This window comes from Gossypium raimondii, chromosome 6 (genome assembly GCF_025698545.1).
Source record: "Gossypium raimondii isolate GPD5lz chromosome 6, ASM2569854v1, whole genome shotgun sequence".
Classification (NCBI taxonomy): Eukaryota; Viridiplantae; Streptophyta; class Magnoliopsida; order Malvales; family Malvaceae; genus Gossypium; species Gossypium raimondii.
Genome location: NC_068570.1, coordinates 742,567 through 844,584, shown reverse-complemented (window position 1 = coordinate 844,584; position 102,018 = coordinate 742,567). Strand labels below are relative to the sequence as shown.

Sequence of the window (102,018 nt, the reverse complement as noted above, 5' to 3'; positions counted from 1 at the left end):
CAGTAACCGTATTATAAAATACATAGTTTAACCCATCTGAAGATGACAAACTCTAAAACACTCAGCAAAATCCAATATTTAAATCTAGATAATCCAATCTCTCCTCCTCTAACTAAATAGAAAATAGACCTATTAATAACAGTATAAGAATAAAGGGATTGAATTATGCAAAATTAAATAATAGGATTAAATATCAAATCCTAGCATAGTAGTCGGACTAAAATAAGAATTAGACCAACGCTAAACTCAGCTATGCTTCAACGTGGGGGGTTTCCCAAATCTGACCGCCACGTGTCAACTTTTCCTGCTTTCTAAATTTATCTGGAGAAATCGCGACTTGACGGTGGTTGTCGTTTAGTTAAATTCCCCCTGCATAATAGTTTGTGATCCTTCTTTGGGTTTCGTCCCAAAAGTCAATTAGACCCCTTTAAAAATCAAATTTTCAACGTACTTGATGGCTGACATTTTGGACTTTTCTGACACAATCCCACATGTGTTTTGATCAACTATGCAATCAAATATTATTATAGTAAAACCGATGGTTCATTACTTAAAAAAAATATTTTTGATTCTAAAAGTAGTTTTAAAAGAAGAGTTATTTAGAACAAGTTATTTTTGGCTGAAATTTTTAATTTTTTCTCTCTCAAAAGTATTTTTAATGTTTAATTACTTTTTACCCTCTAATAACATAATACTTTTTTTTCTTGGTGCTTAATTATAAATGTATTGAAATCATTAATTAAAAATAAAAATATTTTTAAAATACTAATTACAAATATTTAATGATTATATTTAAATATTTAAAATATAGTTTATATATTCTAATTAAATTTTATAAATAATTAATATTTATTGCTTAAAATTATTTAAAATTTATATTTCATATATTAAAATATTAACAAGTTATAATAATTTTTTATATTCTTACTAAAATATAATAATATTAACTAATTTAAATATTATTTAAATGCATATTTGTTACTTGATAATAATATGTCTAAAATAGATATTTTATTTCTCAAAAGTACTTTTTGACAGCAATGCTAAACACTCAAATTTTAAACTAAACTTTTCAAAAGTACTTTTTCACAGTACTTTTTAAAAGCAATGAAGAACTGACCCTAAGTTTGTAGACTTTTATTATTATAATTTAATTTCTCGTTTTGCAGAAAATAAAAAATATATATAAATAAAAACTTGATATCACATATTGAGTCTTAACTCAGTTAGCATCACCATTGTTACCAATATAAAAAGACGTGAGTTCAAATATGATAAAACATATTATTTTCCTATTTAAAAAAATAAATATAATAAGAACGTATAAATATACTTTTTACCATTCTATTGATACCTAGACGAGTTAGCAACAGACATGATCATGTCACCTGATTTAAAATAAGGTGGAGGGTCAATGAGAAACGTGGCCAAATTTGTAGAGAAGTTTTGATCTTATCAAGGAGAAGTCAGACTTTCTCTTAAGAAAAAGCTTTAAAGTGTAGCCTGTTAAAAATCGATGAATTTCTTCTACATGTCAATACGCAATTTTATCCCCATATTTTATCTTCCACTAATATCATATAAACTCACAAAACCAAAATCCTCGATACAACGAATAAATAAAAGTAAACCTATTTTATAGTGTGATATAAAAGGCAAAAAGGGCACCCGGTTTTTGCAAAATGACGAGGGATTTATGTAATAGCCCGATTTTAGGCTTAGTCGGAACAGTGGTTTCGGGACCACAAATCCGACGAAAAAAAAAAATGTAATGGCTTGAATTTTCAGAGGTGTCGGAACGGTGATTTGAGATCACTAAATTCGAAAAATGGGTAGAAAATATTATTAATTTAGTAAGTATAAGTTAAATATGAAGTTAGGAAAATTTTTGAAATAGTGAATAGTGCACTAGAAATAAATATTAAAATAATTAGAATCGAAATGAGGTATCAAGACCTCGGGGATTTTAAACTGAGCCATAAATATTTTTATAAATATTTATGGAGTGTTAAAAAGTTAGTATTAAAGTTTCGTTAAGAAATTTTAAAGTTCTGATAATTAATTGAACAAAAAGGACTAAATTGTAACAAATGCAAAATTTTGGGAAATGATTAAATAGCTTAAATGATAAAAGGAAGAGGGCTTAAAAGACAAATAGACCCAAGGTCTATTTGGGCTGGACGGCAGAGGCATGAAATCAGCAAGAAAGTAAGGAGAATTAAGGGCAAAATTGGAAAATTGCAAAATTTGCTTAATAAAGTTAGGACCCAAGTGGAATTATCTAGATTTCTCTTCATTTTTCTGAATTCTCATCAGCTAAAACACCATGGAAGGGCTTCTTCAAGCTGGTTCTTTATATTTTTATTACAAGTAAGTTCAATTCTTGACTATTTCTTGAAATTTTGTATTTTTATGACTTTTACAACTAGGCCCACTTGTTAAATTAATTAGTTTTTGATTTTATGAAAGAAGTTGAAAGTTGATATGAATATGTGCTGGAAGTATATGATGATTTAGCATGAAATTAGAGCTTTAAATTGTTCATATGCTGATTTTATTGAAAGAATTGAATAGAAAGTGAATGTTTGGGACCTAATAGTAAAAGAGTTTGAAGATAGAGTTATATGTGGAAATTCTGAATTTCAATAGTTGTGTAACAACTTATAATGTCTAGTAAAGTACTAATTGAGAAAATTAGATTAATTGAGGGTTAATTGAGAAAGGACCGAATTGTATAAACTGTGAAATTTGGGGCAAAATGGAAATCAACATTTTGCACTAAAGCAGTTTTGGACAGCAGCAGTAGTGTAACTTTGAAAAATCACCAAAATTGTAGAGATTGAATTAGAGGATGAATAAAATATGAAACTAAAGCTTATTGAGTCTAGTTTCTTATAAAAGAAATGATGTAAGCAATGGAATTGTAAATCATGAGATATAATAGATTTTGTGAGACAAGGTCAGAATGAATTCAGGTTCCCTGTTCTGACTTTGGAAAATCATTAAAAATTGTAAAAAAATGATTATGAGTTATAGTTTATATGGTTAGAATCCTTAACGAGTCTATTTTTAGAAGAAACAAGCTAAAACATCATCCGAATTCTGTACAATGAGATAATTAATTTTTAGTGAAGAGTGGTCGGAACTGTCAGACAGCGAAACAGGGGAAACTTTAAAGAATAAACTGTACTATTTGGCTGAACCAAAAATTATGAAAATTTTATGGTATGAAGATATGTGAGTCTAGTTTCAGGGAAAATTATCGGATCTTAATTTGGAGCTCTGTAGCTCCGGATAAAAATAATTTAGTGACTCTGACTCGGATAAACAGCTTTGAATATACATGTTAGTGAATATTGAAATTATGGTTAATGTTGTTTAAGTGTGTTATACACATTAAGGATGTGGAATGGAGAGGAGGAGGAGGAAAATTGGGAAATATATGAATGATTCGTGTATAAATGGTCATATGTTTGATTATAACTCATAAACGATGAAATATGAATGATGCTTATTTTTGTGCATTATTGGTCATGGTTTAAGCTCATGTGTGAAAATAAAGTTTCATAGTATGTGTGTATGGTATATTCAGTATATGATTTGGCATGAAATAATACCATGAATGGTTTATGAATTAACACATGTTGGTAAGCCTGATATATGAATAAATGATCAAATTGAGCGGAACGCCGGATTTGAGTACTTCTGATCAAGTGACAAAGTGATAAGTGGTAGCTTTAGCTACACTTATCTGATCAAGTGACAAGTGGAAAGTGATAAGTAATAGCTTCGGCTATACTTATCTGATCAAGAGACAAAGTGATAAGTGATAGCTTCGGCTATACTTATCTGATCAAGTGACAAAGTGATAAGTGGTAGCTTTAGCTACACTTATCTGATCAAGAGACAAAGTGATAAGTGGCTACACTTATCTGATCAAGAAACAAAGTGATAAGTGGCTACACTTATCTGATCAAGAAACAAAGTGATAGGTGGCTACACTTATCTGATCAGGGACAAGTGATAAGTGATCATACGTAAGACCATAGTTATACTATGGCAAAGTGAAAGTGAAGTACTCAATTTTCCGTGACCGTTCCCTAATTTGATTAAGGATGGTAAGTGACAAATGGGCCCGAAAGAATTAAAGTAAATGGATAAGTGGCGATGTATTTATATCGAGACGATGTTGTTATTCAAACTAAAGTGATATTTTCATTGCTAAATTGAGAATTTCATAAATGTGTTATTGAATGGTATAATCAATAAACATTGAGTTAAATGGTAAATACGTATTAGTTTTGAATTTGATGTCATTGAATTGTACGTGAATTAAATGGAAATTTCTAGTGATATGATTTAAATTATGAGCATGAGAAATTGCGAATTGAATGAAATGGAAATGAAGCATTAAATTGCATGAGTATGTATCGGGTCTCGCAGGCCCTAATTATTATGATTATAATATTTTGAGCATATATTGTGAAAAGTTATAGAAACATGTTAATTATTTTGAAAGTTTTAATTTTGATGAAATTTTATAACTCGGTTAAATACGTTTACAAGTGTATGTGTTTTGGTAATGCCTCGTACCCTATTCCGGTGTTGGATACGGTTAAGGGGTGTTACAATTTAAATTTCAACATGCATTATGTGTTTAAGGCAAACACGTGTGTAAATTTAATTTTAGTCCCTAATGTTTATTCATTTTATCATTGTAACCTTTATTTTTTCTTTTTTTTCATTTTAGCCTTCAACTTTTAAAATTTAATCAAATTATTTCTTTTTTTGACAGAAAAATTGATTGAACTATTAAAATTTTAATGACATTGACATAGTAACTCACGTGATAATTTATACTATTAACATGATTACATTTTCGAAAAGGTTTTATAAACTTTTTTAAAATTTGTTTATTTTTAAATATTTTTATTTTTGAATTATCGTAGATTGTTATATTAATAACCTCATTAAAATTTTAATATTTTAATATTAATATTTTTATTTTTGAATTATACAAAATTTAAATTAAATTTATTATTAGTATTATTATTGGTTTGATATGTCGACTTTTTACTGAAAGCCGCATTGTCTATAATTTACTAGTTAATTTATTTTTAATTAATTATTTTTATAGTTTTAATCGAAATCAATTATTATCAAATTTAAACTAAATATTAATATTAAATGCATTAGTAAAGCACATTGTATTCTTATAATGAGGATGTAAATTTGAATTTTAAAGAGTAATGACAGATCTTAGGACTAAGTTTTAAAGGCCTAATTAAAATTTCCAAAAATTTTACGAGTTTAACGTGAATTTTAAAAAAAACTGGGGATTAATATTAATTTTTTTAAAAAATTGTGAGATTAATGACAATTTCAAAAACAAAATTAATTAAAATTTTCAAAATTAATGGGTTAATTAAATTTTTTAAAAAATTCAAGAGAGAAATGCAAGAATCCAAAATTGAGGGCAAACCAAGAGAACATTCTTAAAAGAAATAACTACAGATCTCAAATATCCACCATAAAATACAAAAAATACCAAAAATATGGAACTAAATAATGACTCACTTTCTTAAAAATTTTAGAAAGACCTCACATTTTATAATTTTCAACTTTACCATAAAATAAAGAGTTGATTGACATTATTTAATTTGTTAAAAGTAATACAGATATATTATCTTTAAAGAGGTAAAAATACTATAAATACTCCTGTACTAGAAGTTAAATTGCATTTTACCTCATTTACTCATAAAATGACAAATTGATCTCTGTACGTTAAATCAAAGAGCAAATTGATATTTTCTGTTAAAAAATTCATCCATTTTGACTGTTAAAAACTGATGGAATAATCAAACAATTACACATAACATATATACTTTATTCTGATGCACAGGGGCTAGCTTTTAACTACAGAAATGAATAAATTTCTAACAGAATGATCAGTTTACTCTTTGATCTAACTTATAGAGACTAATTTACCTGGTTTTCTAATAGAGTGAGCAAAATAAAATTTGACTCCTACTATAAAGACCTCTATAATATTTGACCTTTTAAATATAAATATTCATAAAAAAGTTTTCTTTTTGTTATTATTATTATGGTAAAGAAGTGGGGGCAATGTAATTTTAGTCATAATCCACAAATTATCGAGGATAATGATGTATTAGGACTTTTAAAGTGGCATGCATGTGCAATCCAAAGCAAAGTATGATTACAATATGATACATTTCAAAAGAGGTTTCTAGTTGGGATTATTGCAAAACTCCAAGATAAATTCTATTTTTAGTCCCTGTATTATGCATAAATTGTAGACTTAGTTTTTATAATTTAATTATTTATAGTACCTTTACTTTTCGAATTTTAAAATTTCGGTCATAACCAGACCAAACGGTAATTGTTAAATTCATTAAGGCATACTATTTTCAAAATTTGATTACCAAACATATTATCACAAGTGTAATGTTATGTCGACTCACTATTACTCATGAGCGCGCTAATAATTGAGTGGCTAATTGCTAATAATTGAGTGACTAATTGTATATTCCCAAAACCATCCAATCACCACAATTCGAGTCAATTTTTAGTTACTCGATTTTATTTTCTTAGCCCTATTGGCTACAACTACAAAATTAACCATATGCATGTTCGGGTACATGTCGGACACATCCGACACTCAGAAGCCAAAACTGAGTAAAAAATGTAACAATGAAAGTCCTTGTTACGAACAGTTTTGTAACCCTATTATTTCTTTCTTTTCATTGATAATTTTTCGATGAGAAAGGAAAATCGACAAGAACACGGGTTCATGGAAAGATTACCTTTGGCACTGAATCGACAATGGATTCGAATTAATGGCTGTAAACCTATACAGTGCACTTGGCCGGATCCTTCTTGGATTGTAAAAGCATGTCAACAAACTCTGCAATAGAACAACGAGCTCGTGTTTATAAGCAACCACAGCTTCCAACATATATATGAATTATGAGACCACAACATATGACATCAAGAAAAAGAAACGGGAAAATCCCAAGATTGATTTAAGAGTCAATCAGATTCACAAGCAGAAGGCACAGGCCTTGAGTTTGCGAATTACCTTGATTCCGGTATTTGAGTCCAAGTCACGAGTGTCGGTATAAAATGAGTGTCAATATAAAGGTAGCCCTACAAGCAGTTAAAACGTAGAATGGATGGTTCCAGCCATTCTCCTATGTCTCTCTCAAAAAGCGAATGGAGTGGTCTTTGGAGTTGTATACTGGGACCTATACAGCCATAAAAGGCAAGAAATTTCCGTATCAATACTCGTAGAAGTATTTGAGCGTGTACAGTATAATCAAAGGGAAACGGTTATCGACTATGAAGCACTAAACAGAGCAATAAAAAGCCATCTTCAAATACAACACATAATAGGCAATGCAAAGACTATCCGGGTTAACCGAGTTAAAGAAAGCATGTGCTCGTACCCATAAGAACGCTCTGCTTTACGAAAACAGCCACTGAAATTACAGTAACACAAATGCCCTTTCGAGTTTCAATAGTGAAGTACAACCTCATTTGATCCATTTGCTCCTAACTGCTGATCAGGGTCATGTATAAGAAGCCTGCAAGAAAAAATGCATTGGTAATGAATAAGTTGGTACGAATAAACTTTTCCCTTAATAAAATACAAGCTAAAAACATATCTTAAGATTCAAATCCGAAAACTGACCTGTTAAACACTTATGAATAGCCGCATGAACTGATCCGAGCTTCCAAAAATCAAATTAAAAGAATTATAAAACCTACTAAAACAAAATCAAAGAATCATCAAGGACAAAATGGTTTTCAAAAGTCTCCTTCAAAAAGGATCGAGCTTAAAATTCTTTCATTTATTATTGTTTTAAGTTATAAAAAAAACTAAAATTACAACATGGCAGGTTCAAATGGCTTCATAATATCTTTATGAACAGCCAAAAGAATCTAAAAGAACCCTTCCTTTTGTAAGAGTTTTAACTTTTGTCATCCGTGGCTTGGGGGTTCACGAATAAACTCTCTCTTCGTTTAGAAAAGCCGGTTGGTTCAAGGGTTGAACCCCTATAATTTAGTTCCGGAGCAGCTCGATAATTTGGATCAACGGGAGCAGGTCTAGAGATTGGATCAGCAGAATTCGGCCTGAAAGAAGTGGTAGTAGCTCCACTTGGATACCGAGAAGGAGATGCATAGCGTCGACCTCGAAGACCGCTGCTTCTTAAGTCAACCATATCGGAACTTCGTGAAGAAGAATCTATAAATGGCCTCTCACCAGTGTTAGATCCTAATGGGGCACTATTTGTAGCTGATGAGGAGCTAAAAGGATCATCGGTTCCCCATGAAGTGAATGCCTCTTTCTTCTTTGCAAAGAATTGCCATGCCCCGAATAAGAAAAGTATGAAAAACAACACCGGGCTGGTCCATAGCATTGTATTAGATTCCCCTTTAAGAACCGGAAGGTTAGACCGATACATCCCCACATACTCGCCTCCAAGTCCAAGAACAATTAGTGATTCACGATCACTGGCTATTACGGGCATCACTTGTACTCTCTCTTTATTTGTATCCATCACTTGGTAAGTTAAAAACGATGACTTGATCTCATCCAAAGAGGCAGAAAAAAGAAGCCGTGGCACACCGGCTCGAACGTAATGCGGGGTAGAAACGTTAAACACAAAAACCTTTTCAGTATTGACAATAATCAAGTATCCTTTAATAGCTTGAAATGCAAGAGGCTCGTTTATTTCCAATTTTTTCTTGGACCTAACCCGGCACTTAAAGTTCATAATATCACCCAACAACAGAACATGAATCAAATCACCATCGGATGTAAAACCGTAAGCTTTAGACCGTTCTGTTGCATCAAAAACATAATTCCGAGCAAGAGAATGATTCAACCCTTCACATTCTGATTCCTTAATTCTCATATTCCGTAAATCCAATGACCCAGCACCTGTCTCTGTTAAAAACAAAAGCCTTTGCTTTAAGAACACAAGTGGCCTACTTCTTGGCATGGCGGAACCATAAAGCGTTCCTTCTTCTCTAAAAACTTGGATTTTCCCACTAAGATCGGTACACAAAATATACCTCATTCTCCCAACATGATGAACTTCCAATGTAGTTATCGGTAACCGGTTTCCTTCCACAAATTTACCAACCGTTTCCATTACAAGTGAACTCAACTCTTCTCCATTCAATCTCTCATAAACCTTATGCATCAAAATCGCACCATTTCGATGCCCCGTAACAACAAAACTCTCATTCTTATAAACAGACATATATGAAACCATCGCTACAACCGGCGATTCACATTCGGTATAAAACTCGACAACAACATCCCCATTCCTTAAAAACACATAAACCCTTCCTCTTTCATCTCCAACACCAACATACTTACTAAATCCCTCATAATCACGAAACGGCAAGATGTTAATACACGTCACGGCGGACCCTAATTTCAAAGCCGACATAAACCGAAACCTCTCAGACCAAAACGGACTGTATTTCGTAACCGAAACACCCTTCTTTTTTTCCTCATCTCCTTGATTTTTCATCCTACCATCATATTTTATTAAACTAATTTCATCTTTAATTCCAACCCCATCATCAATTTTTGAAGATTCCTTTAAAACCTTCGTTTCTAATCTAGAAACTACTTCACTAAGATTCTTCACCAATTCTTCAAGTTTGTGCAATAAAACTTCATGGGGATCATTAAATTCGTGCTTAGAGTTTGCTAAAACAGTGGGAAAAGGTGTAGAAATGAAAATGAAATGACAAATGAGGAAGAAGAAAAGAAAGAACCTGGATTTGTGGGGATTTGCCATTGGAAAGGAACAAAATATTGATTGAAGGTAGTGTTGATTCAATGATTCTAGATAAACCCAGATCTTAAGTGTGTGTGTTTTTGGATATAATGATAATTTTATTGTTAAATTTGATGTGGGGAAACTGTTAGTAAGCAACTTTTTGACTTGGGTTTTTTAATGGTTTTAGACATTATGAGACAGTTTGTAGGGCTGTGTAAAATTCGGGTAAAATCGAAAATATTCGGTTAATTCATCGAATTTGGTTAATTGGTTGGTTAATCGATTAATTTTTTTTAATTTTTCAGTTAACCGAATTTTTTTGGTTTAACCGAAAAAATTAATAAATAAAATTATAATATATAAATAGGTCTACTATTCACTTAAGCCCAATCTAAATCCAAGTATCCAACCCAACCTAATTACCCAACTCAACCTAATCATAAAAATCATAAATAATTTAATAAATAAAATAAAATTCTAAAACTAAAACTAAAGTCTAAAAGTCTAAACAAATAATTTAATAAATAAAAATAAAATTCAAAGACTTATGTAATATTTTTAATTATGTAGTGATTCAATTCAGTTAATTTGGGTAATTCGGTTTATTTTAACCAAAAATAAAAAACATATAATTTTGATTAATTCATTTAATCGACAAAATTAACCAAAAATTTCAGTTCGGTTAATTTTTTAAAAATTTTCAATTTAATTAACAGTTAAAAATTTTAAAAAGCTAATTAATTCGATTAATATTATTTCGGTCTGAACACCCTCTAGAAGTTAAGGCAAGGAATTTGGAGATAAAAGATCACGGTTTTTTGGTAATAAAAAATCTTTTGAGGATTTTGAAAAAAAAAACAATCTTTTGATGATAATGATTCAGTCAGATCAACTTAGTTGTTATTTTCCTGTGATCCAATCGGATCATGCCATGCAGATTAAAGAAACTGTAGTACTATTTTTTGACCTTGACTTTATCCGTTTATTTATGATTTTAGTGATGTAATAAATCAATTGAATTGAGTAAACATAAAATAAAATAGTGTTTGAACTGAATTTAAGGTCTTATTATTGTTTATTGTTATTTTTATTTTTTCTTATTTTATTTATTTATTTTATTCCATTCTTTAATGGCTTAGTTAGCTATTTAAGAGTGATTTTGGATTCACTATACTCATGAGCAGTAAAATCATTTACTTCACAGTTATAGTAACTAATTTTATCATTACCGTTATTTTTAATCTAACCGAAAATAAACGTATCGTTATCTAAAAATACCCTAAGTATGTTGGATACAAAGGATTGATCCACTAAGACAGGACAAAAAATTGAGGGCAAGACGAAATTGTCAATATTGCATTGATAGATACCTCGTTTTCTATTTCGTTTTACCATTTTAAATTTATTAATATTTTTTAAAATATATATATAATATATAAATTTACAAATATCAAATGAATGATATTAAATAAATTTTAAATATAAAATATGCATACACAAACTATTTTACATGAACCAGTCAATACATAATGCCTTAGCCAATGCAAACGAACTGGACAGAACAAGCCGATGCAATCGATACAGACCAAAAACTTAACTGAGACAGAAAAGAGAGTTAATTACACCAGTATATTATTGAAACTGTGTGCACTTTCGGTTAGAATTGGTGCAAAACCAATTACATTGGGGCAAGTGTTACAACTCGGGGCCATTAAAGTGATGACATGGATTTATTATTATTCAATCATGTCCAACCAATAATTAATTTACATGTTAATGCTATTACGAAAAAACAATGTTGTAATTTTATTAACAACTATCAATTCTATCAATTTGAAGTTTGAACCTATTAATAATATTATAATATATAAAAATAGACCAAATTATATCAAACAACATAGTAGAGGGACTAAAACCATAATTCTGATATTCATAATTTAACGAATGGATAGTGCAGCTGGTATGGTACAACCAACAACAGAGCTATCATTAGCCCATTACAGATGGTAATTTTTAGGAGCAAAACTATGTAATGGACCTATGTGGGAGAAGCAGCTAACAAGACCCTGTTTTTATCCAAATGTAAAGTAACCGAAATAACAAATCAAATTTCCAAATCCCAACTACTCTCAGCAATAATTTTAGGGTTCTTAGACTCTTCAGCCAGGTTCATGTATGCTGAAATCTGGAAAAAAATGAAAAATGATTCATGGTTAGAAATCATCTCTGGCAAGGGATAAATACCTTAGGTCATGCTGTTACATGACTAACTATTAAGTAAACACTGCAGAAGATTTTGGAATTAAGTTTTGGTCTGTGGGGGAGGGGGTAATTAAAATTTTCAAAAATTCTAGAGGCTTAATGAAAATTTCCAAAAACATTTGGGGCTTAATTAAAATTTTTGGAGCTTAATAAAAATTTTCAAATAGCAACAACAATTGCAATTAGACTTGTCCATGCAGCCACTCTTAAAATGTGATATCTAATATGTTTAAGGTTAAAATATCAGCAACACCAGCAAGTAGACTACTTGATTCTAACTTGAACTCGAAAATCCGACCCGATCAATCCAAACACAAATCAAACCAACCAGATTTGACCATATAAAGTCAACAATCTGAACCAAACTGACCAGTTCCAAAACAAACTTAAACTTGAAATGACTCGAACAAATAACTCTTATGCACCGACTCCATAATGTTCTGGACCGAAAAATATGAATTTACTCGATCCAAAACTAATCCGACAAACCAATTGACAGTTCTACCTGTAAGCTTGAGATCCCTATATGGATGTAGCCTCCCTTTAACCAAAAAACCTCAGCAGTCATCATGTCAACAAATTGTATTGAGTCACCCAAAGTCAAAACTTAATTTCTAACCTACATACGATAATTAAATGTAATAGAAATGCAAAAAGGGGGAGAGAGAGAGAGATGCATGGTATCCCAGCATTTTTCATGAGATTCAGTGCCTTAAAAGCAACATGACCTAAATTCATTTTTGGTATTGTTATTTACTTGGTTGAAACTAATAAGCAACACTGGCATTTTTTTTCATTCCCCAAATTCTGGACCACTAGTTACAAACCTTGCCATAAACAAATTCAAAAAACAAGCAAATACCCATAGACACCATAAGCAAAATGATCAAAGCAATCCACAGCCTTGTTTGCTTCACATGCTTTTCTCAACATTTCAAGCAAACAATCCAGTAGTGAGTTAAATGAGTAGTTGACCACATTCTACCTCTCTTCAAACAACAGAAGACAGAATCAAGAAAACAATGGAGTCTCTAGGGATTTCGGAATATAAAGAAACAGCATTTATCTACTAATGTTTTTCCTTGGCACCACACTAAGCAGCCATGTTTAGAAAAACACCATTTTTGCTGAAAAATGTCTTCTCAAACCCCAAATTCACATTTCTTATGATTAATATTACTTCAGTTTTCACTCTTGCACTCAATTTCTTCAACAACCCATCCTCATTAGACTCCTCAATCTGGTTTGAATTCAGGCCTTTTCGGGTTTGGGACATTCAGGTTTTATGGTCAGGTCATTTCGGATCATTATCACTTCAAGTCAGATTATTTTGGGTTACTAGTTCAGTCATTTCAAGTTTGTGTCATTCCCAATTCTGGTTGAACCTGATCGGTTTGTTGAACTTTTAGGATTAAACCAGATTGAATTGGATTTAAACTCATATTGATCGGATCAGATGTCCGGGATAGGGCATAATTAGCAGGTCTAATCCTCAAAACTCATTTCCTCAAACCACATCAGTCACTGTGAAACTCTTCTAAGTTCTCTAATCTACACTAACACTATACCATGCAATGGAAAGTAAACAAAAAACCAATACCAAAAAAAAAAAAAAAACCTTGAAAGTCCCATTGAACTTGGAATTTCTCGACCATTCCAAAGCCAAATCGCTGTTCGAAGTCTGATACGTTGCCTTAAAAACGTCGTCGTATACCCTCCTCGAAATCGCGAAATCCCACGCCATTTTCCCCCAATCATAGCATTGCTCGAAGGTGGTATCCCCACCGTGCACGTAACTGTACTTCAACTTACAGTTCCTAGTACCAAGCACGTAATTAGCCGACACCGTGTTAGCCGAATCGAACATAAACGCCCCCTCCACTGCCGTCCGGTTATCCCCTCTGCTGTGACTGTAAGTGAGCTTCAACGGCATCTCCGCAACCCTAACTGTGTTCATAAACTGAAACCGAAAATCCTAACCCAAGAAAAAAACGTAATTAGCAAGTCAAGTGATTCTTTGAAGGTGTAGTCAAAGGGAAAACTGCTGTTTAAGATTAAGCAAGCTTGCCTTTTTGGGGACGTCATAGTCGACGATGAAAAAACCGGGTTTTTCAACGGCTAAAGTCAAGCCGTTGAGGCTAGGACCGTCGACGAAAGTGGCGTCACTCATGGAAGCGCGTAGCTTAACATCGCCGGCGTTGACGACCAATGTAGCGCCGGCGGTGTTCTTTTCATTGGCGTACCTTCCTTTCAAAGACGCTTTCATTTTTTTGTTCTTTAAGGTAACAAGGAACTGTGAGGCACTGAAGGAGAAGGTGAAAATGTCGAGGGCTTCTCGTTTTGTAATTGTTACAGCTTTAAGGCTCTGGTTTTCAATGTAATTTTAAATTTATTTAGGGCTAATTCCATTCAAAATTTTAAATTATTTAAAGCGAATTATCTAATGCAAGCTAGTTGGCTAGTTTAAAATTTGAGATGGATCGAATAAATGGAAATTAGGCTCCGAAATAGACTAAAATAAATATATATAGGAAACTTATCAAAATAGTCATTTTATTTTTCTCAGGTTACATTTTAGTCATTTATGTTTGAAATGTTACATTTTGATTACTTACGTTAACTTGTTGTAACATTTTAATCATTGAGCCGTTAATTACCGTTAATGGTGTAATATTAAACAGACATGACATTTTAAATCATCATTTCAAATAAAAATTTAAGTTAAATTATACAATTGGTGCCCTTTTTTTCAAATTGAATTTTAGTAGTCTACGAGCACAAAAATGTCTTGCTTATACTTATACATATACAAAGGTTAGGTTTCTCACCCAAACTCAGAAACCTATATAATATTTTAAAATTTTGGATAAAAATATTAAACTTAAAAATGAATTAAAAAATTAGTTTTATTTAGAATATAGATCGATATCAATATTCAAGACCTAGTTCATTTTCGGATATGTCAAAATTTCCTCCTTTCTTTCTTTATTTATGTAATTAGTATCACATAATAATTACAATATATAAGGATAATATAATTTTTGGTCCCTGAACTTGATAATTATGTTTACATTGGTACCTGTACTTTGTATTATCCACTTTGGTCCTTAAACTTGCAACTAGATCCATTTTGGTTTATGTACTTAGATTTTGTTAAAAATTGATGGTGTGAAATTGATTGGTATAATGGTCTGAGCAAAGGGGTTGAACCGATTAACTCAAAAACTGTTTGAAATTGGTAAAAATTGAAAACCAGGACAAAAATATTCAGTTGAATTAGTTTAATATATATATTATATTTTTAATTAATTAATTAATTAATTATTATTAGTCTGGCTATCGAACTAGTTAAACTAGTCGAATAGTTAAACTAGTCGAATCGAGAACCGGTATTCTGACTTATTCAATCACCTATCCAGTTATTAAAAGACTAAATGTGACACATCTTAAAAATTATATAATTTTTTAAAAATTTCAAGTGATGATGTGACATAATCTCAGATTGCCACATTATCAAACTTTTAGATTTTTCATGTTGAAGTACCAAATTGGACCCAATTGTCAAGTTAAAGTGCTAAAGTGCACAAAAAAATGTATAGGTAACCAAAGTGAACCTAATTAACAAGTTCAGGGGCAAAAATTATATTATCCCAAGTATATAATATTACACGCGCCTCGTAACCACGCGCACTCTTTTTTCCGCTAATTTTTTTTCACTAAAAGAGACCCAATTCAAGGCTTTTACCGCTCATACATTTTCCCGCCACAAACAATTTGGCGGGAGATCATAACTCCCCCCCTCCCCCCAAATTCTTTAACCAGCCAGCCCCTAAATCCCTAACATTTGTTACTCACTCCATCTATAACGAAGCTGCAATTCAACGAGCTCCTCTCCCCCTTCTCGTTTTCTCCCCTTAGGAAAAAGAAGTCTTCAATCTCAGGTGAGTGTATGCACGTTTTTTTTTCTACAACAAGTTTCAGTTGTTTTTGAGTGTCTAGATTTGAAAAATATTAGGTAGATCTGGAGCTTTCGGATATTATATTTTGTTAATTTTTTTATTTGTTTTCTTTACACATTTGTTTTGAAACGTTCTAGATCTGATTCAGCATTGGAATATCAATATCAGTGGTCCAGGACTGTAAGCTGTAACTTAATTAGGTTACCGGTTGTAGTTCTTCCTATAGTGTTTCCGTTTTGCAGACATTGCATTTGAAAAAGGTAAAGCGTTGTTGTTGTTGTTTTGATACTATTAGCTCACGCATCGCTTAGTTCCATGAATTTTGCGTTCTTGCCAATGGAATCGCAGTTTTTCTCTTTGGAATGTCGATTTTTTTTCGAAATTAACGACAGCATAGATCTGGAACTTTCAGATCTTACCCCTTTTTTTTGTAATTTTTTAATTTTGTTCTTGACGTATCTGTTTTCAGACATTCTAAATCGGTTCCAGCATTGGTAAATTTTATATCAGTGAGCCAAGAGAGTAATCATTTAGTGTTCTCTTTTTAACAAATAATTTGCATTTGAAAAGGGTAACGCGGTTGTTTTTGTATTATTAGCTCACTCATCGTTTAATCCCATGAATTTGCGGTCTTACAGATGGAATTAACAGTTCTCCATTGCAACTGCACGTTTTTGTTTTTCTTTGGATCTTCGATGTTTTCAAAATTAAAGCTAGCATCGTGCTTATATACATGTTATGTTTTGTTTTGTCTGTGGTGACATTGTTCTGCTTGAACATTGTATTCTAAGGTTACCTTAGCTTTCGAAAGTTGTTTGAGAGGGTTCATTGAAAGTAAACCATTTCATACACAAATTTGACTTTTTAGTGCCAATTTTCAGTTTATTGCCATTAATTTGCCTTTTATTTTTCTAGTCGGGGTAAGATTGGAGAAAGGGGATTTCAATTTCATCTAGAAAAAGTTAGACTTGCAATTTTAATCCTTGCTGATGCTTGGCTAGTTATTTTGAAATTAGTGCTTTGGTTAATCACAAGTAAGTTTATTAAAAAATGAAAATTCTGTGTTGCAGGCAAGCATTCAAGCCTAAATTTGAATGATAGAGGCTAGAGTCAGAAACAGCAACAATACTATCTGATGGAGTTAAGGAGCTTGACCCATTTTCACTTTATCAATGCCATTAAAGGTGGTTCTGTGGCAAAGTTCATGAATGTGGATTTTCGTGGACGACCAGCACTCAAATTTAAGGAAATCAAGGAAGTATACAATTTAAGAGACACCGAAAATCATGATCAAGTTCCAACAGTTCATCTACGTGATGATTTAGAGAGCTCGCCAACCGAATGTAATGGGGTTGAGGTAGAGACCACAGCCTTCTCTTTGGTGAGAGGAGTAAAAATCAAAAGCGAACCTGAAGATTGTGATTTGAATTGGAGTAACAATGGTGATGAAAGAATTGGCGACTTGCATGATCTTAGCTTTGTCAATATGACGTTGAGACAGCTTAAGAAGAGCTGTAAATCAAAGAAAAGAAAATGCTCGAACTTTGTTGGTTTAAATAAAGAAACCATGAAAACTTGCTCTAGTGTGGAACATGAGTTGCCGAACTTTTTGCCCGAGGATGATGGATATGATCTTGAAGAGCCTCTTATTAGTTTGAAATCCAAACTATCCAAGAATATGAAGAAGAGGAAGAGAAAGTCTTCAGGGAAGAGCGTCTCTGTTTCATCTCCAAATGGGGTTTCGCTTGCACCTGTCAAAGTTGAGGTTCCTGAGCCATGTTACTCAAAATGTGGAACCATGTTCGGTGTTACATCTGTTCCAAGGTTTAGTCACAGTAAGCAAGTGGATTCTACTGTTACTGTATCTAATGATGTTCCTGAAACTGCTAATGTATATAGTTCAGAGACTAAGGTGCCTTATCCTACAAAAGAACCTCAATACGATTCGCTTAATGAAGTGTCCTATGAATACAGGGGAAATTTAGAGTCAGAATATGATGTGGGGATTTCTAATTGGGATATTGTAAAGGTAGACAGTCCAGAAACAGTAAGTTATGAGTACTCTGACCTGTCAGAATTTAGAAAGGATGATTATATTTCCCGTCCTCTTTCTTATGATGTCCCCGTAGAATTAATGTCTCCAACAAAGGATTATAATGGTTATAGTTTGATTCGAGTTCCAGAGATAGCCATTCCTTGTGGTCTAGGAGGAGGTAGTACATTGTTTCCCGTAGAAGAACCTGTACGCAGTGTTTCGAATGGGGTGTCTTGTGAATATATTGATGTTATTCCTCAATCTGGTGCCAGTTCTTCCGGTTGGGAGATTGTTAAGGTAGACAGTCCAGAAATTATCAGTTACCAATGTTCAGGCTCGCAAGTATTTGGACAAGAAAGTTATACGGTCTATGCTTTACCTAATGATATTTCCCCAGAGTCAATGCCTCCAACCAAGGGTTGTTCTCCTGATTTGGATGATAGCTCTATAAATAATTCTGCTGACCACCAGACGGCTTGTCAAACCAGCAGTAATGACAGAACTGAAGTACCTGAGACAGACAATGATGATAGCCTCCAATGCTTGGAAAATATCAATGAAGGTAGTACATGCTCCCATGAGAGCAGAACTGCACATGGTTGGCCTTTAAACAGTGCCATCAGTCCTTCCAGCGACGATGGGTTGCATCGGAGTTCGTCATGCCTGAATCTCACAAGACATTCAGTCCCTGTCTTTGGCGCTTCTTCTTCAGCAGGGAAGCAATCCCAGTTGCCTGCCTCCATGGCAACTAATGACGATGCTTCGGATAAGCCTATGACATCACCAGGAGGTCCAGATTATGATCAAAGGAATCAGCAACATCATCCGGAAAGGCTTCTTTCATATAGAAAGGTGTGCAAAACGTGTGTTTAAGTAACTCTACCATATTCTGTTGAAGCTTTTTTTTTCTAACTAAATGCTTTGACTTTCAGGCCATTTCTCCAACCTCCCAAGAACGGCTTTGTCGGGCTATGGAGTTAACTGGGTTGGATGAAGATGAGCGTCAACGTAAGTACGCAAAAATTTGTTACTAGATTGGGATCTTGACTTTTATGCACTGTCTTTTAAAGTGGTTTTCAAAATATTGAAACTCCTAATATTAATTGATTGCTTCATCATAATTTATTGAACAAATAAGTGGTAGCCATATATATATATATATATCAGAAATATATATATTTTATTCTGATACAATATTAGGGTTGGGGGTAGGGTCATATGGTTTGAACTTGTGTCGAACTAGTGTCTGACAAGAGTTGAGTTTTAATCATGTCTTCATACAAGTCAAGATAGCCATATGTTTTTATAGTCAACACTGAGTTAGGAAATTTGGGTTAATATTTGATGGACTAATAATGTATGATTTCAATATTTGGAAATCAGGGTTAATTTTATTTTTCTGATGATGTGTTATCATCAAGTTTATTGATTGTGCATAGAACAATACACAGTCAATTAATCAAATATAAATCCTATTATTTATTTTCATTAATGGTTTATTCAATTAACTTGTAAGCATTTGGAGCAAAAGAAGTAAACAGTGGCCAATGTGAAAAAAAAGAAAGAGTTCATAATATGTCCAATTAATTGTTTCCATATAGTTTATTTTTATTCGCAAACATCTAATATCTCTTGCCTCTAAAATTACAGAAGATCTCAGAACTCACGAAACTTTTAAATTTAAGTATTTCATGATCTGCATAATTGGATTTTTTTTCCCATTCAAACTAGGTTTGTCCTTATTGCATTCCATATCTGCTTGATATTGATTGGTTTTTATGATAATATCAGAATGTAGAGGGAAATTATACTTTGGGAAGCAGACCAATCATAGGATGTTAAAAGCTCATGGCCTTGACCAGTTAGGGAGAGATGGAGCCACTATCAAGCCAAAACCATTTATGAGAAGTGCAAAACAAGATAAGAAAGGATCCCCCCCTAAGGGCATTCTCAAGGTTCATCCATCTCGTACGGCACCACATGTTAGCAGTGCATGCACCACTCTCCAACGTTGTTCGCAAAGTGCCATTGCATTCACGCAGAGACAAATGCGCGATATTGAATCTTTAGCAACTAAACTCACAACTGAGTTGAAGTCCATGAAAGATATTGTGCTGGGGCAATTGCAGCCTGAGTTGGATACCACTGCAGCCACAGAAAATGCTGATGAGGTGTGTTGATGCACAACCTTGGTTATTTAATGAACACATAATGACCTATACATATATTACCTTTAAAAGTTTAAGTCTGATATTCTTTATACAATTCCAACTACTACCTATAAGGTCCTTGAGCTTTTAAATCGGAAGATAATATGTATTTAAGCACATTTGAACTTACATTCTCTTACATGTTGCAACAACGATGTTAATTAAGTTAAAGTTTAATTGGTATTCATATATTTGGTTAGATGCATGATGTTTACATATCTAACTTCGTTTTACGCTATGACAGGTCAGGATAGCTGTTGAAAGTGCAACAAAAGCTGAAGAAACTGTAAGAAAATGGCTTTCAATGATGGCAAGAGATTGCAACCGTTTCTGTAAAATTATGGTATATTTCTCTTTTCTTCGTGATAGAAAGAAACCCGAATTGTTGGTTGAACTAGTTGGATTTCCGGTTCGAACATGTATAAAATTTTAATTTTAATTTTAATTTATTTTTGAAAACAAAACTAATAGAAAATTGGAAATCGGAAATCATGTTTAATCAGTTCAATCACTGGTTCAGTTTTGAAAACCTTAAGCAATGCTAGGTATAGCTTACTAGTTTTGCTGATTCCTTCAATGGTTGGATACTTGAATTTTGTAGAAACTAACCGAGGATTCCGACACTGCTGCTTCCGAACGTGTAATCCAAAAAGAAAGGAAGATCACCTTTGCTGATGAGGCCGGTGGAAAGCTTTGCCATATCAAGGTTTTTAAGGATGATATGGACAGCAGCAACACAGCTTCTTTACTACAATGTGGCACTGTAGAAACAGAGATATCTGGTTGAATTTGATTTTAGGGCATCTCTTACGTTTTTGCAGTGACCCCTTGTGTTGTTACATACCAAGTTGATTCAACCAGAATATGCGGCAAATAAAGACACCACGCCATTGACTCCATTGAGGTTAGTTTTTATTGCATATATATATATGCATGAGTTGAGGGGTACTTAAATTTATGAGATGTTCTGCTGCTATTTGTTTGTTTTGTTCATATTTGGATGAATGTAATAATGTTTAATTATGTTGAATGGAATCATTAGTGAAATGATCAATTAATTTGGATTTCGATCTTCAGAAAACTCTTTATCCTTTACTCTTATTGGAAAAAATATATTATTTATACATGCATGGTAGGTTATTAATATACTAAGGTGATATTGGTTTGGTTGGATATTTTGGATTTTTAAAATTATTATTATAATTCGGTTCAAGTTTGATTTTCAGTTTTTTTATATTAATTTTTGGTTTTAGGTTTTTTTTTAAGAAAAAAAGTAGCAAATTATAGAACAGTAATTACATCAACATTGTCTTATAAATTATTCAGGAAATATCAATTTGTTGAGGAGAAGCAAACTCATGAAGACCCAATTGGTAGTCAAACATCATACCAACCAAGGGATTAGCCGCTTTGTTAGATTCTCCGTAAATATGCTCGATACAAATCACCCAGGCTCGAGCGCAAAATTCTTTTATTCTACATATTAGTTTCAAAATAACACAAATATTATTTAACAAAAATTTTTCATAATAAGATTTATTTTGATAAAATGAAATTTATTTTATAAATTTAATATTGTTTAACAAAATTTCAAGATATTTTTATAAATATTTTTAAAAATTAAATTATTTTTATTATTTTAAATATAAAATATTTATTTTATATCTTAAAAGTTAAATTTTCATTCAAACGGATCTAAATCAAACTTTTTTCTTAAAATCTTGAAATTGTGTTACTCTCAATGTAATGGCACTTAAAAGAAGAACGCTTATCAAACATGATATGCTCTATCAGATAGCAAACAATATTTGAATAATTTGATTACATCTTTTATCCTAATTCAAATGATAATCCACTAATTATTGCGTCTCGAATTATAACAAAAGAAATTAAGTGTCATTAAATTTAAAAATACAAAAGCTAAGGGTTAATTACATCTAATGTCCTCAAGCAATGGTTTAAATTTTAAGTTGGTCCCTAAGTTTCAAAAACTTAATTGAGTTATCAAAGCATTAATATTGTATTATAGTATTTTTGTCCGCTTAGCCATTAGTTTAAACTGTATTTCTTAACTAAAATTTCATGTGGGACGTATTTAAAATATATTGACCATTTTTAACATGTGTACTCATTACATGAATATTGCTTCAATTTTAATCACATCATATTCAAGCATATACATATAAAATTCATTCAACAAAAAGCTAGTACAAAGATCGGTCAAAGCTTGAACAAATAAAAATTAAAGATAGTTTTTATAGTAAAAATTATAAAATGGTTACTCGGTTATTCAATTTCGTCTTTTCTAGTAAAAATAGAATCTTGAAAAATTCAAGATAGTTGAGTGATAAAAAGATGAAATTGAATAGTTGAATGATCATTTTATAACTTTTCTTAATTAGGTGATCAAAAAAGAAAATTACTAATAATCAAGTAGAGGTGCTCATGGGCCGGGCCATGCCGGGTTCGGGTCGGGCCCATAAAAAATTTTGGCCCGTGTCCTAGGCCTGAGCCCGGCCCAGCCCAAAATATGTGCCTAAAATTTTATCCAGGCCCGACCCGGGAAAAAATTCATAAGCCCGAGCCCGGTCTTGCCCGGCCCATTTTTAAATAAACACCAAAAAAATTTAAAAAAATAAAAAAATATTTTAAAAATAAAAAAAATAAAAAAAGTATTTTAAAATAAAAAATAAAAATATTTATTATATTTGGGCCGGGTCGGGCTGGCCCGGGCCAAAAAAGTGTTGCCCGAGGCCTGACCCGTTTTCTAAACGGGCTTCATTTTTTTGTCCAAACTTATATTTTTACCCGAACCCTCTCATATTTCAGCCGGGCCGCCCGGCTTATGAGCACATCTATAATCAAGTGACTGATTTATAATTTTTCATAGTGAGATAAAAAAAATAAAGAAAACATAGTTATTTCGTTTAGGAAGCCCAAATAAAAAGCCCAATAAAACCCTAATTCGTAAATTTTCTTTTATAAAAACCCACTACCTCCTCTCCTATTTATCAAATTGCCGCCTCCAAAGAATTTTCCCACTTCTCTGCTCATAGCTTTCCCTTCTTTGAATTCCTGATTCAATAGAATTTTCGTAAGCAAAATATAGTTTTTTCCTCTTTAAGGCGTTGCATCTGTTTATCCTCTTCTCTTCTCAGCAAAAATATCAAATGATTTTGCTAAGGAAGATATACAACAGATGCAGATAATGAAAAAAAAGGGGTAAGCTTACCAGCCCATTGCATTCTATTTCTTTGCCTTGGTGTCAAATGGACTTACCTACAAATTTTCCTCTCTTTTTTTTTGTTTATTTTTATAAATTGTTAGGGTTTTTTGTGGGGTTTATTGAATGGAAAGGGATGGATACTTAACTTATTCTACACTCTGATTAAACGGTGTATATTCAAATTTTCGCTTATATATACTCCGATGCCATTTTTTGTTTATTTTTCTTCTTTTTGAATTGATTGTGGGAATTTGGAAGTGAAGGCAAATGATGTTAAAATTTATTGCTTATATATACTGAAACATTAAATGTAGATTAATGAACTCCGCTTATTATCTGATGCCTTTACTTTTAATCATTTTTTTTTCAATTTTTGGCTTGTTTTTTGAATTGATTGTGTAATTCCCCCTTTTTTGTTTCAAATTTTTCTAAATTCTTTTAGGGTTTTTATTTTTGGAGTTTATTGGGTGGCAAGGGATGAATGTTATCTTATCCTACACTCTGATTAAACCGTGTAGATTCAAAATTTTCGCTTATTGATATTCTGATGCCATTTTTTGTTTTAGTTTTTCTAAAAAACAAATTGAAACCCTAATTTTTTGAACTGATTATGATTTTAAGGGCACTTGTTTTCAATGAAGAGAAGAAGCAGACGTGTGGTTTGAATCTGATGCCATTGATGTCTGTATTTTTCCCTATTTGTGAATTTTCTCTGATTTTTAATTAAATTTTTAAACCTTTTTCTACTTTATTTTACTAATAACATCATAATTTCAATATTACGTATTTATCTTAAGAAATAAAACAGGATGAAAATCGATGTTCGTGCAAACGCAGCACCCATCATTGGTGCAATGAGTGGCACTTTCCACACGAGATTTCTGATTTTATTCTCTTCAAATTTTAGTATGTTTTTAAGGCTAACCTAACTGATTATGTCGAAAAAAAAGTTTGGAAGAGCTTGGAAGTGCATCCGGCTGGACAAGTTTTCATGCTGATATGTTTGGAAAACTCGCCTAGCTGGATGCCTTTTCAAGCTCTTTCTCCGAAACTGTTCATTTCTAAAAAAAATGGCCTATTTTTAATCTAACATTATTAAATAATTGAGTGTTGCTATAAATTGTTTTGAAGTAAATAATTAATTGATTTATTTACATTTTAGATTTTGTTTTTCAGATGAGTTTTGGAAATTTATGATTTTTTTTTCTAGAGTGAGTGTTTCCCCTCCTCAACCCCAACATGAATCTTGATGAATTTGTTTATGATCCTACTCTGGTAATATTGTCATCTTTCTTGTGAGCTTGTTTGTCGTATCTATATCAACTATCAATTGAAAAAACTTCTGAGCGCGACAACATTTTCCGTTGAGGGTTCGAGATCAACCTCCCCTTAACAGTAATATTTTAAATTATGATATAAATGTCAAGTGAGTACAATTGTATTAAAATTGAATTACATAGTTTGTAATTTAATTGCAATTTAATAGAGTGTAATGTGATTGCAAAACATTAAGGGTCTAAAAATCAAACAAAATTTTTTTCTCCTAGAAGAATAGACCAAAATTTTAGGTTAAAATATGATATTAGTTTTGCATTTTTATAGAATTTGAGATTTAATTATTCTACTTAGAAAGTTAAAATTTTATTTGTTTAATCTTTCTAATTTTATGTCTTAATCTAGTTGGTTGAGATTTAGTGCGATTAGTATTGATATTTTATTAATAAAGAAGGATTTGGGTTTAACTAGTATTGATGTTGTTATCGGTGTAGTTTTATTTAAAGGTCGGAAAACGATTATGGATAGTTTTTATGAATTATATCAAAAAAAGCGGATATGATAAAAAATTTAGGTAAATATTGAAAAATTCTTAATCTAATCATTAATGACATTGATAGTTTTTGTTAATCATGTGTTGCATCACATAAAAGTAACTTAATTAATATGTTGAGTTGATAAATTTTGATAGAAAATATTTATAATTATAATGATTAAATTGGGAATTTTAAATGGAAAAATAAGAGGAATTAATTTTTAACATTTTAAACAAAAAGACTAAATCTGTAATTCTGTTAAACTACAGTGACTAAAAGCATATTTTAACAAAGAAATTTATTGTACTTAATCTTGTAGTTAGCAACGTCACAAACACAAAAGTCAACTGCAAGGAACGCGGTAGTCTAAGCGTTGTACTTATAGGACCCACACCCAAAAACAAGCATTGTGTCGGTAGATTCTAAAGAGTCAAATTTTGATTTTAGTCCTTGTATAATATTTAATTTATGTATTTAGTCCATACAGTTTAATTTGACATAATTTTATTATTTTAATAATTATTAATGTATGCTTTAGGTGATATTGTGGTAATTGAAATGTTCCTTTATTGATTTATTATCGTTTAAAAAGATTGAGCTCAAACTTATGATTTGGATTTCTTTAAAAATAAATTTTCTCTATGGGTAGTTTTGATGGTGGGAGTCTTTGTTGGGGGATGTTATCTAAACTGAATTGGTTCAGTAATAGAAGAGGGTATCCATGCATAGAAAAGTTTTGAATTGGTTGAGTTGGGAGCTAGTATGGGTCAGTTGAATATTTTTTAATTTATTAGTTATTTATTTAATTAAATCATCTAAACTACTGGTGGTTTGATTAATTCAATTTATGCGTGTATTTCCCTTGTAAGGAGCTCAACAGCACGCGTTTTTAAGGAGAGATCAACGTTGCACAATGGCCCGTTGCTCTCCTCAATGAACGGGTTTTTCGAGGTGGTTCGAGATAGTGTGAGAGACAACATTGTTTTGAGGATCGTAGTTTACTTTTATCCCTTTATTTTTTGTCTATCATTTTTCATTTGTTTTAAATCCTAAACTCTAATCGCTATACGAAACTTATAAATAATAGTAATACTACCAAATTACATCAAATTAAAATAAATAAATAAACTAAATTTAAAAAATTAAATACAACACAGGGACCAAAAACATAAATTAACCTTTTTAAGCTAAAACCAGCTATCCACCCATTATTATGACCCCTCACCTACTTTCTCCTCCCTTTCCTCCCCCCCGCGTCCCTCTCTCTCCTCTCTCTCTCTCTCTATATCTAATAACACTTAAAATTCACTATAAAAAAACCAAAGAGCTTTCAATTTCATAATTCATGGTGTTTTGTGGGTTTTTTTGAGAGCTAAATAAAATGAATCAGAATTCACCCACATCGTTCTCAATATCAATCCATCATTCCCAACAACAAGCAACGGCGTTAGCTCCTTTAAAAAAATATAGCTCTTCGACTTCTGCTATAGCTGGTTTCTTTGGTAAAAATGGGTACAAATTCTGGGTTTTGACTGCAATCATCTTACTTGCTTTTTGGTCCATGTTTACTGGTTCTGTTTCTCTTAAATGGTCTTCGGGGAATCTCACTAGTTTCTCCTACGACTTTGATTTCTCCATTCGTGAAGACCTTGATGTTCTTGTAAGTAATCGAATCTTTTCTCAAATTTTTCCTTTGGATTTTTGTTTCGGTTTTGCTTGGATTTGTGGGTAGAATTGTGAATTTGAGGCCGGCTGGGTCACGTAAGCTTTTGAGTTAATTTCGGGTCATTACGAGTTCGGATCGAGTTTTACCGGGTCTGTTTCTCCGAAATGGTGCTATGGAAATCTCAGTAATTTCTCTTATGATTCTAGTTTCTCTATGTGGGCGAAGGTAGAATATTGTTAAGGGAGTAAAAATTGAATAATAATTTCTCTGAAATCTTGCTTTATTCCGACCCTCAACACGTTCAGTATTGTTTTTCGAGAGAAGTTTTCTCTTCGAATTCGAGTACTTGAAGAAGTATCTTGAGACGATGAGTTTATAGAGTAGAAAAGACGAATCATGCCCTATAGCAGCATTAATGCTTAAAGTCGAATTGTCCATGGCGGGGGCAGCGTTTCGATCCAAAGTTGTCTGAAAAGTGAAGGAATTTAAGTAAAAATATTGGCTCGAAAAATGGCTTGTTTAAAAAGTAAGGCTTGCATTTTAAATATGCCGGACTCCGGGTAAGCTTTTTTGATTCAGTCCCGACTCAATTCAAATTTGTAAAAGATAAAATTTGTTACTGATTTTTCATTGATTTGTTATTATTTTATTGTTATTGTTTGAATATTATATAATTTTTATTTTATTATTAATTTTATTACTAATATAAAAATATTTACTCGCTAAGTTGTACAATTTTAGTATTGTTCAAGTATATATATATATTTTAAAATTTGCATTTATTGAAAACTTTTAGTGGATTTGATTCTATTATATTTTTAATTTTTTATATAAAAAATATAAAAGATTTTAATATGGCCTGATCAGGTGAGTTTTAACATTTTTATCTAAACTAATTTTGGTAAAATTTTAGCATTATTTTTTGGGTTGGGCCTAAGAAACTCGTCTATATTTTTTTAGTTGGTTTGTTTTGAACTCAACCTGGCTTATGGGTAATTCTACCCATAAGTGAACTAAAAAGTTATTTTACGGTCGGAAACGAGTAAAAAACAATTAAAACTCAATATGTAATTTTATCGTTTTATTATTTTACAATTTTATAAAAGCTAAAACAATTATATAAATATTTTTTTATTTTTTGGGGTCGAGACCATTGCTTGCTCTCTCCCTCCTTTGGCTTTGAGTGTCGTACACTCTCGTTTTGTAGATCCACCGTCTCTTTAAGTATTCGGGTACTTAATGGAGCCAAAATCTACCACTGGATACAATATTGGACATGTTGAGAGCTTGACTCCGTCCGATCCTGAATAAGATTAATTATATTTTCGAGGTCGGGTCAAAATTAATCCTACCCTTCTTTTATTTTGGTTTAATAGGAATTGGAGGAAAGAGAGAAGGTAGTGAGGAAGATGTGGGATGTTTATACACATAGCACAAGCATTCGTTTGCCTAGATTTTGGCTTGATGCTTTTGAAGCTGCTTATGAGAATTTATCAAGTGATGTTAATGGAGTTCGCGATAATGCCATATCTGAAATTGCTAAATTATCTATGCAGTCCCTAAATCTTGTTCCCCCCTCGGTTCAATCAAAGGTCAGTCTTGTCTTTTTTCGGTTTAATGTATCATTTGATATTTAAGTTTTAACGTTTTCTTTTCGAGGTTAAAATATGGCATAAGTCTCAATATTTTTCACAAATTTAGAATTTAATTCTTATACTTTTATTTCTTAGAATTTAATCTCTTTATTTTTAATATTTTAAAATTTAAGTTCAATCGTTAAATTTGTTAGGTGTGACATTTTGAAAGGAAAAAAAGATTTTGCAATGAACCTAATTTTAACAAAAACAAAATAATTTTAATACTATTAACAGTTGTACTTGAATTTTAAATTTTAAAAGCACATCAACTTACTACACATTTTAATCTTTTTTTCTAATACGATACTTCTATTTTTTAATTCAATGTGATAGCTATATTTGGTAAAATAATTTTTATGATTTTGTTAAATAGAATAAATTTGTTTACTTGTGTTCAATTTTTAAAATGAATATTTTCGAGTTTTAGGGTGTATTTGATGAAAGTTGATTGTTAAATTTATTAAAATTAACCCTAAAATCTAAATTAAAAATAAAAATATATAAAATATATAAATTTTATCAAATAATATAAATAAGATTAATTATAATTAAATGCATTAAAGTTTCTCATATATTTGTCGGTGATGTTATAATTTACAGATTAGCAGCAGTCAAGGGAGAAAAAAGACTAATAAAGAAGCTTATAAAAAGAAAGAGAAGGTTATTTCCAATGGGAATTTGCAGTCCTAAATTTTGGCCTTGCAATTACCAGAAAAAAAAAAGTGTAATAGTGGAAGCTCTGAGGCTTATAAATGAAGTTTAACTGTAAAAATAAAATAAAAATGGATGCATTTGTTGTAAGTTCCAATGTATTTTTTTTTATGTATGTTTTATAGTTTTACGAAGATTAATCATTTTGAGGTTCGTAATTGACTTTTTGATCAATGTTATATTTAGAATTCGAATTTGAATCATTTATTTTAAGAATTCGATGCATTTTATCGTCGGATCAAACATTTGTTGATATTTTTTATTTTGTTTTTGAACCTAATGGAGGAACAAAAATGGTTTTTGCATGTGTATATTATATATAGCAATGTTCAGAGATCGGTTAAAACTGAATTAATTGACCTAATTTAATTAATCGGTCGGTGATCGAATTTAGTTTAATTGGAAGTCGGTTAATAATTTTTTGAAATTTTGGTTATCGGGTAATCCGGTTTGAAATCTGGTAATTAATCGAAATAAATAATATATATTATATATAATACAGATTTGTTTGTTAACTTTCAAGACTTATGTAGTTGTTTTAGTATTTTATTTGTTGTTTTCACCTCCATTTAAAGTTTTTGAACTATTAAAAAATGAATATTAGCAATGTGTTTTTTATATATTTTATATTTATTTTAACGAAAAGACAAAGTCATATAACTTTTGGTTAATTTAGTTAACATCTTGAATTAATCGAAATATTTCGTTCGTTAATGTATTTGAAAAAATTCAGTTCGGATATTAACCGAACCAACCATTTGAACACCCAGATTATATATTTATATGTAATATTTTATGATATCTTGAATTTTTTAGGTAATTTAATTTTATGGACAACACTCTTCATACGTTTAAATTTTGGTCCGTTTGTTTCATATATCAATATTTTAGTTTTTTTAATTTAACTATTGAAATCTAATTGATAATTGCGTAAAAAATTCTTTAAATTTGATTAAAAAATTATTAAAGAGGCTATTTTAAAATGTTGATTTTACTTTATTCCTTAAAAATATTATTGAAGAATTTTATAAGTGGAACAATAATGTAAAATATATAATAATAATAATAATAATAATAATAATAATAATAATAATAATAATAATAATAATAATAATAATAATGTAATTAATTTAATGCGTAAAAAGCATGAAAAAATCAAGGTATTAAAATGATTAACAATTTACCAAAGTTGTAGGTCTTTTTTAAGCCTGCATATTTCTTTTATTAGAAATAATGATATCAAGTTATTTTTCAAAAGAAAATATTTATTAAAATAGAAAAATAGTAAAATACAAATTTGTGAGAAAAGAAATAAGTAGTTTTTAATTGGTTAAAATTTTCTATTTTTCTTTTTATTGTATGGAAATTGTAAATTTAATCTTCATACTTTAATTTAATTAATTTTAGTCGTCAGTATTTTTTGAATTTTAAAATTTCAGTCCTCACCAAATTATTAATTTTATTAAGTTAAGTTCTGCTATTTCCATAATCTAGTGCTGCAAATTCGTTATCATATGTGTAATGTCATGTTAGCTTATTATTTTCACATATTATTCATTACAAATCTAGTTAATAGATTAACGACTGTTATTTACACTAAGACTAAAATTTCAAATTTTGAAAGTACAGGGACTTAGAATGACCTAGTTGGAGAATATGGACGAAATATACAATTGTATGCACAGTACAGGACTAATAATTGATTTAACCAAATGAAATTAATTGCTTTCGTTTGGGTCAATACTAAAATTTCAAAATTCAAAAAGTACAGTAACTAAAAATAACCATTGCGCCAATGTATAGGGACTAAATTCAATTAAATTAAAGTGCACAGACTAAATTCATAACTCACAAATTACAGTGACTAATAGCAGAATTCAACCTTTTGAATTAGAAGGGCCACTTCTTCAAAGAGGTTTTTTTTTTTTTTTTACTTAAATGGCATAAAAGAACAATGAGTCAAGGACTTATATTAAGAGTTATATTGTATTTTGCTTCCTCAACTAAAAATAATAATCAAATTAGCCCCTATAAGTTAGATCAAAGAGTAATTTGGTCATTCAATCAACAATTCCATCCATTTTTATTATTAGAAACTAGTCCCTGCACGTCAGCATAAGGTACACGTAGCATGCCATGTGTAGTTATCTAGTTATTTTGTCAATCACGCCAATTTTTAACAGTAGAAATAGATGAAAGTTTTAACAAAAAAAATCAAATTGCTTTTTAATCAAATGTCTAGGGACTAATTTATCATTTTTTTTAAAGTAAAAAAGAGTAAAATGTAATTCGCTCTTAGTAAATACGCCTCTATAATTCTTTGAACGTTACATCATCGTGGTGTTATTTTATTTTGCCTTTTTATATTCCTATAATTAAAAAAATCACACATAATAGATTTAAATGTTAAATGTCTATTTTAGTATTTAAACCAAACATTAATTTATGTTTTACATGTACTTTTAATGAATATATTTATTATTACATAATAAATATGTCACAAAATGATAGGCTAAATGACAATATTGTCTAGGGATTTTTAGTGGTGCATCTTGCAATTAAGTTTTGAATGGCTTAGTTAAAATTTTTAGAAACTTTAAGGGTTTCAGTGAGAATTTTCAAAAAAGTTGGTAGGTTTAATTAAAACTTTCAAAAATTTAGAGGTTTTCTGAAAATCTACAAAAAATAAAAATAAAATTGAAGAGTCTAATTGAAATATTTAAAAATTTTCAAAAATTTTAGGGAGACCTAATTAAAAATTTCAGAAAAATTTAAGGATATAACTAAAATTTTCAAAAACTTTGGGGACCAAGGCCCCTAAGTCTTAATGAGGATCCCCCTCTGGGTTTTTATATTCAGGTCCAAAAAATATTTTTGGGCCTCGCACAAAAGAGTAACAATTCTGGCTTTTTGCCGCGCGAAAATGCAACGAAAATTCAAAAAAAGAATAAAAAAAAAAGAGAAGAGAAGTTTGAATTTACGAGGGATTTCGGATAAAAAATTAAAAAATAAACAGTAGTTCTCGCAATTCAAGTGCAATATTCGGTGTTTCTTCGAAATTTTACGTTAAATCTTTGAAATTCAGCGCAGATTACGGGTGCGGATAATCGATCTTCCATTTCATTTTCGTCTAGATCAAGATCTGGTAAGCTTGACCATTATTCTATTACGATCCTTCTGTTTTGGAAATGATCTGAAATTTTGTTAGGTTTTTAAGGTTATGCATTTAGCTTTGTGATGAAATTTGCATATATAAATAAATAAAACAGTGCTTTCAAGGGAGGGAGAGATGAAGTAATCGTTAATTATATGCAAAACAATTGAAAACTGGAAATATGCAAATAAGGATCACATTTTTAGGTAGTTTTCAGGGAAAGAAATAGCTATCAATTTTTTTTCTCAGTGATACAAATAGAAACATCAAAACCAGGCAATTATGATTTTATATATATTGGTAATGATCTGAAATTTTGTTAGGTTATTAAGGTTACGCATTCAGTTTTGTGATAAAATTTGCCTTTAAATGTATATAGAACTAGATAAAACAGTACTTTCAAGGGAGGGAGAGATGGAGTAATCATTATTTATATGCAAAACAATTGGAAACTGGAAATATGCAAATAAGAATCACAGATTTAGGTACTTTACAGGGAAAGAAATAGCTATCGAAAATTTTTTCTTAGTGATACAAACAGAAACATCAAAACCAGGCAATTATGCTTAATTTGTTTTTTTTTTTTTTTTTTTTGGTTTTACAATTAAACTGTGACAGTTATGCTTGTGAAAAGTTCTCTGGTAATCTCATCTAGGAGTCCATTAAGCACATACTTCTCAACATCTTTGATAACATCATCTTTCTCAAGAAACCCAAACATGGCGTTATTCCAACCCAAGTCCCACATACAATTCAGATCTGGTTCCTTGTTGTTGACATCAGCCTCAAGCATTTTGGGTTGGTAGTCTTCAAAGGGAGAATCTTCTCTCCCGTCCTTTCCATATAACTTCAACTTATCAAAGTCCTTGCACATTTGTTTGACCAACTCATCCAAGGATTTTGCTTTGTTTGAAGTGATGGGTACCTTTAGAAATGGGTGAACACTTAGTTCCTGCCTTCTTCCTTTCCTTTTCATTACTTCGTAGCCACAGTCTAAAACGAGCTTGCTGTCTTGGTCGATGTGATGGTCGTAGCTGTTTGAATGAAGAATGCTGATAGGAATGTTGAGTTTGAAAAGCGCCTCTGCTGTGTTCATAAATAGTTGGCTTTTCAGAAGTATCTGCTTGAGGTGATTTTCACTTTCTGTTAGTGGCTCTGGCTTCTTTGCCATAGAAGTTCTTTGTTTCTGTGGCTGTGGGATGCAAGAATTTTCTGTGCTCTCTTCACGAGTTCCTAAAAAGCAATGAACTTTAGCAGATAAGTTTCTTCCTCTTCCAAAACCACCCCTCCAGAAACAATAAAAAGGAAAACATCTGATACTGCTATTACCATGCCGTAATTGATAGAATGATTAGAAGAATTGAGGTTTCCTTAAGAGGGTGGTATCTTATGCATGTAGTCGACTATTTTCGGTTAGTTTCCATATAGTGAAGTGGGAAATTATGCATGTTTGTTTTTATGTGCATTCACTTTTTCTGAAGTAGTAGTTGTTAGAAGTTGGTGTAAGCTCATCTTTTTAGACACTTCAGTTAAATGAAAAAAATGAGAAAAAAAAAAAAAACCATTCATGAATTGTAATTTGAAAATTTGAGAAAAGATCTGCAAAATTGTACTTACCTTGAAGTGGATCAGATACACTATCTTTAACCTCATGTTCATCGTCTCTGCCAAAACCAGGTTCTTGATTTTGCTGTTCTTTTGTAAATGTTGGCACTGTATTCTGACACTGCATAAGATCGAAACAGTTATTTGGGCTTTGACTAATATAGTTGGTTAATGAGTACAGTTATGGCGATCTTACGCTATGTTTTGTAGCTAAAACTTGTTCTTCATTTTGACCTTGGCATTCATCTTCTAAACGACTCTGCAAAATTGAATCTTTTTGTGCTTCTGTCTGCAGTTCTTGTGCTACGCGTGATGATTTTGGGCTTGCTACTGACACGTTGGGTCTAATGATCTGTGTTTCTGCTTCTTCGAACCTGCTGGCTTCATGATCTGCTTCTCTTGAGATAGCAGGTTTCTCCTGCCTTGTCTGTTTCCTCTCTTGCAAATTGGAACTTTGATTCTTCATTGTCCTCGGCATGTTATAAACATTTGCACTCTTTTTGGTCTTTGCTTCGTCAATATTTCGAGGGACCTCGAGTTTATGCCCTTTTGCTCTTCTCCCATTTATTGTTGTTTGAACTTGAACAGGTTTCTCATCCACAGCAAACGGGATGCGAGCTTTTGCTGATTCAGATTCTACATCTCCTCGAGTTGAATGCTGACTGGAGTTTCTGCTTAATGAATCTTTAATTTTGAAATTTAAGTTTCTTGAACTCCTCTCACCGGCTGGATTTTCTTGGTGCCTACCATTCACCAATCCATTGAGTTGTGTTGCATCAGTATGTTCGGTGGAGCCTTTCCTACTAGTTGCTGCTTGGTTCAGTTGCAGCTGCTTCTTTTGCAAATCGGTTGCACCAGACATTGGTTTGGAGATATTGCTAGATACCGATTCAGGTCTCTTTTGTTTCTTCTCCTGCAATTTCTGTTTTTGTTGTTCTCTTTCTTCCGGTTGACGCTTTTTCTCTTGAGGCTCAGATTTCTGGAGCATGTGCACCTGTTGAAATCCATGATTATTTTGAAGCTTTTGTTGATTGCCTAAACGAAGCTTGTTAGCAGAACTATTTTCCCCATGAAGCATGCTTTCACCGTACTCTGGCTTTTCTAGCAATGTAAGTGTAGATTCTGATCTTTTATGCATATATGGTATCATCTGTTGCATCTCATCCTTGAAAACTGGTTCCTTGATTTCACTTCTTTCAGTGTACTTCTGCTCCCTGTGCTTTATGCTATCATGGTTTCTCTCCTGAATTTCTTTTCTACTTCCAGAATTATGATTTAGTTGGGCAGAGTCACTTTGTCGTTTGTCTACGTTAATCATGCCTTTTCTCAAGCTTATCACTGGTTTTACATCTTCCAAGTCCTTTCGAGGTGGTAACTTGTCATGAACATCAACCCTTGTGCTACCATTTCTAGTAGCCAACGTCTTTCCTGCTTGTGATGTAACTGTATCCTGAACCAGTGGAATCTTGCTGGGTAGTGTTGCCTTCTGTTTTGCTGGTGGGAGAACTGAGGTTGTGGAATCTTTTTCCCTTTGTTCAGCCTTCTTGGTACTCCCCTTCGCAGGTTTCTTTGTAGTTGTCCCTTCTAATTTTTGATTTCCAGACTCCTTTTTTGTACTGACCTTTGAATCTACATTTCCTGGAAGTTCTTCAATCCCCATTAGTCTTGCGATTACATTTGGAATTCTGGACTTTTCTTGTTTGGACTGCGATGAACTTGAGTGATTTTGTTCTGAGAATACACTAAGAGTTTTAACATCAGTACCACAGCTAACTGATCGCTTGTGAGAACGTAAATTTGAGGCACCTAAACCTTTCTTCTCATGTTTGGAATTAGGAACATCTGTAGAGTAGGTAAGAGCTGCCAGCCTCAGCTTAAGTTCTGTCTTTGCAACTTCTTGAATGTCATTATACTTTCTTGAGGGTCTATCAAAAGAAAATCTTGGTCTACTCAATTGCTTCTGGTCAGCTATTGTGATGGTGTTCTCATCATCATCTTCATCCTCCTCTAGCAATGTTAACCGACTTTTTCTCTGTGGTGTTATCAAGTAATCCGAAGCTTCCTGCATGTCGACAAGCAACTTTAGAGACTCTTGCAAATCCATTGCTCCTTTCAACAGCTCCTGTCCAATTTCTATCGAGTATCTGTCAAAGTTGAGACCATTAGAGCAGGCCCGGAGGATCTGATTTAACTTTTGTGCACCCCTTGATATTTCTTCAATGTGTATATGAGACAGAGTAGGGAGTTGGCTACTTGAAGGCTGATGCCTACTTACTACTCTGTTTCCTCTTTCCATCTTCCCATAGTCCATCTGTCTCCTACCAATGTTTTGTAGAAAACTGAATATTGAACTGTTTCTGGAAGACTCCGTTCTTATCTTTCCTCCATTTTCGAGTGCAAAAGTCAGGGCCATTGACAGATCTCCCATTTGTTCCGCCTTATGGCCTCCACCAAAAGGAACAATCTGATTTGATGTCTGCCCAGTGGTGACTGATTTCTTGCCTCCGCTAGGCCTGTTTTGTGTGCTTCCAGCTCTAAAACCACTCTGGAGGAGCCAAACATTTAACTAAATGAAAATTTACTATCTAATTAATCTTCTTGTATGAACTGACTATGCTTTATCAATGGAAACTTACAGCTTTGACTGCCTTTGGTTCCCTTGATGATTTATAGGTTGACTTGGAGTAAGCATATGCATCTGCTCAAACACGCAACAAAAGGAACAGAGTAAATTATGCATTTGAGTTACCTAACACAGGGATCAAACACACCACCAACCTGGTAAACTCTCCTTTATGTCATACTATGCAATAAAAAGTTCTCTCATTTTTAAGTTTTACTTTAGGTGCAATGGTTCCAAATCATAATTGGAGACAATTAGTCTGGAAGAGGTAGCTAAGTGGAGCAATTATGCTGCACAACGTATACCAGACAAAGCTAGATTCCCTTAAAAAAGAAAAGATCAAACGATTCTACACCCTCTAAACTTCTTTGGTCAAAGTCCCCAACAGCTAAGAATTGGTTTTTTTCAGGTAAAAGGGCCAGCTATATCAGAGTAATTATATTGGAGTTAGAATCAATAACTGCTTTCAAACTAGGATATACATTTGAATAATTGAATGCATGTGCATGACTTCTGTGAGTGTTCAGACAGTAAGTCATGCCTCCTGTTTTTTCTAACATCTAGAAGACGTTGAATACAGGGTTTTTTGACTTATGTTTTGGAAGGATGTTGGACTTCTTTGGTTCATGACCAAACCATGCTTGTTTTTAGCAGATATTTCAGGAAAATACTCACCTGCAACCATTGCATTTGAACCCTTTGTGTTTTGAGAGGCAGCCATCCGCTCCTTTCGCAACCGAAGATCATCTAACAGCTTCTGAGCAAAATCTGATCTCTTAGCCATGTTTGGTAAACAAGGTAACCCTTCAACACTGTCTGAGATGGAATCTCTTTTACATTTGTGTTTTGCTCATTACCTTTTTACAGATAAGAGGTAGGAACATGAATGTTTTTGTTTTTGTGTTTTTTTCTCTCTTTTAGTTGGGAGAGTTCTTTCAAAGTTGGGTAAGTTGGGAAGTCCAGTCTCTTAGCAATGAAAATGGAGTTTGAAAATTTATCTTAGATAGGTTGACGTGAAAGTTAGCTCTCTTTCTCTCTCTAGAGTGGTCTCTGTAAGCATTTCCTGACTTTGATTCTAATCCAAGCATTGGAAGAAAAAAAAAGTTCCCTTTCAAAGGGCTTCCATCCCAAGCCTTCTTTACCAATTACCAGCATCTTCTCCCTTTTTTCATTAGTCACCTGAAAACCTTTGCATCAAAAACTAATGTTCAATAGGCAGCATTTGCCCTTAGGGGCATATCCCTAAACACTGGTTTTGGACCATTTGGTGGAGTAACTTAGAATTCTAAAGAAAAAAAGGAAACAAGGTCTCTATCCCTCTTATTCTTTCACCGTCTTTAAGGTTTTTTTGGGTCACCAAAATACAAAAATTGTGAACTCAACATTTAAGCCATCCATTTGGTTTGTGTGATATTCTTATAGTTGAAAGTAACAGAATAAAATTAAAGATAGTTAGCAATGGCAGGCTTTTGAAAGGTGATCTGAGAAGCATTAAGTGAGACCCTTTTGGGAGAGAGATGAGAGCTTTAAACTGACCCCACCATTACAAAAGAAACCAAAATTGGGTGGAGAAGGGGTGTCAAGTAATAAATCTTTGGTGATGAAATGAAATAACTCCTCCTTTTTGTTTTCATTTTCTTTTAATTACTTAAATAAGGATGATTCCATAGTTAAAATTTAGAAAATTACAAAAAAAGCCTCAAAATTTCAAAAACTATATATTCTAGAAAAATTTTGATAATTTTAAAAATAATTTTTGTACAACACCCAAAAATATATAAATATTTCTAAAAATCAAAATAATATATAAAAATTCAAAAAAATGAAAAAGATTAACTCAAAATTGAAAATTCTAAAAAAAATTGAAGAGTTAAGAAATTAGGAGTATAATTAAACCTTCTTTATGTTACTCAAATTTTAAATTGAATATCATGTGTGAGTATTTAACACGAATATATATATTTTAAATTTTTATATATTTAATGAAATTCAGATACTTGTGCTTTACTGATATTTGAATGTGATTAGTGAAAATCGAGCTAACATTAAATATTTCTCAACAAAACATCAAATTAATGATGTGTGGATGGAAGTACCTTATACCTTTTTTCTACTTTTTGGTCTTTATCTTGAGCTAACTACTGGATAGGAATGTGGCACCATTTGATTTTGGTAAACAAATAAAATAACAAAAAAAAAAAAGATACCAGAAGGAATTTCTGTTTTATGTTGTCTACAACAAGAAATGGCTTCTTATGGAATTTAGAACTATTAGCACATAAGGGCATAAATTAGGATAGGCTGTACCACCAAATCAAATTGAAAGGTAGCTATACGTATTAGTCTCTTTTCGCAAGATAAAAGTTAGGAATTATGTGATGGGATTGAAATACAATTTAAAAAAATTGAAGAGGCTCAAGCTAAAAATTTTGTATTGAAATGACTTAAATTATACCTTTTAATTTTAAAAAGGATTAAAATTATAATTTTTCTATTTAAAACAAGTTAAAAAGGATTAAATTAAACTATTTACATTTAGAAAGTACTATAATAGTAATTAATCCGTTAGCCAAGGGTACCTACCCTTTTGCTATGCCATCTTTTGATTATCATTTTAAAATTATTGATATTTTAAAATATTCAATAAATTTTAAATATAAAATATTTATCAATTATATAAAATTTATGAACAAAAATTCAAAATAACTCATGCATTAATCAACACGATTATTTAATACATTAAATAACATGATTATTCCATATATGTTAATTTACATTTTTTCCACTTTACTTATGCTTCATTTAATACACATTTTTTTTATTGTTACGATTGGATTTGGGCAAAAGTACCTTATGTAGTTTATTATTGGGTTGGTGTACACTAACTAATGTGATTGAAATTAGTGCGAAATTGAATACCTTGTCATTAAATTCTTCTTTAAAATTTTACAACTACCTTTAGTATTTTACAACTACCTTTTAGTGTTTAGCTTCAAATTATAATTTTGAAACTTTGTTAGCAATATGCATTGGAGGCGAGGGTAGAAAGAAAATTTAGAGGTAGAATGAAATTCTAAAATTTGAAAGGTAAAAAACATAATTTTATTTATATTAATTTATAATTTTATAAATTTTAGAGGGATTTAACATAACTTCACCTTTCTTTTACTCCCCAATGCATTTTCATTGTGCCCATTGCAATTTTCAGGCAAAATACTAAAAAAAGCCAAATTTTTTAAATTTATCTAAATGGGCTGGTATTTTATTATTTACCGGAATGGGCCCCTTTCCCCTAAATCGCGTCCATATTAGCACGAAGTCAGGGGATGTGTCAGCAAATCGCGTTCACGTCAGGGCGCTATGCTGACGTGGACACGATTTGCTGACGTGGAGCGTCCATGAGGACGCGATTTAGACCGCACGTGAATAGTGCAACGGTCAAAAATTTGACCGTTCCCTTCCCCCAAACGGTCAAAAAATTTAAACCCTATAAATATCCCCCTCCTATTTTTTTTCACAACCAAATCCTCTCTCAAATTTCCTCTCAAATTTATATTTAATCTCAATTAGCTCTCAATTTTCTTCCAAATTTCTCTCAAATTTATATTTAATCTCAATTAGCTCTCAATTTCCTTTTAAATTTCTCTTAAATCCCTATTTTTAAATAATTTAAAAAAATTTGATTTTTTTTAAACTGAAAAAAATTTCTCTCAATTTCTTTTTAAATTTCTCTAAATTGTTTGCCTCTCTAAATTGTTTCTGCTGTGACTTATGCATTCTGAGAACATTTTTTGCCTCATTTATAGCCTCAGCCCAAACATGCTACTGTAGCAAAAGCGCGTCCACGTTGGCGCAATTTCACAAATTCTTCTCATAAAGCATTCTGCTAGAAGTGATTTTATACTATTTGCTTAGAAACGTCAACTCGAAATTATTTCTTTCAGGACCAACTGTAGCAAAAGCGTGTCCACGAGGGCGCGATTTCAGAAATTCTTCTCAAATAGCATCCTGCTTGAAGCGTTTTTTTATACTACTTGCTCAGAAACGTCAACTCGAAATAATTTTTCAGGACCTACTATAGCAAAAGCGCGTCCACGTGGGCGCGATTTCACAAATTCTTCTCATAAAACATCCTGGTAGAAGCGATTTTATACTATTTGCTCAGAAACGTCAACTCGAAATTATTTTCTAGGACCTACTGTAGCAAAAGCGCGTACATGCGGGCGCGACTGCAAAAATCCTTCTGATAATCATCCTGCTTTGATTTTATCTTAAAAACCTATAAACACGAAACGTAATCCAATTTTGAATAAATTTTAATTAATTTAATTACGAAACCCTAAACTCTAATCCCTTATTTGTTTACTTTTCTCTCCAAAACCTGAAAAATTCGGAAAACCCTAAAAATCCTAACGTGGAAAAGATGGCGAAATCACGTCCCCAGGGGCGGGTCACGTTTCAGCAAATCGCGTCCACGTCAGCGCACTTTGCCCACTTGGACACATATCGCGTTTTGAAGGCCGCGGTTTGTTGCCACGTCAGTAAAGCGCGCTGACGTGGACATGATTTGCTGACACATCCCCTGACTTCGCGCTGACGTGGACGCGATTTAGGGGAAAGGGGCTCATTCCGGTAAATAATAAAAAACTGGGCCCATTTCGATAAATTTAAAAAAAATTGACTTTTTTTTGATAAATTGCCCGCAATTTTCATTGGTTATGATAAAGTAGTGATTAGGGTGCAAAATAGAGTGACTAGGAAGACACCCTAGTGGACTGTTGAGTCCAGCTGTTTGGAACTTGGAGGAGGAAATGAGTATGCAATGTTTAGGGATGATTTCGGTTTGGTTGAAATCGGAAATTTTAAACTTTTTTATGATAATTTACTTCGGTTCAATTTTTTATTATTATTAAGGTTAAATTTTTATACGTGGTTTTTAAATATTATTTAATAAAATTTTAAAGTCTTTCATAAATATTTATTTAAAATTAATTTTAAATAAATAAAAAATAATCAGTAATCTTTATATAATATTTTTGACAAATATTTTTTATATAGTGCTTTAAAATTGTTTTCATCGTTTCAAATATAAATATTTATTTTTACATTATGAAAAATTAAAATTAAATAAAAATAGTATTCGGTTTACGTAACCATAGTTTTCAACTTATATTTTAAATCCAGACATCACAAATTCGAATGGATTTTCAGTTGATTTTTTCTTCTCAGCTCTTGCACTTTTTGGTGTAGACTAGGCTGGTAACTCCAATACTCTGGGCCCTATTTATTACTCAAAGAGCTTTGGGGATATATTTACTGAAGGAATTAGAACCCATACCTGTTAACCTGATGTGGATCCATAAGCTCAAAAATTGAGGTTTGTGGACTGATGGATCCCTTTAACTCTCTTAATAGTTAAACTATTTTTAGGGATCCGAACCGAACCCATCGGGCTCAATTCATGTGCATAATATAGAGTTATTTTCTTTAGGTAGTCATAGCTATTTGCAAGCAATAGGGGATTTTGGGATTAAACTTTGGAAGAAATAACTAAAATTTTCAAAATATTTAGAAGTTTAATGTTTAAAAATATATAATTAAAATTTTTATGAGAATTTCGAATAAAAATAAAAAATTAATTTTTTAAAAATAGAAAGGCATAGGGTAAGGCTTCTAGGCCTTTATTACTGTCCACCTTTGCTTGCAAGTGTAATTTGATATATTCAAATTTGCCAACAATTTTTTGTGTTTAGAATATTATATTTTGTAGTATGAGAGTTTGAGTTCAATCCTAATAATCCTATTCTTATTCTTAATTATTAAATTTAAAAAATCAAACTCGAAACTTCTCAGGTAGAAATGCATTTTTAAAATAGATAATAGATCTTTTAGAAACCTATGGGTAAGGCTGAGTAAGAGATATAAAAAATAGACATGAATCAGGGTGTTTCGATAATTTGTCGAATACAAGTTGAAAATTTGTTGTCACTCAAATTGAGTTGAATTCTATTTTTATTTAATTCACAATTAATTTAATTTTTATGATGTAACAATAAATGTTTTTAAACATTTTTCAAAAAATACCATTGAAGAGCTTTTTATTTACTTGAAATTTATTTTTTAGAAGTATTTATAAAAAGACTTTAAAATTTAATAAAATAATGTTTAAAATTATAAAACAAAACTTATTTTATCAAAATAAATTTAAATTCAAAATTAATATGAAAAATTAAGAATTAAATCTAATCGAACCAAATTATCATGCATAGTTCAAAAATTACCCAACTCACTTCTACATATGGATTAAGAGAACAATCCCAAATTAGTGTAATGCCTAATTTTGGCCATTATACAATAGATAAAAATTGGTACTTTGATAAATTTTTGGTCAATTTGATACTTATACTTTCATTCCGTACCTCACCAGATTTCATAATTTTTATTTTTTTTTGTATAATTACAAGTTTCAAAAATATGATTTCAGAAAATGAATTATGAAAATTTCATTTTCTCAGACAAATTTGATTTATTATAACTTGGCATAGACTGCTTATTGTCAAGTTAGCTTTCTCTTTTAACGAAAAATTGATGAGTTAATAATGTGGTGGTGAAATGAACCAATCAAAAATTCTCGAAGTATTAAGCAATTGTTTATTATACAAGGGCAAAATTATGTATTAAGTCATACAAAATTGTATATTATGACTTGGAAAGTAAGGTCATTATATCAATAATATTCAATGTTAGTTTAATTTAGATTAGATCGAAACCAATCGAGAATCGATTGGAATAGAAATAGTTAAATTTATAAATTAAAAATTATTTAAAATCAGTTGAGTTAAATTAAAATTTTAATTAAATTATTTTTTATTTTTAAATTTTATAAATTTTTAATATTTTGTTTATTTAAACTCGGTCAAATAATCGTGGTAATGTTTTGTACATCAATAATTATGAAATTTGCAGCAGATTCCATTGCTAATATCATGTGCCATGGACGGCTTGCTGTGTTACATAAATTGTATATTCATATTTAATATAAGAATGGAATCTGATGCCTTTTACCTCAGCAGCATCAACCCATTCTTATCCTCACACAAATTGCAACTCCTTTTTGGCCCTTTTTTCCCCCACGATTTTTAAATTCTCCTTTCGACGTGTCCACCTTGTTTTAAACTGTAGTGTCCTGTGGCTGGCGCCGGGTCTCATTTCCTATTTGTTCTTTCTTTTTTTATTTTCTTTCCCTTTTGTCCACTATAAAATACAATGGTTGACTTTGTTTCCATCTAAATGCTAACACTTTTTTTTAAATAAAAAGTTTTGATATAGTTTAGACTTTAAAACAAAAATTTTGAACATGATGTTTAGAACGTGTGGTAATATAAAAATACGTGAGTTATACTTAAATAATATAAAAAAATAAAATTTTAATAATGTAATATTTGGTAAAATGAGGTAATGATTTTAAGGATTTTTTCACACGAAACGTGTTTAGATTTTTACTGTTATTATAAAATAATGGTTAAATCCTTATTTTAATACTTTTGTTGTGCTGAGATTTGATTTTATATCTTAATTTGATATAATTTGGTCCTACTTTTATGATAATATTAGTTATAGATTAGATGAATTTTGTATTTAGCATTAGGAGATTTTTTCAGAAAATTTTATAAAATTATATAAAATAAAAAAATTAGAAAAATCAAGTAGAATAACAAAGTATGATGTTATCATATTTTAATAAAATCCAAATTTCAGAATTAATATGAAAAAAGAAATCAAGAGATTTAAAATAGGAAAGTTGTAGAGGTTAAAAGTAACTGTTACCTCTTTAAAAAAAATATTTAAATGAAAGGTAAGATTTCACTATTTAATGCACTTGCGACAAAATTGGAAAGAACCAATAAACTTCTCCAATATATATGTGAGAAAGAGATTTACTTACCCAGTCTGCCCATGTTAAATTCTGTTGTCTACTCTCTGTCTGAAATCTGAAAATGAAGAGTTTTTCTTCACCATAAAATTATAGGTTCTGCTTCCTGCAAATCTGTCATAAAATTGACAGCAATAACATTTGGCCTTAACACCTGTCCGAAAAATCTAAACCCATAAAACATCAACCAAGTCTCCTTTACCACGAATACCGTGCACCTTTTGCTACTCTTTTTTAAGAAATATCTCTGGACCAAAAAACCATAAAAAGCCATACCTACTCACTTACTGGTTTTGGCATGTTGAAGAATTCCATGCTACTTTCGTGATAAAAAAAAATCAACATCAAGTGATCAAACCCTTTTTCTTGTCTTTTAAGCTTAATAGTGTCTTTGCTCTGTTTCTTTTCTCAGGCAAGACTCAAGGAAGGTCTGTTCTTGTTTTACTTCAAGGCTGCAGCTTTAGTTTCTTTTTTTTTTTTCTTTTTTTCATCTCCACTCTACCCTTTTTGTTTCTTTATCATATTTACATGTTGAGTGGTTTTTACTGAATTATTTACAGCCTAGTTCTAGAGATCTTTTTTATGAATGCAGAAGCTTTTCTTGGTATTTTATGGTTTACCCGAGCTTAATTCTTTGAATACCCTGTCTGTTTTTTGATCATATTTACATGTTGGATGATTTTTACCGAATCTTTTACAGCCTAGTTCTAGAGATTTTTTCATGAATGCAGAAGCTTTTCCTGGTATTTTATGGTTTACCCGAGCTTAATTCTCTGTATTTTCATAAAAATTAAAGCTTAATTCTTTGAATACCCTTTTTTTGTAGTTTGTTTTATCATATTTACATGTCGAATGACTTTTTACTGAATTTTTACAGCCTAAGTTCTATAGATTTTTCTTTTTTATGAATGCAGAAGCTTTTTCCTGGTATTTTATGGTTTACCCAGCTTAATTCTATGTATTTTCGTTAAAAATAAAGCTTAATTCTTAGAATACCCTTTTATTTTATCATATTTTCATGTTGAATGACTTTTACTGAATTTTTAAAGCCTAGTTCTAGAGATTTTTTTTTATGAATGCAGAAGCTTTTTCCTGGTATTTTATGGTTTACTCTAGTTTTAATTCTGTCTTTTTCATCAACAGGAAAAATGCTCTTTCATTATGTTAAATTATTTTAGTTGAATCCAAACTATACTTTGGTCAAACTAGTGGTGCCACGATCTATAGAGTAAGGTTCACTGATTCAGGACCGCCCTAAGTATTTTATTATTACTTTCCCATGTTCAAGGTAGCAGGCATTATTTTTCTCCCTTAATAATGGCATCGTTGAATAAAGAATCTTATTCCTTTTTTTAAGTAGTTAGAAGGTTTTAGCCGTTGTTGAATCATGCCTTTTCCATTGATTTAACTTGTAAAATTGTGTGATCTAGTTTTACTGTTACTGTGAAAATTAATGCTTGTAAATCTAATGCTGAATATGATGCAATAAATGAAACCAGGTTGGCTCTTTTTCTGGTCGTTTATACAAAGTTTAATGTCCTAAGATTTCGTCTGTGTTCCATAGGTATATCTTTTTTCTCCCTGAATTTTTCCCCATGTATCATGTCAAGTTCCATAGACTTTCATTAGCTGCTTGACTTTGAAGAATCTTTTCCATTATTAAAGTTTGCTTTTTGTTGTTTGGATTGTATATTGATGATAAAAGTATCGTAGAAGCCCTTGTACTAGGAGTCGGAGTCAAATTGTATTTTGTTCTCTCTACTCAAAAAATAGTTAAATTAGTCTTTATACTTTAAATTAAAGAGTAAATTGGCCTTCTTTTAAAATTTACATGTATTTCTATTGTTAAAAATTAGTCTTTGTATGTCAACACAAGGTATATGTGGCATATCATGTGTTACTGTTTGGTTATTCTGTCAGCCATGCCAGTTTTTAACAATATAAATGGATGAAATTTTTAACAGAAAAAACTCATTTGCTCTTTGATCTAATTTGTATGGACTAATTTGCCAATTTTTTTAGTAGAGAGGTAAAATACAATTTAACACATAATACAAAGACGATCATTATATTTTTACCTACCCCTAAATTTCCTGATCTAAATCATATTTGTTCCTCTACTTTGTTGCTTTATTGGATGTGATTTTGTGTCTATTTGTTTATTGTCTGGTTGAGGGGAGGTTAACTCCATATGAAGAAGTCTCCAAAAGTGTGGTCTGCCTAAAGCACTCATTCTGTGAACCTCGGCTTGATTCGAGTACTATACCTATCCCTTGAGGGGTCTGTTACTCTGGATAGACAACACTTTACAAATTTCTCTGGAAAGAGTCATCTCCTCTCAACTTGTCTGGTTTTCTTTGAGATTGTTTAATTCTTAATAATTAGTTCCAATTTAGTGTTATGCAATGTTTTGCAGGTTGCACTAGGTTTTTGCTAGATTTCTAGCTTCAGTCACAATGTTTAGTAGATGGAGCCATTCTCATCATAACCAACAGAATGATTCATTGCAGCATGAATCTAAGGTAATAAGGTTTTTACTGCAAGTGAATTTGTTTAACTATGGCAGAACCTCTGTTTTTGTCTACAAATCTCCATTTGCTGCCTTAAATAAACTTTAAAATGTTCTAATTAGTTCTTGGAGTATTAGTATTGTATTAATAAGGTCCTTCTGTTAGTCTCTCCATTAGCTAGCTAGGGCATCAAATGCCAGCTTTGGGGTGAAACATATTTTCTGTTGTCTTGGTTGATATTTGCTTTTACTTACAAGCAGGTTAAGGAGCTTAGAGCCGCACTCAGACCACTATCCGACCGCGGTTTGAAATATTGCACCGATGCCTGCTTGAGGAGATACTTGGAGGCACGAAACTGGAATGTCGACAAATCGAAGAAAATGCTGGAAGAGACACTCAAATGGAGATCAACCTATAAGCCTGAGGAAATACGTTGGGTAACATATTGTTCTTCCTTTGAATGTTAAGTAAAAAGAGAATTAAATCATAAATGGTGGTGATTAATTTCTTTATTTATTTATTTTGTTGCCAGCATGAAATTGCAGTAGAAGGCGAGACTGGAAAAGTATACCGAGCAAATTTTCACGACCGAGACGGTAGGACTGTTCTTATATTGCGACCGGGAAAACAGGTAATAAACTTCAGTTAAATCGAAAACCGAAATCCTTTTTCGAGTTATCCGTAACTAACATGTCCCGATACGTTGCAGAACACTACATCCTTAGACAATCAGCTCCGTCATTTGGTGTATATGATTGAGAATGCTATATTAAACCTTCCAGAGGGTCAAGAACAGATGGTATGGTTGATAGATTTCACCGGCTGGAGCTTGAGCACGAGTGTTCCGATCAAGTCCGCTCGCGACACCATTAACGTGTTACAAAACCACTATCCCGAAAGGTTGGCGATGGCGGTTCTATACAATCCGCCAAGAATTTTCGAAGCATTTTGGAAGGTATGAAATTCTAATGCATTGTAAAACAACATTTCTGAATTCTTGAGTGTTGAATGTCACTTAAATGGAGATAACATCAGTGCATTTACACCAGCATTATCACTTGTTATGGTCAATTGGGCAACTTGGGTTTTTTTAGTAGGTTTTAAATTTTCGGGTTCGGTTAGTTTAAGGTTTAGGCTTGACACTCGAGTTCAAATTATTTTAAATTAAGTCTTATTTTAAATATTTGGAGTATTTTTTAATTGGTCAAAATGCCATAAGTTCTTGTATTATTAAAAAAATTAGAATTTTATTCCGGTATTTTTATTTTCAGAATTTAGTCGCTTTACATTTTAAATTTTAAAAATTGGGTTCAACTTTTAATAATTTTTTTATTGTTAAATTCAAGTTTATTAAGTCATATTTTTAATTACATGACCATTAAGTGATTTTTTTATTTCAAAATCTCAAACTAACAAATTTAAAAAATAATAATAACAATGTCAATGTTAACAGTTAAATCTAAATTATGAAATCTAAAAATAAAGAGTCTAATTCTGAACATAAAAGTATAGTAAGTAAATTCCAAATTTTTAAAAAGCACATATACTTATGGCATATTCTAATTTTAGTTTAGTTTGGATTTTCGAATTTGATTAATCGGACTTTGCTTTCATTTTTCTACAGATTGTTAAATATTTCCTCGATGCCAAAACCTTCCAAAAGGTGAAATTTGTGTACCCTAAAAACAAAGAAAGTGTGGAGCTAATGAGATCCTATTTTGACGAAGAAAATCTCCCAACTGATTTTGGAGGAAAAGCCATATTGGAATATAACCATGAAGAATTCTCAAAGCAAATGGTCCAAGATGATATTAAATCCGCCACATTGTGGGGATTTGACAATAAACTTCAATCTACCGGTACGGATCAGTCTGGACCCGAGATAACACCCGAGCCAATCTGTCTCGCACCGGCAGCTAGTTGATCTAACCGCCCTTGGCTTATTATGTAACAAATATATATAGCCTTTTAAGGGACATGAGGTATAAATTTTCAGCTTTGGTTTTTACTCCAAAAAATCATTATTTGGTGGGTTAAAATATGTTACAAATTTTGTACTTTTCGTAAATTTAAAATTTAATTTTTTTTGTACTTTTATTTCTATAAATTTAGTTCTTTATTTTAAGATTTCAAAATTCGAATACGATCGTTAACATTGTTAAAATTATTTTGTTAAATTTAAAATCATTACAATGTCATTTTTTAGTTATGTTATTACCAGGTGAGTTTTTTATTATTTCAAAATATTATACCAATAAATTTATTAGAAAAATAAACAATGTTAGCAACTGGACCCGAATTTTGAAATTTATAAAGTAGAGGGACTAAATTCCTAAAAATAAAAATATAAAAATTAAATTTTATATTTATAAAAAAGTACATAAACTTATGACATATTTTAACTCATTTTTATGTCATTTCCCCTTTTTATGGTAAAAGAGAATAAGTTGCTTAGTCAAAAGAACATAACTACTGATGATTGAAGCAAGGGGGTGGGGGGGTTGATAGAATGCATGTTTATAGCTCACATGGAAAGTAGTAACAAACATGAGATTGTGATCTCATTTTTTTTCATCAAGTTTTCTAATTTAGATTTATTGAACGTGGGATGTTATAAGAATTACTTGAAACAAGTTTCGATTTTAAAATGAAATTATTATGAGTTATGATTAAGTTAGAAGAGTTATAAGTCGTTTCGGAATATTTTTTATTTATTTATAAAAGTAGGTTCAAACTTTAATTTTTAGAAAACACGAGTTCTTAATTTTTGATTCTCAACTTGAGGATGTTATATTTTAGATTTATTGAATGTCACGATTTAAAGATGATTATATGAATGGTTAGAATTAAGTTTGGGTTTTGAGATGAGATTCTTATGATAGAAATATTTTTTAAAAATTAAATCACATGAAACTAAAAGTATAAGGACAAAAACGATAATTTCACCAAAACATTGTGAAAAAAGAAGGGTAAACTACATTAGTAGTCATCCAACTATGAAAAGTTACACAAACTAGTCACTCAGCTATTGAATTGTCTTTTTTGGTCATCCATTCGCTATGTAAAAAAGAAAAACCCCAAAATCCAAGATTGTTAGGTGACCAAAAAAATTGAATAGTTGAGTGACCATTTTGTAACTTTTCATGGTTGGTGACTAAAAAAGGAAAAAAAACCATAGCTGGGTGACCATGTTGTAACTACTCATAGTTGAGTGACCAAAAAAGAAAAAAATCATAGTTGGGTGACTATCAGTGTAGTTTACCCAAAACAAATTCTTTATAAAAAAAAAAAAAAAGATCACCATTTTTGAAAGGTCCACTCTCGCGCTTCTTTACTTGCGCAAAAACATAGCTGCTTTTCTTCTTCGTTGTTCGTTAATCATTTGGGTACATCGCCAAAGAATTTCAACTCCAGAGCCACAGATCCTGTTCTTCTTTTTGCTGATATTTTAGATTCTCCAGGTGACCCCATTTTCTTTATTACTTTCTATTTTAATCTTGTTCTTGTTCAAATCATAATCGTTGCGTAACATGAAAATTTTCGATGTGGGTTTTGATTTTCAAGTCAATAATTTACAGCTTTTGACTTATTTTCTTGTGTTGGGGGGGGGGGGAATTGGATTTTGTGGGGTTATTATTTAAGTTCCGATTTTAATGGTTGGGTTGAAATAGAAAGAAGAAAGAAGATTTTGAAAGTTTGATTATTTTTTGTAATATTTATTTTGATCCTTTTGTCATTGAATAGTGAGAAAAATGGTTTAGATTTTAATAAAAATATCAATCTAATTGTTTCCATATACCAATTAATAAGATTTTTTTTATGGATTCAACAATAGGGGGGATAGTGTTTTTTTTTTTTAGTTCTTGGTTGCACCATATGTTACTCGGACTCGGCTGTGACTGTCCCGACACGAGTATGATTAGATTTTCTTATGTTTTTCCGTATATTTGAGGATCTTTAGTGGTCATGTTTATGCATTGGTGTATCGGACACTAATGTCGGACATAAAAAGAATGAAGCCAACAATGGGGGCAGATAGTTTTTCTTTCTAATTCTTATCATAGGTTACTCAGGCTCGGGCTTGAGTGTCCTCAACCTCAACATTGGGGTTCTTTGGAGGTCATGTATCGATATCCGTGTATCGGACACTAATGTCAGGGGTGCTTCAAAAAGAATGAAGCCAACAATGGGAGTAGATAGTTTTTCTTGTAAGTTCTTGGTTACACCGGCATTGTCATAGGTTTACCTAGACTCGGGTTTGAGAGTCCCCGACACGAGTATGATTAGATGTTTTAAAACCATATATTAAGGGATCTTTGGGGGTCATGTCTCCATATCCGTGTATCAAACACTGATGTGGGACAGGGGTACTTCAAGAAGAATGAAGCCAACAATTGGGGTAGATGGTTTTCATTTTAGTTCTTCGTTGCACCGGCATTGTTCATATGTTACTCGACTCAGGTGTGAATATCCCCGACGTGGGTATGATTAGACTTTGTCAAGTTTTTCCATATATTAAGGGATCTTTGAAGGTCGTGTCTCCATATCCATGTACCAAGCACTAATGTCAGACGGGTACTTCAAAAAGAATGAAGAATCTGAGCATCATATATTGTAAACACATATAGATTGATTCATTTGTAGGTATACATTTTTTCATTGAAATTGAAAGAGTTTTTCTAAGAATGTGGATGGTACTTTTTTGGTATAGGTTATGGCACACCCTGAGCCTCAATATGTGCAAAGGGGAAAGGTACCAATGGATCCTCCTCAGAGAAAGCCCCGGATTCTACTTGGTGCTTGCGGATGTGTAGCTGCTGTACAATTTGCAAGTATTTGTCATTGTTTCTGTGAATGGGCAGAAGTAAAAGCCGTTGCGACACCAGCCTCTTTACATTTCATCGATATAGAATCACTTCCTGACAATGTAGACCTTTACACCGACAGGCATGAATGGTCCTGTTGGGAAAAACTAGGTGACAATGTGCTTCACATCGAACTTTATCGATGGGCTGATCTTATGGTCATTGCCCCGTTATCCGCAAACACACTTGCTAAGGTAACGTGATTTGCCCATTTTTTCGATATAATCCCCTTCCTGCATTACCTGTTCATATGCATTTTATGTAGCAGATTGCTGGTGGAATATGTGACAACTTGTTAACATGTATTGTACGAGCTTGGGACTACAGCAAACCAATGTTTATCGCTCCAGGTATGAACACTTTCACATGGAGAAACCCTTTCACGGAAAAACATCTAATGTTGGTCGATGAACTTGGAGTTTCTTTCATCCCCGGCGATGATGCAATGGCAGAACCTACTGAAATCCATTCAACCGTAAGACTATACTTGGAGTCTCGGCCTCTACCAGATTGAAAAGCCGGTCGGTCGATTTTCCAACCTGAATAACAATACTACAATTTTTGTGTGTTGTAAACCATTGATTCTGTGCATTGAGTGCACCTTTTGTTAGCCATTTTTACCATTGATTACTGTACATTTATACCTCCATTTTTTGAGCTTTGCATATCATGAAGAATGGTACTTGAAACATTATTGCTCTTACAAGCTGATGATATTGAGGAGTTAAAGAAACAGTAGCACATTGCTAAAAGCTAAATTTCATGATTTTTTTTATGTGATTGATGTAAATGCTGTGTTGAGTTTGGGGATGAAATTGAAAGGTATTTAAATATGGAGAAAACTAGAAAAATTATCTGTTGTCTCTATATGGTAATTACTAGAAATTAGAGACTTTCAAATGGTTTAGTAATCATTTTGTAATTTTTAAAGTTAAATAACCAAAACATAAATTTACTAATAGTTTAATAATTTAAGTGTAATAAACCCTTCATTTATCAAACAGTAAACACAGATTAGTTTTTGGGCTTAAACTTAAGTAGCAAAGATATATATAATATATATACACACCATTACTTCCGTTTGATATTGATACGTAGCGATACAAATGTGTTTTAGTGTACTATTTTGAGTTAATGATTTTTTAAATATCTTTTATATATTATATATACACACGAATATATTTCAATTACATATAAATATATATATATATGGAAGTCCAATGTTTCTAGATTACTGTAAACCTAATTTTTTTCTTGCGACTCGCATACTTTTAAATGGAGTAAATCATTATTAATTCGCACACAATATCATCTTGACTCAAACCCATGAAGTGAGTTTTAAGGTAAACACCTAGTGCCGCTACGTCAAGGGTTGAGGTTTTGTAAATCTAAATTTTCAATTGTTAAGATTCAGCTAAACTTTGATCAACGAAAACAACCCATAAAAAAATACACAAAATCATAATGGAGGGAGAGAGAAAAATGGCACCAATGACTTGAGTTGAGTAGTTTATTGGTGGATTTTGGCTGTGGAGGCCAACAAATCCCAAAATAATTATTTTTCATGAACTATAAAACAAACATGAAACACACATTAATTGTACCAAATACATGTTAAATCTCAATATTGCCTTGTCTTTTAGTTATGCCATTTATCTTACATTCTCCAAGTCATTTCATAAGATTTGGATTAGAATCAAATTTAATAGGGAATTCTCTCCAATGTTTTTAGAATCAAACCAGTAGTTGAATTGGTTAAGTCACAAATTCATCGGTCCAATTGATTCAATTAAAAAATGGGTTAGTCCATGTTAAATTAAAAAATAGATTGATCCTGTTAAAAATTTCATTTATTTCTACCGTTAAAAACCAGTCCCAATATATCAACACAACATGATTGTCTAATTTTTCTGTCAGCCATGTCAATTTTTATTAGTACAAATGGATAAAATTTTTAACAAAAAAGAACTAATTTGCTCTTTAATCTAAACAAAGATTAATTTACATATTTGTTACTAGGAACAAAATACAATATGACTCCTAATATAGATAGAGACCTTCATGGTACTTTTACCCCTCCCTTATATATATATATATATTTCTTCATTATCTTCATCGCATTTTATTCAAAGTATATCAGTTTGTTGTGAAGATTGCTATGAAATAAATGAAACTAATGATTTCAAAGCATATTTTAGGCAAAACAACCAGGATCCATCTTTAATTCTATATAGGATGAGGTCCATATATGAGTTTTTCGACAAGTACCGGTTCTCTATAAAAGCATGCATCTTACCGGCAATTCCGACCTAAAACTAAGTAGGGTCAGTCATTGATTCTTACCAAGTAACGGAATATTAACATATTTTTCTTTGTCCGTATTTGACTATCACATCATATCGGGAAAAGGGTTGCGGCAGGTGAACCTGTATTTGAAGTACTGGTGGACACCGAAAGGGTTGGTGTAGGACCTGGAGCGGCCAAGGGTGACGAAGATGCAGGGGTTGGGATGCTAGCATTTTCGTAAGGTGCATGCATGTTGATCTTTATCCTGCATTGCCATGAATTGCTAATGTCATTATTTCGACGTCTACGATAGTCCACTACGGTACTTAACTATAGTCCACTACTTGCATTTGCGTGGGACACGAACACGATGTTGGTCTGTTTAAAGATCAATCCGTGTTGAACTATACTTTTCAATAAAAGTAAAAGAAACAGTTAAAGTACCATAAAGGCACTTATAGCAAAAGTCTGATTGCATTGTGCCCCAATATAATTAAAAAACTGGACAAATTAGTCCTATGTTAGATGAAAGAACAAATTGGTCTTGTTTGTTAAAAATTATATCCCCTTGTATGGTTAGAAACTAGCGTAGCTGACAGAATTACCAAATAGTGACACATGATATGTCACGTGTAACTCATGCTAACGTATGAGGACTAGTGGCTTTAACATTAAAAATAGATTTTTTTTTAACACAAGGCTTAATTTGCTCCTTAATATAATAATATATAGGGACTAATTTATCTATTTTTTAAGTAGAGAGATCAAAAAGCAATCCGACTCCTAATATAAAGACCTCTATGGTAATTTTACCTACAAGATACAATACCAAATGAACATGGAGAAACGGTGAAAATTTTACCTGTTGTGGATATTAACATACTCATCCGTCTCATCTAATATCTCCTCCTGTCATAAGCAAGCATAGCGAAAGAAATTAGCACGTAAATACTATAAACCATACCGCTAGTCTTTCAGGCCACTAAGAGAGGATATGATATGTATTATTTACTTGAAGAAGTTCTTCGATAACATCCTCCATGGTAATAACACCGACTACCTCTTCATTTGATGGGAATTCAGGAATAGGAAAATTTTCTATGTCCAATATGCAATACGAACAACCTCTGTGTCGCTTCTTAAAGGCAGGAGTAGCTGGTGGGCTCTTCTTTGTCAGCTGACCTCCGTCATTGTTAGCCACAGGTGTATGAACATCTTGCGAGTCCAAATTAAGCCCCGATTTCTGGGCACTTACACCAATCTTACGATCATCTGGAAATGAAGACAGGTTATATTACTACAGAAAGACCACATTAGGCAACTTAATTCCGTAAGGAATCAATCATGACAAACACTTACATGCTCACCTTTTCTTGACATCTCGGGTTCGCCTCTTCGCTTCTTACAGCTATCCTTAAACTCGAGATGTTCTTTGCTCTTATTAAGATCCTTATATACCACGGCGATATGGCTGTGACCTTTTTGGAATTCATTAAGAATATCATATAGTGGCATGTCAACTGATACCCTGTAGGGTGAATAAGAAGCAAAGAAGAATGTGTTAAGCTCAGTCCTCGCAGTAGGGGAAACAGGAAAGCAAAATAAACTGACTGAATTTTAAGCCGATTTTGGATAACCCCAAAGAGGACATATATCCATTGCTAACTAAAAAAGTTTACAGTATGGCAAAAATGAGGAGATTCTATACCGGGGGATTTTTCTTATGATTATTTTTCTCAACGGAACCGGACCTTCTGAATCAATTGTTAAAAGATTTTTAACCTGCATGTTTCAAGCCAGACCAAGGAGATGAATCTATAATTAAAGATAGAAAAACAGAAAAAGGAATTAAAGTAAAGCCATGCCGCAGATGATAATATACAATGAAAAGTTATAAAATGGTCACCCAACTATTCAACTTCTTCTTTGTTAGTCACTCAACTTTTCGAATTTTTCTTTTTTCGATCACCAGCCATTAAATTACTAACAAAAATAACTTGACAGCTTTTAAAATTGACATGATAGCAACTTTAACCCTCAACATTTATACATTATTCAATTTAGTCTTGATTCCGAAAAAATTAACCCTCAACAGTTACACATTGTATAATTTGATTTTTTTTCAGTTTTACTTTTATTTGCGACATTGAGGGTTAATTTTAAAAGAATGAGAAAAAAATCATAATTATTATTTTGGATTTTGGGTGTTTCCATTTTGGCTATATTTCCGATCAAATTTAGTTGATAGATTTGTTTTCTTTTAGCTTTTTAGTTGAAAGGGTCACAAAGAAAAAAAGGACCAATTTACACAATGTATAAACATTAGGAGTTAAATTTTTTAGAAAGCCTAAATAAACACAATGTATAAATGTTACGGCTAAAGTTGCTATTAGCCCATTTTTAAAAGCTGCCACATCATCTTCCCATCAGTCATTTATGACCAGAAAAGATAAAATCAAACAGTTGAGAGACTTTTCATAATTGACACTATAAGAAACAATAAGCTTATGCAGAGAAAGGACCTTACCAGAACAAGCCCGATTATATTTTGCGGGTTTCCATAATAAACTGGAACTCTGCTATGACCCATTGTCATTACTTTATTCAACGTTTCCCTGAAATACAACGATAAAGAGACCAGAAAAAAACATGAGAAAACATACGAGTAGTAAAATCCTACGGTTGCAACACACTAGAATCCACAAACCCACAAATCAAGACTTGTATCCAGATCAAGAGAAAATGCATTCGATATCGGCGTCATAGCAACTTTAGCAGTCTTTTCAGTCATTTCAAGTGCCCCGGCAATGATAGTTGTCTCATCATGAGTTAGATCCCCACCTTTCCCAGCCTAAAAAAAGCATAATATGTGCTGACAGATAAAGAAAATCTAAGGAATGCATGAAACCATTAAGCGTAAGCCGCAATGTCAAACACGAATGTGACAAGGTCCTAAACTTTGAAATTTAAAACCTTCCAAGTTGAATCCGATACCTCATTGCCATGAAAATCCACGAATGTCTTTAGTTCTGCTCTTCGTAGGAGGGCAGCATGTCCCTTACCCAACATCCAGTCCAAAACCTGAAAGTACACGGCATTTATAAACTAAACATAATATGTAAAACCAATTTCAACTATGTCTAAGAACAGCTTTTAGGCAGTACTTGGTTGTCTGGTACGGAAAAAGACCATTATTCAAGACGAAATAACAGAGGATTCATATAGCACGGTACCTTGCTGATTGGATAAGAAATCGGTAAGAAAAGAAAAAGAAGAACGCGGACAAAAGGTGCCATTGCCGCTCCAACTTTCAAGCCATAACGGGTGCATACGGCTTGTGGCAATATCTGCAGTTAGATGAACAAACATGGGGAGAGTTCTAGTGTGAGTTACTTAAAATTACTGAATTCCTAATAATGTAAATTAATGAAATTCTTGCAAAACTACTGAATCTCTTACAAAATACTATTGAGCTCGTAAGAAACTCATTTTAAGGTGCATTTTGTAGAATTTTCCACAAACATGTATTGAAAACAATACTGCAAATTCCTCGAAAAGACAGCTAGTTCAATATGTTAACAACCAAGCTCTCCAAGCATGAAGATAATACTAGAATTACTAAAATTACGGAATTTGTTCTAATAGTGTAATGTTTCCATTAAATTACGAAATTTCTTACAAAATACTATTGACTCGTAAGAAACTCATTTTAAGGTGCATTTTGTAGAATTTTCCACAAACATGTATTGAAAACAAAACTGCAAATTCCTCGAAAAGACAGCTAGTTCAATATGTTAACAACCAACCTCTCCAAGCATGAAGATAATACTAGAATTACTAAAATTACCGAATTTGTTCTAATAGTGTAATGTTTCCTTTAAATTACTAAATTTCTTACAAAATTATTGAATCTCTTATAACCAGATAATACTGAATCTCTTACAAAATTCTCTTGAGCTCGTAAGAAACTCATTTTAAGGGGCTTTTTTCTAGAATTTTCAACAAACATGTATTAAAAACAATATTGCAAATTCCTTGAAATGATGGCTAAGTTCAACATGTTAACAACAAACCTCTCCAAACATGAGGATCAGAGTGACTGATACCAAAATTGCAGCCCATGGAGGCACAAGCTTGTCCAAAAAAATGGGAAGAGCCTACATGGAAGGAAAGGAGTTAAGCTAACAACCAATAACATTGAAGAAAGAAAATGATAACAACGGTTTCATGTAGTAATAACCTCCATTGCCAAAGAGTTTCCAATCAATAGAGTACATAGCAGAAGGTGCTGGTTTTTCACCACAGGAAATATCTTTGCTGCCAGAAAAGAAACCAAAACAAAAAAACTCTTTATTGCTAAAAGCTTTGTTACCATAAATCGAATCTCTCTAGTGATTCTCAAATTGGTAGCAATGTTTTGAAATAGGGAACACTAATGATCCAAACTAAGGTTCCCACTAACCTATAGTTTATTACAAAGTTATTGAGTAAAACAAATAATTCACAAACTTCAGAATTTATATATTTAGAATTGTGTATTTATATAAACACAAAAACAATACATATAAGTTCAAAAAACCGGTTTAGGTTTCAATAAACCTTATTTCGTTTCTACTAAACAAATCAGAGAAGACTACCCGTAATGAATTACATTTTCATGGAAGTAGAGAATTCTGTTCTAATTCTAGTTCTAGTTTATCGTACCGGACCGATCTGAGTTCCACAAAATTTACAAACTTAAGAATTTATATATGTAGAACTATGTACTTATATAAACACAAAAACAATACATATAAGTTCAAAAAAACAGTTTACATTCCAATAAATCGTATTTCATTCCTACTAAACAAATCAAAGACATTTTATAGAAGTAGCAAATTGCGTTCTAGTTCTAGTTTCTAGAAACCAGAGCGATCCAAGTTCCAGATAACATAAAGATCAGCTCAAATAATCACTAAAACCTCGAGTTGACTCAGCATCAAGCTCTCCATGAAACTAATTATTGCTCTCTTTTTTACTATGAATAATCAAAAGCAAATAGCAAAAGAAACAACCAATGCAGAGTTCAGCAACCAGCCTCTCTCCCCTTTCTACATCCACTACACCGTGCAATCAGCCTAACATACGGTAAAAGAGTGAACGAGACTCGGTTCAAAAACCAAATCAGAGCTCAGCAACCAGCCTAACATACTAGGTAATAAGGCGAAGAGACTCAGTGATTCAACTCAGTTCAACTCTTCAAACATAAATGATATATACTTGAAACCAACTACTAACACAATGAAAAAACAAGGAAATTACAATCAATGATTCATCTAAAAAGAAGAGGTTTTAGAAACAAAGGATACCAGCATGGATACGATCTTGAGGACGGCCAGACATGATGAGGACTTCAAGGTCTACAAGACCCAGAGACATGAGACCCAGTGTTAGACCAGCCATTAACCCAGCAAAACACACTAACCCCACTATGATCAACAAATACAATGAGAATTCAGCACCACAACAAGGCACATCAGAAGCCATTTTCACACCCCGAACTCTGGTTTTTGAGCAGCAAAAAAACAGGATTTTTGGGATTTAGAGAATTTTGATCGGATAACAGAGAAAACAAATGAAATCAGTTCAAGAGTTGGGATTTTGTTTTTGGGGGGGAGGGGGTGATTTTTTAAGAGTTTACTGCTTTGGGGAACCTGAAAAAATGGATGAAAATAGAAAAATAGTTTCAGTACGCGACCAGCACTTACATATATACAGCTTACCTACAGCCTGGCCACTACTTGAATGCGTATCTCTGCAACTTCCATTTTTGTTTTCACATTAAATATATAAAAGAAATCTTTGTCTTTTATTTTGGTTAAATTATTGTTTTAATCCCTGTACCATTTTAATTTGAGGATTTAGTCTTTGTATATTGATTTGATGTAATTTGATTTTTCTATTATAAAAAACCGAACCAGAAATTGAACCGATGAGACGACCATCTTAAAAAAAAACACAGGTTGATAATAATTGTAAAAAGTCATAATGTCAAATTTAACTTTTAACATTTATATTTTTTTCGATTTAGCATTTTTCTTTTTAATTAAATTTTATTATTAATCTTTTAAAAGAGTCAAATCATTTTTTGAGGTAATTAATCAGCATGATAGCCTAAGTATATTTCTTATTGATATGACATTATTTGTCTTATACACTATATCAATAAATTAATTAAAATTTATAAAAATTAAAATTTATAAAATTAAAATAATTATTATAATTTTATAAAATTTTTAAAAAATAGCATGGAGCATATATGAATTACTATGGGTTGAAATATTTCAAAATTTAATATTTTAATTAGTATTTTTATTAGAAAAGTTAATTTATTTTTTAAAATGTTAATGTTAGGTCCTTTTTAATAAATTTACAACCACCGAAAGAAAAGGATGGGATATAATAAATGATCAAATAAAGATATTTTTATGTCGTTGACCATTTTCAAACTATTTAATTTTTTAAAATTTATTTTAGTTATTTTTAATTTTTATATTGTCTCCTAATTTTAAAATTTTAATTTTCATTAAAACAATAATTATTAATTTTATTAAATAATATTATATTATTTCCAAATTTTAACGTTGAAAATATATTATAACATTTGTATTGCGACCATGCCTTGGACATGTAGTTGTTAATGTACATGTTTATGTGGGGGTGTGAGTGTGACCAATATTTTTTAATTTGCATAAAGTTGAAGTGGTCCCAACCAGCTTTGGACTTTTAGCGACCATGCCTTGCCTATTGGTACTATTGGCAAGGTACCATTGGCAAAAGGATAAGCCTTATGCTACTGCCACGTAGGTGAGTTCGATGATTTGAAATTTGTTAAATTGATTATCGAATATATTCTTTTTTTAGAAACTAATCTCTCATTTTTTAGAGTTAAAATTGGTTAAATTAATTAAAAGGTAAACTCATGTTTCTCAATATAAATTCTATGCGTCAGGATCCATGGTGGAATGATGTTTCTTTTTGGCATAAAGATAAATTTAATTTCTAACGTTTGTTCATTTTGTCATATTGATTCTTATTTTTTTGGGTGGTCATTTTGGCCCTTAACCTTTAAATTTTAGTCAAATTAATTGTTTTTTACAAAAAAAAATTATTGAAATGTTAAAATTTTAATAGCATTGATGTGGTCACTGGTATGGCAGTCCACGTATAATTCATAAAAAAATTTTAAAAAAATTACCTATGTTAGCAATAAAATCTATGTAAAATATCACGTGAGCTATCACATCAATATAATTAAAATTTTAACAATTTAGTCATTTTTTTGTAAAAGAAATAACTTGATTAAATTTTAAAGGTCGAGGCCAAAATGACCGCCAAAAAATAATAATGACTAAAATGACAAAATGAGTAAATATCAAGGACTAAATTTATCATTATGTCCTTCCTTTTGTCCTTTTTTGTATTTTAATTGTTGATTTAAAAGAGTCTTACAGTATCCCCGTATAATGAGATCTTTAAATAGGTCACATCTCTTAAACTATATAAAATATTTTGAATTTTTTACGTTTAATTTAATTTTCAATTTATTACATTTTACCAAATAAGTCAAAATTAAATGGTAAACTTAACATTGTCATTAACTTGTTCACATTGATGCCACATGATAACTCGTATATATTTATTGTTAACGTGACATTATTTTTGTTTTATATACATGTATTTATTTTGTTTTATAGACGTTGTCATGTGACATTCATGTCAACAAGTTAACAACTTTAACTTTTATATGTATTGATTTCATTATAGGTTCTTATTATATCTATTCTTTTTATGCAATATTTAGAACTACCCATAACCCTTTTTAACCCTTAAATAGGATAATAATGCGCTTTAGAACACTCGAACCAACATTCTCCTACATTGACAATAATACTAATATCAATTGAATTAACATTCAATTAACAAAAAAACTACATATTTAAATAAAATAAATCCGAACATGAATTATTTATATAATATAAAAGTGAAACCTAAGGCATCAAAATACCAAAAAAATGTAGGAATATTTGCTTTTAATGGGTTTAAAAAAGCAACCTATAAATGTACAACTTTGATGGGAGGACTCTACAATAGTTGTAGGGTGGCAGCCAAGTTGAGTAGCAATTATAAAGAAATAGCCTAGCCTAGCCTTATCTAGCTCTTTTTTCTTTTTTCCAAAATATATTTGAATTTTTACATAAATTTTAATTTTTATAATTTATAGTTTTTAATAAGGTTAAATCATTATTAAGGACTTGAATTTAGCAACTATTTTATAGGAGTTTAAATATTTTTGGACTAAGTTAAGTTTTAAACTTGACAATTGTTATTACATTTGAGTTTGGACTTTTCTTTTTGTAATAGGGTTAGATCATGAATTTGATAATTGTTCCCATGTTGGGGCTTCAACCTTTTTTATCCAAGTTTATCCCTAATATTTCATTGAAAACTTTAACGTTTAGGCCACAATGTGGGAACAATTGTCAAATTCAAGCTTTAATACGAGAACAATTGCTAAAAGGGACTAACTTGAAAAAAAAAATACAGCTTCAATGTAAAAATAGTTGCCTAGCTCAGGTCCCAATATGGAAATAATTATCAAGTTCAGAACCTAACTTGAAATTTTAAACCGGGAATATTACCAAGTTCAAACATTAAATAGTTATTTAATAAAATTTTAGTAACTTCTTTGATTTTAATTTTTTTATTTATTATAATTTTATTTTTAAAAATTTTAAATTTAACTCAAAATATCATATCATCATATATCGAATAAAATACTGATAATCTTAACCTTATTTAATTTTTTAACATTGAAAGAGAAAAAAAAAAGCTAATGTGAGAAAAACCTTCAAAAGTTAGAAGTGAATTTTACAATTCTGTCAAAAATATCATGTAGGTCTCCACTAATCATCCGTATTGAATTCAATTCATTTCAACTTTAGGTGAAATTCATGATTGGATTTGTAACACCCCTTACCCGTATTCGACACCGGAATAGGGTACGAGGCATTACCAGAATACATACACTTATAAACATGTTAAACCGAGTTATAAAATTTAATTCAAATTTAAACTCTTCAAATTTTTAACATGTTTTTATAAATCTTCACGTTATAACTTCAAAATACTATATTTGTAACAAATAGGGCTTCTGAGACCCAATACATACTCATGCAATTCAATACTTTATTTCCATTTCATTTAATTCACGATTCTCATGTTCACGATTCAATTCAAATTCTCAATCCAATATACATTTCAATAGCACAATAATTCATTTAATTCAAATCATATCATTTGCAATTTCCATTTAATTCACGTACAGTTCAATTTCATTAAGTTCAATACTAATACATATTTATTATTTAACTTAACGTCCCATTTTTGCATCATTTTACACTTCAAGCATGAACTTAGTATTTCATTTCCTTTCCACTCCCGTTTCCTATGCATATCACACAAGATATAAACATTACACTCAACCATAGTCGCAAGCTAGTCTTTTTTTTTTAAGACTAACCACATGATAAAACATTTTAATAAAGATTACAAACTTTAAATCTTACCACCCTTTTTTTATCACAAGCATATTTCCATATAGGCATTTACCATCTCAATGCATAATTTTATAAATTTAATGTGGCGTAACCCAGCCACAATTGGCCAAAACCTAAGCATACACACCAAATATGCTAGCCAGATAAACATATAGTATAAGCATTATAAGCATAGATAAGCACCACATTTATTTATGTATCAAACTTACCAACATGAGTTAATTCATAAATCATTTCGACATTGCTACATACCAAATCATATACCAAGTATACCACATACGCATACTATAAAACTTTATTTTCTCACAAGAACTTTAACCATAACTAATAATGCACAATTATAAACATCATTTCTTTTCAATTGTTTATCGATTATAATCGAGCATATGACCAATTATACACAAATCATTCATATGTTCTTTCAATTTTCCTCCTCCTCCTCTCCATTCTACATCTTTAGTACATAACACTATTAGAAATAACATTTTTATAGTTTCACTATTCACTTATATGTATACTTAAAATTATCTCTCCGAGTCAGAGTCACTAAATTATTTTTACCTGGAGCTACAGAGCTCCAAATTAAAAACTGTTAATTTTCCCCAAAACTAGATTCACATATCTTATTACCATAAAATTTTCAGAATTTTTGGTCTTTCCAAATAGTACAGTTTATTCTTTAAAGTTTCTCCTGTTTCACTACTTGACAGTTCTGGCCTCTTTTCACTAAAAATTAATTATCTCATTTTACAGAATTCAGATATTGCTTCCGTTTATTTCTCTTGAAAATAGATTCAGTGAGGATTCTAAACATATAAACTTTATCCCATAATTATTTTTTTAAAATTTTTGACAATTTTCCAAAGTCAGAACAGGGGATTCCAAACTTATTCTGACTCTATCTAACTAAACTTCAAATATCTCAAAATATATAACTCTTTTGCTTGCTATGTTTCTTTTATGTGAAAATAGACTCATTCAGCTTCAATTTCATATATTATTCAGCCTCTAATTCAATTTCCACCATTTTTGGTGATTTTTCAAAGTCACACAACTGTTGCTTTCTAAACTATTTTGTTACTAAATGTACTATTTTATAATTTCACTTTTTCACTTTCAATCACAATTCAATTCAAAATCCACTTTTCAATTTCTAAGTCGATATTCAATTCAATTCCATACCAATATTCATTATTTAATTACACTTAGTTAATTTTTCGATGAACACTTCAAAATAATAACAGATACTCGGTGGATTCAGCACATAGCAACCACCTTATTAATCAATGATGTCCGGTGGAATCAGCACATAGCAACCACCTTATTAATCAATGATGTCCAGTTCACATAGTAGCCTGCACATAGTACTACACACGTGATCGAAACTATCCGGTACGCATAGTAGCTGCACATAGTACTACACATGCGACCTATCATTTCGGTACACGTAGTAGCCTACACATAGTACTACACACGTGACCATCACTTTCACTTTTACATAGTGGCCTACACACAGTATGTGCCACACATGTGATCATTTCTGTCACTTCATTCGTATCCCTTCTTATTCCAAAGGTTCATTCGAGAATTTTTTTACTTTTTCTCACTTTTCTTTTTATCGATCAATTTCAATTTATTGTCTTTCTTGATTTATAACAATACATTTAACTTAAATAACATTCACACTATTCATTCCAGTCCAAAAATATACTTGAAAAAATTACATTTTTGCCCTAAAGTTTCACAAAATTACGATTTTTCCCCTAGGCTCGTAAAATAATTTTTATTCAATTTCCTTGCATTTTAAGCTTAGCCGAACCATTTTATGGCAGTTTCCATTCACAATTATCACTTATTCACACAATTATGACACATTTTATAACTTTTACAAATTAATACTTTTAGACATTTTTATCGGAAATTACTTAGTACAAATCGTTTATCATATTCCAAACATTCATATGCTTCCATAGAACATCAAAATACATGCATATTCTCCATGGGTAAATTTTTAAACATCAACTCTAGCTCAAATAAATGGTAGAAATACGTAAATCATATTACGATAATCTAAAAAACGTAAAAATCGTTAAAAACGGGGCAAGGATGGACTTACTATTGAGCTTGGAGGCTTGAAAACCCTAACCATGGCTTCCCCCTCGCTAAATTCGGCCTTATGGAGAAGATGGGAAAAAATTGGATTTTAATTTTGTTTTTAATTCAGTTAAATAACTAAATGACCAAAATGCCCTTAATGAAAAACCTTGGACACATGTCTAACCATGCCCATTTTTGTCCACAAACTTAACCAATGGTCTAATTACCATATAAAGACCTCCAATTTAAAATTTCATAACAATTGGACACCTCTAACATATAGAACTCAACTTTTGCACTTTTTACAATTTAGTCAAGACTAAATTAAGTGCCCAAACGTCAAAATTTTCGAACAAAATTTTTATGAAATCGTAGACCATAAAAATATAATGAAAATAATTTTTTTCCTCGTCAAAGTTGTGGTCCAGAAACCACTATTCCGACTAGCCCAAAATTCGGGCTGTTACAGGATTATTTTAGATTATTTCACTTTTAGGTTATTTAGGTTATTTTAGGTTCGAATCATTCGGGTTTGGGTTTCGTAATTCAAGTCATCATGGTTTAAATAAATTTGAGTGATGATTACTTCAAGTATTTGTTCAAATTTGACTAACTTTTGAGTTTGGATCAAATTGAATTTAAATCAATTTGAGTTGATCGAACAATTGTTTATGACCAAATCATATTTTAAACTTACATCATAATTGACAAACCTATATCGACCTTATAATATTTGAGCTTATCGACCATATGTGTAACACCCCTAACCCATATCCGCCGCCAGAATAGGTTACGAAGCATTATTAAAAATTTACAGATCAAATATAGACATTTCATATCACTTCACATTCATATAAGAAATCAATTCTATATTAATCATATTGTCCATTATATGAGCCCTCGAGGCCCAAAACATACATTAAAAACAAGTCGGGACTAAATTAGAAACTCAGAGAATTTTTCGTAATCTCAAAATTTTCCCAAAGTGCAAGACACTCACACTCGTGTGGTTAGGGCATGTGGCTCACACGGCCAAGTAACAATCCCGTCTCTTAGGCCATGTGACATTTGAAGTAGGGCATACGGTCGTGTCCCAGCCCATGTCCATGTCCGTGTAACTATCTGACTTGGGTCACACGGCCAAGTCACACACCCGTGTACTAGGTCGTGTGAACATATTAATTTTCATTAATTATGTGCAGGGGTCACATGGCCAAGCCACACACCCATGTGCCAGGCCGCGTGATCAATTCTGAGTATTCTGTTTTGAAATTTTTAAGCTGTAGGGGACACACGGCCATAACACACGACCATGTGCCCGTGTCTTTGCCCGTGTGGACAAAATAAGGCCATTCTCACCCAATTTCACCTTCCACGTACATAAACACTTAAACACATTCACCAACCATTTCAAGACATTTAAAACAAGCCAAACCAAGTCTTATGCATGACGTATCATTATATATATTCATTTATTCAAACTTACTTAATTGACCAAATTCGCATATATGCATATTTTATCAAATATGCTATCTTAATCCATTCATCCATATGATTACCATCATTTAACTATTTCAAACTCACACATCAAACATGTTAAGGCAATATATATACATATCAACATATACCAAACACAAGTTATACCAATGGCTAGTTACAACCAAAACATTTATATGTCAACATTGGATAAGTTAAACTATACATGCCATTATAACCAAAAAGATTTATTTCATATTTGTACCGAAATGGGCTGGTGGATAGTGTGAGTGATCTCCGCCAAGCTTCCAACCCAACGAGCCTCCGATTACTATAGGACAGAGAAAATACAACTAAGTAAGCATTTAATGCTTAGTAAGGTTGTATAACGAGAAATAAACTTACCATCCATTTACATATAAAATAAGCATATAAACACATTCCAAACAACTTGGCCCAAAGCCTAAGCACATAAACTCATCAAACATGCTAGCTATTTATTTCATGTACTTATCAATAACAAGAATAAGCTCATCAATATCAAGTTCCATGTAATTCATATTTATACGGATAATGATTCATTTTGATTTTATATGTTCTCATGTCAGAATTCCATCCGTTGAATTATTTGAAATCTCGATGGATACATGGGTAGTACACACGGAGTGTACACTACTGTAAATCCGTCAATTCATATTCGGGAGTGCTCTTACGAGCACATAAATAGAAAACTCTCTATCAAGCCATATAACAGGAAGCTCATGTGAGCCATGCAACGGGAAGCTTATAAGAGCCTTAATCAAGAAGCTCATGTAAGCCAATAACGGGTAACTCCGAAGAGCCATTAACGGGAAGCTCCGGATAGCTATATATCGAGAAGTTTAAGCGAGCCATATCGGGAAGCTCCGGAGAGCCATTAATTAGGAAACTCATAAAGAGCATTTAATCGAAAAACTCACGAAGAGCCATATATCAGGACACTCATAAGAGTTGTGGTGTGTCTACAACACATGTATAATCACAACCAATCAGGATGCTCCAAAGAGCTATTATCGAGAAGCTCGCACGAACCATATAACGGGAAGCTTGAGAGGGCTTATAAAGGGATGCTCTTTCGAGCTATGGTATGTCCGCAACCTATGTAAGACCACTACCAATTCGGGAACCCTATGTCCAATCGAATTTCATTCATTCAAATGGGACTTAATATTTGTCGGCTATTTACGGATATATGATCAAATTCTATATACATGGACATTACACAATTCACATGCATATCATTCAATTGAAGCATATAATTACACAATTAAGCTACATGAACTTACCTTGACAAGTGTTCGTGAATTATAATATACTAATCCGATACTTTTTCTTTTTCTCGATCCAATTCTGAATTTAATCTATCCGGATCTATACGAGTAAATTTAACTCAATTTAATACAATTTCATACTCAATTCAATCCAATTCACATCTTATGAAAAATTACCATTTTACCCCTATACTTTTATTTAATGACGATTTCTTCCCTAGGCTCGAAAAATAAAATTCATGCAATTTAATCCTTATTCCAAGCCTAGCCGATTTTTACATATAACAATAACAGTCCATGAATTTTACAACTTTTCAATTTAGTGCCTAAATCATTATTTCATCCAAATTTCCTTAACAAAGGTTGTTTATTTATCAACAACCTTTCATTTTCTACCATGAAACTTCATAATTCAACTATATTCATCCATGACAAAACTTCAATACTTTGATAACTTTGTAAATTAATCACCGAAATAGCTAAATTAAGCTTTTACAATCTCAGAAACATAAAAATTACTAAAAATGGGACAAAGAAACATACCTAATTAAGCAAAATAAGTTGGCTTGAGCTCAAGTTCTCATAGCTAGGGTTTCCATGTTTTTAATTTGGGAAAGATGATGATAAATGATGATATATTAGATTTTTATTACTTATCATCTTTAATTATTTCATCTTTCCAATTTCATCCTTTTCTTTATTTAGTTTTCCATGGATGAATCATCATACTTATCTACTAATTTCTCTTAATGGTCTATTTCCATATAAGGACATCTAATTTTGAATTCCATAGCTATTTGATACTTATAGCTACTAGAACTCAACTTTTGCATTTTATGCAATTTGATCATTTTATCAATTAAACATGTAATCGGTAAAATTTTCTTAATGAAATTTTTATACAATATTCCTATCATAATTCAGACCATAAAATAATATTAAAATAATTTTCTTTTCGGACTCGAATTTGTGGTCCCGAAACCACTGTTCCGATTTAACTGAAAACGGGCTATTACAATATGGTATGTGTGAGAATTGAATCAATAGGGCATGTTTTGATTTAATTATGATTTTCATCATTATACAATATTTAATTTGAAGATTTAGTCTTTATACTTTCTACTATTATTAATGTTACTGTTTTAGTCCAAACTATTACCACTACGTTATTTGGCCGATGTGAATTTTAAAAAAAATATGAATCTAAGTCAACTCTAACTCAAACCCAAGAATCAATTCGAAACTAGATTCGATCGAACTTGCTTAAACCATATAAAGTCAACTCAAATTCGTTCAACCAAACTAATATTTGCTTGAACGATTAAAACTTGAAACAAACCAAACCAAAAATGATCTTAACCCGAAATAACTTTAACAAGTAACCTGAAATGACCCGAATCATAATGGTTCGACACAAAAAATTGAACCCCAAACTCGTACATTCAGAAACAAAAGCAATTCGAACCCAAAACTACCAAAATTTGAAATTGACCCAAACTAGTGTTTGTTGTTTCAATAAAAACCGTGTCAAGCAATAGTTAAAATCGAAAGCACGCCAAGTAGCTCAAGCAAAAGGACAAAAGAAAAGTGTATCGAAAATTAATATTTTAATGATACAACCATCATATTTCACATTCCATTCATATAAATCATCACATTCCATTCATATAAATCATGCATGACAAAATTGATATAAATATAAATATCCTAACTATTTGTTTTACATAAAAGCTGTGAATAATTTAATAAACATTGATATATATATATATATATATATATATAGTATTTTAAATCAATATGATTGAGATATCAAACCGATTTGAAAACTTACATGCATAATAAGTTCGTATATATAGTTCGATCAAATTAGTCTCTTTACTGTTAAATGAATTAATTTAGTCTTTATACTATTAAAAATCAATAAAGTAAAATTATAATAAAATTAATATTTATTATTTTAAAATGACATGATTTTTTTGATTTATTATCATAGTCCCTTGTAACTCTTAAATAGGGAGATAATGCGCTTTAGTGCACTCGAACCTATATTCTCTTGCACTGATAACAATATTGACATCAATCGAGTTGAGACTTAATCAATTACTTACCTTTATTTTTGTTGTTATATAATCATTTTATATATTATAAATGTATCAAATATAAATTCAAATTAGGGAATTCTCTTTTGTGCCTAATTTGTTCTTAAAGTGCCTTTATGTAACCTCATGAATCACGATTGATTTTTAAAAATTATATAGAAAGGAATTTATTCAAATTCTCTTTATACATTATCTCTTCTAGAATGTTGGATCACGTTGATTAAAATTATACAATTAAAATAAAAATAAATTATCATAATAAATTATATACAATTATCACATGCATATTTGTTTGTTTAATCATCACCATATAATAATCACATTATGGACCATATATGCCAAAATGTAATACAATTACACATGGTGGTGGATCAAAATCCACAATAACATATATACTATTATTTAAATATATTTTGTAATAATCTTATTATAAGTTTCGGTCATACCAGATCTTTTTAACACAATACTTAGAACTACCTATAATCCCTCCTCAAACCATAAATAAGAGGATAATGCGCTTCAGCACACTCGAACTCCCGTCCTCTTTCATTAACAATTATGTCTATGTCAATCGAGCTAAAACTCAATCGACATTTAAATAGTTTATTAAGTTAATGTCATCTATTAATTAGGTTTAGGTTTCAGCTCAGTTGAGAAATTATCGAAAACCCATTCTTTTTATAAGATAACAAACATATGGGTATTTTTGTCATTTTGTATTTTATGGGAAGTCTAAAAAATTACACTTAATGATATTTGAATTTTACCATTTTAAACAATGTTGTTTGAATAATCTTATTATAAGTTATAATTATATCTGCTCTTTTTGACACAATGCTTAAAACTATCTATAACCTCTTCCCAACCCATAAATAAAATGATAATGTACTTTAATGCACTTCAACCCATGTCCTTTTGCATTGACAATAATACCCATACCAATCATATTAAGACTCAATTGACACTGAAAATATTAATTTTCAATAAATTTTAAAATTTCAATAAATTATCAAATACCGCCTAAACCTTTTATTTGGCAGGTCATTCTCGTACTTTACGTAAATATTTCATACAATTTTTATTTTTATTTTATAATATGATATTTAGATTTTTTTTTCTCTTCAATTATTATTTATTTAAAATTTTCTGGTGAAGAAAAATATATACATTGAATTGATGCATTATATGCTAAATTGTGTATATATGTCGTTATTTAATTGATCAAATAGACCTTTTCTTTTTTAAGATATATGAAAATAGGTCGATTTTGGAGAGAATGTGTGAAAGCGTGTCCAACTGGACGAACTTCTGCTGTCATGTCAGGAAAACATGCCCAGCTAGAAGTGTTTTCTGAAAATTCTAAAGAAAATGTATCTAGCTAAGCACGCTTTCTCTAACATGTCAGCAAAAGCTTGTCTAGCTGGACAAGTTTCTCTATCAACTGTGCAAAAAGTGCACTCAACTGAACACACTTTTCATACTTTCTTTTCAAAATTGATCTGTTTCCCTAAATCTTAAAAAAATCTATTTAACCAATTTTAAGAAATAACTACATACATCATATATATATATATATGTGTGTGTGTGTGTAATGTATATTATCTAAAAATAGTGGAGAGGATTTGATCAACATTGCAACTCAAATGGGAAAAAATAATTATTTATGTTATCACTTATCACCATAAGCAAAGCAAAGCCAGAAAAATAAATAAATAAATAAATAAATAAATAAAACTTTTCAAATAAAAACAAATGATATTGCACAACTCTTTTCATGATCCACCAACAAATAATGCCTCCTGTACTTAAAACATTCACTATAAATTATAGGGTATATTTCGTAATTGGTTATCCAAATTTTATAAGTTTTATTTTAAATATTGGAAATAAATCTATTTCGTTTTAGGCAATTTCTGTTAACAACTATTTTGATTTTGGTCACTTGTTGATAATTCGATATTCATTTTAGTTATTTAATTTCTGTAAAATTTTATTTTGAACACTCTTTTTATTTTTTTATTTTTAGAATTAATCTTAGTTTTTCAAATAAAAGATAAAAGCATGGGGTTTTACACGGAATTACCTCAGCTTTTATAGAGAAATACTTGAGTTTTTATAGGAAAACCATTTTATATTATTAATTTCCTTTATTTTTAGAATTAATTTTAGTTTTTTCTAGTAAAATGAAAAATCTTGGATTTTACAAGGAATTATCTAGGTTTTTATAAAAAAATATCATTTTATCATTTTAATTTATTATTTTTAAGATAATTTTAGTGTTTTTAGTAAAATGAAAACACCTGAGTTTTAGGAATTGAGTTAAAGTGAAAACTTAAGTTTCATCTGCATAGTTAAATAACTCAATTCCCGTAAAAAACTTTTTAAAAATAAAATTAATTCTAAAAGGAGAATTAGTGACCAAAATGAAAATTTATAAAAGTTGGACAATTAAAATAAGTATAAAATAACATTTTCTAACCCCAAATTAATCGTGGGTGACTAAAATGAAAAAGATTAATTATGGCAAAGACTAAAATGCAGTTTTTATTTTCAGTACTCAAAATGAAACTTGTGAAAGTTAGGTGACTAATTATGGAATTTACTTATACACTCAACTTCAAGTTTAAAACTTTACCTCAAATTATGTACATAAATATTAAAATATTATTTTATAAATAAGCGAGTTTAAGCTCAACTCGAGAATGATTGAATCAAATTTGATTATTCTCAAATCAAACCTGTATATTTTGTATAATGTTCTCATTCACACCCTACCAAATCTAACTTGAAAATGTCAAATTTTATAAAAGATCCTTGTACTATGCTTTTTTTGTGGATTTAGTCCCTCTATTCTAGAGGTGATCATGGGCCAGGCTGGGCCGGATTCGGGTCGGACCCAGGAAAAGTTTTGGCCCGCATCCTAGGCTCGGGTCCGACCCGGCCCGAAATATGGGCCTAAAATTTTATCTAGGCCCGGCTCGAGAAAAAATTCCTAAGCCCGAACCCGGCCCATTTTTTAATAAACACCAAAAATTTATTTTAAAAATAAAAAAATAAAAAAGTATTTTAAAAATATTTTAAAATTAAAAAAATAAAAAATAAATATTTATTATATATTCGGGCCAGGCCGGCCCTGGGCAAAAAAAGTGGTGCTCGAGGCCCAGCCCGTTTTCTAAACGGGCCTCGTTTTTTTGCCTAAACTCATATTTCGAGCCTATATTTTTACCCCAACTCTCTCATATTTCAGGCAGTCCGTCAGGCCTCTATTCTAATTTGATCATTTATAATGTTTTGCTTTTTAGAAACTTGTATGTTTTACACTAAAGTAAACTTTTTTTCACAAATACCATCAAATAATTTGATATGATTTATTAGCTTTACATGTGATGATGCGGCATATTCACGTTAGCATTTTTTAGGGTAAATTATAATAGATGTTACTCAACTATGGATTTTTTATTTTTTGATCACCTAATTATGAAAAGTTATAAAACGATCATCTAATTATTTAATTGTCTTTTTTTGGTCACCAGCTGACTAACATAAAAACGGAAACATAAAAAAATTCAAGATAGTTGGTGACCAAAAAAGACAAAATTTAATAGTTGAGTGACCATTTTACAACTTTTCATAGTTGGGCCACAAAAAAAGAAATTTATTGATAGTTGGGTGACCATTTTGTAACTTTTCATAATTGGGTGTCCAAAAAGAAAAAAAAAACTATAATTGGGTGACTACAAATATAGTTTACCCTAAACTATTTCACGGAAAAATGTTGAACTACTGAAAATATACATTTTTAAAAGTAAAAGGACTATAAATAATCAAATAAAAAAACATAGTTCAGGGACCTCTATAAAATTTGACCAAGAAAACAGTCCACAAATAATACACCACAGAATCCCGTAATCCTCGTGGTGAAATAAAAAGACGACAAAAGATTGTACAAGTGTTTTCATCATCCTCTTAACAAGTATGATGCCACGTGTCACTTCATTTTCGCTGTTCTATTTTAGGTTTAATTTTGCTTTTAGTACTCCAATTATGTTGAAGTTTGATATTTAGTCATTTTCCTTTAATTTGATATATATAATTTTTTGTTTTATAGTGTTATTAATAAGCCTAAATTGGCCGCCAAATTGGTTATTAAGATAATTTTTTTGTAAATGAGATCTAAGGGCTTTTACCCTAAATTTTTAGAAATTCTCATTAGATTATTTTAGTTTTTACTATATTATTTTTAATTTAATATTTAATAATTTTATATATCTTTTAATCTATTAAAACTTTATATATAGACACCTTAATATTTTTAATGTTTATATTTTATATATTACTATAAATTTAAAATTTATGTGTTATAAAATTAACAATATACAAATATAATATAATATGTTATAAACTTAGAGGACGTCCCGAGCTGAGCTCGGACTTTGAATGTTTAAGCTCAAATTCAATTCCTATTCTAAATGGGTTTAATTTTGTTGCTCAAATTTATTTTTTGAACCTAATATTTTTTTATCTAAATCCTCTTAAATTTCTAGACCTTTGAGCTTTAGTAGATAACTCAACTTATGAGTAGGTCTAACCGCTACTATTAGCATTATAAAAGGAGAAATTAAATCGGGTCAACTACACTAGTAATCATCTAATTATTAATAAATTTTTTTTAGCCACCCAACTATTCAATTTTGTATTTTTTGTCACTAGTGAGTTAATGTAAAAATGAAAACACCCAAAACTTCAAGATAGTTGGGTGACCAAAAAAGACAAAACCAAATAGTCAAGTGATCATTTTGTAACTTCTCATAATCGGGTGACAAAAAAATAAATTTACTAATAGTTGAGTAGTAGCTTACCCAAAATAAATCTCAAATTTTAACATATTATAAGGACTAAAACTAAAATTATACCTATTTCATTTTCATTTTCTTTTTCCCAGTATAGAGCGAGAAATTTCAGATCAGAAAGAATTGAATTCCCTCCCTTTTGTTCTCTTCCACGTTTTTCCCAATTAACCAAACAAATGGATAATTAATTCATTATCTAGTTTCGATTCCGATTCCAATTTCATATATGGGAATAATAATATTCCCCTTTTCTTTCCTTTTAAATTAATTTTCCTTTCCCCCAAACAGAGAACAATTTAATTCAATTTAATTGTTAACTCGTCTTTTCACCTTCCATTCTTCCTCGTGTCGTTGTTTATCTACAAATCTAATCACCAACTTGTATTCCCACATTCCCAATAAATTTTTGTGTTCGTCATCAGAATCAGATTCTCTTTTTCTTTTTTTCTTTTTTTGTCTTTTCAGTTTAGCACTTAATTTCTCAACAATGCCTATTTAATTCCACCACAATGAGAATTCCCAAGAAGAACGTTGCCTTTTGCTTATCCCTCTTCTCCCCTAAATTTCCCGCTCCTTTTTCTTCCCGTATACTTCGATTCTCCACTGGATTTCCCGCCAAAATTAGACCTATCCACACTGCAGGTTACACTACTTAGCTCATCTTTTAGTATGTGTTGTGGCATTTATCCTTTTCATTTTTTGGATTGTTTTTTGTTTGGTTTGTTGTGGTTGAGATTAAGGGAAATTGTTTTCGTTTTTGGTGTTTTAAGTGTAAAATTGGAGGGAATAATAGAGTTTGAAAGTTAATTTAGTTGGAAAATTGGATTAGTTTTGATTGAGGAATTGGAATTTTTAGGTGTTACTTGGCGCATATGTTGGAAGATTCTTAGGCTTGGAACTTAAACGTGGGTGCGCTGTTTGATCTTTTGATTTGACTTCTGAGGTAAGATGTCAAGGTTTTCTTTCTTGCCTGTTTGTCTCTAGGAAATTGTACAGTTTTTAGATTTTAAAAAGATTTTTTTTTTGTAATTTCTTCACGGTTTTAATTGAGTAATATTGTGTTGATAATGCAAAGGTATTGTCCTTTTTGGGTGCCGCTGAAGCGAATAATACCTTTGTGTTATCAGCATAATGAGGCACTCAGGTTCATACTAATTTGATTGTATGAGTCATCTCGCTGGTTTGTATATCTAATACTTGAATTCTCATATGAATCTATCGAAAATGTTAAGATGATTGCTGTGAATATGTTGCTGGTTTAATTAACCAGGCTTCTAGTGGCTTTTGGGTAATATTCATTCTTTGGGGACATGATGATTGTTGTTGGCATGAGTTACATGTTAATGGATTTGGGAATTGGATTGAATCTTTTTTTTACCATTAGTGCTAACCTCCTTTTCTCCATGCTAATATATTCAGGGTTTAATCAATCGAACTCTCACTACTCAAAGGACGATAGTGCTGGGACCATTTTAGGTGATAAAGCTTCACAATCTCATCTTATGGCCAACAGCAACGGTGTTGAGGGACTGCATGTATGGTCATCTCCTGAAGGAGGATGTAAAATTGATATAGGAAAGCAAATTTTCTGCAACAGGTCACTGAATATGAAGAATATTCTTGCTGTTGGCTTTGATATGGATTATACCTTAGCACAATATAAACCTGAGACTTTTGAGTCCCTTGCGTATGAAGGCACAATCAGAAAATTGGTGTATGATTTGGGCTATCCTCCAGAGGTTTGTTAAGCTTAAGCGTTTTTACATCCAACTGAGAAATAATGTTGATTTTGAGTGATATGTGGAGGCATGCTGATAGGGATAAAATTTCATGCAGTTACTAGAGTGGACTTTTGATCCGAAGTACATGGTTAGAGGCTTGGTTCTAGACAAAAAGAGAGGAAATATCTTAAAGGTTGACACATTTATTTTCTGCTACAGTTATCTCTAGCCAGCTTGAATTAATAGTTGTCTGTTGCTCTCTGTCGTCTACTGTGCTTGACTATGTTTGTTTCTTGTGATGGTTGTCATTTTAACAGATGGATCGACATAAGTATGTTAAAGTAGCATACCATGGGTTCAGAGAGTTGTCAAAGGAAGATAAAGTTGGAACCTATGGGAATACGCTCATTCGGGATTCTTTTGATGAGCCAGATTATGCCCTCATTGATACACTCTTTTCACTAGCTGAAGCTTACTTGTTTGCTCAACTTGTTGACTATAAGGACAATAATCCTGGAAAAGTTCCTGAGGGTGCTGAGTAAGAAATTTAACTACTGCTTCAAGAATTTTATAACTATTTAAATTTCTGTGTTACTGCTTTTTTCTACTCTTCTAGAAAAATTCAAATAATGTTTGAAAAGTTGCCATCAGTGTAACAGGTAGTTACCACATGCTAGTAGTAGTTTTTAACGAGATATATTAGGTTAGAAAGCAGTACACGTTTGTAATTTTTATTTGATTCTACTATATAATTGCCAAACAGTAATATAAAAAAAAATGCTACATGGTTTGACACTCAATTATAACATAAAGTGAGAACTGTTAGATACTTAAATCCTGATTCCTTTTATCAGGTTTTGTATATTGAGCAATCCCTACTATAAATGATGCTTTCAGTTACTCCCACATGTACAAAGATGTTCGTGCTGCTGTTGATTTGTGCCACAGGGATGGAACCTTAAAGCAGATGGTTGCAAAGGATCCTAAAAGGTAATTAAACAGTGACATTGGTTTTATAATTTTAAGTTACAACTAAGACTAAGATTGGTTGTCAATCTCTATTTAAATTCAAGGGAACTGGCAAAACGGGGCAGATTTTTATTTGTTAGGACATTTTCTGATAATGCATTTTGAGATTTTTTTATTATTTAGTTTTCCATTTCATTGTCAGGTATATCAATGAAGATACCTCTATAGTACCAATGTTCAAAATGCTAAGGGCTTCTGGCCGTTCTACATTCTTGGTGACAAATAGGTATATATCTCTTGCTGATTTCATATCTTCATTGTTTAGGCATGAAAAGTAGTAAGGGATTCAATGCAAATTTCTTGTCCTTTTTTTTTTTTGAAGAGATTTTGCCTAATGTTGGAAGATTTTGGCACACATGCTATAGATGGTTTTGGTTTTGTACTTAGTGATTCTTGAGTTTTTTGCTTTTTAATTGAAAGTATGTACAAGTGCTTCTTTGTATTACCATATCCGACTTCCATTTTCTAAGGCTGTTTAGAATGATAAGTTAACAATTGACATCTCTTGCAGTTTATGGGACTACACAAATATTGTAATGAACTTTCTCTGTGCATCTCATACGTTGGATGGTAGTCTCAGTTGCAATTTTGATTGGCTCCAATATTTTGATGTTGTCGTTACTGGCAGGTTTAGTTTCCTCCTAGTTCATCATAATACTAGTAATAGTTTCTCTTTTCTTTTTATTAATATCTACAACACATGTTATCTGCTTTCATCCTTTGATTTCTGACATTGAAGATGAAAGTATCCTTACAGTGCAAAACCTGGATTCTTTCATGAAGAGAACCGTGCAAATATTTTTAAGGTTGAACCTGAGTCTGGAATGCTTCTCAATACTGACAATGGAACTCCTATGCCCCAGGTTGGTTGAAATATACTATCGTAATTCTGGATTCAATCAGTAGTATGACTATGTCATATGGTAATTTGGTGATTTGAACATATTTTTTGATAAAAGGTGGGAAGTACATCGCCGGAAGTTCTATTGAAGGGATTAAACAAGAGTTGCCGAGTCTTCCAGGTATTTTGGATACTATCTAGTACTGGATATTGACAGATTGTTCTTTGTTCATATCAAAGGTATTATTAGATATTATGAGATTACGACTAAAATTTATTTCAACTTTTCAGGGTGGCAATGTTGCTCATCTTCATAAGTTGCTTTCTATAGAGTCAAGTTCACAGGTGATTCTTTGTTTGATCTGGTGAATCATAAAAGAGTTGTGGTCTTCATATGTTGTCTTTTCATGTAATCTTTCACTTGTTAAATTCCATAGTAGATTCTCTAACATAGTTTGGTCCCTGAGTCCAACTTGGAGGTCCTTGTTTCATTGTTTTTCTTTCATTATCTATTAGTTCCTTGCTTCTTTTAGGTGCTTTATGTTGGTGACCATATCTATGGAGATATTTTGCGGAGCAAGAAGGTTCTTGGTATGAATTATATTTATTCTTCATCCCCTCCTTTTTCCTTGTTTTCTGTAGCATTTAAATTGTTCATTATTGTTTATTTTAATCTCGTGAGATTGACCTTTGAAGTTTGGTATCTAAATGGGACAATTAGTACTTCTAGTCTATGGAATATAATTAGATTTTGTAGTATGCACTCCTCAATTAATTTTCTGTATGTTTGTCATCATTATTTTCATTGACTGTTATGTTATTTTCATTGCTGTTAAGATGAGCAAATATTGTGCTTTTAATTTTGTAATTTACCTTTGATTAGGATGGAGAACAATGCTTGTTGTTCCAGAGCTTGAGAGGGAGGTCAAATTGCTTTGGGAATTAAGAGATATGCGAAAGGTGGGTTTTACATGTTTTTTATATGATGTTAAATTGAGTTGGTTGCAATGGTCTTTCAATCTTATATTATTTGGATAATATGGTGTAAATTTTTATAATTCATCAAGAAGAATCTGTTGTAATAACAATTAATTCCATAGCTTGAATGATTTTCTAGTAATGAACATTTTGCTTGCTGCTTTTCTTTTGATGCATATTTGTTACCACTGGTATTTTATTTCCCTTGCGATTAATACTGACGCTTTCATGCAGCAACTAAGGTTGTTGAGGGACGAGCGTGATCTTGTCGAAGATCAAATTCATCATTTGAAATGGTCTCTTAAGTAAGTGCCTATTCTATCATTCAAAAGTATGTTATTAATACTCGGTTTTTGTTGTTGTTAAGAGTTGCATTCCTATTGTTCAGATTTGAAAGTTTTCGTGATGATGAAAAACAGAAAATGATTTCTGCTTTGGGTGAACTGGAGGTTAGGCTATATAAGTCATCGATCTATTTTATGTAGCGCCTGATGAAATATCGATTTAAAGGTTTCTCAGATTTTTTTGTTCAATGTCTTCCTTAAAACAGTCTCAAAGGGATCAAGCACGACTTGCTCATCAACAAGCTCAACGGGAGTGTCATCAAAAGGTGGAGGAACTTCCTTTTTCTATTCGCTTAATAGTATGAGCAATGGTAAAAATACCATGAAGGCTCTTGAACTAGTTGTCAGATTGCTGTTTGCCTTATTTATTAAAAAGAATGGGTAAATTAGTCCCTATACATTGGATTAAAGAGCAAACTAGTCTTTTTTGTTAAAAAATTCATTCATTTTTACTGTTAAAAACTGATGTGGCTGACGAAATAACTAAATAGATACATGTCTGACATATAGAGATTTGTTTTTAATAGTAAAAATGAATGGAATTTTTAACAGATGGACAAGTTTGCTCTTTAATCTAAGGATTAATTTGCCTATTTTTTTAAAAGGGGCAAAATGCAATCGGACGTTTAGTACCAGGGGCTCTGATATTTTACCCATGATCAACCTTGAATCCAGGCACTAACAATGCTTATTTTATCTTTTCACATAATAGTTCCATAAGATCTGGGGACAACTCATGAAGACTGGCTATCAAAATTCTCGCTTTGCCCATCAGGTATGACTAAACCGAACCATCCATCATCCTTCTTATAAGAGTTTGATCACGACCCATCAGCTGACTGGATTCACGACCCATCAGCTGACTGGATACTCTCATTTCGCACCTTCGGGTGGCAAAGCCTTGAGAGACCGGTTGGTCATCCAAAGAGGACAATAACTACTTATGTGCATGATACAGTGGGTCGTAACAGAGTTATAGGACTTTGTAGAAAACTGTGTAGAACGTTTTATTCGTTATTTACTGAAGTTGTTCAATTTTTTTTGCACGATGCAGGTCGAAAGATTTGCTTGTCTATACACTAGCCAAGTCTCCAACTTAAGCTTGTATTCCCCGGATAAGTATTATAGACCAAGTGAAGATTTCATGCCCCATGAATTTCATATTCTTCCCCTTTGAAAAAAAAAAAGCAAAACCCCAAAAAACCCATATTTGGAGGCTTAAAAACATAGCCTCAACATCTTCATTTTATGTTCTTGTCCATGCAATCATGGCTTTCTTTACTGTATTTAATTTACTCATTTAAATTCTCACTTGATTGAAAAAGATACATATATGCTTTTGTACTTTTTGTCTTGATCCTTGATTTTGCACCCTATTATATGTTCAGATATGCAAGAGAATTTGTCAATTAATTTTGATTCTCTGTTTTTCCTTTTGGTTTGGAACAATTAGATTCAATGTGTAATTTGATACATAAATTTTAATTGTGGTTTAGATATATATGTGAAACATTAGTTTTGATTTCATTATACATGTTATAAATATGATTATTTGTGGTATGTAATATATAAATTTAAAATGATGTCATATTAATAATTGTGTTAATCATTTGACAATTGAATAAAATCAAAGTTTCATATATAAAATTGTATATTAGAACAAAGTTTAATTAATATTTTGTTTATGTATGATTTTGAGATTTATCACTTTTTGGTTTAGTGGTATTGTCTAACGTGGGAGGTGAGCAAAATCGGTTATCAATTATGTTATAGTTAATTGGTTATTAATTATAAATTTTCATAATTTAATTTATCAAATTTATCAACTTTTGATATATATTTTCTTAAATTGAAAAAAAAGTTTTATAACCAAAACAAGTAATGTTATAATCGGTTCGGACGGGTTGGTTTAATAAAAACAAACAGATACAAATTGGTAAAAATTTGCTATGTCAAAAGTGATTTTAACTCTTTATTAAATGTTAATGGTCAAATTTTGCTAAAAAAAATAAGGGTAATTTATAAAATGTAAACATTGAAGACTGAATTTATCATTATGCCAAAAATAAAAATTAGGACAAAACTTTCAGTTCAACCCATTTATATTTAAACAACAATTGTACCCAAAATTAATGCTCTAATTGATTTGATCATTTGTCCAATTTTTACAACATTGATCAAACTTTAAACAAATTGCTACAAGTTATTGTACATAGAAGGAAAAAAATTGAGTTCAACTTGTTTAATTAATCGAATTGACTGATGTTAAATCGATTAAAACTCAAGTCTGTCGATTAATTGATTCAACTATGAGATTGACCAATCGAGTTTGAATTTCAGATTTTTTTAATCAAACCAGTTAAATCGAACGCTCTCCCCTAATTTAATATTGTGTTGTGGTAGTACTTATAATGCAACAAAAAGTACTAACGCAACTTTACACTCTATATAGAAAGTGACAAATTCACTGAAAAAATGCTGCTTGTAATGAGAAATTTGACTACAAAACAAGCTTTGAAATATCCAAAAATTCTCTATCACTCGATAGTTCCCCAATCTTGTCGTCATGGCCAGCTTAGGCTGCTTTGGTTAGGCCTAGTCGGAGCCTATAAGGTTTCCTCGTAACACAGCTATCAAACCCGAAGGTTGAACCGGCACTAACAATCTTTGATACAAATAGCAAACACTCGATCGGCTAGTTCTCATCTAACCTCTCCGTGTCCTGTATGTCGATTGGCTCAGGGAAAATTTCATTCGAAGACCTTTTATTTGAAGACGAGTGATCGATATTCCCACTACTATGAGAACCTACTCTACTTGCTTGCCTTATACCACTAAAACCTTCTCGGTTTTGTTGACCCGAAATGTTGGTGTTCTCAGACGAGCTTTGTCTCCAACTACCAAAGAATGCTGTGTTCCATGACCGTCTCGATGAAGTCGTTCTTAGCTTCATGGAGCTAAAACTCTCTTCTCGTACAACTTTCAACGGGTTTTCCAATGCTCGAAGTATATGTTTCATTGAAGGCCTTTTTGATGGTTTTGGATTAAGGCATGATCTTGCTATAATTGCCATTGCCCATACTTCTTCTAATAGATCTTCATCTACTATCAATGATGGGTCCATGATTTTTGTCACCATTTCTTTATCATATATGCTGATGCATGGTAAGGTTTGCTCGAGCCATTCCGTCGTAGATGTATCTTCCACTTTACTGATCCCAAGTTTCCCCGTTATAAGCTCGAGTAATACTTTTCCGAAACAATACACATCGTAGGCGCAAGTAGCTGAAGTAGAACCTGTCCGTTCCGAAAGAAACATAAGAATATGTTGAAAAAAGCCTATGAAATGATGTATTGTTTTATATTTCGGAATCTCTGACCCCAAAACCAAGGGCGAAGACAAAAAAAATTTCTTGGGGGGAGGAGCCCGAATTGAATTATAGAATTTTTTTAGCGGTCAAAATGTAATTTTATCATATATTAATTTATAATTCCATAATTTTTTAAGGGACTAGACATAATTTTTTCAAGTTCTGGAGGGTCAAAGTGCAATTTTATTATAAACTAATTTGTAATTTTATTATTTTAAAGGGATTAAAAATGAAATTTTTTATTTTTAGGGGGCCAAGTCCCCTGCCAACTCCCCTGGCGTCGCCTGTGCCCGGAACTATGGTTTTTATGGATAACTCATAGTTCCCCATGCAAATCGTATCATTTTCAACAAAGAGGATAAAAGTACTATGGAGGCTATTGTAATAGGAGTTGGATTGCACTTTGCCCCTTCTACTCAAAAAATGAGTAAATTAGTTCTTGTATGTTAGATGAAAGAACAAACTAATCATTTTGTCAAAAATTCTATCCATTTCTAATGTTAAAAACTGGTTCATGTATGTTAGAATGAGGTACATGTGGTGTGCCACAAGTAATTGTCTAGTTATTCTGTTAGCCATGCCAGTTTTTAACAATAGAAATAGATGAATTTTTTAACAGAAATAACCAATTGGCTCTTTCATCTAATGTACAAGGACTAATTTACCTATTTTTTAAGTAAAAGGGCCAAAATGCAATCTGACTCTTAGTAAAAGGATATTCACGGTACTTTTACTCAACAAAGAGTATACGCACGCCCGCATAAACTAAATGGTAATGTATACATAAATAAATATATTAAGAACCGTGAAATAGAATTTTAGGTACCTGAACCTGAGGGGCCTGGCTCGGAGGTCCTGCATATCACAAAGAGAAATTTATTAAATCTCTGAACAAAATATACAATACCGGAGATCAAATCCTGACAACTTTGATGATTGTATGCATATTGTTTTACATTTACGAGGCCGCATTGAGATTGGATGTTAATGAATAATAGAAACACACGTGTCGAGCTATTTCATCACTCCATTTAAAAGTTTATAACTCTTATCCATTACTTAACTGAGTCGGATTACGAGTATGGCTAACCTCGTGCATGTCTAGGTTTCCTTGGATATCAAGTTTTGAAAGTACCGATACTGTAAAACATGTATTGGAAACAACCCGGCAAATGCAAACGTAGCACAAACAGTCAAAAACAACATACTCGTCAAGAGCCAGGCAACTCACTGGGCCTGCAAACCACTAACGGTTCGATTATATCATTCAACCTTACATATGAACCTCGAGCCAATCCGGTATTAACTCCAATGTATTGGCTTGAATAAGGCCCGGCTTACAATATGCATAGCAATACGGTACCAAGTGCTTTCGTTATAAGATAAAAAGACTGGTGAAAACAATAGGGTGCCGGAACTGCATACCGAAAGATGCAAAACTGGGTATAGTCGAAACTAAAAGGCTAGAATATAAGAAGAGAATGCAAAACCGAGTATAGTCGGTTGTTTCAAAACTACTAATACTAACTCGAAAAAAAGGTGAAATAGAGTAACTTGTATGATACTTACCCCGGCTTCCGAAGCAACCTCGTGAGCACCTTTTGGTGTGTATCCCCTTCTTGGGAATGAACTTCACTCAAGCTTCCAAGTCTCACTTCAAATTTATCATCAAGAAGGATACTGCTTGCTTGAATATCCCTTTAACCAAAAAAGTAAATACAGAATTAATGATTGATACTATAATGAAAAGGGAATTGTGAAGCTCGTGAAAGTAATAAAATTTACCTGTGAACCAGGGGAGGGTTACATTCATGGTGTAAGTAGCATAGGCCTTCGGCAGCTCCGGTAGCTACTTTCAACCTCGTAATCCAATCCAAGGACTTTAAACTATCGTCATCCGAGTTGATAGCCCTGTAAAACGAATTAGCCAAATCTCCATTCGGCATATACTTATAGACCAACAGCTTATCAGTTTCATGCTCCAAGCAGTGCCCCAAGAGCGGGATGAATCTCGTATGAGAAAGCTTTCTGAATAATTCCAATTCCGTGGTATATGATTCTTTCTTGAAAGAGCTCGAATTGACCTTTTTGATGACCACAGGGATACCACCTTCTAAGATGCCACGGAATAAGTCACCTGAGTGACCATGCTTGATAAGATTCGTGTCACTAAAATTACCGGTTGCTCGGAGCAATTGCTCGCATGTGAATGGATCTCCGGAACCGGATACATTTGTAGGATCTTTAGGAAGTTGAGGGGCGCTATCACTTTCCCGAACAGGCCCTATATCGGTACTCCGTCTTTGATTCATAAGCCCCGTATTATACCGTCTCAAGAGCAGCACTAGCACCAATACCAAAACTAAAATGAAGCCAAGTCCACCAAGTACTCCGGCGAAGATAAATATCCATCTTCGGCTCCCAGAACTAGATTTTGCAGCAGTTGATGGTGGTGCCCCAGAATTATCAAAATGTAGCCCTCTTTCGTTATAAAAGATCCTACAATCATCCAAACTCCTCTGGTTTGGTCGATAAAAGCAATTCATGTTAACACTAGCATTCCTTTCACCATCATTAACTATGCCTTGCAAATAGTTACCCGATACATCAATGAATTTGAACATCCCGAGCGAAAAATCCAAAGTTCCGTAAAACTGATTGTTTGACAAATTAAACACGGCACCCGGAGCAACACTATGGTTAGAACTAGGAGCTGGTAAATGACCCGAAAAGTTGTTATTCGATACATCGAAGAATGTCAAATTAGGCATTGACCAAAAACTACCATTAACATTACCATCAAGCTTGTTCCCACTCAAATCCACAACTTGTAACTCAACAAGATTCGAAAACAAATCAACCGGTAAACGACCGTCGAGCTCGTTGTTTTCGATTATCATCTTTTGTAAGCTTTTCAACATGGTGAATTCAACAGGTAATGATCCATACAATGAATTTTTACTAAGATCAAGTTCAAGTAACTTAGAAAGGTTACTAAATTGAACAGGGATTGAACCAGAGAGGTTATTATCAGAGACATTTAAGACTTTAAGAGCTTTTAATGAAGATAAACTAAGTGGAATTGACCCAGATAAGTAATTTGAACTAAGTTGAAGCTTTTCAATGTTTATAAGTGACCCAAAGCTTGATGGAATCGACCCAGTAAGTGAATTAATCGAAAGATCAAGTGATTTTAAGTTCTTCAATTCACCCAATACGGAAGGGATTGAACCAGCAAGGTTATTGTTACTAAGATATAAAGAACTGAGTCGGAACGAGTTACCGAGTGAACTAGGGATTGAACCAGAGATATTACATGATCGGAGATCAAGTACTTCGAGATGAACCAACCGGTTTCCGAACAAATCAGGGATTGAACCGGGAAGATGGAACCCGGAAGCGTTGAAAGAGATTAAACGGGTCAAATTCACCAATGAATCGACGTTGAACCGGGGATACAACCGTCCGATTCTGGTTCTTCTTAAACCGGAAACGGTGATGTTCGTAACGGTGCCGTTTTGACATCGGATACCGGTCCAGGTGGTGCAAGGGTCGGTTTTGATCGGCCAGTCTTTGCCTCGGAGACCCAACGATGAACGGAGGTCGAGTAATGCTCGCCGTTCGGTTTGTGAGTTTATTGTAACTCGCTGAGTTAACACGGAATGAGTCAAGAACGAGATTAGAGCTAAAAATAAGATTGGTAACACATTTCTTTGAGCTCCCATTGATGTAAATTAAATCCTCATGAAGCTCTGTGTCATCTTCTTCAATTAAAAAAATAAAAACAAAAAAAAATTAGTTCCTTATCTTGTTCATTACCATTAAATTATCCAATAAAAGTAAAGAAATGGGAAATTTTTTGTTTCTTCGTAAAATTCATACCTTCGATCACGAACTTGAATTCTGCCAAAAAAAAAAATTAACCAACGAAAAATAGCTAAAAAAGGGTAATCTTCAAGATTAAGCTAAGCTAACTAAAATGGCTAAAAAAGGGTTGTTGTTTGTTTCCCGAGAAATTTTTTTAAAAAGAAGAATAAAAGAATGATGGTACGAGCTTTGAAGAGAATAGGGGGTCATAAGCCATTAATGAGTTTCAACAAAAAAAAAAGTTTCATTTCACTATCCACCGAAGCTATTTAATGAAAAAAAAAAATGGTCTTCCAATGAACTGTAGAAAAGATTCTTTAACACCCTTTTCACTTAATTATACTCCTAATTTACTTAAAACTCAGCAAAAAAAAAAAAAAAAAAAGCAAAGCAATGGGGTTTTTAGCTTCAATGGTGGATGGATTTTTATGATTTTTGTTTCCATTGACTTGGAAAAACTGGGAAAAAAAAGGTGCTTTGATTTTAGTCGTGAATGGCCGCTGAGGTAAACAACAAAATTTGTGATTATGATTTGTGAAAAAGAAAAAACAATGAAATGCTTTCGTTTCATATCATTGCGGCTTGTAGTCAATCAAATTGTAAAAGCTTGGGAAATGATATGAGGTTGAGTAGTGAAGTGTTTTGGTTCATTTCTGTTTTTGGTCCCTCTATTATTATCAAATTTGGATTTTTTTTATTCTTCAATTCAATGTAAATTTATCCTCTAAAGACAACAAAACTATTCTTTAAGCTATACTGTTTTTCTCACTTAACTACTTAATTTTTTTTGGTCAAGAGTGGTATCTAAATTGTAAACTTTATTTCGTTTTACTCAGAAAAGTGTATGAAGTTTAGTAACATGTCACGTTCTTATTGGCTGATATCATGTCGTGGCATAAAATGAGACAAAATTGATAGTTTAAGTACCACTTTTAATAAAAAAATATAAATACATAAATGAAAAAATGATATAGTTTGAGAGCCAATTTTACATTTAAACCGTTTTATAATGTCATTAATAGTTAACTACTCCAATTAAAATGTTAGGGTGGATATCTTTTCTTAAAATACACCAAAAATTTGAGAGCGTAATCATGCAAATTTAAAGTATAAAGATGAAATCTTCGATTTGAGAATACAAGGGAAGTGATAAAGTTTTGGTCAAATTAATATTTTAGTCCCTCAACTTTACTTAATCTTTGCTTTTATAATGTGATTAGTTTATTTAAATAATTTCCAATGATGACATAAATTTTTACGGAAAAAGAACCCTTTCAATGCAAAAACGTTTACGTCAGCATAATGAACTAGAACGTGCAGGAGAAAAAAATCAACTTTGGGATTTTAAGCAGAATAGTTATTTAGTGTTTAATTATTTTGGAGATGGACTTCGTAAATACATTATAAAATTAAATTGTATCAAATTAAAGAATAGAGATTAAATTTATAATTTAAATATAATAGAGGGACTAAAATCATAATTTGACCTAAAGTCTTCTTTTCTTTAAGTATTTCATTTTAATTTTCTCGGAAAAAGAATTATCAATGGAGTTGCTTTCTTTTGGCCCACTCTCTCTGTTCCCATACCAAGTTGTCAGTTTGGATTTGTAACTATATGTTAAAATATGTTATTAGTACTCTTTGTAATTATTGTATTTTTATTTTTAAGAAGGCTTAATTTATGATTTAGTCCTTGAAGTATGCTTATCTATTTTGGTACTTAAATTTGTTGTCTCAATTTGGTACTTAAAGTATCAATTTCTTTTATTTTAGGTCCATTTATTTATCAGATGTTAAAAATTGTTAAACAACTTTGGCCAATAAAAAGCACCACATGGCATGTTTTGGCCAATGAAAATACCACATTGCAATTAGATTTATTTAAAATAAATATATTAAATTTAAATTTAAAATAGAAAATTATAATATTAAAATATTAAAATTGTAATATTATAAATTTTAAAAATTCAAAATAATATATAAAAATTGAAAATGTTATAAAATTTAAAAAGTATTTAAATTTCAAGTAATTGCAAAAAAAAACTTGAAATTTAAATAGCTTTTTAGAATTTTAGAATTATATATTTTATATATTTTAAAACTTTTTAATTTTTTTGTAATCATATTATTAATTTCAACTACTTTTTTCAATTATCATATTTTTCTAAGTTTTATTTTTATATTTTTATAATTTATATTTTTTCTAGATTATATATAATTTTCTGAATTTTATATATTTATTTCCATTTTATATTTTTAATGTGTATATACATTTGATAAAATAAAATATTTATTTTTTACATATCTATGCCACGTGGTGCTTTGTGATTAGCTATAATAATTTTTTTAACACCTGTAAAAAAATGGACTAAAAAATATAACGGAGACATACTTTAGGTACAAAATTAAAAATTTGTGTGTACTTTAGGTACCAAATTGGGACAAAAAAAGTTTAGGTACCAAAGTGGGAAAATGGGTATATTTTAGGGGCCAAATCATGAATTAAGAATTCTAATAATTTAATCCTCTATTTTTCATATTTTAAATTTTAGGTAACATTATTAAAAATTTTATCTTAAATTTGTTAGTATGAATTTCATCTTAAATTTGTTTGTTTGATACTTTGAAATTAAAAAAAATCACTTAGTAGCCATTTAACTAAAAATGTCACATGTCATAATTTGATTAATTCGAGATTTTTTAAGAAATTAAAAGTTGATACCTAAAGTGGTAACGGAACAAAACTTTAGGTACCTATTTTGGCCAAAAAACTTTAGGTACCTAAATTAGAAAAGTTGGATAGTTTGAGTACCTATTTTTCATTTAAGCCTTAATTTAAGGATTAAATTGAAAGATTTTGAAGCTTATAGACTAATTTAAAATTGGCTTATAATTTTGGGATGCATATTCAATTAACCCATCTTTATAAACTTAAATTCGTATTACTTAAACGAAGCAAATTTGGAATTTTATAATACATGGAACAATTTGTAAAGATGAAGCAACTATTAGGAGTCAACGATCAAGTTTTTATGGTCAAAGGTCTAATCCAAAGTACTTTTCAATACAATAAAAATAATAAATTATTATTATTATTATTATTATTATTATTATTATTATTATTATTTATGGTGGATTTTTAAATTTTACAATCTGGATTAAGAGATTTTGGCGTGTCGTATTTATTTTAAAAAATTTAGGTATATCAAATAATATTTTATTTAGTAAACATAATTATTTCATATCATAAAAATTAAAATTAAAATTATTAAAATTTATTTATAATGATGTGAAATCTATAATTATATATCACCTAATTAAAAATGTACTTAAATAAATTAAAAAGTACTATAGAGGTCTGTGTATTAGGAGTCGGATTGTATTTTGTTCCCTTTACTCAAAAAAAATGGATAAATTAGTTTCAATACATTAGATGAAAGAGTAAAATGATCATTTTCTATTAAAAAAGTAATTCATTTCTACAGTCAAAATCCGCATGATTGACAAGACAACTAGATAGTTACACATGGCATGTCATGCGTGTATATCTCATGTTGACGTACATTGACTAATTTTAAACAGAAGGATAAGTTTATTGTTCGATATAACATATAATTACTGAATTATTTATTTTTTAAGTAGATAGAACAAAATACAATCTGACTTTCGGTACAATGACATACTTTTACCTCTAAAAATTTGTATTAGATATTTTTCATGAATTATAAATCATTAACCTAAAAAAACAAATAAGATAGTCGTTGACGTGGCATTTCAACGCGGATTTCCACGTGGACCCCTTATCCAAACGCGTTTTATTATTATTTTTCCTTACTTTATCTTAAAAAACGACAATATATTAGCTCACGTGTAACATCAAACATCATTTCTTTCCGTAGCCAATTATTATTGTTTAGTCAATAATATTATTTAAATATATTTTATTAATTTAATTTTAAACCGTTCACATGGGAATAATAAACACCTATATCCATTTTTTTATGGAATTTAGATAGGAAAGCAAAAGATCTGAATCATGTTTTATGACATGATTTTCATAAATATAATTATTTATTATTTTTATATTATAATCATGTTCAATGTATGTATATGTATAATAGTTAAAATTAGGGATTGAATCGAGTAAGAAAATTTAAATTAGTTGAGTTGAAGGATTTTTTATCTTGAATTAATTTGAAATTTTTTGAAATAAGTCGAGTAAAATAAAATAAGAGTTGAGTCAAATAAATTTTTGAGTTAAATAGATTAAATTTGGTTCGGTTTTAATTGAAAAATCGATTCAGTTCAATTTAGTATGTTATAAGATAAGCCAAATTAAAAAAAAAAAGAGACTCAAACTGGATCAAAATAAAAATAGATGAAAGTATTTGCTAAGTTTCTCTATTATAATATTTAGATTAAATCAATCTTTCTACTATTAAATGAATCAATTTAGTCCCAACACTTTTGAAAAGAATCAAATAAAGTCAAATTGTATCGAATTAACATTTACTGTTTAAAAGAATGACATAAAATTTATTTATTTTCCAATTAATGTTCAACTAAAAACAAAATATTTTATTTATAGAACCATGATGTTAAATCTGTTAAACAATTAATGATATTTTTAAATAACGAATGTTAATTCTATTAAAACTTGAGTTTATTTGATTATTTTAATAATACAGAGATTAATTTAATTTATTTAATAATAGAATGATTAATTTGATCCAATTCTTATAATAGAAGGACCTTCCAAGGAATTTCACCAGTACAATAATTAAGAGAATATAAAAAAAAAGGAAGGAAAACGATGAAAATGAAAGCAATGAAAATTACGTGTCTAAAATTGCCATATAAAGAAGGAAAAAGAAAGGCTACGTGTCCAATTATTCCACGTCAAGGGCCCCACCAATTCGATAAAGAATGAAAGAGACAAAGCATTATTGAAATCAGCAACGTTATACGTGTCATTATTTGGTTGGCTGACAAGATTTATTAGTAGCCGCCACGAAAGTGTGAGCATGTGTTTTTTGACTTGGTCTTTGCCAAACATTTCCGACAAAAAGATAATTTTTTTAAATAAAAAAAGTTGAAAACTGTTAGAAAAGAACACAATAATAAAGTAATAATAATACTGCCGAGGTGAAAGTGTGATGAATACCGCTATTAAAAATTAGATTACATTTTATCCTCTCTATTTTAAAAATAAATAAATTAGTTTTTATATATTAGATAAAAAAGTAAATTGATTTTTCTGTTAATAATTTCATCAATTGCTATTGTTAAAAATTAGTCATATACCTCAACATGTGGTAGATCATGTATCATTATATGGTTATTTAATCACGTCAGTTTTTAATAGTACAAATAAATAATTTTTAATGAAATGACCAATTTAATTTCTGGTTTAAAGTGTATGGACTAATTTACCCATTTTTTGAGTAGAGAGATAAAATGCGATTTGACTTCTAGTACAAGGGTCTTTGTGGTACTTTTATCGTGTAATTATGAAGTTGATCGTTTTATATTAAAACATTTAAAAAGTTAGTTAGTTTATTTTAAATTTGTTATATTAGTTTGTTTATTTTAAATTTGTTATAATTTAATCCTTCTACTTTATAAAACTGAAAAGTTAATTTAGTTGTTGATAAACGCATAAGCTTAAACCATTGGATTTGGTAATTTATTGTATGTAAATTACAAAATTGTTGTTGCTCTTTTATAATTAATTGCATATAAATGATTGAACTATTGATTTTTCATTTGATGGTTTAATGAAAAGGTCTAACAATGTTATTTAATTAGACTAATTTCTTAGTTTTTGTAAAGTTTGAGATCAAATTCTGACAAACTAAAGTAGAAGGACTAATTTCTTAATATTCATAAAGTGGAGGGATGGAGTTCACAATTGAACAATAATATTTAAAAAAAAATCTTAAATCTATTTATCGTGGAAAGAAAAGGTACCTTATCTTTACAAAGTTTGCTTTAGCTAAATAAAACCGAAGTATTTTCTTCGGTTTAAATTTGATTTTAGTCCTCTTATTATGTTAAAATTTGAAAATTAATCCTCTATCATAATTTTTCATGCTTTGAGTCCTCTTATTGTGTTATGCATAGGTTTTGAATTAGACCTGTCCATGGGCCGGGCGGCCCGGCCCGGCCCGATGGCCCGCCCGAAATATGGGAGGGTTCGGGTAAAAATATAGGCCCGAAATATGGGCTTGGGAAAAAAAGCGAGGCCGTTTAAAAATGGGCAGGCCTCAAATACCACTTTTTTTTGGCCGTGCTGCCCGCCCGAATATAATAAATATATATTTTTTATTTTATTTTTAAATTTTAAAATACTTTTAAAATACTTTTAAAATATTTTTATTTTTATTATTTTTAAAATAATTTTTTAATGTTTATTAAAAAATGGGCCGGGCCGGGCCTGGGCAAGATTCCAGGCCCATATTTCAGGCCGGGTCGGGCTCGGGCCTAGGAGGCGGGTCAAAAAATTTTCCGGACCCGGCCCGAACCCGGCCTGGCCCATGGACAGGTCTAGTTTGAATTGATAATATCGTTAACCATTATGTTATTTAGCTTTTATAATATTATTTGTAGGTCATGTAAGTTGAATGCTTAAGGGCTAAGGCTATTTTAAAATTTAATGTCATCAGTTCAACAACAACAACTATTGATGTTATTAATTTGGACTTGCTAATAACATTATATATAAAAGTAGAAGGACCAAATTCGTTAAGTTAAAAAAAGACTAAATCAATATTATTGAAGATTAAACATAATTGTGCATATTTACAATGATAACCCCACGATTAGACAATACTATAATCGCTTTCATTTCAATTCGATACAATTTTATTAAAATATATATATATTTCAAAGAGAAATAACTAAATTTTACAGGTGGTTGAGAGGCCAACTGGTTGGTGGATTTCAAAATGACAATTGGTTTGACTAAAATTTTGCAGGTAGAAGCCTGAGCAGATCTAGAAAGTCTGAAATTGACTTGGAACCAAGGATTCATGCAAGTTGAGTTAGAAAGTGATAATGCAATGTTGATTGAATTCATTTGGAATGGTTGGGCATCAGTGAGTAATGTTGATGAAATAAGATGCATTCATGATTGGTGTTTGAAACCTTGAGAAATTAAGTTTAGACATATTCAGAGGGATGTCAATAAAGTTGCAAACTGTATTGCTAAGGCAAGATGGTAACGTGATGGACCAATTAATTATTCTTGACAATCCCCCAAGTTATGCAAGAGACTTTTTGGAAGAAGATTTTTGATGGTTTTTGTTGGCCACAAATAGAATTCTATAGTTCCTAATGTTTCCTTAGAATTGTTCTAATTTTACTATTTACCAAAAAAAAAAGTTAGAAACTTTATAATAATACTAAAAGATAAATATTACGATTCTTGATATATTGATTTTGATTTGATGAAATTTTATATATAAAAATAATATATTTATCAAATATAAAAATAAATTTACTTTTCATAATATAAAATTCAATTAAAATCAAAATATTAATAACTACATTAAATTAAAATTCACTATTACATTATATATTTAATCAAAACCAGAGAGAAATAGGCTGAATATTGTTTGGAATTTTGGGCTGTGGCCTAAATTTGTAGGTTGGACTTGTTTGTGAACTTAGGATAAAACTAAATGAGAAACTGGGCCCTTCTGAAAATCACCTAGTCCAACTTCACCCAATGTTTTGGGTCTAATTGATCTAAATAAAATTAATTCGAGTTTTAAAATTTTGGGAATTTGAGTTAATCTTGGGTTTGAGTTATTTCGAATTTGGTTGATTTTGGATTAGGTCCTTTTAGGTATGAGTAGTATTAGATTAAGTTATTTGGGGTTTGAGGCTTGGGTTTTTGGATTGGATTATTTCAAGTCGTGGACATTTCAGGTTTGAGTCATTTACAATTACTTGCTTAGATCATTTTGTGTTCGAGTGAATTTAGGTGTGTGTTAATTTAGATTTGGGTTGTTGATTTTTTTTCCTGATCTAATCAAGTTGAATGGAACCAATGTATCTTTCATGTCCATTTTACAATCCATAAAGACTGGGGGGTGTAATCAAGTCAAGCCGAATCTGAATACTGCTAAACTTGAGCTCGAGATCAACTCAAATTTGGAGCTAGATACTCGCTTGAGCTTGATCAAGCACTTGTTTTTAAGTTCGAGTTTGACTCGAGATATAATCGAACTACTTGAGCTCGAACTTGATTAAGCTTGTTTACCAATTTTGTAATCAAGCTTGAGCTCGAGCTTGGTAATTAAGCTTAGGGTTAATAATATATATTAAGGGCAATAACATAATTTAAATATATAAAAATGTGAAAAGCTCAATAAGGCTTGTGAACTGTTGAAGTCAAGTATTACTAAGCTCGAATTTGTCTCAACCGATAGCTCGAGCTCGAGCTTGACTTGACTCGATAATTATCGAATCGAGTTCGATTTTTTTGAGTCAAACTTGAGTAGTTTGTAACAACCCGATAGTCACGGGTGTTGGAAAAATGTATTTTCGAGACTTTGTTTTCGTAAATTAGACTCATAAATATTTATTAGAAATATTTTTGAAGTTATGTGTGTGGTTAATTAGATTTTTGTTAGGTGAATTTGCATGAATTAAGAGCAATTAGGTAAAAGGACTAATTGTATAATGGTAAAAGTTGAATTATAGATTTAAAAAAACTAAAAGGACTAAAGAGGAAATTATGCCATTTTTCTTAAATGAGGCGGCATAAGTGTATATTATTATAAAATTACAAAAATATCTATATTATAATATTATATAATATTAAATCTTAATGTTTAAGTATATGTATTATATTAAATAAATAAAAGAAATAGAAAAGAAAAAGAAACAGAAAAAGCCAAACGAATTAGAAAAGAAAGAAAGAAAGAAAAACAAAAGGGAGAAAGGAGAAAGACGGAGGGGTTTTAAAGTTTCAAGCTCAATTGATTAGTCAATTTAGTCCCTTTTTCTTGTAATTTTTTTATGTTTTTAGAATTTCGGTATTAAGTACTACCCGACTCATGTCAAAATTTTAGAAATTATTAAGTTTTTAAGTATTGTCTATGTTGAATAATTTTAGTATTAGGGATTAAATTGATAAATTTTAAGTTAGAAATGAAAAAGGATTGAATTGTAGAATAAATTGTAAATTTTGAGTAATAGAGACTAAATTGTAAAAAAATTGAAATTTAGGGATTTAAGTGAAATTACGAAGTTAAATTTAGTTTAAAATAGAATTTGAATGAAAATATAGAATTAAATGTGAAAAAAATAGTCTCGGTTTAGGGATTAAATTGAAATTTAGACAAATATGGAATAAAAATTGAAATATTAATTATGAGATTGAATTGTGTTGTATTGATGATTTTTTTAATTGTTTTAATTTCATAGCTAACATCGTACTGGAATCCTTGACTAAAAAGAGGAAAGATAAAGTCGACGAGGAATAGCTCGGAATTTCTGGTTTGTATTTCTATAATCCGAATTTAGTTGTTAATTGTTATAATTCAATTTAATGTTTATGGTAAGTGTTGAAGTGAGAATTATTGTGTTTTGCAATTGAAATGGATTGATTTAGTATGTGATGACTTTATTAAATTTATATTGATTGAATTGATATATATTATTAAATATATTGATTATTTGAATTGAAATGAATATTGGTTGTATTTGAAAAGTGAATTGGAACCCTATTAACTGTATCGAGTTGAGTCGGATATAGATGGTAAGCCATAGGATTGGAAGAGTTCAGGGTTTTCTTCGACTTTGAGTCGATGAGACACTGGGTTTCAAAATTATTACTTTGGATATATTCGATGAGGCACTGGTTGTCAATTTACTTCAATTTAGCCGATGAGACACTGTGTGTCAATTTATTACTTCGAATTATCCAATAAGGCACTGGGTGCCAAACTGGTGTGTTTGGTTGGATCCGTGTATCCGTTCGAATCCGAGTCATGTTAATAGGGGTAAGTGAATAATAAAGTTCTATAATTGATATTGAAATGACATGGTATGAAAAATGGAAGTGATATAGTGAACTGAAAATATAATGTGAAATATGTTGCAAATATATGGAATATATGAGTTATATACTCATGAAATGAATATGGAAAGGATAATGCAATTGTATAAAGAAATGTGAAATAAATTGTGAAAATCTATTTATATGGCAAGCATGTGAATTGAGATAGTTGTGAAACAAATGAAATACGATATGATTGTTGTAATAAATAAATATTAATATGTGTTTATATTTCAATCGTATATTTGTAATTTCTTATCTTTAAATATTCGGATTATAGAAATACCACTGAGTTTTTACTCAGCGTACGGTTTTGTTTTCCGTGCGCAGGTTAGGTACTTAATTTTGATCACCGATTCAGCATCCAACAACGGTTCCGAACTCAAACGTGGTGATGTTTATCCTTTTGAAATGTGTCGGCTTGTACCTAGGATGTCTAATTAATAGTTATTTTGTGAAATGATTGTAAATAAGATTATAAGTTAATATTGGTTGGTTGTATACATAAAAATATGTGTTTAAGTTAAGGTCATATTATGGCATGTTTAAGTTAATGTTTACATGAACATGAAATAGGCAAAATAGATTGAATTTGGCATGTTTACAAATTAGACTTGAATGATACGTTGATGATATGATTTGATGATATAATTGTGGTACCAAAGAGGGTACATTGGTTAGGCACCGAGAATGTATGAGTTTGATTGGTTTTGACTTGAATATTATATAATATAAAATGTTTGAAATTATGTCTGTTCGATCGATAATGCTCTGAAGCCCTATTTTGGTGACAGATGTGGGTTAAGGGTATTACAAGTTTGCGAGCATCAATGTTTTATTTACACCCCTATAGAGACTAATATTTTCGAGTATTCATGGCTGCCACTCCCAACAACATCATCTTCAAAATCTGGATTTAACTTTTTTTTTTAAAGTATAATGCATCTTACCACTACTTTTAAAACACGAGATTAATAGAAAAGCAGAGCTAATGATAAAAGCAAGATAGTCTCCATTGATGTGAAGATTCTCCACATTTTTATACAGCCTGGAAAAATTTGCCAATTGATGTGATTTTAAGAATCTTCATTTGCTTGGCCAAAGTGGGATTCACCAAAATGGATTCCTTTTCTACATTTTTTTTTCTTTCTTTCTTTTTTGACCTATTCACTTCAATCTTTATTGGTAGGTCTTTTGAGGTGTTTTTTGGGTTAATATACTACCTATTTCGGTGACGGATGTGGGTTAGGGGTGTTATAAGTTTGCGAGTATCAGTGTCTTATTTACACTCCTAATAGAGACTAATATTTTTGGGTATTCATGGCTGCTTCTTCCAATAACATCATCTTCAAGGTCTGAATTTAATTTTTTTTAAAAGTATAATGTATCTTACTACTACTTTTAAAACACAAAATTAATAGAAAAGCAGTGCTAAAGGCAAGATAGTCTCCATTGATGTGAAGATTCTCCACCTTTTTATACAGCCTGGAAGAATTTGCTAATTGATGTGATCTTAAGAACTTCATTTGCTTGGCAAAAGTGGGATTCACCAAAAATGGATTCCTTTTCTACATTTTTTTTCTTTCTTTTTTTTTGACCTATTCACTTCAATCTTTATTGGGTGGTCTTTTGAGGTGTTTTTTTTGGGTCAATATACTATTTAGTACTTGAATTTAGTTTCAATGTTCAATTTGGTATTTATTTATTTTTTAATTAGGGACTTGAGTTTTTCCAAGTGTTAATCTATTTTTTAAGGCCTGAACTTGGTAATGATTCTCACATTAGGGCCTAAACTTTTTTTTGTCCAAGTTAATCCCTAAACTTGACAATTGTTCCCACATTAAAGTCTAAACTACGTAATTGTTCCCACATTAGGGCTTGAATTATTTGTAGTCCATGTTAGTCCTTGAACTAGACAATTGTTTTCATATTGGGTGAATAAACTATTTTTTGTCCAACTTTTTTTCAAGGAAATATCAAGGGCTAACTTGGACAAAAAAGTTCAAGCCCAAATGTAGAAACAATTACTAAATTCAGGGACTAACTTGAACAAAGAAAACGTTTAGGCCCCAATGTGGTAACACTTGTCAAGTTCAAGTCTCAAATAGTTATTAAATCTTTTTTCAATTTGGTACTTGAGTTTTCTTTTGTTCGAGTTAAGTAGTTGAGTTTGACTTAAATGTTCAATTAACACTTGAGCTTATTTTTGTCCCAATTAAGTACCGTTTTTTTTATTACAACACATATTGAACATTAAAACTAAACTCAGGTATCAAATGGTATATTAACCCTTTTCCCTCTATCTAACAGGTTTTCATCAACAATTCTTTGAGTTACCTGGTTCTCAGAGACTATGAATTCTAATTCAAATCTCAAAATTCAATTCTATTTAGTCATAGAAAGGCTGCAATTCGGACCATAAATGACCAAAACAAAAAATAACCTGAATCCGAAATGATTTGAATTTAAGTGTCAAACTCGATCAACAACCTTTGAATTTCCTTATACAGTTTGCTTAAATTTCCTCAAATATTTCCCCAAAAGCTTATTGTTTGCTTGTTGGATGCATCATTTTAGGTCCCCCACAATGGAGAATTATCCTTTGAGGAAAAAAAAAGGTTATGCAGATAGCATCCTAACATTGGAATATTTTTTTAGCCGGGACAATTGACCACATCTTGCAATTTTAGATGTTAACATGAGCATAAGGTTAGAAAATGAATAAAATAGTTATTTTTTTTGTAACTATTGAAAAAAAAAATTAATTTTATGAGGTGGACCATGGGCTTAATTAAATTAATTTAAAATTTATCGTAAAATTAATAATTTTTTCAATAGTTATAGAAAATCATTCGCTCGTTTCTTTTTAGGCTTTCGCTCTATGGCCGTCCGTCTCCACTTTATTGTGAAGATGAAATGGATACGATAAGGATTCCAAAAGATATAGGGATTTGTCAACAAACAATGATCACCATTGCATGGAAGAAGATAAGCCAACTTCGATTACATAGAAAAGGCTCTCTCCATCTGGTCCTAATTTAAAATTTGGGTGTTGCAACTTTATGAATTATCATTAAAAATTCCCTCAAAGCTAGTGATGGGAGGAAAATGGTATCAATAGTGACCACTTTATTGTGATAATGACATGGGTACGATAAGGATAAAAAGAAGAAGAAGAAAAGATAGAATGTTGTGTGATTGGGGTGAGTAAGAACAAGTTTGAAATTAAATTAAACAGTTAATTATACTAAAATAATTTAATTTTATAAGAGATTAAAATAAATTCAGTCAGTAAATTATAATTTATGAATTTTCATAATCGAATCCATCAAATTAATCAATTTCTACTAATCAACTTTACCCACAATGCTTAAAAAATTACCATGCAAGAAATGAGTGAATGCATGCAAACATCATAAGCTTGCAAATAGAAAATAACATATATATAGTGAAAATGTAATATGAATATATATTTTTGTCGTGATTGAAAATTTAAGTGTTGAAAAATTATATATTAATTTTTATTGTTAAATTTTATAAGTGTTGAAATTGTATTAATTAGTACTGAATCTAATTGTGTTGTTTGATAAAAATAAATACAGATTTTAAATTATTATTTATTTTAATTTTAATCTTATTAATATAATATTTTATATTATTTTAGATAGATGTTTTAAAAAAGGGATAATTTATTTTAATTTTTAATAAAATAAAATAAAATAAATATTGTTTACAATAACTGATAAGTTTCTACGCATCTACTTATTTACTCAACATATTTTTGTTGAAAAGTTTGTATTGGGTAAAAATTAAAATGACTATCAAACACATTTAAAATAGTAAATGTTGCAAATTTTCAATGGTTTATCAAGCACACTCTAACTTAAAATGTCTAGCTGAATTGATGTTACGAGTTAGCATTTATAGGGCTACTTTTATTTTTTAATATATTCTTATATCTATAAAAGTCAATCTAAACCCAAAATAAATCCAAAATTTCAAGTTTGTCATTTTAAGTTAAAATTTCATCTGCTCTTATATAATTTCTTT

At 31.1% G+C, this 102,018-nt stretch overlaps 10 protein-coding genes and 2 non-coding genes across 21 annotated transcripts; 7 read left to right on the top strand and 5 right to left on the bottom strand.

Annotated features, from left to right (window-relative positions):
* Positions 1 to 7,827: 7,827 nt before the first annotated feature.
* Positions 7,828 to 9,965, bottom strand: LOC105772750 (uncharacterized membrane protein At1g75140). Its single transcript, XM_012594178.2, has one exon. The coding sequence runs from the start codon at positions 9,840 to 9,842 to the stop codon at positions 7,995 to 7,997; it is 1,848 nt and encodes a 615-aa protein (XP_012449632.1). The 5' UTR covers positions 9,843 to 9,965; the 3' UTR covers positions 7,828 to 7,994.
* A 1,760-nt stretch (positions 9,966 to 11,725) lies between these two features.
* On the bottom strand, positions 11,726 to 14,435 carry LOC105772751 (outer envelope pore protein 24A, chloroplastic). Its single transcript, XM_012594181.2, has 3 exons — positions 14,155 to 14,435; positions 13,705 to 14,061; positions 11,726 to 12,009 (listed from the first exon to the last, which is right to left on the bottom strand). Exons 1-3 carry the CDS (start codon positions 14,350 to 14,352, stop codon positions 11,929 to 11,931), a joined length of 636 nt encoding a protein of 211 aa, XP_012449635.1. The 5' UTR covers positions 14,353 to 14,435; the 3' UTR covers positions 11,726 to 11,928.
* Positions 14,436 to 15,890: 1,455 nt separating this feature from the next.
* On the top strand, positions 15,891 to 21,769 carry LOC105772749 (uncharacterized). Of its 3 annotated transcripts, XR_008196653.1 has the most exons (8): positions 15,891 to 16,027; positions 16,183 to 16,305; positions 17,116 to 18,932; positions 19,013 to 19,088; positions 19,872 to 20,251; positions 20,535 to 20,633; positions 20,892 to 21,194; positions 21,617 to 21,769. XR_008196653.1 is itself a non-coding variant. In XM_012594176.2 (7 exons), the coding sequence occupies exons 3-7, from the start codon at positions 17,181 to 17,183 to the stop codon at positions 21,075 to 21,077; spliced, it is 2,493 nt and encodes an 830-aa protein (XP_012449630.2). In that variant the 5' UTR covers positions 15,891 to 16,027; positions 16,183 to 16,305; positions 17,116 to 17,180; the 3' UTR covers positions 21,078 to 21,436. The 3 variants fall into 3 exon arrangements, 2 of the variants coding, with proteins under 2 accessions (XP_012449630.2, XP_012449631.2); XM_012594176.2 differs by lacking the exon at positions 21,617 to 21,769 and having other exon boundaries at positions 20,892 to 21,436; XM_012594177.2 differs by lacking the exons at positions 16,183 to 16,305; positions 21,617 to 21,769 and having other exon boundaries at positions 15,899 to 16,027; positions 20,892 to 21,436.
* A 1,544-nt stretch (positions 21,770 to 23,313) lies between these two features.
* Positions 23,314 to 29,499, top strand: LOC105772752 (uncharacterized). The gene is made up of 4 exons (XM_012594183.2): positions 23,314 to 23,512; positions 26,197 to 26,987; positions 28,370 to 28,585; positions 29,231 to 29,499. Exons 2-4 carry the CDS (start codon positions 26,709 to 26,711, stop codon positions 29,318 to 29,320), a joined length of 585 nt encoding a protein of 194 aa, XP_012449637.1. The 5' UTR covers positions 23,314 to 23,512; positions 26,197 to 26,708; the 3' UTR covers positions 29,321 to 29,499.
* On the top strand, positions 23,776 to 23,863 carry LOC128042199 (small nucleolar RNA R16). Its single transcript, XR_008197404.1, has one exon. It is a non-coding gene; the product is annotated as a small nucleolar RNA R16 (small nucleolar RNA).
* Positions 23,983 to 24,071, top strand: LOC128042200 (small nucleolar RNA R16). Its single transcript, XR_008197405.1, has one exon. It is a non-coding gene; the product is annotated as a small nucleolar RNA R16 (small nucleolar RNA).
* Positions 29,500 to 32,940: 3,441 nt separating the features above from the next.
* On the bottom strand, positions 32,941 to 37,542 carry LOC105773149 (uncharacterized). The gene is made up of 5 exons (XM_012594833.2): positions 37,399 to 37,542; positions 36,737 to 36,798; positions 34,297 to 36,645; positions 34,113 to 34,221; positions 32,941 to 33,728 (listed from the first exon to the last, which is right to left on the bottom strand). Exons 1-5 carry the CDS (start codon positions 37,505 to 37,507, stop codon positions 33,100 to 33,102), a joined length of 3,258 nt encoding a protein of 1,085 aa, XP_012450287.1. The 5' UTR covers positions 37,508 to 37,542; the 3' UTR covers positions 32,941 to 33,099.
* On the top strand, positions 37,383 to 49,257 carry LOC105773150 (uncharacterized). Of its 5 annotated transcripts, none has more exons than XM_052632346.1 (7): positions 37,458 to 37,521; positions 46,156 to 46,220; positions 47,073 to 47,178; positions 47,427 to 47,603; positions 47,699 to 47,797; positions 47,876 to 48,121; positions 48,791 to 49,257. In XM_052632346.1, exons 3-7 carry the CDS (start codon positions 47,113 to 47,115, stop codon positions 49,088 to 49,090), a joined length of 888 nt encoding a protein of 295 aa, XP_052488306.1. In that variant the 5' UTR covers positions 37,458 to 37,521; positions 46,156 to 46,220; positions 47,073 to 47,112; the 3' UTR covers positions 49,091 to 49,257. The 5 variants fall into 5 exon arrangements, with proteins under 5 accessions (XP_012450295.1, XP_052488306.1, XP_012450298.1 ...); XM_012594844.2 differs by lacking the exon at positions 37,458 to 37,521 and adding an exon at positions 44,661 to 45,084; XM_012594841.2 differs by lacking the exon at positions 46,156 to 46,220 and having other exon boundaries at positions 37,383 to 37,521.
* Positions 49,258 to 49,385: 128 nt separating this feature from the next.
* On the top strand, positions 49,386 to 52,794 carry LOC105773354 (probable phosphopantothenoylcysteine decarboxylase). Its single transcript, XM_012595148.2, has 3 exons — positions 49,386 to 50,627; positions 51,878 to 52,225; positions 52,300 to 52,794. Exons 2-3 carry the CDS (start codon positions 51,881 to 51,883, stop codon positions 52,543 to 52,545), a joined length of 591 nt encoding a protein of 196 aa, XP_012450602.1. The 5' UTR covers positions 49,386 to 50,627; positions 51,878 to 51,880; the 3' UTR covers positions 52,546 to 52,794.
* A 1,429-nt stretch (positions 52,795 to 54,223) lies between these two features.
* LOC105773353 (DUF21 domain-containing protein At1g47330) lies at positions 54,224 to 60,094 on the bottom strand. Of its 2 annotated transcripts, XM_052632343.1 has the most exons (13): positions 60,065 to 60,094; positions 59,666 to 59,859; positions 58,558 to 58,634; positions 58,391 to 58,474; positions 57,551 to 57,664; positions 57,312 to 57,398; positions 57,029 to 57,168; positions 56,845 to 56,932; positions 56,026 to 56,099; positions 55,685 to 55,845; positions 55,330 to 55,589; positions 55,180 to 55,226; positions 54,224 to 54,582 (listed from the first exon to the last, which is right to left on the bottom strand). In XM_052632343.1, the coding sequence occupies exons 2-13, from the start codon at positions 59,841 to 59,843 to the stop codon at positions 54,426 to 54,428; spliced, it is 1,467 nt and encodes a 488-aa protein (XP_052488303.1). In that variant the 5' UTR covers positions 59,844 to 59,859; positions 60,065 to 60,094; the 3' UTR covers positions 54,224 to 54,425. The 2 variants fall into 2 exon arrangements, with proteins under 2 accessions (XP_052488303.1, XP_052488304.1); XM_052632344.1 differs by lacking the exons at positions 54,224 to 54,582; positions 55,180 to 55,226; positions 60,065 to 60,094 and having other exon boundaries at positions 55,446 to 55,589; positions 55,677 to 55,845; positions 59,666 to 60,048.
* Positions 60,095 to 75,878: 15,784 nt separating this feature from the next.
* On the top strand, positions 75,879 to 82,074 carry LOC105773906 (uncharacterized). Of its 2 annotated transcripts, XM_012596103.2 has the most exons (18): positions 76,242 to 76,390; positions 76,605 to 76,691; positions 77,168 to 77,487; positions 77,585 to 77,662; positions 77,787 to 78,007; positions 78,367 to 78,459; positions 78,641 to 78,724; positions 79,010 to 79,126; positions 79,256 to 79,361; positions 79,458 to 79,520; positions 79,631 to 79,684; positions 79,873 to 79,930; positions 80,223 to 80,299; positions 80,552 to 80,622; positions 80,706 to 80,766; positions 80,868 to 80,927; positions 81,374 to 81,436; positions 81,716 to 82,074. In XM_012596103.2, exons 3-18 carry the CDS (start codon positions 77,251 to 77,253, stop codon positions 81,836 to 81,838), a joined length of 1,566 nt encoding a protein of 521 aa, XP_012451557.1. In that variant the 5' UTR covers positions 76,242 to 76,390; positions 76,605 to 76,691; positions 77,168 to 77,250; the 3' UTR covers positions 81,839 to 82,074. The 2 variants fall into 2 exon arrangements, with proteins under 2 accessions (XP_012451556.1, XP_012451557.1); XM_012596102.2 differs by lacking the exon at positions 76,605 to 76,691 and having other exon boundaries at positions 75,879 to 76,390.
* A 902-nt stretch (positions 82,075 to 82,976) lies between these two features.
* On the bottom strand, positions 82,977 to 88,440 carry LOC105772920 (probable LRR receptor-like serine/threonine-protein kinase At2g16250). Of its 2 annotated transcripts, none has more exons than XM_012594422.2 (5): positions 87,915 to 88,440; positions 85,818 to 87,796; positions 85,602 to 85,730; positions 84,859 to 84,887; positions 82,977 to 83,958 (listed from the first exon to the last, which is right to left on the bottom strand). In XM_012594422.2, the coding sequence occupies exons 2-5, from the start codon at positions 87,755 to 87,757 to the stop codon at positions 83,357 to 83,359; spliced, it is 2,700 nt and encodes an 899-aa protein (XP_012449876.1). In that variant the 5' UTR covers positions 87,758 to 87,796; positions 87,915 to 88,440; the 3' UTR covers positions 82,977 to 83,356. The 2 variants fall into 2 exon arrangements, with proteins under 2 accessions (XP_012449876.1, XP_012449875.1); XM_012594421.2 differs by having other exon boundaries at positions 85,818 to 87,793.
* Positions 88,441 to 102,018: the final 13,578 nt, after the last annotated feature.

Coding starts and splice junctions, on each gene's coding strand:
- LOC105772750 (XM_012594178.2), bottom strand. CDS start 9,842: ATGGCAAATCCCCACAAATCCAGGTTCTTTCTTTTCTTCTTCCTCATT.
- LOC105772751 (XM_012594181.2), bottom strand. CDS start 14,352: ATGAAAGCGTCTTTGAAAGGAAGGTACGCCAATGAAAAGAACACCGCC. Junction 14,062..14,154: donor ACTATGACGTCCCCAAAAAG/GCAAGCTTGCTT, acceptor TTCTTGGGTTAG/GATTTTCGGTTTCAGTTTAT. Junction 12,010..13,704: donor AGTTCAATGGGACTTTCAAG/GTTTTTTTTTTT, acceptor ATTTTTTTCCAG/ATTTCAGCATACATGAACCT.
- LOC105772749 (XM_012594176.2), top strand. CDS start 17,181: ATGGAGTTAAGGAGCTTGACCCATTTTCACTTTATCAATGCCATTAAA. Junction 19,089..19,871: donor GGATGAAGATGAGCGTCAAC/GTAAGTACGCAA, acceptor TGATAATATCAG/AATGTAGAGGGAAATTATAC. Junction 20,634..20,891: donor ACCGTTTCTGTAAAATTATG/GTATATTTCTCT, acceptor TGAATTTTGTAG/AAACTAACCGAGGATTCCGA.
- LOC105772752 (XM_012594183.2), top strand. CDS start 26,709: ATGAATCAGAATTCACCCACATCGTTCTCAATATCAATCCATCATTCC. Junction 26,988..28,369: donor GTGAAGACCTTGATGTTCTT/GTAAGTAATCGA, acceptor TTGGTTTAATAG/GAATTGGAGGAAAGAGAGAA. Junction 28,586..29,230: donor CCCCCTCGGTTCAATCAAAG/GTCAGTCTTGTC, acceptor TATAATTTACAG/ATTAGCAGCAGTCAAGGGAG.
- LOC105773149 (XM_012594833.2), bottom strand. CDS start 37,507: ATGGCTAAGAGATCAGATTTTGCTCAGAAGCTGTTAGATGATCTTCGG. Junction 36,799..37,398: donor TTCAAATGCAATGGTTGCAG/GTGAGTATTTTC, acceptor GTGTTTGAGCAG/ATGCATATGCTTACTCCAAG. Junction 36,646..36,736: donor AACCAAAGGCAGTCAAAGCT/GTAAGTTTCCAT, acceptor TGGCTCCTCCAG/AGTGGTTTTAGAGCTGGAAG.
- LOC105773150 (XM_012594841.2), top strand. CDS start 47,113: ATGTTTAGTAGATGGAGCCATTCTCATCATAACCAACAGAATGATTCA. Junction 47,604..47,698: donor AGCCTGAGGAAATACGTTGG/GTAACATATTGT, acceptor TTTTGTTGCCAG/CATGAAATTGCAGTAGAAGG. Junction 47,798..47,875: donor TATTGCGACCGGGAAAACAG/GTAATAAACTTC, acceptor GATACGTTGCAG/AACACTACATCCTTAGACAA.
- LOC105773354 (XM_012595148.2), top strand. CDS start 51,881: ATGGCACACCCTGAGCCTCAATATGTGCAAAGGGGAAAGGTACCAATG. Junction 52,226..52,299: donor CCGCAAACACACTTGCTAAG/GTAACGTGATTT, acceptor TTTATGTAGCAG/ATTGCTGGTGGAATATGTGA.
- LOC105773353 (XM_052632343.1), bottom strand. CDS start 59,843: ATGGCTTCTGATGTGCCTTGTTGTGGTGCTGAATTCTCATTGTATTTG. Junction 58,635..59,665: donor TCAAGATCGTATCCATGCTG/GTATCCTTTGTT, acceptor CTTTTCTGGCAG/CAAAGATATTTCCTGTGGTG. Junction 55,590..55,684: donor ACCCGAGATGTCAAGAAAAG/GTGAGCATGTAA, acceptor CTTCATTTCCAG/ATGATCGTAAGATTGGTGTA.
- LOC105773906 (XM_012596102.2), top strand. CDS start 76,258: ATGAGAATTCCCAAGAAGAACGTTGCCTTTTGCTTATCCCTCTTCTCC. Junction 77,663..77,786: donor AGAGAGGAAATATCTTAAAG/GTTGACACATTT, acceptor TCATTTTAACAG/ATGGATCGACATAAGTATGT. Junction 78,725..79,009: donor ACATTCTTGGTGACAAATAG/GTATATATCTCT, acceptor CATCTCTTGCAG/TTTATGGGACTACACAAATA.
- LOC105772920 (XM_012594422.2), bottom strand. CDS start 87,757: ATGGGAGCTCAAAGAAATGTGTTACCAATCTTATTTTTAGCTCTAATC. Junction 84,888..85,601: donor AGGTTGCTTCGGAAGCCGGG/GTAAGTATCATA, acceptor TGTGATATGCAG/GACCTCCGAGCCAGGCCCCT. Junction 83,959..84,858: donor GCCAGGCCCCTCAGGTTCAG/GTACCTAAAATT, acceptor CGGAACGGACAG/GTTCTACTTCAGCTACTTGC.